Genomic DNA, 144,179 nt, shown 5'->3' with positions numbered 1-144,179 from the left:
ACCTTCCTCTAGCGGAGAGTCTGGACTGGCAGACTGACACTGAAATATAATCGAAGATTTCAAAGTACTCCAACACTGTACACTGGTGTACGTTTCAAATACATTTCCCTTTTTCTCATTTTTATATTCGGGTGTAATCCATACTGAGCCTGTGAGAGTTTGTGTCTTACTCTGGTAAAATATAAGGAGATTTAAAATGACACCAACACTGTATGCAGCTGACCGACTGTAAAACATTACCCTTTTGCAAGTTTTTATATTCTTGTGTAATCCATACTGAGCCTGTGAACATCTGTCTGTAACTCCAGAAATATGTCTGTAGATTTAAGATTAACCCAACACTGTATACAGCTGTATGCTTGTGATACCTTACCCATTTACTGCTTTTTATATAGTGGTCTAATCCATTCTGGGCCAGTGAGAGTCTGTTTCTGACTCTGGAAATATCTACTGAGATTTACAATTACCCCAACACTGTATGCAGCTGTATGCGTCTGATCCATTACCCTTTTACTGCTTTTATATTGTGTAATCCACACTGACCCTGAGAGCGTCTGTGTCTGCCTCCTGAAAAAAAAGGAGATTTATAATGTTTAAACAATACTATATGTACCTTGTATCTGGTGATACAGTAACCTTTTTATACTTTTTATATTATTGGCTAATGCATACTGGGACTGAGAGTGTCTGTGTCTGCCTCATGAAATGTCTATGGAGATTTAGAATGTTTAAACTATACTATATATACCTTGTATCTGGTCATAATGTACCCTTTTTCAACTTGTTACATTATTGTCAAATCCATACTGAGCGTGTGAGCATATGTGTCTGCCTCCTGAAATACACATTGTATTTCAAGTAGACTATATATACCTTGTATCTGTTGATCCAGTACCCTTTGTGCCCGAAACTCATCATTCACCCACCACTCAAAGTGCATCATTGACACCTGGAACATTGAAACACATGTGTGATTATTTCTTGCGGATCTTCTTTTTATATTATGGTGTGATCCATACTGAGCCCGTGAGAGGCTGTGTGCTACTCTTGAAATATATATGTAGATCGCCAAATGACCCCAACACTGTATACAGCAGTACGCTTGGGATCAATTCCCCTTTTACTTCTTTTTATATTGTTGTGTAATCCATACTGGGCCTCAGAGCGTCTGTGTCTGCCTCCTGAAATAAATACGGAGATTTTGAATGTTGAAACTATACTATATATACCTTGGATCTGGTGATATTGTACCCTTTTTCTACTTTTTAGTTTGTTGTCGAATCCATACTGGCCATGACAGCGTGTGTGTCTGCCTCCTCAAATATGTAAGTAGATTTATAATGTTGAAACTATACAATATATCCCTGTTATCTGGTGTTAAAATGAAATGCCACACAGGGCCGGGGGTTACTCAGTACCGGGCCTTTCAGGCTCTTTTAAGGGGGAAGTATGTCACGGTGGTGATTGGGACCCAGTCCGTGGCCCTGGGTGTCCAATAAAGAAGATGACAGTTCAGATGAGGGGGAAGATGGTATGATAATTAATTTGGAAAAGGGGGATCGTGACGCCACCCATGGTACTCGGTTAGGGTAGCCGACGCTGCAATGCAGATCCTCTGTGCTGGTGTTAAAGCAGACAAGATGATGAAGCTCTCCACGGGCAGAGCTGTATCCCAAGGCAGTTGAGATGGTGTTTGTGAGCCGTTGACGGTGATGGTGAGTGTAGCGTGTGCAGCAGGCGAGTTGTAAAAGCCACCAAGGATGCAGTTGGGTGCAGTTTCTGAGTTTTTCCTCAAAAGTTTGGTGCACAAGATGACCTGATTGGTCATCCGAGGGATGGGTCCGACAAACTCAAAGGTATATCAGGAACACCTGTTCAAGACTCCTCCTTGTGTATCCTTTCTAAGCCATGTCTCTGCGCTGATCTCTCCCTTCCTTCCTGCTGTGGGCCTTCACAAACAGTGTCGCAAGCTGGCAGCCACAGATAACACCGGGCGATGTGGGTCAGGCTCCAGGGTCCTTTATTCCAACTGCTGCCTTTTTGAGTATTGAATGCGGCTGCGACTGAGGCACTTAAGTTACCTCAGCCTCCGTCTTTCTAGCTGAGCCCTGTATTTCTCCACTATCTTCAGGAGCCACCTTCCCCAACGAGGCCTGGTCCTTCCTTCTCCAGAAACGGTCTTCACAGGTGGCTTATTGCACTTCCTGTGCCCCAAGGACCCCTTCCTTCCAGTCTAGGAGCTTGGACAAGATTTTTCTCTCTTCTCTGACCCTCAGCCCTCTCACAGCAATCCTGCTCTTACTCTGTCCTGTCACTGACTGACAATTCTCTAGAAAGATCCATTTACCTCAGACTAGCTCCTCCCATCAACTGTCAGCTTGCTCTCTTTGATTGGATACCCACAATCACTCCACTACCTAAGCTCCTCCCACTATACTTACCTTCAACACTAACCCCCAACACCCTTTCCTAGTCAGTCTGGGATGAGGCCATCCTCCCGCCGGGTACACCCAGAAAGCACTGACTAACATGTGTGTGTGTTGCATGCAGGGTTAGGAGTCCTTAGTGGTGATCCCTCCTTACCTGAGGGTGGGATACCACACCTTTGCATGAGGTGCAGTACCTCTGTGGCGACCGTACCCTCAGGGACACCATAGTACCCTTTCTCAACTTTCTATATTGTTGTTGGATCCATACTGGGCCTGAGAGCGTCTGTGTTTGCCTCCTGAAATGTATACGGAGATTCAGTATGTTTAAACTATACTATATATACCTTTTATCTAGTGATACTGTACCCTTTTGCAAATTTTAATATTATTGTCTAATCCACACTGAGCCTGTGACCATCTCTGTCTTACTCATGAAATGTATACGGAGATTTACAATTATCCCTAGACTGTATAGAGCTGTCCGCTTCTGAAACAGTACAATATATTTGCTGGTATTTTTAGTCCATTTTCACAAAAATTATTACGTATGGTGGAAGAAGCCGCGGACGTGGGTGGGTATGGGTGGGCCAGCTGGTACTGATGGTGGTGGTGGTGTTGGTGCATTGGCTGGTTCTGGCAAAAGAACAATAGCAGATAAGGCAGGAGGTGTTGACCCTGCTTCATCATCTGGCACAAGAAGGCCTTTAAGGCTCCCTTTTCTGGGAGTAGGTAAACTGCTTTTAAAGCTGGCGCATCAGGAACTGGTTTTGCCTTACATTGCCGAAAAAGCCTCCAGTTCTATCGCCTCCTCTTCTGAAGTTTAAAAAAATGCAAGCACTGAGTCATCAGTGCAGGCTTCTGGTCAGGAACCACCCCTTTCCTGGTCTCCTTCACCCCCACTAAAAGTGAAGGATGCGGCAGCCCACACTTCAGCTTACTCCATGGAACTCTTTTCACAGGCTATGCCTGTGTTATCAAGTGAAATTCAGAATTCCCCAGGCGAACACGAATTGGAGATGGAGTGCACTGATGCACAGCCACTGCTAGATGATTCTGCTGGTACATTGACCCACAGCACTACATTCCCCTCACACTCTACAGAGCCAGAATGTGACACTGATGAAACTCAGGTGCCCCATCCCGCATACTATACCACCTTACACGGTGACATAGAGGAAGGTGCAGATGAAAGTGCCGGTTTCCTGAGCAGATGGGGGGGTCCTACTCCTGGGTGATGGCAGTGGCACAGGGCCCCTCATAGTACGCAAAAGTGTCTCTGCCGGTGGGAGGGCCCACTCACCGTCAGACATACCATCATACTATGAGGGGCCCTGTGCCAGTGCCGTCACCCAAGAGTGGGCCCCCCCATACTTGCTCCGGGCCACAGCACTTGCTATGCTTACCTCTCCCTGATCCACCGCAGTGACGTCTTCCGCCTTTCCTGACAGTGACATTCAGGTTACAGAGCGCGATGACATCACGTCTGTATGTCCTCTACTGAAACAGTACAAGTGCAGAGAGCTTTAAAATGGCAATGCTGAGGAGTCCAGAGTAGAGCAGTGCCCAGCGAGGACAGGTATTTAATTTTTTTAAATGTTGGGAGCATTTTTTGGGGAGCAATATACACTGGAGAATGATATATGGGGCCCATCATACACTGAAGCATCATCCATTTGGCCCATCATATACTGGAGCATTCCAAATGGGGGACATCAGACACTGGAGCCGCATTTACGGGGCCCATTATACACTGGAGCATTAGAAATGGGGACCATTATATATGGAGCATTATTTGGGCCCATAACACACTGGAGCATCATCCATGGGGACCAACATATACTGGAGCATTCCAAATGGGGGACATCAGACACTGGAGCAGCATTTACGGGGCACATTATACACTGGAGCATTAGAAATGGGGCCCATTATATATGGAGCATTATTTGGGCCCATAACACACTGGAGCATTGTCCATGGGGACCAACATATACTGGAGCATTCCAAATGGGGGACATCAGACACTGGAGCAGCATTTATGGGGCACATTATACACTGGAGCATTAGAAATGGGGCCCATTATATATGGAGCATTATTTGGGCCCATAAGACAGTGGAGCATCATCCATTTGGACCAACATATACTGTAGCATTATGTGGAGCTCATCATATACTGTATGGAACATTATATGGGACCAATTATTCTGTATGGAGAAATATATGGGGCTCTTTATTCTGTATGGCGTACTAGGTGGTGGCCATAATACTGTATGGAGTAATACACCGTCTGGTTTTTGAACTATTGTAGAATTTAAAATAGATATCAGTCATGTCATGTAAGCAGTGAAGTATTTTTCATTGTACTATACCTTTATTTCTGTGCCATATCGGAGCATTATGATTTGTGGTATGTGTTAAAAGGGCGCACTGACATTCTTTGGCCCAGGGCACACGAAAACCTGGCGCCAGCCCTACCCAGGGGCGTATCCAGGGGGGGCAGCCGGGGCAGTTGCCCCGGGCGCAGCCAGCAGGGGGGCGCAGTCGGGCCGCCTAATGCAGCAGTCTGCAGTGTCTCCCCCCGGCGGCTGCGTTCTGTCTCCCCCCCGTCCTGTGTGTCGGCTGTTCTTTGTGTCAGCTGTCAATCTGACAGCCGACGCAGAGAAGGACGCCGCGCTGGCTCCCAGGCAGCAATTGTTGTACTTGGCGTCTATACAGATGCCAGTACAATTGAAGCTCTGACCAGAGCGCCGGGTCAGAGCGACGTCAGCAGCGTGATCAGGTCATGTGATCACGCAGCTGACGTCACTCCCCGGCGCCCAGAGCGAACGCTGGTGGTAAGTGTGCTCCTCTGTGGAGCTAAAGAACCACCGAAGATGGGAGATGGGGGCTTAATGAGTGGAGGGGATTAATGAGTAGAGGGTTAATGAGTGGAGATGGGGGTTAATGTGGGGATGGAGGTTAATGAGTGGGGATGGGGGTTAATGTGGGGATGGAGGTTTAATGAGTGGGGATGGGGACTTAATGTGGGGATGGGGGTTAATGAGTGGGGGGGATTAATGAGTAGAGGTTTAATGAGTGGAGATGGAGGTTAATGAGTGGGGATGGGGGTTAATGAGTCGTGATGGGGGTTAATGAGTGGAGATGGGGGTTAATGTGGAGATGGAGGTTAATGAGTGGGGATGGGGGTTAATGTGGGGATGGAGGTTTAATGAGTGGGGATGGGGACTTAATGTGGGGATGGGGGTTAATGAGTGGGGGGGATTAATGAGTAGAGGTTTAATGAGTGGAGATGGAGGTTAATGAGTGGGGATGGGGGTTAATGAGTCGGGATGGGGGTTAATGAGTGGAGATGGGGGTTAATGTGGGGATGGAGGTTAATGAGTGGGGATGGGGGTTAATGTGGGGATGGAGGTTTAATGAGTGGGGATGGGGACTTAATGTGGGGATGGGGGTTAATGAGTGGGGGGATTAATGAGTAGAGGTTTAATGAGTGGAGATGGAGGTTAATGAGTGGGGATGGGGGTTAATGAGTCGGGATGGGGGTTAATGAGTGGAGATGGGGGTTAATGTGGAGATGGGGTAAATGAGTGGGGGGTTAATGAGTGGAGATAGGGGTTAATTTGTGGGGGTTAACGTGGGGATGGGGGTTAATGAGTGGAGGGGTTAATGAGTGGAGATGGGGGTTAATATGTGGGGGTTAATGAGTGGAGATGGGGGTTAATGAGTGGAGATGGGGGTTAATGTGGGGATGGGGTTAATGTGTGGGGGTTAATGAGTGGAGATGGGGTTAATGTGTGGGGGGTACATAATGTGTGGGGGGATTTGGGAGTAGGGATGGGGGTTATTGAGTGGGGATGGGGGATACTTAATGTGTGGGGGGATTTGGAGTGGGGATGGGGGGTTATTTATTGTGTGTGAGGGATTTGGAGTGGGGATGAGGGATTTAATGTGTGGGGGGATTTGGAGTGGGGATGGGGGTACTTAATGTGTGTGGCGGATGGGGGATTTGGAGTGGGGGGATTTAATGTGTGGGGAGATTTGAGGACATAATGAAGAATATGTATGTATGAGGGCATGTATGAGGAAACGGTATGGGGGATGGGTGCAGACAGTAAGGGGTGTGAACGGGTAAATGTATGTGGACACAGTATGAGTAGCGATGGGAAAAATGTATGTGGACACAGTATGGGGAGTGAGGGTGATGGGATGTGAGCAGACACAGTATGGGGAGTTGGGGGTATGTGTGAGCAGACAGTATAATGAGTGTGGGGGTAAATATATGAGGAGACAGTATGGTGAACAGGTGGGATGTTAGAGGAGAAAGTATGAGGAGGGAGGGGAATAGTGTGAGGCCACAGTATATTGCAGATATTTTTATTTAGGAGTATTGTAATGACATTTCTATCTTTAAGGGCATCGTGTGGAGAATTGGTGCAGAAGACCGGAGAAGATGGAAGTCTGCAGAGACGAGATGTGGATGAGAAAACTCATCATGGGGTCTGGAAAAGAAGGAGGACGACTCCAGAGATGATGTCATCTATAAGGTACCTGGATGTAAATAATATTTGTGACACTGACTTATTCTCTTATTTTTATTTATGTTAGGAACATTAAAGGGGTTGTCCAGGTTTGTGCTGAGTCTGCAGTCATTCTATGTGACTGCAGACTTCTGAATTCTCACAGTGCGCTCTGAACGCTGTCAGGATTCTCTCATGCCGGTAATTTACATACATACGGTCACATGCTGACTAGACGTGTGTGGTCTCACTCAATGAAAATGAACGGAGCGAGGCCGGGCACGTCTAGTCAGAATGTGGCCAGAAGAATATAAATCACATACTTGTGCTGACATGACTGTACATCGGCAAGGGAGAATCCTAAAAGTGTGCAGTGCATTAATTGTGAGAATTCAGAAGCTGCAATGTCAGGATTCAGCACTGCAGGTTCAGTGTCATCACATGGACACTTCACTCATATGCGATTTTCATAGTTATGGTCCTGTGACAACGAGCTTCTCTTCCTGCTTTCAGTTTTTTACTGAACATTGAGAGCACTAGGGAGAGCAGCTCGTGGGTACTTAGCTAAGTGTGCAAGTCGCATATGTACTTGGGGGGGGCGCCGAAACAAATTCTTGCCCCGGGTGCCAGAAAGCCTAGATACGCCTCAGGCCCTACCCCCCCACAACTTTAGCCAAATAACCCCCAGTTTTCAATGCGTAACTATTATTATAAAGTAAATTAAGGTTGCCAAGCTTAAGTAATAAGAATTGATGTCGTTGGCATTGAAATGGGCACTGTAGGTGTGCTTACTGTCCTCCACTCCCTGCCGACTTTGCTTCCCCATTGACTTGCATTGGGTTTCGTGTTTCAGTCGGACCCTGACTTTTCCCTATAGTCGGCCGATTTCGTTCGACCCGACTTTTTAGAAAGTCGGGTTTCAGGAAACCCGACTCAACCCGAAGGAAGGAAAAGTCGCTCATCTCTAATTAATATGTTTTTTTTTCTTCAAATGGAAATTGAACATTCACATGAGAACTTAAGAATCCAAGCATTTAACAGATATCATACACAACTTTTCTATTTCATCGCCTTCCAGAACTCTTGTAATTACCTCTGATTTGTGTTACATTGAAGCATTTATTCTGATTTCCCAAACAATGCAGAACTTGTGGTGTATTGTCTACTCCAGAAACTAATGAAGGACACTGGAATCCATTCCTGGTGACTGCAGACAGACAGATACAAATAATTAAGTAAAGGGAAATAAACAAGAATTGCGGGCTAGTCACTATAATTACCATTCCTTTATCTTTCTACTGAGCTCCTGTTGGTGGGAACTCAGAAAAATAAACAGCAGCATGCATCTTATTTTTGTTACTCTTATCACTTAACACTAGGACTACTGGACTCGTGACCCCGCCTAGAACTACTGAAAGGAGTCATTTTGACTCCTTGCTTGTTTTCGTTTATTTTTAGAGTTTCATTTGTGGTTATTTATTAATAATTATATTTTTTGTAATGTATTATTATTGTGAGATCCAACAGTAATGCTTTTGATTGTTTTTTTTCTGCTTTTCTTATTTTTCTACAGAAAATAACAATAATTATAATAGACGTTTTTCAAACATTTTTTTTTATTCAAGTGCACACATATAAACAACAACTGAAGAACAAAAAGCAGAGAAAATGTAGGTGGAGGAGCATAAAAATGAAAATATGGCGCAGAATTCACCTTCTAAACATTTGGTGTTTCGCATTTTAGGCATTGCCTTTGATTTACGGCAGTACATTGCCCACACAAAGACTTACCACAAGTCTTACAATTGCCGACAGATCTATTTTTCTTGCACTTTTCTTTGATCTGGCAAAATTTTGTTTGAACCATCACTTCTGAGCATGTAGAAACTTGGGACGTGGAACCCTTTTCCCTATCTGTGACATAAGGACCACTCAACTCTCTCACAAGCGTTTGCAAAAATGCCTTGCGTGACATTTTTTGGTGGGTAATCTCCTTGAATATTATCCATGCATTTATACCCGCAAAGTCTAAGGCATTTTCAAATGCATGAACAGGCCATCTCTTTGTGCATGTTCGTGTGGTATATTTTCGTGCCATCTGATCCACTACATCTACTCCATATTTTGTTTCATTGTAAAACTTTACCATTTCTGGAGTTTTTTTAGCGGAATCAGACGCAACAACAACATCTGGATGGACGGAACTCAAAATGACAACATTTTTGTTGGGCTTTCCTTGATATACTGTAAGTGTAAAATTGTCTTCATTTCTAAACACTTTAGTGTTGTACAATTCCTCTTTCATGGATTTTATTTCTTTAGGCACTTCTCGCCTTATCTTGTTCAGTGTTCCCACGATGGTTGTTCCTTTGCTTTTTAGCTGTTTAGCTAATTTTACTGAAGTAAAATAATTATCGGTTGTAACATTGCGACCTTTTTTCAAAAACGGGTCCAATAACTTCATTACCACATGGTCAGCTAAACGGTCCTCAGCACGGCGTGTGTCATCTTTTGCCTAGATAAGGGAAGCCATTTGCCAGATATTTGCTCTCCTTATCAACAGCTAGCCAATATTTGTGGCCATATTTATCTGGTTTGGAAGGCATGTACTGCGTGAATGGACACCTAGTTTTGCTTGGGAAAAGTTGCTCATCCACCGTTATGTATGGGCCAGGTTTGTAACACGCAATACAATTTTCAATAAACCTGTCCCACACAGTAGAAAATAGAGCAAACTCGTCCGTTTGCAGTCTCTCCGATCGAGTAGATTTCTCATCAAATCTGATAAGATAAGAGCCTAGAGTAAACAAGCTATTTTGTTCAGTATTACACAGTAATACAAGCAGGTAAAACACAAGGAAAATGTGAAAAGTTGACATGTAAATTGAACTACATCTATATGAACATCAGGGTAAATAAGACAGAGTGAAAAAATTATGCACAAAACTTTATAGCAACATTTAGTGACAAAAGGACCTCAAAATATAGTAGGGAGTCAAAATGACTCCCTTCAGTAGTTCTTGGTAAATTTTGAAAAAAACGCGCAAATTTTTCACCAAAATTATTTATTCTCACAAAATCTTTTTTCACATCATATTTGAGGAAAAGTCAACGAGTTTCAAGCCGGAATTCTGAAAAATGTAGTCACAGAAGAGAAATAAAAAACGAAAGGAGTCAAAATGACTCCATCAGCAGTTCTAGTGTTAAAAATTAACATATCACAGATTGTCTCACAAATAGGATTCCCACTGATCAGCCATAAATTATGGCACGGCAAATGCACGGGAGAAATGACGTGTTACAGATACATAATAACAACACATATCAAAGCCATTTCTTTAGATAGATAGATTTTAATATATATTTATATATATATATATATCCTTCATGCTGGTATTATATACACTCACTGGCCACTTTATTAGGTACACCTGTCCAACTGTGTGTTAAGACTTAATTTCTAATCAGCCAATCACATGGCGGCAACTCAGTGCATTTAGGCATGTAGACATGGTCAAGACAATCTCCTGCAGTTCAAACCGAGCATCAGTATGGGGAAGAAAGGTGATTTGAGTGCCTTTGAACGTGGCATGATTGTTGGTGCCAGAAGGGCTGGTCTGAGTATTTCAGAAACTGCTGATCTACTGGGATTTTCACGCACAACCATCTCTAGGGTTTACAGAGAATGGTCCGAAAAAGAAAAAAAATCCAGTGAGCGGCAGTTCTGTGGCCGGAAATGCCTTGTTGATGCCAGAGGTCAGAGGAGAATGGGCATACTGGTTCGAGCTGATAGAAAGGCAACAGTGACTCAAATTGCCACCCGTTACAACCAAGGTAGGCAGAAGAGCATCTCTGAACGCACAGTGCGTCGAACTTTGAGGCAGATGGGCTACAGCAGCAGAAGACCACACTGGGTACCACTCCTCTCAGCTAAGAACAGGCATCTGATGGCTACTTTCAGCAGGATAATGCGCCATGTCATAAAGCTCGAATCATCTCAGATTGGTTTCTTGAACATGACAATGAGTTCACTGTACTCAAATGGCCTCCTCAGTCACCAGATCTCAATCCAATAGAGCATCTTTGGGATGTGGTGGAACGGGAGATTCGCATCAGGGATGTGCAGCCGACAAATCTGCGCCAACTGTGTGATGCCATCATGTCAATATGGTCCAAAATCTCTGAGGAATGCTTCCAGCACCTTGTTGAATCTCTGCCACGAAGAATTGAGGCAGTTCTGAAGGCAAAAGGGGGTCCAACCCGTTACTAGCATGGTGTACCTAATAAAGTGGCCAGTGAGTGTATGTCCCTCATATTGGCCCCATCCAGGTATATATATGTTCCTTATCCTGGACCCCATCCTAATATATGTATCCCAAATGCTAGTATGTATGTTCCCCATCCTGGTACATATAGATTTCCCCTATACTAGGTAACATCCTGGTATATATGTTCCACATCCTGTTATATATATCCCCCATCCTGGTATGTATGTCCCCCTTCCTGGTGTATATGTCTCTTATCCTGGGCCCCATCTTGGTATATATATATATATATCCCCACCCTGGTATATACTGTATATCCCCCATCATGGCATATACAGCATGTTACTCCATCCTGGTATGTATGTTCCCCATCTTGGTATACCTGGTATATATATTACCCATCCTGGTATTTATGTTCCCCATCCTGGTATATATGTCCCTTATCCTGGGCCCAATCCTGATATATATACTATATATATATATATATATATATATATATATATATCCCACATCCTGGTACAGATATCCCCATCCTGGTACATATGTTCCCCTTCCTGGTTTATATATGTCCTTATTCTGGGCCCCATCCTTGTATATATCCCACACCCTGGTACATATATCCACCCATCCTGGTACATATGTTCTCCTTCCTGGTATATATATATGTCCCTTGTTCTGGGCCCCATCCTTGTATATATCCCACACCCTGGTGCATATATCCCCCATCCTGGTATGTATGTTCCCAATCCTGGTATACCTTGTATATATATCCTCCATCCTTGTATATATGTCCCTTATACTGGGCCCCATCCTGACATACATATTTATCCCCCATTCTGGTATATCTATCCACCATTCTGGTATATGTCCCCTGTTCTGTTGATGTTCTTTAATGCATAGAAAAAAAATAACAATTATACTCACCTCCCATCTGCTCCCCCGCCACGCGTCCTATTTTGAAGCCGGCAGCTGACTTCAGCGTGAAAGCGTAGAGCTCGCATAACATCACTGCCATGAGCCCCCATTCACGTGCACACCGACGTCAGCTGCTGGCCTCTGATTTGCCGGCAGCATGCATTGCCAATCACATCCCTGATAGGTCTCCATGCTGCAATACACTTCACCTGAATGGGTGTCCATTAGAGATTCTAAATGAAAAACCTAAATATACAGTACGATATAAAGCAAACCTAGCTCGTCTACATGTTCACCAGTATATGATAAATGTGAAATGGTCCATTTTGGAATTGGACCTTCTTCACTGAAGCCTTATTCAGACATTCAATTATTTTTGCATATGCGGAAAAGTTTTTTATCCATCTGTCCATTTATCTATCTGATTTTCATCCATTTTTGGATCATAAGTCCAGTTTTAAAATCAAGGTAGCTTACATTTTAGCACAATGTCATTCGAAAGTCTGAACACACCTGTTCATGCAATGGTTTTACTTGCTCTTAATTAAATGTGCACATTGAAGATTCGGTCTAAAGGCAGCAAAACCATGAAAGTTCACATATGGACGCAAGGAATACAGATTCGTGTGTGAAACAAACCAGAATATATATTAAACCTTAGATTCTGAAAATCCAACATTTCTCTCTGATATCAGCTTTACCCCCTTGGCATTCTCTCAAGCAGTTTCATTAGGTCTACACCTGTAATTTCTCCCCATAGTCTTGAAGGAGTTCTCGGAGGTGCTGAAAACTTGTTGGCTGCTTTGTCTTTATCCAGCTTCCAAATTATCGTAATTGGCTTGAGGTCGGGTGACTGTGGAAGCCGTATCTTCTGACATAGCAATCCATCCAAGGCCTTCTTGGTCAAGAAACAGAGGCCGTGGGGTAGTCGTGGCTGACAGAGGAGGAGCAACAGGGACCATTCACACCATTATCAGGTCAGTCATCCACACATGGCTCGGAGGGCGGTGGATTCCTGTGTCAAACGGCAGCCAGGTACTCAACTATTCAAGGGACAGTTTTGTAGGATCAGGCTGAAGAGAAGGAACCATGTTCACAGCAGGGTGGCGCTCAACACAGCTCATGGGCATCACTGTAGCTTGGTTGGGGGGATACAGGGGACACAGATGATGCACCTCCCACCGATAACAGCTTGTCGCTGCCTCTGGGCAGCCTGATACACATGAACAAATGCATTCTCCGATATCTGGGCAATGACCGCTGACTTGCTCGGATTGTTACCAGTGCTGATTACTGGGTGTGCAGTAACAACACAAAAACAATGTTGGTTACCTCCTCCGTCTATACCACGTACACTGCCACATCCACCTCCACCTACACTTGGACCTCCACCTCCTCGTTCAAGATTATTACTTTTTATTTATTTTATTCTTTATTTTAAGTCATTTACCTATCCACATTTCTTTGCAGGGCAATTGTACTGCTCTTATCAACATTTTGCTTCCTTTTACAGCCACTTAACCCTTACTATTACCATTTTACAGCACCAAAGTTTGGGTCCCCATTGACTTTTAAGAGGATCTGTTTCAATTTCCAATAGAGTTCTGTTACCCGAACCAAACGAACCAAACTTTGATCTATAGTTTGGTCGATCTCGATGAAGCGGAACATCCATGGGTCTGCTCATCCATAGTGTGGATTATATGGGTATGGCTACATTTCCATGATGAGCTGCATGTTTTTGCCAGGTCAAAAATGCATTGTTTTACAGCTTCAACAAAGTGGATGGGATTTGCAGAAATCTCATGCCCACCGTGCTTCTATTTTACTCAGCGTAAACTGACCTGCGATGCGTGTTTCTAATCCACAGCAAGTCAATTTCTTTTGCAGGTACGGTGAATTTTCTGTGTGGACTTTCTCCATAGAATTGCATTACATGCAGAAAAAATACAAATAAAAAACAATGGTTTACTTGGTTTTAACATAACTTTATTCTTTCATGAGTTATTTACAAGTTTATGACCACTTATAAAATGTGTTCAAAGTGCTGCCCATTTTTTTGTATTGTCAATGCAACCCTCTTCTCCCACTCTTGATACACTGATATCAACACGGGAACAGAAGAAATGCTAGCACAGGCTTCCAGTATTTGTTGTTTCACATGCTGCACATCTCATATCTTCACAGCATAGACAATTGCCTTCAGATGACCCCAAAGATAAGTCTAAGGGGGTTAGATCGGGAGACATTGGCCATTCAACTGGCCCACGACGACCAATCCACTTTCCAGGAAACTGTTCATGTAGGAATGCTCGGACCTGACACCCATAATTGATGGTAAGGTGTGGTATATTGGGTACAAAAATAGTGGGGCCATTCTTCATCAATGGAAACCTCAATGCCACTGGATATCTGAAATTGCTACATGATGATGTGTTGCCATCTTTATGCACTGAAGAGAGCATGTTCCCTGAGTTTTTCCAGCAAATGGTGCGCCACCACATTATGGGTGTCAGGTCCGAGCATTCCCTCAAGGAATCTGACCCCCTTGGACTAGCATTTCTTCTGCGGTGTTGCTATCAGTGTGTCAAGAGTGGGAGAAGAGGGTTGCATTGACAATACAACACAATGGGCAGCACTTTGAAGAAATGTTATAAGTGGTCATAAACTTGTAAATAACTCATGAAAGAATAAAAATACGTTAAAACCAAGCACACCATTGTTTTTCTTGTGAAATTCTCAATAAGTTTGATGTGTCATATGACCCTCTTCCCATTGGAAAAAAAAAAAATTTGGATCCAAAGTGGCCGACTTCAAAACGGCCGCCATCATCACCACCCATCTTGATAAGTTTATACCCTCCCATATACTAATGTGCCACAAACAGGAAGTTGATATCACTAAACATTCCCATTCCCATTTTATTTAGGTGTATCCATATAAATGGCCCACCCTGTATAAAAAATAAAATAAATATACTTACAGGCAGAATCTGGTATGATACAATCACCGTCCCTGCACCAGGTAGACGATAATTCAAATTCATCAGATCCGTTCAAATAAGAGTAGGAGACATTACAAAACTGTAAACTTCTACACCCTCTTTCAATGCTGGCGGTATTGCTACCTAAGAAAAAAAATAAAGTCAAAACTAAATTGATAGTGATAATACAATAAAAAAATAAACAAACAGACAAAAAAAAGTAAAATAGTAAACAACCATCAATTAAATTTAATTAGTTAACAATTACCGTAAATGGAAAGTATAACAAAAATAATATTTGACTAGATGGGCATTCGGAAGCTCAAATGCAGAAACATAGATACCTTTACCATAAATATTCCTTCCTTTAAATTTATTTTTCAGTTTCCAGAGAACCCTTTTAATCAGTTTTAAGAAATGTATGAATTACTTGTGGTATTATGCTTATATCTGCAGAAAGGAAAAATGTCCGGGGCTCTCTCAGAATTTTCTTATGCTATTTAGATTCATTAGATCGTGAATTTTTATTTCCAGAAGTCCAGAGTTTACTGATAAGGACTTAAAGGGAAGGTGCCGCAATTTTATATAATTTGCAAAAAAAGAGTAAGTAACAAAACATGTTGTTAAAGCAAATGTTGTACTAACTAGGATTTATGGTTTGTTTGTAATAATGTTTTAATGTAGCCACTGGGCGCTGACATCTTGATTTGCAGATCTGTGGAGGACTCATACAGTCTGCAAATATGGCCGTCCCTGGACATAGGAGACTGCGGTCGGCTCCCGACCCCACCATGCAGCCTCATTAGCAGAGAACTGGGCACTCCCCTGTGGGCTGCACCATTCACTGCAGTAGGTGTGGCTGGGCGCCATTTTACTGTAGCCCAGTGCTATCTGCTGAGCTGGACTTTCTGCACCGTGCTTCCTGCTCCAGCTCCACTGTCCTCCTGCTCTGTCTCCGCCTCCTCACTCACACACAGTCCCAGTGATCTCTGGTAATCTGACACCTTTGCTTTTATAGTGACAGTGACATATACAGCCCATAGTCTAGTGTATGGGGGGGGCAGTTACACCAGTGTGAGCATATCTGTAATACTGTCTCCTGTGATACTGCCTGCTGAGCCGTGTATCTAATCCTATCCTGTGTGATACTGACTGCTGAGCCGTGTATCTAATCCTCCTGTGTGATACTGACTGCTGAACCGTGTATCTAATCCTATCCTGTGTGATACTGTCTGCTGAGCCGTGTATCTAATCCTCCCCTGTGTGATACTGACTGCTGAGCCGTGTATCTAATCCTCTCCTGTGTGATACTGACTGCAGAGCCATGTATCTAATCCTCTCCTGTGTGATACTGTGTGCTGAGCCGTGTATCTATTCCTATCCTGTGTGATACAGTCTGCTGAGCCGTGTATCTATTCCTATCCTGTGTGATACAGTCTGCTGAGCCGTGTATCTAATCCTCTCCTGTGTGATACTGACTGCTGAGCCGTGTATCTAATCCTCTCCTGTGTGATACTGACTGCTGAACCGTGTATCTAATCCTCTCCTGTGTGATTGTCATGATCTGAAGTGATCTGACAGTTTTAAATTGCACTGGGTGAACTTTTTTTACTTTGGGAAAGTTCCAAGGTGTCTTGACTGTCCCCGGTGGTGGTGAGTGGTATTGCACTTTAGGGTTTTTTGCACTTAATTATGGATCAGGTGTGACACCCTATAAAGGTGTGCTCAGGGTGTTCACTCACTGGCTGTGATATTGCTTTCACTTTGAAGTGGAGAGCCTGGAGGAAGGATGGAGCTGGTGAGGAGTCCTGCGCAGCTTAGCCAGGGGGGGACTTGTTGCAGCTATGGTGTCTGGACGAAGGGCTCGCATGGCGTGGTGGGGTCGCAGTGATGGAGTCAGCGGGAAGTGTCTGCATGGTCTGGTGGAGTGGCTACTATGGAGAGTGGCACTCACCATGTGGGACTTGGCCGCTGAGCTGGACTCAAGCATGCTTGACTTCGTGGCAGAAGCTGAACACTTCCTTGCTCCAAGGCTGCACTAAGGTGGAGGATCCTGTTATGGTGATGGATCAGGGTGGAGGAGAAGATGCACACAGGTGGTGGGCTCTGTTGCTAGGAGCGTACGCAACAGAGCAAAGCTAAGTGGTGTTTCCCCTGTATTGTCTCTTTCCTCATGTGTGTTATTAGTGCAGTGGTGGGATTAGTTTCCACACCGACCTATTCCCTAGTGAGGGTTTAGGTTCAGGGCGAGCTAGGGCGTTGAGGTACGCGTGCGGCGCCCGGTGCGAAACCGGCATAGGGAATGTTAGGAGTGCAGGGACACTGGCTCAGGGGAGCTTAGGAGGTCTCCATGTCCCCATTCCCTATCGCAGGGCCCACCATTGTTAAAGTTACCCAGGTTCCCCCTTTATTATTTGATTATTGTATAACGTGTAATACCTAAATTCACCAGGTGGAGGCGGCGTATCCACCTGCGCGTTTTATTATTTAAATGCGCCCCACTGGAGGCGGTGTTTCCAGGGTCACGTGTGTTATGGGTCCGCCTTGCGGTAACATCTGCGACCAGACACACAGTGACCATGACAGTGATACTGTCTGCTGAGCCGTGTATCTAATTCTCTGCCATGTGATACTGCTCTCCTGAAATACTCTGTGCTGCTGTCACCCTGCTGGTTTTATGTGTGATCTACATGGTGGTATTGTGTATGATCTATATGGCGGCATTGTGTGTGAAGTATATGGCGGTATTATTTGTGATCTGCTAAAAGGGGACCCATTCTAGGGTGGTTCTGGCTGAGCACCTGCACATGGGTCAGGGGTAATAGGTGCAGTCAGGGGAGGGCTGGTGAGGCAGCTGAAGAGAGGGGTCTCATTTTTATCGTTACTGTATGGCTCCATTCCCCCCCAGCCTGCTTCCCAGTGTCACCCCGGACTGCGCCTGTCGCCTCGCTTTCACACATCGCCAGGACAGGATCTGAGGAGGGGAATGGGGTCTTTGCATGCAAAGTCTGGATCAGAACAGGCCATCAATCAGCAGAAATGTTTCCTAGATTTCTGTGCTGATGTCTCCCTGCTCCTCCCCCATATATCTCTCTCTGTGCCCCCCATAGACCAGCGCACTGCTCTCCTGAAATACTCTGTGCTGCTGTCACCCTGCTCCCAGAATCCTTGCTGCCTGCCATGCTCTGTGACCAAAGACCCCATTCCTCTCCTCAGATCCTGTCCTGGCGATGTGTGAAAGCGAGGCGACAGGGCCTGATATATGGTGGAGGAGCAGGGTGACAGCAGCACAGAGTATTTCAGGAGAGCAGTGTGCTGGTCTGTGGGGGGCACCCTGTTCGGTGCCAGGGATTGTACATAGAGTGCTGTGTTTTATACACATGGATGGACCGTCTGCTTGTCTGCTCCACAGAAATCCAGGACACATTTCTGCTGATTGATGACCTGTTCTGATCCAGACTTTACATGAAAAGACAGTCAGTAACTTTGCAGGCCCCATCAAAATGGCTGCTCACTGTGTTCCTAAATGTCATTCTCTCTTTTCCCTTAGCAAGCACCCAGTAGGGGAGGAGAGGAGTGACATCATCTCCATGTCAGCAGATTCCACCCATACAGTGTCCATTTTAGGGCATGATCATATATCAAAATCAAACATCATGGACACTCTACGCCCATAATTACTGCAGGACAGTAATGTGAGCTAGTTGTACACTAGGTTTTTGTGCCAAACTTCAGTAGCTGCCCCCCCCTAGTGTTAACAAGTGGAAATTCCAAACTTTTTAAAATTATTTTTCATATTTTACAAAATTAAAAACAAATGATAATATTTTTTAAGAAAATGTAAACATTAATTCTTTACATTTTTTCAATTGCTGAAAAATTCTTTTGGGATGGCACCTTCCCTTTAAGTCTTGAAAAAAGACTGTTTTTGCATAAGGGACAAAACTAGACAGTCTAAGGCAGTGTTCCCCAACTACGGTCCTCAAGGCCCACCAACAGGTCATGTTTTCAGGATTTCCTTGGTATCGCACAGGTAATTGAATTCTTGCCTGTCCAGGTGATGCAATTATCACCTGTGCAATACTAAGGAAATCCTGAAAACATGACCTGTTGGTGGGCCTTGAGGACCATAGTTGGGGAACACTGATCTAAGGCTTTAGGAGAAGGGAAGAGCGAACCCAAACGATAAAGTTCAGGAAGTCTGTGTTACTGTTTGGGTTCGGCAGCTTGAACAAAGTTTGATGAAAGCTTGCCTCGCAGCCAATCAACAAGCTTTGCTAATGTGGACACTTCTGGCTCAATCACAGCCATGGCGAGCATTGGCATGACAGTGATTAGCTGGGGTGCACTGTCGAGTGTGCGGTGAGCCCACTTCATACACCAGCTTCCAACTTGCGTCTTAGATGTACATCACATGTCAGGAAAGGGTTAAAATATTTTTTGTTCTCACCTAAAAATCTATAGGGATTTAATATTTTTCGCAGATGAGAGTTTTCCTTCTTGTGTCCAGTCTAGAAAATCCCCCTGAATGTGGATGTCAGAGAGGGGGGAATCCTGCTCCAACCCGTTTCTGACTCTAACTGCCAGTTTACTTCTTTTTTATTTGAACATTATGGATTTCCATGAGAAATATATAGCTGTACCTCCCAGCTGATCTCCAGGACGGTTATCTTTAAAGTAGGAGTCTGTGTGTGTATTTCAATCAAAGAACTCTACTCTGTCTCTGTCTTTATTACATTTGACTAAGGGATTAATAATGCGGACTTCTGATAGACACCTCTCCATTACTAACCCATGGGCTTAATGTCAGCAGCCATGAAACAGCTGACGTCAACCCCAAACTTATTATACTACTTGCCACCACACCAGGACAAGTGCAAAGAGCCGGGCAAAGTGACAGAGTTGGTGCATCTAATAGATGTGCCTTTTCTGGGGAGGCTGCAGGCTGCTATTTTTAGGCTGGGGGGGCCAATATACATGGCCTCTTCTCAGTCTGAGAATACCAGCCCCCAGCTGTCCACTTTAGCTTTGCTGGTTGTCAAAATGGTGGGAAACTCATGGCATTTTTAAAATTATTTCTTTAAATAATTTAAAAATAAGGTACCCATTTATTTTTATAACAAGCCAGGATAAATCTGAAAGCTGGGGATGCAATCTGAACCTGTCGGTTTTACCTGCGCTGGTTATTAAAATAGAAGAAATCCCAAAGTCATTTTTTTATTTTTTTTATTTTATGTATTCACCAACAATAAGCAGGGAGTGTCTGTCAACTGCATATTATAGCTGACAACTTGCTGCATCATAAATGATAGGTGTCTGATTAGCCTGCTAGAGTCCACTGTTAAAAGCAATATCAGCATCAAGAGGAAGGAGGGAAGAGGTATTCTCTTTAAATTCATCAGCCCCCCTCGGTCGTTGAGTCTTGATAGTTGGCATGGCGACCAGAGGCCAGGTAATGACCTTGGAATTTCAAACTACAGTGACCTGTTTGACTTGCAGGGTCTAGGGGGGCTTTACACATAGCGATATCGCTAGCAATATCCCTAAAGCGTCACCGATTTTGTGACACAGCAGCGATATCGCTAGCGATATCGCTACATGTGCTACTTACCTCCGACCGGCTCCCCCGCTGGCTATCGCTGATCGCACGAGATCGTCCACGTCCATTTCTCGTCATCGGCTTCCTGCTGGTGCCGACTAGCGAGCTATGGATGCGGGCGGAAGACGGCGGTCATTGCTTCGTCTGAAAGGTAAGTACGACTGTGTGGCAGCTCACTAGCGACCATTTAACGATCAACCAGCGATCCTGACCGGGTCGTATCGTGGTCAGGATCGCTGGTGCATCGCTAAATGTAAAGGGGCGCTAACACTGACGGTTCTCATGCTAAACCTAAGTGCATTCCAAACTTGTACAAAGTAAAACAGTATAAAAATGTTTTTTTAAAAATCTGTAAAGGTGTACAAAAGAATTACCGTATTTTTCCGACCATAAGACGCACTTTTTTCCCCCAAAATTGTGGGGGGTACGTCTTATGGTCGCAATACACGGTCTAACCTGGTGGCAGCGGGCGGGGCTCTGCGGTGCGGTGGTGGCAGCGGGCCGTGCTCCGGTGCAGGGGCGGCGGCTCCGCCGGCATTTCTACGCAGCCCGGAGTCCCCCGCAGTTCCCTTGCTGGCCGCCGCCATGTTGCGGTGGCCTCCGAGAGCATGGACACCGGGAAGATGGCCGCCGGTCCGGGGACGGCGCATGCGCAGCTTCAGATCTCGTCCTGAGATCTCGGGGGACGAGATCCCGTTGCCAAGATTTGAATCTCGTCCCCCGAGATCTCGGGACGAGATCTGATCCCACGCATGCGCCGTCCCCGGACCGGCGGCCATCTTTCCGGCGGCCATGCTCCCGGAGGCCACCGCAACATGGCGACGGCCAGCAAGGGAACTGCGGGGGCCTCCGGGCTGCGGAGAAATGCCGGCGGAGCCACCGTCCCTGCACCGGAGCACAGCCCGCTGCCACCACCGCACCGCAGAGTGCCGCCCGCTGCCACCACCGCAAAGCCCACCTGCCCCAGCCCCAGCACTGTTGCCCCTGCCCCAGCGCAGCTGCCCCTGCCCCAGTACTGCTGCCCCTGCCCCAGCACAGCTGCCCCTGCCTCAGCACAGCTGCCACCACCGCAAACCCCACCTGCCCCAGCACTGCTGCCCCTGCCCCAGCACAGATGCCCCTGCCCCAGCACAGATGCCCCTGTCCCAGCACTGCTGCCCCTGCCCCAGCACAGCTGCCCCTACCCCAGCGCAGCTGCCCCAGCACAACCAACCTGCCCCAGCACAGAGCCGCCACCGCACGAGCCTGGACCACTGAATGACTCCTGTGACTACTTCTCCACCTGTGCCGGATCCCTTCCCAGGTAAGCTGAATTTGGACTGTAAGGCGGACCCCCATTTGACACATTATTTTTTTTTTCCCTATTTTCCTACTGAAAATTGGGGTGCGTCTTATGGTCCGGTGCGTCTTATAGTCCGAAAAATACGGTACACAAAAAAATAAGCAAAAAATACAAGACAGCATGAAAAAATGAAAGAAAATGTTTTGCCACAAAATGTCATAAGTAAAAAAATTACATAACTGATAAAATCAAGTCGACCCAATAAAAAAGAAGTTGTAATATGTCAGCAGAACAATAACAAGCTATCGCTATGAGAATATGGCAATGCAAAGAAAAATTATGTTTTGAAAATATGTTTTTAGCTTGCAAAAATCCTAGAAAAAAAATTGTTAAAAAACTGTATAAATGTGATAACACTGTAAGTGTACTGACTTGAAGAATAAAAGCTGTCTTTTTACTTTTACTATACTGTACGGTGAACAACATAAAAGAAATAAAGAAGAAAAATTCTAAAATTGCTGTTTTGTGTTTATTCTGCATCAGAAAACTCAAAATAAAAAGTGATCTAAAAATTTCAAGTATCTCAATATTGCACCAATAAAAACTTCAACTCATCCCGCAACAAAAATTCCTGATATAGCTCTTTCAGCCAAAAATAAAAAGTTATAGCTCTTACAATATGGCAATGAGCAAAACATTTATTTTTTTAGTTTTATAAAAAATATGCTTTTGGGTTAACAAAACAGATAAAAAAATATTTAAAAAGAATCTGTCAGATGGTTTTTGCTATTTAATCTGAGAGCAGCCTGATTTAGTGGGCTGAGAAACTGATTATGCTGATGTGCCAATTAATGGGATTTGTATTGCTGTTTTACAAAAAAACAATCAGGGTTTATCAGCAGGAGATTATCACTAAAGGACTAGTTATCTTATGCCTCCTAGTCCTCTTGCTCTTTGTAACCCCGCCCTCAATAGTAATTAGCAGCCTTCTGTTTATGCATAGAGTAGACAGAAAGCAGCCAATATTTGGTGTGGGTGGGTTTATACAGAGCTCAGAATTCAAAGCACTGCTACATAAACGGACCAAAAGTTAAAGACAATACAGATATCACATATAAATAACACAAAGACTAGTTAATAGTAGAAATGAGTGGATCTGACAAACTTCAAATTTGACAAATCACTGAAATTTTCTCGGGAAATTTGATTTTCAGCAAAGTTATTGTCAGAAAAATGTTTGTTCCATATTAAGCTCAATGGTCTCCCCAGATCCCAGAGTATAATAAGCATAACTGGTATAAAAAACACAAACACTGCTAATGATAAGATTCAACAGAATCAGATACAAAAAGGCATTCAAAAAGAGAAAACAAAGCTAAACCACCTGTACACCTCTTAGGGTCCCTTCACACCAAACGATGCACCAGCGATCCCGACAATGATACAACCTGGTCAGGATCGCTGGTGCATCGCTACATGATCGCTGGTGAGCTGCCAAACAGGCAGACACACCAGCGAGGACGCTGGTATCCAAGGTAAATATCGGGTAATTAAGCACGCGTGTCGCTTAGTTACCTGCTGTGTACCTTGGATACCAGCGTGCTCGCACTGAGAGCTGGTATCCAAGGTAAATATCGGGTAACTAAGCACGTGCGGCACTTAGTTACCCACTGTTTACCTTGGATACCAGCTCCCAGCACAAGCACACTGGTATCCAAGGTACACAGAGGGTAGCTAAGCGCCGCGTGCTTAGTTACTCGATATTTACCTTGGATACCAGCTCCCAGCATCTGCTTACAGCGCTGGGAGCTCGCTGATCATTGGTCTCCCGCTGCCACACGCAGCGATGCGCGCTGGCCAGCGGGAGACCAACAATCAAAAAATGGCCCAGGACATTCCTGCACTATCAGCGATACCCGGCGGGGGGTCCGGTCGCTGATGCGTGTCACACACAGCAAGATTGCTGGCGAGATCGCTGATGCGTCACAAAATCAGCGATCTCGCTAGCGATCTTGCTATGTGTGACGGACCCCTTTACACAATTCAATCACAGCCCTCAGAGCACAATAAATGTACAATTTTATAAAAATAAATAAATAATACTCACCTCACTGCTGACCTGTCCTGAAGCCTTTGCTGCCTCCAATAACCTCTGCCCTCATTTGATCCACAAGGTCAAGCACATGTGTCCTCACTCTGAAACAGGACTTCCGACCACAACCAGGCCTCATAAGTGGTGACGTTTCATTAGAAGACACGTTAAGAAGAACATTAAGAAGAAGCTACTAAGCAGAAGTATACAACAGCTGCAGGCTTATGCTGTAATGTGTTGAGCAGTCAACAAATGGCACTGTTAATTATAGGAGTTTTGTACTTGGTGTGTTTCAGTTAGTTTTTTATTGTAATATTTTGCATTGTTAAGATAAAGATAATGGATACTCACTGCCCCAAGTAAAACAGTTCTTTATTTCAAATGGCTGATTCTGCTGAAGCTGAACTTTGTCGTACAGTGGAACTGTCCCTTGTGCTGGATGGTCATCTACCATTTTGGATAGCTAAGCAACCTCCTTCATAATTTTTCCAAAATTTTTATTTCTGTTGCTCCTATTTTGCTATAAGCAGGGTTTCCACAAACTCCGCTACTAATGAGGCTGGTATGTGAGGTTGGATATAATGTCACATGGAGTGATTTTTACAGTCGGTCTGGGGTGAGAACTCCTGTCTGATTCCTCACATGGCAGCACCAGAACAGAAAGTCTTTTTTTTCATTATTTTTATACAATCACATTTACGAAACATTAACTTTGTTGAAATAACATGAGACAAAGTAGAAGGAAAAATCAAATTAATATTAGGTTAGCAGCTATTTTTTCCCAATTAACCTACCAGAAGTCTTAACAATTATCAGGGAGCAGAATTCTTCGCTTGCACAAGTAACTTGTGATCCGGTACAAGTAAGGCTGGTTGTATTAAAACAGCTGGTGCAATTGAGACAATGACCTGTGGGATGCATAAAAATATTTATTGTATTATAAAATAATAAAACAAAATCAATTAAAATGACTGTAATCATACAGAATGGACAATGTGTGCTACATAATGATGTGGTTACAACAGCAAACATCTTACCTTTTAGGCCGGGGTCACACTGGCGAGGAATACGGCCGAGTGAGAGGCGCTAAAAGCACGCATTAGACACGGACCAATGATTCTCTATGGGGTCACTCGCACCAGCCGTATATTTCTCATCCGTATTCTACGGTCCGTGCCAATCGCAGCATGCTGCGATTGTCAGCGTACTACGCCCGTAGTACGCCAATGCAAGTCTATGGGTGCGCAAAAAATACGGATTACACACGGACCACACATGTGACCTGCGAGAAATACGCACCAGGTGTCTTTTAGCAAAGCCGGCAATTCAGTGCGCTATACAGTAAACTCACACTGACAGGTTTAATAAAGAAACCAAAGAATAGATATATACACATATATATATACAGTATATATATATCTATATATATGCATTCTATGTGTCTATATCTATTCTTTGGTTTCTGTTTAGAAACCCTGTTATAGGGCTCCATTATATGCCCATTTTGCAAGCCTGCGAGAAAATCTCGCCATACAGATTACATACGGATGCTGACATGCACAAAATACGCGACCACACCTTGATTACGGCTGACATACGGAGCACTGTTTAGGGGCCATTCATCCGTATTACGCATGTAAAATACTGACCGTATTTTGCGTTGGTTAGTGTGACCCCGGCCTTAGGCTAAAAATTGCAGAATGTAGAATACACAGTGCTTACATTTATTAAACCAATAAAATCATTAGTAAATTTGTGCACCAAACAATGCAATACATTGGCAAAAGTAATAAAAATCTCAAAAGGGTCTTGCTTCAATGTCATATGCTAAGCAATATCTGCATAGACTTTGACAAAGAGCTTCAGGGGTATTCCACAGGTGGAGTTTACAAACATCCTTTTTAGAGCGCTGATCCTAACTATCACTTTTGGGATACCTCTCCTAATTGTCATTTTTAAGACATTTGACAATGAGTGAAAGCACTTCTGTGGGTGCCATCTCCAACCATCCTTTTTAGGATGCTACCTTATAACTACCATTGGGGAGGAATTCAGTTGACCTTTGGTCCTACCTGGGACATACGGTTAACACATTCGATTTGGTAGAGGTGACTGAACATTCTCTAGAGGACGCTATCACCGACATGTGTCCTAAAGATGCTACTCCATATAGCCCACCAATTTGATTTGAATTCAGTTGATGCTTGATTATGATCAGGATATAAGCTTAATATACTTGAATTGCACATGGAAACATAAAAAAGGTAAAAAAAATTGCTTTAATAAGTTAGAAAATATGAAATTAATCAAGTTTGAAATTGGCTTGCTTGTTCCATCTGCAGCTATTCTCCTGCAATGAGAGCTGTTTTCTTACATAGTTTACAGCTTGTTTTCAAGGAGCTTGACCACAGGTGAATTGTTTCTAAAGGAGAAGTGATCTCCGTGCCATAAACTAGAAATCAAAGAGACTATAAGGAGTTTGCATTGTTCTGGGCTGCTCAACGGGCAACTTGAGAATATCCCTTTAGCATTCTTTATTGGGAGGAAACCCCCACCACACTTTTCAGGATATTACTCCATGTATCTCACCAACTGAGGTGTAGATCAATTGATTTATGGTTCTACTTGGGACATAGGTTTAATATAAGCAAATTTGGAAAGGCTATTGAATGTCCCCTAGAAGACACTATCCCCAACAGCTACTCCATATAGCTGACCAATTTAAGTGGAAATCAATTAATCTATGGTACTATTCGAGACATGAAATTAGTGTACTTAAATAGGGCAAGACTATCAAACCTCCTTTTGAGGGTTCGTATTCCAACTGTCCTTCTAACCATCTATGCAAAATGTAGCACACCAATTGTGACATTAGCAAATAGATATATAGTTACAATTTAAACTTAGGGGGTACAGTATTCCTCATAGGGCAAGTTGATCAGACATGCTTTTGAGTCTAAATTGTTCTCTTTCTGACAAGAACCACCTTCCAGGGTTCCATATATCCCACCAATTGGGGTTGAGGATTGGATAATTCTAAGGTCCTCATTGGGAAATAGGGCACCCACCTCAACTGATCATTATTGGACAATAAGCGCTGTCCATGTTCCATTGATTGGGCTGGAAATAATGGCCCTTTGGTCCTAATTGGGATAAAGAGTTGATGGTTCCATTAGAGGATGAAGTAATCAAATGTCCTATATTCTCTAAATTGAATGCTACCTAAATAACCACATTGCATTAATAATTTAAAATGTAATATAAAAATATATTATTTACCAAAACATTTTATACTGATTTATACAGCACACACATACATTTAAGCCTATTGTCCCCAACAGCGGGTCGGCTGAAAGTTACATGCCAGTATGAGGGCACAACGAGTACGAGAAAGCGTGCAGAGTCGTGGGAGTATGACGAGTGGGTACAGTATAGAGACTGACCAGTATAAGGGGGACACAGTGTGAGGGGGCTATGTACATATAGGGGGAAGTATGGCTGGGATACTTAAGATAGAGATAGTTTTGTTTTTATAGCTAATGAGAGCAGATAGTGATAATTAAGACGATAAGTCAGCTACTATTGCTTTTCTAGCAATGTATTTCTGAACTGATGGTTGTTCTGATGATGTATTCATGTACTGATAATGGTTCTGGTGATGTATTCATGTTCTGATGATGATTCTGGTGATGCATTTATGTACTGTTCGTGGTTCTGGTGCTGTATTTATATACTAATATTGGCTCTGTTCTTGTTCACATGTATCAATGAATAACTCATCAGATAGCATGATATATGGCTATGCTAATAAAGTATGTTTCCATCTGATAAGTTAAGGATTATTACATCTGCATTTATGTTAGGAGCATTAATTCTAAAATTCTGCCTCCATGAAAGAGGGTAAGATGAATTGAATGTTTTGACACCTTTCCATTATAACTGCGTTACAATGACACTTTTCTATTATAGCTGCAATGCTTTACATGTTTAATCACCTTTCTATCATAGCCAGCTGTCACTTTTCTGTAATTTGTGCTACAGTCACTCTTCTGTGGGATGGGCTAATTTTTTACTGCTCATTTTCTGGTGTGACCCAATCGATCTTTTTAGAATGTAATAATAATAATAATAATAATATTAATAATAAATTTTATTTCTATAGCGCTGACATATTCCGCAGCACTTTACATTTCAGAGGGGACTTGTACAGACAATAGACATTAGAGCATAACAATAATCACATAGATCATAACAGATACCAAGAGGAATGAGGGCCCTGCTCGCAAGCTTACAATCTATGAGGAAAAAAGGGAGACACAAAAGGTGGGTGGTAACAGTTGCCCTGATTGTATGGACCAGCCATAATGTTAAGTGTGTAACAGTACAGATGCAGAGGGCTAATGGATGCATAAAGCATGTGGGAACATGATGCGGGGAACCTGGTTATGGTAAAAACTTTTGGCTGTGCCACATAGGGATAGATTAGGTTAATGTGTTGAGGCGGTAGGCCAGTCTGAATAAATGAGTTTTCAGGGCACACTTAAAATTGTGGGGATTGGGGACTAATGGTATTGACTTGGGAAGTGCATTCCAAAGAATTGGCGCAGCACGTGTATAGTCTTGGAGACGGGAGTGGGAGGTTGTGATTATTGAGGATGCTAACCTCAGGTCATCAGCAGAACGGAGGGCGTGGGTCAGATGGTATACTGAAACAAGGGAGGAGATGTAGGGTGGTGCTGAGCCATGAAGAGCTTTGTGGGTGAGGGTAATAAGTTTGTACTGGATTCTGGAGTGGATGGGTAGCCAGTGTAATGACTGGCACAAGGTAGAGGCATCGATGTAACGATTGGCGAGGAATATGATCCTGGCAGCAGCATTCAAGACAGATTGGAGGGGGAAGAGTTTGGTAAGAGGCAGACCGATTAGAAGAGAGTTACAATAGTCGAGACGAGAATGAATAAGAGAAACAGTAAGAGTTTTTGCGGAGTCAAAAGTAAGAAAAGGTCGAATTCTAGAAATGTTTTTGAGGTGCAGATAACAAGAGCGAGCCAGTGATCATATGTGGGGGACAAAGGAAAGCCCGGAGTCAAGTATGACCCCAAGACAGCGGTCATGTAGCTGGGGAGTAATAGTGGAACCACACACGGAAATGGCAATGTCGGGTATAGGTACATTAGTAGCGGGAGGAAACACAAGGAGTTCAGTCTTTGACAGGTTCAGTTTCAGACAGAGTGAGGACATGATGTGAGACACAGCGTTTAGACAATCACCGGTGTTTTCTAGAAAGGCTGGCGTGATGTCAGGAGAAGAAGCATATAATTGGGTGTCGTCAGCATAGAGATGGTACTGGAAACCAAACCAACTGATTGTTTGACCAATAGGGGCAGTATACAAAGAGAAGAGGAGGGGGCCTAGGACTGATCCTTGAGGAACCCCAACAGTAAGGGGAAGATGAGAGGAGGAGGAGCCAGCAAAAGATACAGTAAAGGAGCAGTCAGAGAGATAGGAGGAGAACCAGGAGAGAACGGTGTCTTTGAGGCCAATGGAATGGAGCATAGTGAGGAGGAGCTGATGATCCACAGTGTCGAATGCTGCAGAGAGATCCAAGAGAATTAGCATGGAGTAATGACCATTTGATTTAGTTGTTAGTAGATCATTAGAGACTTTAGTGAGGGCAGTTTCAGTAGAGTGTAAAGAGCGGAAACCGGATTGGAGAGGGTCGAGAAGAGAGTTATCAAAGAGATAGCGAATAAGACGGGAGTGGACCAGGTGTTCCAGGAGTTTAGAGATGAAGGGAAGATTAGAGACAGGTCTATAGTTAGCGGCACAGTTTTGGTCGAGGGATGGTTTTTTAAGTAGTGGATGTATGATGGCATGCTTAAATGAGGAGGGAAAGATACCAGAAGAGAGAGAGAGGTTAAATATTTTAGTTAGGTGAGGGGTGACAGCAGGGGAAAGGGGCTGGAGTAGATGTGATGGACATGGGTCACTGGTGCAAGTGGTTGGGCGAGAAGATGCAAGGAGCCTGCTTACTTCTTCTTCTGTGACTGATTCAAAATCAGAGAGTGAGCTAGATGCAGTGGGGGGGGGGGAGGACAGTGCATGGTATGAGGTGATTGGGAGATAATTTCCTGTCAGATCTGGTCAATTTTTTCTTTAAGTAAATGGCCAGATCGTCAGCTCGAAGCTCCATGGTTGGGGCCTGTACTCTTGGGTTGAGTAGAGAATGAAAAGTGTCAAAGAGACGTTTAGGGTTATTGGACAGTGAGGTAATGAGGGTGTTGAAATAGGTTTGTTTTGAGAGGTTAATGGCAGTGTTGTATGTTTGAAGCATAAACTTATAATGGATGAAATCTTCGGGTAGGTTGGATTTTCTCCACAGACGTTTGGCGTACCTGGAGCACCGCTACAGGAAACGTGTTTGCAGGGTGTGCCAGGGTTGTCGCCGTCTGTGTTGTGGTGTTCTATGTATAGGAGGTGCAAATTCATCCAGGGCACTTTGAAGTGTTTCGTTGTAATGCTTCAATACAGAATCAGGACATGAGAGGGAGGAGATAGGGGCCAATGAAGACTGCAAGTTCTTCAAAAGTTTCTGGGTGTTAATGGCCTGTATGTTTCTATAAATATGGACAGTGGGGGTGACCTGAGCAGCCTGGCAGTTCTTGATAGAGAATGAAAGAAGGTTGTGGTCAGAGAGCGGGAAAGGGGAGTTTGCAAAATCATCCACTGCACAAAGCCGAGAGAAGACCAAGTCGAGGAAGTTTCCGTCTTCATGCATTGGAGAATTAGTAAGCTGCAAAAGGCCAAATGAGGAGGTTAGCGATAAAAGGTAAGTAGCAGATGGGGAGAGAGGAATAGCAATGGGGATATTGAAATTGCCCATGATGAGGGTAGGGATGTCACAGGAGAGAAAATATGCAAGCCAAGTGGCAAAATGATCCAGGAACTGATGGGAGGGGCCGGGAGGACGATATACCACTGCCACTCACATGGAGAAGGGGGTGTAGAGTCTGACGCCATGGACCTCAAAAGAAAGGAAGACAAGTGAGGGTACCTGAGGGATAACCTGAAAGGTACATTTTGGTGATAGGAGCAGACCAACGCCTCCACCTGCTCTATTGTCTGATCTTGGGGTACGAGAGAAGTGTAGTCCACCACATGAAAGAGCAGCAGCAGTAGTGTCTGACTGCTGGATCCAGGTTTCAGTAAGAGCCAGAAGGTTAAGAGAATTAGAAAGGAAAAAGTCATGAATGAAAGAGAGTTTGTTACACATTGAGCGAGAATTCCAAAGGGCACATTTAAGAGAGCCAGATGGCAGGCAGGGAATATTAATAAGATTAGAGGGGTTTCTGAGTGTAGCAGTTGGGGGGTTTGACTTTTTATAACATGGGGGACCAGGGTTGGGAGCAATGTCTCCTGCGACTAGGAGAAGGAGGATAGAAAGAGTGAGCAGATGGTTAAGTGATTTGTGAGAGCGTCTCTGATGTTGAATGGTGGGACTGAATGGATCTGTGCTGTGTAGCAATGTGAAAAGAGCGTGAGTGCTATACATAGGAGAGGAAAGGAGTGAGGGGCCGATATGGACGGAGTGTAGAGAGTTAATACCAGGGCAGTGGATGTGTATAAATGCAGCGGCCAGGATAAAAATTATAGAAATGCATATGGTAAATATTTGCGGTAGCCCAAATGTACAGGGTATATAAATGTCTTACCTGTCTCCTGCCCTGTCTAAAGGCCATGTTATAACTGCCAGCGTACTTTGATACATGTACTTCAATTACATGTACATAAATGCCCCCCTGCATAAATGCCTTCCCCAGGCTAGCTCTGAATTTATAGAAGGCCAGTTCTAAGATCTTCCTTTTTTTTTTCTCTCCTTACTCGAGTCGTCAGCAATCAATCAAACTAAGTTAGGACAGCAGGACACAATAAATGTATTTAGCAGATAAGCAAGTGTCCAGGCCTACATGAATCATAAACCACTTTGAAAAGTTACTTGACCTCAATAGCATAAGGGGACAAGCAGGGTGAGTTGAAATAACTATATACCATTATATATGCTGCAAAGAAGAATGATAGAGGTTGGACACATGCAGGATTCAGTGAAGTTGCTGGAAATAGTTAAATACCATTATATATGCTGCAAAGATGAATGGTAGAGGTTGGACACATGCAGGATTCAGTGAAGTTGCTGGAAATAGTTAAGTCTAATATATAAAGCTCAAAGTGTGTATGTGTGTATGTATGTGTGTATGTTTGTATGTCCGGGATAGGCATCCGCACCGTCGCAGCTACAGCCACAAAATTTGGCACAGTCACACGTCTGGACCCCGACAGCGTCCTAAGCTATGTTGTGAGGCGAAATTTTAACCCTGCGCGTTCCAATTCACCAAACAATTTTGCCCCTATCTACATACTGGGGGAAAAAGTGTGTGCGCGTCAAGCCCCGCCCCTCATTGTGATGTCACAATGCCCCTATTTGCATACTGGGGAAACAGTTTGTGCGCGCCAAGCCCCACCCCTCATTATGATGTCACAATGGTTGCCATGGCAACGCTGATGTCATCATAGGTTGCAAGCTCCGCCGCCGCTCATTATGATGTCATAATGGTTGACTATGGATTGGAGGATGTGTGATGAGTATATGGGCACCGGACTATGGGATGGAGGATATGTATGACAGGTATATGGTCACGGGACTATGGGATGGAGGATATGTTTGACGGGTATATGGGCACAGGACTATGGGATGGCGGATATGTATATGGGCACGGGACTATGGGATGGAGGATGTGTGATGGGTATATGGGCACTGGACTATAGGATGGAGGATATGTATGATGGGTATATGGGCACGGGACTATGAGATGGCAGATATGTATGATGGGTATATGGGCATGGGACTATGGGATGGAGGATATGTATGATGGGTATATGGGCATGGGACTATGAGATGAAGGATGTGTGATGGGTATATGGGCATGGGACTATGGGATGGAGAATATGTATGATGGGTATATGGGCATGGGACTATGGGATGGAGGATGTGTGATGGGTATATGGGCACTCGACTATGGGATGGAGGATATGTATGATGGGTATATGGGCACGGGCCTATGGGATCGTGGATATGTATGATGGGTATATGGGCACGGGACTATGAGATGAAGGATGTGTGATGGTATATGGGCACTCGACTATGGGATGGCGAATATGTATGATGGGTATATAGGTATGGGCCTATGGGATCGTGGATATGTATGATGGGTATATGGGCACGGGACTATGAGATGACGGATGTGTGATGGGTATATGGGCACTCGACTATGGGATGGCGAATATGTATGATGGGTATATGGGCATGGGACTATGGGATGGAGAATATGTATGATGGGTATATGGGCATGGGATTATGGGATGGAGGATAATTATAATTTTCTATAACTAACCACAGTTAGTTACTATGCCCGGGCAGCGCTGGGCTCTTCAGCTAGTACCATTATATATGCTGCAAAGATGAATGATAGAGGTTGGACACATGCAGGATTCAGTGAAGTTGCTGGAAATAGTTAAATACCATTATATATGCTGCAAAGATGAATGATAGAGGTTGGACACATGCAGGATTCAGTGAAGTTGCTGGAAATAGTTAAATACTTGTACATAAATGCCCCCCTGCATAAATGTATAGTAGTCATATAAAATTATTTATTTTATGACTGATATAATAAATATGTAAATCAATAAATAAGCCTTAAACTTACCATAGTGAATCAGGGCCAATATTAGACAGGAAAGTAAAGGAAGGTTCTTCAGAATCTTCATCTTTGCAGCTAAAACAGCACAGTGTTGGGTCCTGCTGATGGGAAGCCTGGTATGTCTTTTATACTGTGGACTACATATTATTGGTGATTTTATTAGATAGTTTTTATAATATAAAATTATATTTGTAATTACATTATGCAAGAGTTTATTGTCAGATAGACCTTGAGGGTAATTCCATTTTCATGATTGCAGCCATAAATTCCAAAAGTGGAAAGGCTGGTTGCACCCATGAGGTCAAGTATAGAGGTGAGATATATATATCACTGATACCTTCTAGGAATTTTTAATACTTATTGTAACATGTTTTCTTTTCAATCCAGTTTTTCCCATCTAACATCATGTCTTTTCTGCTGCTGAAACTGAATCTTTTAAAAACTAAATTTCTTGTAATGCCATCGTCTATTAATCTACATGTACAGGAAACATAATACTTTCAATTCAGTGGAAGTACCATAAGAAGGAAAATGAAGTGTCTCACTTATTACTTGAAACAAGGATCAACAAGATACAACTTGCCTTTTTGGACACTATAGATACTGGAGAAGTATATCATGGTAGGAAGAATAGAAAAAACAAGGCGAAGAGGAAGACAGGCAACCCGATGGCTTGATACTATCAAAATAACAGCAGAGAAGACCCTTGTTGACCTATCTAGGCTTGTTCAAGATCAATCCTCCTACAGAGCATTCATCTATCAAGTCGCCATGGCTCCAGATCAAGCTAAAGGCAGTTAACATAAGAAATTGTGAAATACCTTGCACTGCCTTGGTTGCATTATGCCACACCATCTTATGTCTCCTCCCTAATTTCTGTTTACCATTCTACCCTTGGCCTTCACAGTGCTGCACTGCTCTACCTCTCTTCCATTATCTCCGTCTACCTTCGTACCAGTCTCTTCCAAAACTGCACCACCTTACATGACCTCATCATCTCTTTCCACCATGCAATTCATCTTTTCCACAGTGGTGAACCTCCCTAAATCTCCCCACTCATCTCATCTCGTCTACCACCATACAAGTCCTCTCCACAGTGCTGTATTGCACTACCCTTTTCTTCTAATTAGGAATGGGTGAACCCAAAGAGTAGAGTTCGGTGTCTGTACATTGTCTTGCCACTATCCTAGGAGAACACAAGTTTTCTTCTTCTACATTGACTATGCTGTCATCCCGGAAATCTTGCCAATATTGTGTGGTCTCAGGAGTTTTTGGCCTTGCTTAGTGAACATTATCTCTACTATCCAGTGCTCACTTGCCGGGCAGCAGATTCTCCAGATCTGAGAGTTATTCTTCTTCAGACATAGGGTGTTTCTTCTTCAGACCAGCTACAGTTTATGCATCTTAAGACTGTTTGCTTAAAGAGGTTGTCCACTACTTTAGCATGGTTGACCTATCCTTGGGATTTCTAGTTCCCAAAAACTCAAGAAGTCTAAGTATAAGATTTTTGATACCTTTCAGAAACTCGCAAATGCAAGTCTATGCTTCCCTGAGGAAATCAGACGGCGCTAAGATGCCATCCATACACAGTATTTTTACAATGGACTATTTAATAGGGGAAGCACCATAAGGTTTTTGCTTTTTTTAAATCTGAGAAAATTTGATGAAAGTCTGACCAAACTCTGAAGGTAAAAACTGACCAAGAGAAAAAAAAATCATCAGTTCACCAAAATGCTGCAAAGTACATATAAATTCTGAGATGAGCGATGTTCTGATCTTCAAGGGCAGTATCCATGAATAAGCAATAGTGAAGTGACAAGGTTGAAATCCGACACTGAAAAAAAAATTTAAAATATCAACTTTTATTCAGGCATCAATAAAAATACATGAAATAAAGCAAAAAAATTCCAAGACATGAGAAAAACTTATGCATTTTAAAGAGTGACATCCTTAGTCTTACTCAAGATTGTAATCCGTCACTGAAAAATTAAAAAAAAACAACTTTTATTCAAGCTTCATTAAAAGACGTAATAAAATGAAAAATTTCAGGAAATGAGCAAAATCTTTCAGACAGTGATGACCTTACCTCACTGTCCGAAATGTGTAAGGATTTTCTCCTGTCATGGAGTTTTTCATTTAATTCCATGTAATTTTAATGAAGCCTGAATAAAAGTTAGCATTTTTAATATTTTTCACTGCCGGATTACAAACTTCTTACTTCAGTTTGGTAAAAGCTGATGCTAACTGAACTCTGATGACATCCATCGAAAACCCTGATGAAACTTGGACCAGTTTTTGACTTGGTAGAAAATCGCTGAATGAATCCTTAGTAAATTCCTATTGCGGCCATATTATGCTGTGTTAATTGGTGCTGATTAACTTAATTGGCATGCAAAGTATGTGTTTTATGAGTTCTTAGTAATATTTCTTCTATCAAGAGTATTTGTCCAACGTCAACCAATATGTGCTGCCTGCAGTCTCCAGGAAATAAAAATATCAAGTAATAATTTGTATTCTTTCAATGGAGACAATTCTCCTACCTGTAAAACTGACAGCCAAATGACCTCCATGGATCATCTGTGGGGAGGTTGGCCTGACCAATGAATCTGCCTGTATTGAGAGGCAGAGGGAATAGCTCAGTGTAGGAATAGAAACACTGAGATTAGGAGAAAATGGTGCCGTAATGAGAGTGACCATTAGAGGGCAGTTGGGAGCACAGGAGAAAGTAGTTATGTAACTGCCATAGGCCAAGGTCACTCTCATTGGTCAAAGGTGACTGTCAGGTGACAGTGGGTGGGGCTACCTAGGTTGGCAGTATAAAGTCTGAGGTAAGTTTCCAGAAAGTTCAGTCAGCCAGTGGAGCTCACTAGAAACGAGGGTCTGCTGTGCAGTAGAGACCCCTCAGAGAGCACCAGACTGTAGAGACGGTCACAGGGGGTGACCCAGGAACACAGGAGCATCAGACAGAGACAGTCTGAGCGGAATAGGTACCGGTGTACTTTCAACAGGGAAGCGCTGTGGTGAAAGTGCCTAGGGCAGCCACAGTAAAGAGAACCATAGAGGACATTTAAGGTACCCGGGTCTGTGTGAGGAGGAAAAGTGAACAGTCCTGTATTAAAGTGTGGACGTCGGCAAGGTTGGTGAATAAAACCAGACCTGTTGAACTACAGTACTGTCTCAGTCTCCAGTCTGTTTGCGCTAAGAAGTGGGTCACCCCCCAGTTCTGTTGGATCAGCACACCTTCTCCGCCTATCAGCATCATCACCAGCATCACCACCTAATTACCTTCCCTGGGCCCGAACCCTACATTTGGCATAGTCGGCAGGATCAATTGCCGCCAATACAACATCTTCAGCGGCAGGCCTGTCACCAAGTAGCAAAGGCCCCAAGTTATGTGGGGTGAAGAATTGTTTGGTTGCAGTTCCCTGTGGATTACAAAATAAAAAAAAACTGGACTGTGGATCGCTGGCTGCCAATAAAATGGCTGTGGTGATTTGGCGCCCAAAGGAAGAGGTACATACATTGCTGATTGTACTGAGTGATCCGGGGCTTTGTCAAATCCGCCCCAGGGGGGAGTGGTGCTCGCCAGAAGAGAACTGTTCCCTCACGTTGGACCCTGGAAGATGGGTGGAGAAGCCCACCGCCGCACCCCCCAAGAACGGGAGTGGCCCGGGTGGAGAGACCTGCTGTGGCTGTTTGGCGCCATTCAGCTACTGGACCTCAGACGGCATGAGACACTGTAGCTGTCGGGGTGTCGGACGCCAGGAATAGCGGTGGCGCCAAGAATTGGGGACCTGTTGGGAGACCTGCTCAGGGAGCCTCCCCGCGGAGTTGTGGGGCCTGGAGGCCGGCCCTGTCAGACAGCGGGGTGAAAATCAACGGCCGATGAAGGAGCGGTGGGAGAGTCTGCTGGAAGCCGTGGTGGCTGGGCAGGTGAGCATGGCCCCGGCCCCGCCGGGGACACCCCAGGCATACCCCGACCCCATGCACCATGCAGCAGACTACCACGGGGCCTTGACACCGATCCTCGGCCTCCCCGCCCACCTCTTTATGCTGTTGTGCCTCCCGCTTTGAGCGACGGCATGGCACCCATCAAGCTGACTTCCACCGCATCGGTCTCACTCCCGGGCACTACTGAAATCGGGCCATCATCTGGAGTGTCTGACTTACCGGAAAGTGCGGCCACTGCTTCATCTGTGGCCCTACCTGAGGTTGCTTTGCCGGAGCCCGTGGAAGCCTTGGTACCAGCTGCGGCCTCCCCTGCGGCCGTGCCAATGTCGCTGTCAAAGCCGGCTGCGGCCTATTCACCATCGGAGCCTGCGGCTGCTTCTGTTCCGCCCTCAACCTCAGCCACGACCCGCCCACCAGACTCTGCGGCCCATACTAGACCCTCCACCTGGGTTGCGGAGGTTATCGAAGGGAAGAAGGCCAGGGAGTGGGAGATCTGGGGGCTGCTCCATAAAAAAGGAGAGGCTGGCATGGCGGCTCCACGTTCTATCGGGAGGCTGGTGCACGCAAATCAAGAGAGGGGGTATGGCTTTATCCGGGATCGCACCACTGGAGAAAAAGTGTACTTAAATGTGGCATCCATCCGGCACAGCCGGGCTTTACAAGAAGGAGACTGGGTCTCTTACTATAAGGAGTACTGCCCCCGAGGCTACTACGCTGTGGCAGTAATTGCGTGTCCTGAAGATTTTGTGCCCCCGTAAAAGAGACTCCCAGAGTCACCCCAAGAGTCCCAGGACTTTAAGTCTCTTGCTGAGTTGGCAAAACATCGGCCTCAGGAGATGGCCTGGACTACCGGGAGTTTAATGCACAGTTGTGCAATTCATCGGACAGTTTCACGTCCGCGTTAATAGAAAAAAAAAAAACGTTTTGTTGTTGTTCATGTTTATCTCCTGACACAGTAGGAATGCATATGGGGTATGCTCAGGTCAAAGGAAGGGGGAGTATGTCAGTATGACAGTTCTTGATGTTTGAAAAAGAAAAGGGTAAAAGAAAAATATATATGTATCTGTTTTGATAAAACGAAAAAAGTGGTTTGGTACCGTGTTAGCCAGTAGAAAAAAATATATATAAAGTGCTCTCAGTGAGAGAAACAAAATAAGAATCTTGTGGGTATGATACCTTTTAATGGCTAACAAATAATAGTGAATGTTGTTACAAAGCCCGAAAGCTTGCTTTGTAACAACATTCACTATTATTTGTTAGCCATTAAAAGGTATCATACCCACAAGATTCCTATTTTGTTTCTCTCACTAAGAGCACTTTATATATATTGTTTTGATAAAGACGTATTGCAACAAATATGAAAAAGTGTGGAGAGAAGTTGAAATGTTAAAGTGTTATTTTAAAAAATTGTGTATTCAGCAGGTCCCGGGTACGTGGAGCATGCCGACCCTGACTCAGTTAAGTTGACAGGACGATGGGACAAGAAGAAGACAGACGGACCGGGTACCTGAGTAAGGGTCTGTGTGACCGAGAATCTGTGTGACAAAGGGTCTGTGTGACCGAGAGTCTGTATGACAAAGGGGTCTGTGTGACCCAGAAGCCAACCTTGACTTGTTGTTATAGTGCCAGGCCCCTGACACCACTTATACCAAAGGACAAGGTTGTCGAGGTTGACAATGGTTAAAGGAAGGGAAATTTGTGGGGTGGTTCGCCTGACTGATGAATCTGCCTGTATTGAGAGGCAGAGGGAATTGCTCATTGTAGGAATAGAAACACTGAGATTAGGAGAAAAGGGTGCCGGAATGAGAGTGACCATTAGAGGGCAGTGGGGAGCACAGGAGAAAGTAGTTATGTAACTGCCATAGGTCAAGGTCACTCTCATTGGTCAAAGGTGACTGTCAGGTGACAGTGGGTGGGGCTACCTAGGTTGGCAGTATAAAGTCTGAGGGAAGTTTCCAGAAGGTTCAGTCAGCCAGGGGAGCTCACTAGAAAGGAGGGTCTGCTGCGCAGTAGAGAGCCCTCAGAGAGCACCAGACAGTAGAGACGGTCACGGGGCAGTGACCCAGGGACACAGGAGCATCAAACAGAGACAGTCTGAGCGGAATAGGTACCGGTGTACTTTGAATGGGGAAGCGCTGTGGTGAAAGTGCCTAGGGCAGCCACAGTGAAGAGAACCGCAGAGGACACCACTACAGTGGCACAGAGGCATCTAAGGTACCCGGGTCTGTGTGAGGAGGAAAAGTGAACAGTCCTGTGGACGTCGGCAAAGTTGGTGAATAAAACCAGACCTGTTGAACTACAGTACTGTCTCAGTCTCCTGTCTGTTTGCGCTAAGAAGTGGGTCACCCCCCAGTTCTGTTGGATCAGCACACCTTCCCCGCCTATCAGCATCATCACCAGCATCACCACCTAATTACCTTCCCTGGGCCCGAACCCTACACATCCATAGTAAGAAAGAATTATTAATGCCATTATGGGGGGGTCATATACAGGGGTTGGACAAAATAATGGAAACACCTAATGTTTTGGCATCATAATCTTCGAACATGTTATAAACATGCAAACCGTGACATATGGTAATGTTTTGTAGTTGATTATTTGTGTTATGTGATATGTGTATGTAAATTAACTGTTTGTTTTGCAGAATTGTAAGAACATTGATGAGAACCTGATACCAATGGCAGACCTCTCGGATTTTCAAAGAGGCCAAATTGTTGGTGCTCGTATGGCAGGCGCTAGTGTAACAGAAAGTGCCCGAATGCTTGGCGTGTCAAGAGGTACTGTCTCCAAAGTAATGACTGCGTTTGAAAGAGGAGGAAAAACGTCCGCAGCAAAGCACAGGTCCGGCCGAAAGTCGAAGTTGACTGAGAGAGACCGTCGGACTCTAAAGCGAATTGTGAGAGAGGATCGCAAGACCACGGCTCCGAAAATCAATGCTGAGCTCAATCAACACCTACAGAACCCAGTTTCCACGAAAACTGTTCGTCGGGAGCTGCGCAAATCTGGATTCCACGGAAGAGCTGCAATTAGAAAATCGCTGCTCTCAATGACAAATGTTTCCAAGCGTTTAGAGTGGTGTAGAAACTTCCAGAATTTGTCCCTCGAGCAGTGGAAACGTGATATTCTCAGATGAATCATCGTTTACCCTATTTCCGACCTCCGGCCGAGTGTACGTTTGGAGACAGCTGAAAGAAGCATTCCATCCAGACTGCCTTCTCCCAACCGTAAAACATGGTGGAGGTTCTGTGATGATCTGGGGTGCTATTTCATGGAGAGTGGCCAATGATATCCCTTCATGGAAGAATTAACAGCCGAGATTATTTAGGCATTTTGGGCGACCAAGTGCATCCTATAGTTCAAGCACTGTTCCCGGAGGGGAGCGCCATCTTTCAGGATGATAATGCACCAATTCATACAGCTAGAATCGTTAACACATGGCACGAGGAACATTGTAATGAAGTTGAGCATCTCATCTGGCCCCCACAATCCCCAGACCTCAACATTATTGAGCATTTATAGTCGATTTTAGAGATTCAAGTTAGACGTCGATTTCCGCCGCCATCGTCGCTCAAAGAACTGGAGGGTGTTTTAACTGAAGAATGGGCTAAAATTCCTTTGGAAACAATTCACACCTTGTATGAATCCATACCACGAAGAATTGAGGCTGTAATCGCCGCAAAAGGTGGATCTACACCATATTAAACTAACTTTTGTTGATGTTTCCAGGTGTTTCCATTATTTTGTCCAACCCCTGTAATGGGTAATACTAACTTAAAAAAAGATAATTTATCTATATTTTTAATTATAATTCAGTACTGTAATACTGTATATGTGTAACACCCCTTTAACCCCTTCACCAGCGTGCCATTTTCCTTTTTTGCTCCCCTTTTTCCCAGAGCTATACATTTTTTATTTTTCTGTCAATGTAGCCATGTGAGGGCTTGTTTTTTGCGTGATGAGTTGTACTTTTGAACGACACCATTAATTTTACCATATAATGTACTGGAAAAGTCCAAGTGGGGTGAAATTGCAAAAAAGTGCAATTCCACAATTGGTTTTTGTCTTTGTTTTTTTTTTTTTTTTTACCACGTTCACTAAATGGTAAAACTGACCTGCCATTATGATTCTCCATTTTGGGATAGATAAGATGTTTTGATCTTCAGTTATTGCATTTTACTGCAATGTTGTGGTAACCAAAAAAGTGTAATTCTGGCGTTTTGACTTTTTTCTCATTATGCCATTTACCAGTCTGCTTAATCCTTTTGACATCTTGATAGATCTGGAATTTCTGAACGTGGCGATACCAAATACCGTATTTTTTGGACCATAAAACGCACTTTTTCCCAAAAAATATTGGGGGAAAATGGGGGTGCGTCTTATGGTCGCAATATACTTACAAATCCTGTGGCTGTGGCAGTGTGGCATGGCTCTGTGGTGTGGCGGTGGCGGGCTGTAGTCCAGTGCAGTGGCAGTGGGTCTCTGTGTGCCCTGGGGGCTCCTCCGGCATTTTGTCAAAGCCCATACGTTGATGTCTTGTTGTGGTGGCCTCCGGGAACATGACCTCTGGGAAAATGGCCGCCGGGCCGGGGGTGGCGCATGCTCAGATTCAGATCTTGTCCTGAGATCTCGTCGAGATTTGAATCTGAGCATGCACCCCCCCCCCGGCTGGGAGGCCATCTTCCCGGCAGCCATGTTCCCAAAGGCCACCGCAACATGGCAGCAATGGATGTGGAGCGCCCACACCAGGGCTTAGCGGGGTACTCGGTACCGGGCCCATTGATCTCAATGGGAGTTGTCACGGAAGCTGTGACCCGGTCCGTGGCCCTGGGGCTCCATGGCAAAAAGGGGATGAATAGTTATGAATAGTTCGTGACGCCATCTGTGGTGTTCGGCAAGTGAGGTGTTAGGCCGACGCTGCATGCAGATTCTCTGGGACTGGTGGTGGGTTGCAGCCAAGATGGTGAAGCTCCCCACAGGTGGAGCTGTAGTCCCAGGGCAGTGTAGATGTCGCAATGGAGGAGAGGCATAGGCGATGTAGAGGCTGGTGCCCAGATGTAGTAGTGCAGGGTGTAGTGGTGCAGGAATAAGTGGAGAACACCAGGGCATGTAGTTCCAAAGCTTTACTCACAGTCTGCAGTTCACACAGATGCCTGCCTCCGTGCTGTGTCCTCCGGGTCCTGGGCCCAGTCAACCTCCAGGCAAGATAGGATGCTCCCTTCCAACACACCGCCAACATGTACCTTGCTGAACGTCTCCTCTATAGCTCCTTTAAGTGAAGTACTCCTAGTACTGAGTTACACTAGAGTGCCTCCTGACAGATGTTCCCATGAACTCTACTTGTACGGCAGACAGCTGTAGCCTGCTTCGGGACTCCTTACTCCTGAGTCCCGACTCACTATCCAGGTTGCTGTTGTGCCCCAAGTCTTAGATGGGAGTAGTGCATTTACAGCCCACTACTCCATCAGTGTCTGCTGCAGAACCATTAGTGTCCATACAACCTCGAGGACCGGGCCCCGGCCTTGCGCTTAGAACTTCTAGGCAGGGTTCTTCCTCTAACCCACATCCTCTGTGTTTCCTTTTACTCCTACGTTCCGTACTTGTCTTTCTTTCTTATGGAAGCGCAGGCTTCAGTTCAATGTCTTTCTCCTTCTTTCCTTTCCCGTGCCAGCTGGCTCAGATCACTGAGGCAGCTGCAGCACTCCTTCCTCCATCCCTTTTCCAGGGATCTCCTCTCCTCACTCCTCTCTTGAGTGACTCCCTCCGACTCACTGACTACTGACCTCAAATCCTAAACCTTCCCACTCTTTTATGTATTCTAAACTCCACCCACCTCCCAGCACGTTTCGTGTTTCCAAGCAGGGAAACACCAAAGGTGCCCTGCTACTCTCTAAACAAAGAGCCGCAATGTGGCTTTGCTACACTACTTTGTGGTGAGGGGTGCAGGTGTTGGAGCGTGGTTAGGAGTTCCCACCTGGATGGTGGGGCACCACACCTCAGGAGGAGGTGCAGTACCTCTGTGGCGACTGAAGCCTCAGGGGCGCCACAGATGTGCGGGGGCCTCCGGTCTTTGAAGAAATGCTGGAAGAGACCCCTACGAAGCACAGAGAGCCGCTGCCAGTACCCCGGAGCACAGCCCCTGCCTCAGAGCACAGCCCCCTGCCTCGGAGCACAGCTCCCCTGCCCTGGAGCACAGCCCCCCTGCCTCGGAGCACAGCCCCCCTGCCCCAGCACAGAACCCCTGCACCAGCACAGAGTCCCTGCCCCAGCACAGAGCCCCAGCACTGAGTCCCTGCTTCAGCACAGAGCCCCTGCCCCAGAACAGAACCCCTGCCCCAGCACAGAGCCGCCGCCACCACCGCATCAGCTTGGAATGTGATTTCCCGGAGGCCACGGCACCAGCCTTGACCACCGAATGACCCCTGTGACCACTCCTCCACCTGTGCCGATCCCTTCCCTGGTAAGCTGAATTCAGACTGTAAGACGGACCCCCATTTGACACATTTTTTTCCCCTGTTTTCCTTCAGAAAATTTGGGGTGCGTCTATGTGTACTTTTATATTTTTTAAATTGTTTTATTTTGAATCAGGGGTGATTTGAACTTTTTTAATTTTAACATTTTTAAAATATTTTTTTTCTCCCTACATTTTATATGCTTCAATAATCTCCATAGAAGACTTGAAGCTACGACCGCTTCAGCCCTGCTCTGTGTAGCAGAAATGCTCACTTGCTATGAGCGTCGGCCACTGTGCAGCACTCATAGCAAATCGGCTATGACAACCACAGGGTTCTCCTGCAGACACTGGGTTGTCATGTCAATCCATTGTTGTCCTGCGATCACGTGACAGGGGCACTGATGGGTATAGTTTATGACATGCTTCAGGCGTGTGCTTGTTAAATGCTGCTGTCAGAGATTGACAGCGGCATATAACATGTTAACAGATGGGAATGCATCGCGATTCCACCCGCGGCTCTTAGGGTCACATGTCAGCTGATTCAATCAGATGTCATATGCCGTAAAAGTGTCAAAGTCCATACCAAAGGGGAGACACGACATGTGTGGATGGATACCATGTTTTGGCATAGGTGGTTTCCTTCATTGGAGACTGCCCTTCCCGTGGTTGTTCCTTCCCGGGGAAAGACCTGGCTAGTCATTGCTTGCGTTGAGAAACATGTGATGGTGTCTCCGCGGCTGTTGATTTACATGCTTTTGCATATTTCCCATAAGGGATGGGGGCATTGCTCTAGATCACTGCGTTGAGAAACATGTGATGGTGTCTCCGCAGTGTTGGATGTTGATCTCCATGAGGTCACTCATCCTTATGTTCATAGCCTTTCACTAGGCATTGCTCCTACTAGCCAGTTTCCTACTCCACACTGATGAGGGGCAATACCCCGAAACAGCTGTCTGTGGATGGATACCATGTTTTGGCATAGGTGGTTTCCTTCATTGGAGACTGCCCTTCCCGTGGTTGTTCCTTCCCGGGGATAGACCTGGCTAGTCATTGCTTGCGTTGAGAAACATGTGATGGTGTCCCCGCGGCTGTTGATTTACATGCTTTTGCATATTTCCCATAAGGGATGGGGGCATTGCTCTAGATCACTGCGTTGAGAAACATGTGATGGTGTCTCCGCAGTGTTGGATGTTGATCTCCATGAGGTCACTCATTCTTATGTTCATAGCCTTTCACTAGGCATTGCTCCTACTAGCCAGTTTCCTACTCCACACTGATGAGGGGCAATACCCCGAAACAGCTGTCTGTGGATGGATACCATGTTTTGGCATAGGTGGTTTCCTTCATTGGAGACTGCCCTTCCCGTGGTTGTTCCTTCCCGGGGAAAGACCTGGCTAGTCATTGCTTGCGTTGAGAAACATGTGATGGTGTCTCCGCGGCTGTTGATTTACATGCTTTTGCATATTTCCCATAAGGGATGGGGGCATTGCTCTAGATCACTGCGTTGAGAAACATGTGATGGTGTCTCCGCAGTGTTGGATGTTGATCTCCATGAGGTCACTCATCCTTATGTTCATAGCCTTTCACTAGGCATTGCTCCTACTAGCCAGTTTCCTACTCCACACTGATGAGGGGCAATACCCCGAAACAGCTGTCTGTGGATGGATACCATGTTTTGGCATAGGTGGTTTCCTTCATTGGAGACTGCCCTTCCCGTGGTTGTTCCTTCCCGGGGAAAGACCTGGCTAGTCATTGCTTGCGTTGAGAAACATGTGATGGTGTCTCCGCGGCTGTTGATTTACATGCTTTTGCATATTTCCCATAAGGGATGGGGGCATTGCTCTAGATCACTGCGTTGAGAAACATGTGATGGTGTCTCCGCAGTGTTGGATGTTGATCTCCATGAGGTCACTCATCCTTATGTTCATAGCCTTTCACTAGGCATTGCTCCTACTAGCCAGTTTCCTACTCCACACTGATGAGGGGCAATACCCCGAAACAGCTGTCTGTGGATGGATACCATGTTTTGGCATAGGTGGTTTCCTTCATTGGAGACTGCCCTTCCCGTGGTTGTTCCTTCCCGGGGAAAGACCTGGCTAGTCATTGCTTGCATTGAGAAACATGTGATGGTGTCTCCGCGGCTGTTGATTTACATGCTTTTGCATATTTCCCATAAGGGATGGGGGCATTGCTCTAGATCACTGCGTTGAGAAACATGTGATGGTGTCTCCGCAGTGTTGGATGTTGATCTCCATGAGGTCACTCATCCTTATGTTCATAGCCTTTCACTAGGCATTGCTAATACTAGCCAGTTTCCTACTCCACACTGATGAGGGGCAATACCCCGAAACAGCTGTCTGTGGATGGATACCATGTTTTGGCATAGGTGGTTTCCTTCATTGGAGACTGCCCTTCCCGTGGTTGTTCCTTCCCGGGGAAAGACCTGGCTAGTCATTGCTTGCGTTGAGAAACATGTGATGGTGTCTCCGCGGCTGTTGATTTACATGCTTTTGCATATTTCCCATAAGGGATGGGGGCATTGCTCTAGATCACTGCGTTGAGAAACATGTGATGGTGTCTCCGCAGTGTTGGATGTTGATCTCCATGAGGTCACTCATCCTTATGTTCATAGCCTTTCACTAGGCATTGCTCCTACTAGCCAGTTTCCTACTCCACACTGATGAGGGGCAATACCCCGAAACAGCTGTCTGTGGATGGATACCATGTTTTGGCATAGGTGGTTTCCTTCATTGGAGACTGCCCTTCCCGTGGTTGTTCCTTCCCGGGGAAAGACCTGGCTAGTCATTGCTTGCGTTGAGAAACATGTGATGGTGTCTCCGCGGCTGTTGATTTACATGCTTTTGCATATTTCCCATAAGGGATGGGGGCATTGCTCTAGATCACTGCGTTGAGAAACATGTGATGGTGTCTCCGCAGTGTTGGATGTTGATCTCCATGAGGTCACTCATCCTTATGTTCATAGCCTTTCACTAGGCATTGCTCCTACTAGCCAGTTTCCTACTCCACACTGATGAGGGGCAATACCCCGAAACAGCTGTCTGTGGATGGATACCATGTTTTGGCATAGGTGGTTTCCTTCATTGGAGACTGCCCTTCCCGTGGTTGTTCCTTCCCGGGGAAAGACCTGGCTAGTCATTGCTTGCGTTGAGAAACATGTGATGGTGTCTCCGCGGCTGTTGATTTACATGCTTTTGCATATTTCCCATAAGGGATGGGGGCATTGCTCTAGATCACTGCGTTGAGAAACATGTGATGGTGTCTCCGCAGTGTTGGATGTTGATCTCCATGAGGTCACTCATCCTTATGTTCATAGCCTTTCACTAGGCATTGCTCCTACTAGCCAGTTTCCTACTCCACACTGATGAGGGGCAATACCCCGAAACAGCTGTCTGTGGATGGATACCATGTTTTGGCATAGGTGGTTTCCTTCATTGGAGACTGCCCTTCCCGTGGTTGTTCCTTCCCGGGGAAAGACCTGGCTAGTCATTGCTTGCGTTGAGAAACATGTGATGGTGTCTCCGCGGCTGTTGATTTACATGCTTTTGCATATTTCCCATAAGGGATGGGGGCATTGCTCTAGATCACTGCGTTGAGAAACATGTGATGGTGTCTCCGCAGTGTTGGATGTTGATCTCCATGAGGTCACTCATCCTTATGTTCATACCAAAGGGGAGACACGACATGTGCCTTGTATAAATTGCACATATCATGAAGGGGTTAAGAGAACTTTGAACCCACAAGGGCTTCACAGAAGTTTATAACGTACAGCGGTACAATTAAAAAATCATATTTTTTCCACAAAAATGATCTTTTCACCCCCAATTTTTATTTTACCAAGGGTAACAGGTCCCTAAAAGTTATTGTGCAATTTGTCCTGAGTACGCTGATATGTAAATGACTATTTGGGCGCATAGCAGAGCTCGGAAGGGAAGCAGCGCCATTTGACGTTTTTGGCTAGAATTGAGATCGGACACCATGTCGCGATTGGAAAACCCCTGATGTACCAAAACAGTGGAAACCCCACACAAATGACACAATTTTGGAATCTAGACCCCCCAAGGAACTTATCTAGATGTGTGGTGAGAACTTTGAACCCCCAAGGGCTTCACAGAAGTTTATAACATACAGCCGTACAATTAAAAAATCATATTTTTTCCACAAAAATGATCTTTTCACCCTCAATTCTTATTTTTCCAAGAGTAACAGGACCCTAAAAGATATTGTGCAATTTATCCTGAGTGCGCTGATACCCCACAAGTGGGGGTAAACCACTATTTGGGCGCATGGCAGAGCTCGGAAGGGAAGCAGCACCATTTGACGTTTTTGGCTGGATTTGAGATCGGACACCATGTCGCGTTTGGAAAGCCCCTGATGTACCAAAACAGTAGAAATCCCCCACAAATGACACCATTTTGGAAACTAGACCCCCCAAGGAACTTATCTAGATGTGTGGTGAGCAATTTGAATCCCCCAGTGCTTCACAGAAGTTTATAACGCCCGGGCGTGAAAATAAAAAAATCGTATTTTTTCCACAAACATCATCTTTTAGTCCCCATTTTTTTTATTTTCCCAAGGGTAACAGGAGAAATTGGACCCCAAAAGTTGTTGTCCAATTTGTCCTGAGTACGCTGATACCTGATATGTGGGAGAAAACTACTGTATGGGGACACGTCGGGGCTCGGAAGGGAAGTAGTGACATTTTGGAATGCAGACTTTGATGGAATGGTCTGCCGGTGTCATGTTGCCTTTGGAGAGACCCTAATGTACCTAAACAGTGGAAACCCCCCACAAATGACCCCATTTTGGAAACTAGACCCCCTGAGGAACTTATCTAGATGTGTATTGAGCACTTTGAACCCCCAAGGGCTTCACGGAAGTTTATAATGCCCAGGCATGAAAATAAAAAAATCATATTTTTTCCACAAACATCACCTTTTAGTCCCCATTTTTTTATTTTCCCAAGGGTAACAGGAGAAATTGGACCCCAAAAGTTGTTGTCCAATTTGTCCTGAGTACGCTGATACCTCATATGTGGGAGAAAACTACTGTATGGGCACACGTCGGGGTTCGGAAGGGAAGTAGTGACGTTTTGGAATGCAGACTTTGATGGATTGGTCTGCGGGTGTCATGTGCGTTTGGAGAGCCCCTGATGTACCTAAACTATTGAAACTCCCCACAAGTGACCCCATTTTGGAAACTAGACCCCCCACGGAACTTATCTAAATGTGTGGTGAGCACTTTGAACCCCAAAGTGCTTCACAGAAGTTTATAACGCCTGGGCGTGAAAATAAAAAAATCATTTTTTTCCGCAAAAATGAAATTTTTGCCCCCAATTTTTTATTTTCCTAAGGGTAACAGGAGAAATTGGACCCCAAAATTTGTTTTCTAATTTGTCCTGAGTAGGCTGATACCCCATATGTGGGGGTAAAACACTGTTTGGGCGCATGGCAGAGCTTGGAAGGGAAGGAGCACCATTTGACTTTTTCAACGCAGAATTGGCTGGAATTGAGATCAGACGCCATGTTGCCTTTGGAGAGCACCTGATGTGCCCAAACAGTGGAAACCCCCCAATTATAACTCCAACCCTAACCCCAACACACCCCTAACCCTAATCTGAGCCCTAGCCCTAACCCTAGCCCTAACCCTAGCCCTAACCCTAGCCCTAACCCTAACCCTAGCCCAAACCCTAATGGGAAAATGGAAATAAATACATTTTCTTTTAGTTTTATTATTTTTCCCTAACTAAGGGGGTGATAACGGGGGGTTTGATTTACTATTTATGGCGGTTTTTATGTTTGGCGGCTGTCAGACGCTAAAAGACGCTTTTTATTGTAAAAATAGTTTTTGCATCACCACATATTGTGAGCTATAATTTTTCCGTATTTTGACCCACCGAGTCATGTGAGGTCTTATTTTTTGCGGGACGAGTTGACGTTTTCATTGGTAACATTTTCGGGCACATGACATTTTTTGATCGCTTTTTATTCCGATTTTTGCGATGCAGAATGAACAAAAACCAGCGTTTCATGAATTTCTTTTGGGGGGTGCGTTTACACCGTTCCGCATGCGGTAAAATTGATAAAGCATTTTTATTCTTCGGGTCAGTACGGTTACAGCAATACCTCATTTAGGTCGTTTTTTATGTTTTGTCGGTTTTTTGCAATGAAAACAATTTTATATAAAAAATAATTATTTTTGTATCGCTTTATTCTGAGAGCTATAACTTTTTTATTTTTTTGCGGATGATGCTGTATAGTGGCTCGTTTTTTGCAGGACAAGATGATGTTTTCAGCGGTACCATGGATATTTATATGCGTCTTTTTGATCGCGCGTTATTGCACTTTTTGTTCGGTGGTATGATAATAAATCATTATTTTTTGCTTCGTTTTTTATTTTTATTTTTTAAGGGGTTCGCTAAAGGGGTTAACTAATGGGACAGTTTTATAGGGCGAGTCGTTATGGACGCGGCGATACCTAATATGTGTACTTTTATTGGTTTTTTTTTTATTTTGAAAAAATGGATTTATTGGGGAATATTTTTTTTTTTTTTACTAATTTATTTGGGATTTTTTTAAAATTATTTGTAACACTTTTTTTTTTTTTTTTACTTTATTACCTTGTCCCATGTGGGACATCACTGTCCTGTGACAGATCGCTGATCTGTCACATAACAGATCACGGTGACAGATTAGCAATCTGTCACAGGCAGTTCTGCAGACTTCCTCATGCCTGCGCTTTGCAGGCAGTAAGGAAGTCAGCTCCCTACAGGCCCCCGAAGGCCCCTGTCACCATCTTGGATCCGGGGGCCTGTAGGGAAAGAGACCCCCGCAGCAGCGCTGCACATTGCGCTGCTGTGGGGGGCTCAGGGAAGCAAGGAGGGAGCCCCCTCCCTGCCGATGCTTCCCTTTAACCCCCAATACACCGCGATCGCGTTTGATCGCGGTGTACAAGGGGTTAACGTGTCGGGGGCAGTCCGTGACCGCCCCTGAAACATTGTGCCGGGTGTCAGCTGTGATAATCAGCTGACACCCGGCCGCAATCAGCGGCGCTCACCACGTGGGCGCCGCTGATCGCTGGGACGTAATATTCCGTCCATGGTAATTAGGTCCAGGGTCACATGGACGGAATATTACGTCCATTGTAGGTAAGGGGTTAAATCAATTGAAGCAAGTATTGACTGTCTCTGGTCCAAGCATTCTGTTCCCTCATGTAAAACTGTGAAACTATCAAGCTCATTGCCTACTTGTAAGAAGAGCTCATCAATTGTAAGCTTTCATCCATGCACTATTCCTGTGTGAAACAAGTCTATAACCAGATCCTGTACTATTTAGGGTTGATGCCCTAAAACACATTATAAGAACCAACACTTTTACATTCTAGTCCAGGTCCCGGAACAGGAGTATGACAATAACCAAGACAAGTATGAACAAGTATTAACAATAGAAGCTTCACGCATTTCAAGAGTGGGAAAAGGGCATATTCCGCAGATGTTTTTCAGGTGCAGGTGACATAAGTGAGGGAGTTATTAACTATAGGGAAGAAAGGGGAAGATCTCATTCAAATATAACTTTAAGAGAATAGACAGGCTGCCAAGGAGCCATGATAACCAAATAAAAGCATAAAGGGGATATAAAGCTAAAAAAAATATTCATGCTAAAATAACCACAAGACTAACACATCACAAATCATACGACATACCCTAAAGTAAGGGAAGATGACGTATACACACCAACTACATGTGGAACACATACTGACAAACTCAATGGAACAGTGGCCACAAAGATCATCATGTAGTCAAATATTTAACCATAAGTGTATGCGAACATTTTTGGGGTATTTTATTCGCATCATGAAACTAATACATTTTTCTATTTATTTTATGATTCTTGTGCTTTTTTATATGAATTTATGAAGTTTTTAATTGTGTTTTTTCCTAAACTAATTGAGAGGCATTTGATTTACATTATATATGCCTATCTTGTGATCTCAACATTTACTGAGAGAGTTATGGAGTTTGCACATGCTGAAGTGGAAACACCAGATTTAGTTAAATGGAAACAGAAAGGTTTCAAAGGTTTTCATGATCAGTAAGGTTATTAATGGTCGTCTGAGGAAGGTTTTGCTGTTGAATGCTCTAGGTCAGATCATCCTGATCAGTTGCTGGCAACTCCTGTGTAATGCCAGATCAAGAACTTACCGATGTGATCGAGGGGAGACAAGTCTGGAGATGCTGCAGGCTATGGTGGCATGTGTAGGTCACTCAGGCTGCTCACAGTAGCAACAGCAACATGTGGCCTAGCGTTTCTACGTTGAAAAAAACCTCATGGAACACTTTCAGATTCCCTCATGAAGGTTTCTTTATGGCATTGACCACTTGGTCTCCAGATCAATCTATGGCTCTCATTACATCTAGCAGAATAACAGAAGAGTGTTACTCACCGCTATAGAGGACAAACCTCCATTCCACCCTTCATTGCTACCTTGCTCTGCACCACGACAGTCTTTGAGGTCAATGGAACATCTGTAGCTGGACTTCTCTCTCATCGCCCGAATTTGCCTTCTGATGGCTTAACTAGACACTGTGTGAGGCTTTAGGTTGTGTATGTGTTTAATATCACTATCAGGACTGAATGGATCTCTCTCCAACATTCTTATAATCCAGTGAGACCATGTAGCAATACTTTGAAGAGGACTTCACGAAGGGACAACACACAGGTCCTACTCCTGGGAATAGGGCGTGAGTTTCCATGAGGTAAAGTAGCTGGAACCTTCTAGTCTTTTTTCCAGGTTTTCTAACAGCTCAACGTTACATTTACTTGGTGGTGGAACCAGTGGTGCTACCATCTCCTTAAAGTGTCCCAGGAGTCATTTTTCAAAACAACAACACCAGGACACATGCTGCTTTTGTTCCTGGCAGCCAATTAATGAAATCAGTGGCTCACTTCAAATCTCTACCCCAGAAGAGGAAAAAGCGTTTTTGCTCTGGGCATTTATCAACCAACCTTTCCAGTCGAGAAACATGAAAATGGAATTAGCCTAAGGTTTTTTTGCTTGAAGGCATTACTTCCTGCTTAATTTTATGACAAATGTTTCATATTGCTATGGAAAAGATATAATAAAAATATCAAGGGTCTAAAGTTTACAGAATAACAATATACTAGATTTCCATTTGTCGAGAAGGACCCAATATTGTTCTGTATGAGATGCTAAGATGAACAACGACCCTATACTTGCTGAAAACAAAGAAAACAAAGAGAACGGCTCCAATGAGAAAAATGGTCAATGTCGCCTTAATAAATGCTTAGAATGTTTAGAACATTTACTTTAATATATTTGGTTTGATATGAAAAGTATCCGAGACGCAATTTCAAACAGCTTAGAAAGTTAATTTAGAAATGAGGCTACAACAAAAAGAAATAAAGAGAAATAAAGGATTAAATGAATAGAAAATTTTCTATAGAAAAAAAATCTAAAGTCCAGCCACAAGACTTGGGATTTTACTGTTTTTTCTGGCTATCTGCCATAAGGAATTTCCTTACTCAATATTGACCAATTAAGCAAAGCAGATACATAAATTAATTTTAAGTTATTAATGGATCATTTTATCTGAAATAAATCAACATTGTCTGATCTCGTACAGATAGCTACTATATTTAATAATACAAACTTGTTTCCTCCAAATTTGAGAGTAAAATGGGAAATGGAGGTGCGTCTTGCAGTCCGAATGTAGCTTACCCAGGGAGTCGGAGTAGTGGAGCGAGGTCACAGGAGACAGGGTCCCTGCTGCAGGAAGTCGGTGGTGGCAGTGGAAGTGGGACGATGCTTCGGGCCCTGGGCTGAAAGGAGGGGTGTCGGTGGTGACTCAGGAGCAGAGTTTTCGCTCTGTGCATTAATTTACTGGCAGTTGGCTTCAGTAAATGGCCGCCGGAAGTGGCGCATGTGCAGATTGGGAACTCGGCTGAGCCGAAATCTCAATCTGCGCATGTGTCGGCTTCAGTGACACCCCAGTATTGACCTCCATTTTTTCAGGAAAAAAAGTGTCTTATGGTCAGGTATGTCTTATAGTCCGCAAAATACAGTAAGTCAGTTTTGTCCATGTGTGGTCTAGTCCTAAATAGGAAAAAACAGAAGACCAATAACCAAGGTTTAAATACTTTCTTGTCATTTCTAATAAGCAAATTGTCATTATCGACTCTTTATCGAGCCTTTCCATATGACTTAGGGCAAAAGCCAAATCAGAATCTTAATTTGCAGACGTGGTTTTTTTAAGATCGCTGCTTTCAATAGGTGGCACTAGAGTTCTAGTCCTCTTCTTCTGTGAAGAGACAATTTTTATATTTATTTTTCCCAGAGGAGCATGCATGGCTTATGTCTCCTCACTCTGACATGCCATTCTTGGCTTGTCACTCTCCACAAGGAGAAACGTTACCCCTTATATCCTAGGTTAAAGACATCTTTTCTATAAGGCCTCTTTCACACTTCAGTTTTTTACAATCAGTCACAATCCGCCAAGTTTTGAAAAAAACGGATCCGCAATTTTTTTTTGAGGATCCGTTTTTTTCCCCATTGACTTCCATTATTGGCGGATTGTGACGGATTGCCGTCCGTTGCATCCGTTTTTTTTGCGGATCCGCCAAAAGTTGCTGTCCGTCACCATCCTCAAAGATTTCAAAATGGAGCTTGCAACGTTTTTTTCTCTGGCGGATCCTCCAGACACTGTTTTAACCCAAAATTCTTTCTGGGTGCCTGACAACAAAAAATTCTCTCTCTCTCTCTCTCTCTCTCTCTCTCCTTTTCCAGGCTGCGATTCCTTTAAAATTCTTTATTTGTCGGATCCGTCAAAAAAACGGACGGGTGGCATCCGTTGTCATCAGTTCTACAACGGATCCGCCATCCGTCCTTTTGGCGGATTATGACTGATGCAAAAAACTGAAGTGTGAAAGAGGCCTAAGACAGAAAAATGAAGACATTTCAATGAACATGTTAATGAACATATATGTTAATAAGTATATAACAAAGTAATTCATCAATTAAATAAAATATTATGATAAACTATGACAAGTCTCTCAATTTTTAAACTTTATTATGTAAATTAAAAACAATAGTTTGCTTTATATTTCATTACAGTATTAAATGAATGGAAGAATTACAAATAATAAATCAGGAAAAGTAAAAAATTAATCTAATCAAACAAAAAATTATTTTCTTCAAAATAATATTGCATTTAAAATTTGAAACATATATGTGAAGATTTTCATTATCTTTCCCTCAGGTCTTCAATTGTTGCCCTCGTAGTTCTGTAAAAAGACAAAAATAATACAGTAATTTCCAGAAAGCAACGTATTCTCATTAACTAATTGGAAACAGATGGAAAAAATGTGGCTGTAGCAGAGCTGGGTTTGTCATTTGACAATATTTTTAGATATTGTGATATACAGTGGGGCAAAAAAGTATTTAGTCAGTCAGCAATAGTGCAAGTTCCACCACTTAAAAAGATGAGAGGTGTCTGTAATTTACATCATATGTAGACCTCAACTATGGGAGACAAACTGAGAAAAAAAAATCCAGAAAATCACATTGTCTGTTTTTTTTTCATTTTATTTGCATATTATGGTGGAAAATAAGTATTTGGTCAGAAACAAGCAATCAAGATTTCTGGCTCTCACAGACCTGTAACTTCTTCTTTAAGAGTCTCCTCTTTCCTCCACTCATTACCTGTAGTAATGGCACCTGTTTAAACTTGTTATCAGTATAAAAAGACACCTGTGCACACCCTCAAACAGTCTGACTCCAAACTCCACTATGGTGAAGACCAAAGAGCTGTCAAAGGACACCAGAAACAAAATTGTAGCCCTGCACCAGGCTGGGAAGACTGAATCTGCAATAGCCAACCAGCTTGGAGTGAAGAAATCAACTGTGGGAGCAATAATTAGAAAATGGAAGACATACAAGACCACTGATAATCTCCCTCGATCTGGTGCTCCACGCAAAATCCCACCCCGTGGGGTCAGAATGATCACAAGAACGGTGAGCAAAAATCCCAGAACCACGCGGGGGGACCTAGTGAATGAACTGCAGAGAGCTGGGACCAATGTAACAAGGCCTACCATAAGTAGCACACTACGCCACCATGGACTCAGATCCTGCAGTGCCAGACGTGTCCCACTGCTTAAGCCTGTACATGTCCGGGCCCGTCTGAAGTTTGCTAGAGAGCATTTGGATGATCCAGAGGAGTTTTGGGAGAATGTCCTATGGTCTGATGAAACCAAACTGGAACTGTTTGGTAGAAACACAACTTGTCGTGTTTGGAGGAAAAAGAATACTGAGTTGCATCCATCAAACACCATACCTACTGTAAAGCTTTGGGGCTGTTTCTCTGCAAAGGGGCCAGGACGACTGATCCGGGTACATGAAAGAATGAATGGGGCCATGTATCGTGAGATTTTGAGTGCAAACCTCCTTCCATCAGCAAGGGCATTAAAGATGAAACGTGGCTGGGTCTTTCAACATGACAATGATCCAAAGCACACCGCCAGGGCAACGAAGGAGTGGCTTCGTAAGAAGCATTTCAAGGTCCTGGAGTGGCCTAGCCAGTCTCCAGATCTCAACCCTATAGAAAACCTTTGGAGGGAGTTGAAAGTCCGTGTTGCCAAGCGAAAAGCCAAAAACATCACTGCTCTAGAGGAGATCTGCATGGAGGAATGGGCCAACATACCAACAACAGTGTGTGGCAACCTTGTGAAGACTTTCAGAAAACGTTTGACCTCTGTCATTGCCAACAAAGGATATATCACAAAGTATTGAGATGAAATTTTTTTTCTGACCAAATACTTATTTTCCACCATAATATGCAAATAAAATGAAAAAAAAACAGACAATGTGATTTTCTGGATTTTTTTTTCTCAGTTTGTCTCCCATAGTTGAGGTCTACCTATGATGTAAATTACAGACGCCTCTCATCTTTTTAAGTGGTGGAACTTGCACTATTGCTGACTGACTAAATACTTTTTTGCCCCACTGTATATCGATGATTTTCAATAAGGTTATGTACAAACCGAGTTCTTTGAGGCTATGTGCCCACGTAGCGTTTTAAAACGCTCACTAAAAACCGGACTCCTTCCCAGAAATCGCGCTTTTTTTTCCGTGCGATTTTACTGCGATTATGATCGCGATTTTGCCGTGATTTTCGCGTGCGATATTCAAGCACTTTCCAAGCGATTTGAAGCATCGCTTGGAAAGTGATTGACAGGTTGGTCACACTCGTCAAACATAGTGTTTGACAAGTGTGAGCAGGTTTTTACTATTGAGGCTGCCTATGCGGCATCAATAGTAAAAGATAGAATGTTAAAATGCTAAAAAAAATTAAAAAATCGGGGTATATTTACCTTCCGGCGTCCCGCGCTGCATTCCCGGGCCACAGCGTTCCCAGTAATGCCTTGCGAGACCTGTGATGACGTAGTCTCGCGTTGCTATAGCGATCTCGCGAGACCGCTAGAGTCACGCGAGACTACGTCATTACAGGGCCTTGCCGCAAGGCATTACTGGGAACGCTAGGCCGGGAATGCAGCGCGGGACATCGGAAGGTAAATATACCCCGATTTTTTATTTTTTATTCTTTTTTTTACAGGGGTATGGTACCCAGGGCCTGGAGGACAGTCTCCTCTCCTCCACACCGTGGGTACCAACCGCACATGAGACGCTTAACTTCCCGCATGGTGGGCATAGCCACATGCGGGAAGTAAGCGAATCTCATGCTTTCCTATGGGTGCGGAATCGCGGCAATTCTTTGCGATTCCGCACAAAAGAATGATCATGCTGCGATTTTTTCCGTGATGCGATTCCGCCGCGGAAAAAAGCGCAGCATTAGCACAGCATGTACGGAATGCCATAGGAATGCATGGGGGGCGTTCTGTGCACGATTTTTAAATGTTTTCGCAGCGTTTTCGCGCCAAAAATCGCGGCAAAAACGCTTAAAAATCGCTACGTGGGCACACAGCCTTAAAGAGTATTTTCACCTTTATAACCAGTTTTATTGTTCCAGTACATCTAAAATAAGACTAGGAAACTTTCATGCATACGATCATTATGCACTCAGCTCCTATGCAGAACTATGGATTTCCATTTAAACTGACTATATGATAGCTTGATCACATAGTTTTGTATTAGATTATTAATAATATTATCTCTATTTTAGATTATATTTGTTTCATAGTATTATTTACATCATATTATGATTATATTTATTTCTATCTTGTTGTTAAATTATATTAATACTATTTAATGTTTTACATTATTATTTACATTTACATTATTTTATATTATTATCAATTATATACAAATATTTCAATTACATCGTTATGCTATGTTTAGATTAAAATTCATATCATTATTTTATATCAGAGTAATTTTCTTTTTAGTATACATTATATTATATTTATAGTTCTGTTACATTATTATTATATATTATTTTTTCACAATTATTTATATTATAATTATCTATATTTCTATTATATTACAACTACTAATAATAATAACAATAATAATTATATTTTATTATTATTTTAATAATATATATATATATATATATATATATATATAATAGTTAAGTTATACTTCAATTTTCATGCATTAATAAATATGCCATTTTATGATTACCGTATAAACTCGAGTATAAGTCGACCCGAGTATAAGCCGAGGCGCCTAATTTTACCTAAAAAACTGGGAAAACTCAAGTATAAGCCTGGTATGCAATGCCTCTTCATCCCCATCCTGGTATGCATGAGCTCCTCATCTCTATCCCGATATGATTGGCCCCCATCCCTATCCTTGTATGCATGGCTCAATCCCCATACATGTATGCATGGCCCCATCTCCATCCTTGTATGCATGGCCCCATCCTTATCCTTGAATGCATGGCTCCATCCCTATCCATATATGCATGGCCCCAACCCTATCCTTGAATGCATGGCTCCATCTCTATCCTTGTATGCATGGCTCCATCACTATCCTTGAATGTATGGCTTCATCCCTATCCTTGTATGCATGTCTCCATCACTATCCTTGAATGTATGGCTTCATCCCTATCCTTGTATGCATGTCTCCATCACTATCCTTGAATGTATGGCTTCATCCCTATCCTTGTATGCATGTCTCCATCACTATCCTTGAATGTATGGCTTCATCCCTATCCTTGTATGCATAGCTCCATCCCTATCCTTGGATGCATGGCTCCATCCCTATCCTTGTATGCATGACCCCATCCTTATCCTGTTATGATTGGCCCCCATCAAAAAGCATAAAAAATTAACCTTTACACTTACCTTGTAAACAGCGAATGGCAGGGACATCATGTGCTGCTCACAAGCAGAGCACAGCTGCCAGAATACTCACCACTCTCCACGCCAGAACTATGTGCATGGAGGGCAGTGAGTATTAAGTAGTGCACACAGTGTCAGCCGCCAGGCGGTCACGTGTGCCACTACTTAAGAGAATGAATATTCACCTCTTTCCATGCCCATGGCTTATACTCGAGTATATACAGTATTTCATTACTATCTATTTATCATATTTATAAATACATGTTATATTATTATTATTACTGTCTACATTATATTAGTTTTGGTTTTCATTTGCCCCTCCCCCAGATTTTGGATTGTACAACATTGATTCTTTTTTTATTTTCCAATAATTTTTATTAAATTTTAAAATTTTAACAGGAAAGGAAGGTAGGAAGGGAAGGGTTAGGAATAGGAAAGAAATCCCCCTGTGAAGACAGGGAGACCCCCAGATGGGGGATAGACAGGCAGACATGCAAAAAGTAGCAAAATTATGTCATTATTAAAGGTAATGTACTTATTAGTAGCATGTATCAACTTCCCTAAAATTATTTTCATGTCTATTTCTAAACTAGAATTTTCACTGTTTATCACCTTCCATTATAAATAGACTATCACATAATATTACGGTATTTATAAACCTTTCTAGTATTAAGCTTAATACATATACCGAAACAAAACACAAAAAAAAAATTAGTAGCTATACATGTATGGTTACCCGTCCCGTCCGTACCACTAGAAGTGGTACTAAAACCAGTTTGGAGGCAAGAAAAAATGGTTCAATCCAAAACTACAAAGTGGGATACTGTTATTTTTTACCCCTACTAAACATTAATCTATCAAAATATAATATACTCAGATAATTTACCCTGGAGCAAAGAAAGAAAATAATAACGTAAGCATAAAGACCAAATCCTAGTAATATTCAGATATATGAAAAAGGGAGGACAAGACCGCCACTATCATCTAAAACCTTACAGTCTTTAGATACTTTCACGTAGGATTAGGGTCAGCTTTAGAACGTCTGGAGCATTCAGGTACATCTTCCGGTGATAATATTCCAATGTTTCTCAAAAAATCAATGCCTTCCTCCGGTGAAGGGATGACAGTCATTTTTGCGGCAAATTTAACCTATCGAGAAGAATGTTGAATCCAGTTGTAGGAGATATCAGCACGGCGTAGTTCCTTTGTTATAGTATAAAATGATTTTCTTTTCCGCCAAGTGTCCTTAGAGAGATCTTTGTAGAAAGATAAATGTCTATATGAGGATGAAGCAAATGATGGTTCCTTTGTAATATTTAGGAGCGCGTTTCTAATCCAATTGGGATAAAGTGTCACAATGATGTCTCTGGCAACGTCAGGTGGTAGGGAGGGAGGTCTGCGGATTCTGAAAGCTTTTTCATCCAGATTTTTATCTTCAGCATGAGGAAGGATTTGTTGGATCATTGACGAGATGTAACTTTTTAATTGAAATGACGGAACTTTCTCGGGGATCCCTCTTATTTTAATATTATTTCTTCTTTTAAAGTCCTCATATGAGGCCAAATTGTCTCTAAAAGAATCTATATCCTTTTGCATTTTTTTCAGGGAATTTGTAACTGTAGATAAACACTTAGATTCTTCAATACATGAATGTCCAGATTCTGAATAAGAAGGTTTATCCATTACAGCATTGTGAGGAGAGATGGCTGAGGATTTAGTAGGATTAAGATGGAAGTCTTCCAGGAGAAAAGACAGCGTCTTTTGGAAAAGTCTTTTAATAGAAGCCTCTGATGTTATCATTAGCTTAGAGTCTAACATTTCAGTATTCGAATTAGACATTACTTCTAAATTTTTATCTGTGATGTGATTTCCCCATATTATTTCTACAGACTTAATCAAAGCTTTAAACATTTTAAGTATAAAGTCATCTGCAGGATGTCTATCAGTAGCAGGTATTATGTCAATTAATGAAGTAGTGGGGGTATTATAATTTTCCTTGTTGCAAGTATTACTAACTTTTTTTTCAATATCAAAGTCAGAGCATCCATCTCCCCCGTCCTCTGAATAGGAGTCCGAGGAATTGTATCTCTCAGACTCCATGTCAGCAGACGAATCATCACTCCCAGATTCAGATGTCCCCCCATCCAAAAAATCCCCAGAATCTATACTACGCAAGTCTTCCAATGAATTAATTGAATTGTATGTATGGTCTGACAAGCCGTTTATATTATTACTGAAATTATAGAAATCAGAATCATATCCTTTTGTCTTCTCTCCTTCCCCTGGCCTGTAATAGTCCTCCCCTATTTTCCCTGGAACAAACGTTGGTGCGTCATGTCTGAGTCTGCTATCCATAGCTAAGTTGGGTGATAAGGGCCTGCAGGGGTTATGCCGTATTGAGGTTGCATTATGATTATGTTGATTTTCTTCCCCCAACCCTGCATTTTCATATAGATGGAAATTATCCCCTATACCCAGCCTTGTATTATTAAAAAAATTTAGTTCTTCCCCACTCTGTTTAACATTATCTCCCCCACGTAGTCTCTGTTTTATTACAATGTTGCTTCCCATCTCCATTGACCCTGCTAGTTTCAAGCTTTCCCCTATAGCTGTCGCCTCACTTATACGCACCACAGTTTCCCCAGGCTTCCAACTAATTCCAGTTGTCACTGAAGGATCTGTATCTTCATCTCCCAGACCCCTGTCTACTCCTTCCTCATCCGTTATGTACCCTGCCATGTCTCCCCGACTCCCATCTGTTCCCGACAATCCCAAAGTATCTGTCGATATATGAAACTGTCTCCCATCTGCTCCTAATCCTGCTGGCCCTGTGATTGCTCTTATCTTCGCTGCCAGTTCTACTCCTGCGTCAGTTAAAATTTTAGTGAAACCTGTACCTGCTGCTGAGCTACTCAATTCTATGTCCCTCCAGCTTATGTTTTCCCCTGTAGTTGTAGGGAAGGTGACCTGACGGACGGACGGACTAGTCAGAGTGAAGAAAGATAGGGTTGCACAGTGTAGGTAGGAGTCAGTGATTACAGTGGGGAAACAAGTAGGAAAGTGTAGTGGACGTGCAGTACCTTGGGATGACCATTAGATGGCAGGGTGGAGTGTGAGCAAAGGACTTTACAGCAGCTTAGGGCTTTAGAAACCGTTGGTCATGGGGGGCGTGGTGACAGTTAGAGTGACAGTTTCAAGGAACCGGGGGAGTTATAAATACTGAGGGAGGGTTCCAGAAAGTTCCAGTCCCCAGGGGGAGCTCAAGTGACAGGAGGACTACGACAGTCTGTGCACTCTGAGGAGAATCCAGACCAGGGGGACTGAGGAGAGAGGACGTCAGAGGGGTGGTCCTGACAGGAAAGGACCGCAGTTGAGACGAGGTACTGGGTGTAAGACATCGTATGTGACACGACGACTGAGCAGTAGAAGCGCTGTTGGTTAATGGGCCTAAGGCGGCCACAGTGACGGAACTGTCAGGAGCGTCGACAGTAAAGGAGGGGACGGTGTGTGCAGATACGTCTCCAGTGTACGGTGTGAGAAGCGGCTCTGGAAACGGAGGGCCGCGAGGTGTGCCGTCAGTCGGACGGCAAGTGAAGAAATAAACTTGGACCTGTTGCACCCAGAATCTGCCTCCATCGTGTCTCTGTTGTCATCTCTGCGCGGTATAAAAGTAGGACCACCCCCCCAGCTCGGCACCCCACCACCGACACTACATAGTAACCAATGAGTCCCTCGCCGTGTCCACCAAGTTGCCGGCTACTCCTGCAGCCGCTGAAGAAATAATTATCTCTTTCTGTATATTCCCATCTGCTCTTACAGCCACTTTTGAATTAAGCACCACTCCTCCTGATCCTCTGACTGCTCCTGCAGCCACTAAAGAGACGACCGTTGCTTCCCTTATGTTCCCAGCTGCTCCTGCAGCCACTTTTAAATTTGCCGCTACTTTTACCGGCTTCCCAGCCATTGAAGAAAGCGCCGCTTCCTCACCCATGCACCAAGCCGTTCCCACATCCATTTTTGAATTTACCGCTCCTTTCTCCTGCCTTCTGGCTGCTCCCGCAGCCGCTGAAGGAGATACCGCTGCCTCCTCTGGACTCCCCGCAGCTCCCCCAGCCACCGATAGACTCACCGCAGCCTCCCCTGTATATCCGACTTCCTCTGCAGCCGCTGATACATTAACCGCCGCCTCCTCTCCCGGACCCCTGGCTGCTCCCGCAGCCGCCGATGTCACCGCCGCTTCCTTCGGATTCCTGACCGCACCAGCGGCCGCTGATAGATTCTCCACCGCCTCTCCTGGATCTCTGGTCGCTCCCGCAGCCTCCGACAGACTCACCGCTGCTCCTGTTGAACATTTGACCTCCTCCACAGCCGCTGACATCTTCACCGCCGCGTCTCCCGAACCTCCAGCCGCTCCCGCAGCTGCCCGACATGTCACCACTGCTTTCTCCAAGTCCCGTCTGGAAGAGCGCTGATCCATGCTGGCGTCTTCCTCCTCCTACCGGCACCGCCATGTTCCCTGGACTAGTCGCAGGTCCCGCTGGTCTCCCCGGTCTCCTTGCTACTTCCCGCCCAGCATTGGGCTTACCCAGGCTCTGAACCGGCGCCGACCACGGGGAAGATTTTTCTATATCCCGCTGACTCCTTGCTGTGCAGCGCCCTGCATTCTCCCGACGCTGCTGCTGACTTGTTTCTTCAGGTGCAGGGGCCGCTATCTGCATAATCTTCTTTGCGCCTTCAGCACTGGAAGTCTCCTGAACTTCATGAGTCATCTTCCCCGTCTCCTGGTAGAGCACGGTAACTCCAAGCCGCGGCTTCAATTGTCTAGCCTTAGGGGAAGGGAGGCCTACCTAAGATCTCCTGAGAGAGTTTTTAAGTCCATAAATAAAATTTCTCTTCACTGGATCTGGGATTTCTTTGTCCTTCTTCATTCCAGGCATCTTCTAGCAAGTATTTAAGTCAATAGTTCCGCTTTCAAGTATGCTTTTCCAAGCTTAAATAGGGGAACAGCAGGAGCTCCTTGTAAACAGGTCTGCTCCCGTTCCCCTGCAAACCACACCCCCATTGATTCTTTTTTTATGCACTGGAACATTAACCATTAACTGAAGGAATTGCAAGCTACATAATAACAGTTTAATGGCCAAATTATTATTATTATCTGCATAATAGTAGTTTGATCATACATTTATTTTTGACTATTATTTATATTATAATAATTTTAAAATATATACTACTACTATTAACAACAATAATAATAATTTTTATTACTATTATTACATTTAAATAACTATTATTATCTATATAATAATAGTTCAATCATACATTTATTTTACATTTTATTTAATATATTAATAAATATGCTATTTTATAATTATTTAATTATCATCCATCTACATATATAATCGCCAGTTGGGACTTCCGGCCGCTGTCCCTGAATCCCAAAAGGCACCGCGGCAGTGTCACTTGCGCAGGCGCAGTTCATGGCCGCAAGGGCATGAAAGGCGCCTGCACAAGTGACATACACGTCTCTGCTATTCCCATGCTGGCACAGTAACAGCCACGTTGTTACTATGCATGTGACGGGTATGTCACTTGCTCAGGCGCAGTTTGTGGCAGTAACTGCGCAAGTGACATTCATGTCACCGCTATTCCGGCGCATGCGCAATAACAGCCACAACTGCTCGCTCTACCAGTGCATGTGCGTTAACGACGTGGCTGTTACTGCGCCTGCGTGGGGAATAGCGGTGACGTCTATGACACCAGATACAAGATACAGCACATAATAAGGAAGACAGTGCGCAAGGGGTGAAATAGGTCATATGACCCAACACATACAATACAAAAATGCGGAGGGATGATATAAAACAGATATGTTGGAAAGCGCAAACAGTGTGAGATATGTCCGCTGCTCCTGTCAGCACCATTAAACATACAGTACACATATGTTAATTTCACCGTACTTCCGACGCGATAGCATCGGGCCTATTTCTAGCATAACATATTTATAAGTTATTTATAAGGTACAAAAGATAAAGTTTAATGCCCAATTTGCCACAACTAAATCCCTAACATTAAAAGTTATGAAATTTCTGTTAAAAGTTACATCTCGGTATAGCAATTGATTTACTTTCAATTTATCTTAGTTAATTATGTTCAAAGAAATTGTTAGATGACAAACACAGCTCTCCCACATTTATATGTTCTTTGAGCTCTTGAAAAACTTGTTGGTTCACTGCTGAGTTCATCATTTTTTGGGGTTACGCATTAGTAATTCCAGAGGGAATCAATGTTTCCTTAGGCATGAAGAATTACAATGAGACTATTGTACGTGATATATGTGATTTTGAGCCACTGCCTCCAGTAATAAAAATAAGGAAATTATAGGGAAAAAACTTTTCTGACATTGGATCCAAAAATTCCTTTAAGTGGAAAAATAGCAAAAACATCTAAATTATTTCAATTATTTATATTTGAAATAGCAACTTTAATATATGGAAGCCTTGTAAATTTTTATTTCATAGTTTATTAGTCATATAAACATATTCTAAGTAAGTCCAATGGAGAAATGGGAGAGGTTAAAGAGACTGTACAACCATAATGCATGAACTAATCTGCCCTCCTGATTCTAAGTGCTGATAAACAGGATCTACATCCAGAATAAAAACACTTGGTGCATTTTTAGCATTTAGCATTGCCTAATTTTAATTTACTTGCAGTACCATATCTGACCACAGGGTGTACCATAACTTAGCATGCTCTACAGCATACCATGTGGTCACGATTGGTGTTGTAATCATAAAATTTGTTGCAGTGTAAAATAATATATCTGAAGACTAAGAAGACTTAAATAAATTGTGTTTAGTGACAAATAGTAATAGAGCAGAATTGAATTTACTGAATAAAGGAGGATCTGTTATAATGAATAATAACTATAGAATGCCAATTACAAAAAATCCCCCTAAAACTAATGGGTTTATATTTATATAGAAAAGGAACACAAAAAGTGGAGAATCATAGAATTATAGAATGTTAGAGTTGGAAGGGACCCCAAGGGTCATTGTGTTCATCTCTCTGCTCAATGCAGCACAGAATTCACTAACCATCTCATCAGACAGATGCCTGCCCAGCCTCTGTTTGAAGACTTCCATTGAAGGAGAACTCATGACCTCTCGTGGCCTGTTCCAAAAGCAGTATACGTCAATAAATGAATTACCATATATACTTGAGTATAAGTTGAGTTTTTCAGCACAGTTGAATAGAGTAAGGGTCCCAGAAGATGGAGGGGAAGCGGCAGAGCAGTGGATCACGAGAGGCAGAAGCTGACTGCTGCGCTGTTAGTGAATATTCATTTCTCTGTAATAGCAGGCACTATAGTCACAGTCACCGGCTTCCTGCAGAGGCCGGGCGATCACATGTGCCGGCTACTTAAGGCTGTGTGCAAATGCTGCGGATTTTGCTGCGGACCCGCAGCAGTTTTTGCTGCGGTGTACAGTACCATGATTCCCTATGGGAATCAAAAAACGCAATGCAGATGGTGCGGAATTTTCCACGTGGATTATCTGCGGTTTTCAATCCGCAGAAAGAATTGACATGTCAATTCTTTCTGCGGATTCTCCTGCGGTTTGCCATCTCCTCCATTGAGGAGATGAAAAACCGCAGGGCAAAACCGCAGAGCAATCCGCAGGTAAAACCGCAGGTATTTTGACCTGCGGATTTTACAAAATCCGCGCGGATGAATCCACACCTAATCCACAGCGTGTGCACACAGCCTAAGAGAAATGAATATTCACTTCTCTCCACTCACATGATTGCCCGGCCTCTGCAGGAAGCCGGTGGCTGCGGCTGACACTGTGCGTGCTACTAAATAGCAATGAATACTCACTGCCCTTCATGCACATAGTTCCAGCATGGGAAGCAGTGAGTATTCAGGCCGCTGTCCTCTGCTTGTAAGCAGCGCATGACATCCCTGCCACGTGCTGTTTACAAGCATAAATCAGCTGCTAGCACCAGAACAAGATGCTGTGAAGGAGCTGAGAGATGGTACGTAGGATGGTTTTATTTTTGCTGTTTTTTGATGGGGGCCATGCATAAAACGAGAGGTATGAGGAGCCATGCATACAAGGATAGGGATGAAAAGCTATGCATGTAAGGATAGAAGGATAGGGATGAAGAGCCATGCAAACATGGATAGGGAAAAGAAGCCATGCAGACCAGGATAGGGATGAGAACCAATGCAAACTAGGATGGGGATAAGAAGCAATGCAGACCAGGATAGGGATGAGGAGCCATGCAGACCAGGATAGGGATGAAAAGCTATGCATGTAAGGATAGAAGGATAGGGATGAAGAGCCATGCAAACATGGATAGGGATAAGAAGCCATGCAGACCAGGATAGGGATGAGAACCAATGCAAACTAGGATGGGGATAAGAAGCAATGCAGACCAGGATAGGGATGAGGAGCCATGCAGACCAGGATAGGGATGAGGAGCCATGCAGACCAGGATGGGTATGAGGAGACCATGCATACAAGGATAGGGATGAGGAGGCCATGCACACCAGGATGGGGATGAGGAGCCATGCCTACCAGGATAGGGATGAGGAATCATGTATACAGTTAGGTCAATATATATTTGGACAGAGACAACATTTTTCTAATTTTGGTTCTAGACATTACTACAATGAATTTTAAACAAAGCAATTCAGATGCAGTTGAAGTTCAGACTTTCAGCTTTCATTTGAGGGTATCCACATTAAAATTGCATGAAGGGTTTAGGAGTTTCAGCTCCTTAACATGTGCCACCCTGTTTTTAAAGGGACCAAAAGTAATTGGACAGATTAAATAATTGTAAATAAAATGTTCATTTCTAGTACTTGGTTGAAAACCCTTTGTTGGCAATGACTGCCTGAAGTCTTGAACTCATGGACATCACCAGATGCTGTGTTTCCTCCTTTTTGATGCTCTGCCAGGCCTTCACTGCGGTGGTTTTCTGTCTGAAGTTTAGTCTTTAACAAGTGAAATGCATGCTCAATTGGGTTGAGATCAGGAGACTGACTTGGCCATTCAACAATATTCCACTTCTTTGCTTTAATAAACTCCTGAGTTGCTTTGGCTTTATGTTCTGGGTCATGGTCCATCTGTAGTAAGAAACGACGACCAATCAGTTTGCCTGCATTTGGCTGGATCTGAGCACACAGTATGGCTCTGAATACCTCAGAATTCATTTGGCTGCTTCTGTCCTGTGTCACATCATCAATAAACACTAGTGACCCAGTGCCACTGGCAGCCATGCATGCCCAAGCCATCACACTGCTTCCGCCGTGTTTTACAGATGATGTGGTATGCTTTGGATCATGAGCTGTACCACGCCTTCGCCATACTTTTCTCTTTCCATCATTCCGGTAGAGGTTGATCTTGGTTTCATGTCCAAAGAATGTTCTTCCAGAATTATGGTGGCTTTTCTAGATGTTTTTCAGCAAAGTCCAGTCTAGCCTTCTGATTCTTGATGCTTATGAGTGGCTTGCACCATGCAGTGAACCCTCTGTATTTACTTTCATGCAGTCTTCTCTTTATGGTAGATTTGGATATTGTTACAGCTACCTTCTGGAGAGTGTTGTTCACTTGGTTGGCTATTGTGAAAGGGTTTCTCTTCAACATGGAGACTATTCTGCGATCATCCACCACTGTTGTCTTCCGTGGGCGCCCAGGTCTTTTTGCATTGATGAGTTCACCAGTGCTTTCTTTCTTTCTCAGGATGTACCAAACTGTAGATTTTGCCACTCCTAATGTTGTAGCAATTTCTCGGATGGGTTTTTTCTGTTTTTGCAGCTTAAGGATGGCTTGTTTCACCTGCATGGAGAGCTCCTTTGACCGCATGTTTCTTAACAGCAAAGCCTTCCAAATGCAAGCACCACACCTCAAATCAACTCCAGGCCTTTTATCTGCTTAATTGAGAATAACATAATGAAGGGATTGCCCACACCTGTCCATGAAATAGCCTTGGAGTCAATTGTCCAATTACTTTTGGTCCCTTTAAAAACAGGGTGGCACATGTTAAGGAGCTGAAACTCCTAAACCCTTCATCCAATTTTAATGTGGATACCCTCAAATGAAAGCTGAAAGTCTGAACTTCAACTGCATCTGAATTGTTTTGTTTAAAATTCATTGTGGTAATGTCTAGAACCAAAATTAGAAAAATGTTGTCTCTTTCCAAATATATATGGACCTAACTGTACCAGGATTGGGATGAGGGGACAATGCATACCAGGATAGGAATGAGGAGCTATGCATACAAGGATGGGGATGAGGGTGCCGTGCATAACAGGATAGGGATGAAGAGCCATGCATAAAATGATAGGGATGAAGAGCCACACATACCAGAATAGGGATGAGGAGGCCATGCATACCAGGATAGGGATAAGAGGAGCCATGTAGACCAGGATGGGGATGAGGGGGCCATGCATACCAGGATAGGGATGAGGAGACATGCATAACAGGATGGGGATGAGGGGGCCATGCATACCAGGATAGGGATGATAGGACAATGCATATCTGGTTTATACTTGAGTCAATACATTTTCCCAGTTTTTTTGTGATACAATTAGCTTATACTCAGGTTGGCTTATACTAGAGAATATATGGTATATCTGAATGCCGATCTCCATCCAGTGTAAGGCACTCACATATTTATACCTTTTTATGACCATAAATCTTGGCCTGACTATTGTTAAATCTGAGTGGAATTGAATGCTACTCAAATTTTACAAAAATCAGCATTTGCCAAATTAGAGAATCTTTGTAATTTGCCTTTGTGTGGAGCCGGCAAAATGATGGTCGTTGTCTGCCATTTTTCTGAACCATAAAGGGCTATCAAAAAGCAAAATAAAAAAAAAATACTTGTACTCATCTTACCACTCACTTCTCTTGCCCCTCTGCTCCTCACCATCACCCTTCCAGTTGCATTTTCTTATCCTCACCGCTCAGGCTGAACTCCTCTGGCCTCTCACACAGAGCTATGACTTGCAGCTCTAATGAAGCCCCGGATGATTCTGCGCATGCACACACAAGGACACAGTGCACATCATGATATCATGATGTTTTGATCTTTTGCGCACTTGCAAAAACCCTCCTAGGCTTCTTCTTAGCTGAAATAGATGCCATGCCCTCTGTCTAATGACTAAGCACATGACATCAGGCACGGGACACATTCTGGAAATGATTTTTCTTGGTAGTTTATAAGAAGGGGAGTTAGGTGGTGCCTGGGAGATTTGCCAATGATTTAGTAAGTCCTGGTGATCTACAATTTTTCTGTGAATCTACCAGATGTTTGAGGAGAGTTGGCAAGTTCGCTCTAAGGGCAGCAGCTGTAGGTACTGAGTGACTATTGCTGAATGGTACAATGTTACTAGAAGGACCAACCATACTTAGGACTCACCATGGCATTCCTGCATTCAATGCTTATCTTCATTTGCCCAGTGGTGCCTGTGGTAGCATGGCCATCATAGTTTGAGCACATGTTTTCGGTGGCACATCCTGTCATGGCGAAGATTGGTTCTTGAGGGTCTAAAAAGAAAGAACAAAGAAATTTAGTATTTACATTTCATGCTTATGAATTTCTTTAAGGAGAACCTGTCAGCAGGATTTTAGTAAGTAAAGTACAAACATGGTTCTATAATACTGATTCAAATTAAATCTGTGCTGCCGAAATCTGTTTTGTGGATTTTGTGTCATCATTGTGTGAAGTTTACTTATTATGATATATTCATGTATCTGAGTGGGACTGTGGGTAGAATGTTATCTTGGTGCTCTGATACTTCATCTGACTCCTGTTTTTGAATGGCAGGTCACTGACTCGATAAACTCCTAATTTAACCCCTTAAGCCCCAAGGGTGGTTTGCACGTTAATGACCAGGCCAATTTTTACAATTCTGACCATTGTCCCTTTATGAGGTAATAACTCTGAAACGCTTCCATGATTCCCGGTGATTCTGACATTGTTTTCTCGTGACATATTGTACTTCATGTTAGTGGTAAAATTTCATTCAAATAACTTGCGTTTATTTGTGAAAAAAATGGAAATTTGGAGAAAATTTTGAAAATTTCGCAATTTTCCAACTTTGAATTTTTATGCCCTTAAATCACAGAGATACAGCACACAAAAAACTTGATAAGTAACATTTTCCACATGTTTACTTTACATCAGCACAATTTTGAAACCAAAATTTTTTTTTGTTAGGAAGTTATAAGGGTTAAAAATTGACCAGCGATTTCTCATTTTTGCAACACCATTTTATTTTTACGGACCACATCACATTTGAAGCCACTTTGAGGGGTCTATATGATAGAAAATACCCAAAAGTGACACCATTCTAAAAACTGCACCCCTTAAGGTGCTCAAAACCACATTCAAGAAGTTTATTAACCCTTTAGGTGCGTCACAGGAATTCTTTGAATATTTAAAAAAAAAATGAACATTTTACTTTTTTTCACTAAAAAAAATACTTCAGGTTCAATTTTTTTATTTTACCAAGGGTAACAGGAGAAATTGGACTGCAAAAGTTATTGTGCAATTTGTCCTGAGTACGCTGATACCTGAAATGTGGGGGGAACCACTGTTTCGGCGCATGGCAGACCTCAGCAGGGAAGGAGCGCCGTTTGACTTTTTCAATGCAAAATTGGCTGGAATTCAGATCAGACGCCATGTCGCGTTTGGAGAGCCCCTGATGTACCTAAACAGTGGAAACTCCCCCAAGTGACCCCATTTTGGAAACTAGACCCCCCAAGGAACTTATCTAGATATGTGGTGAGAACTTTGAACCCACAAGGGCTTCACAGAAGTTTATAACGTACAGCGGTACAATTAAAAAATCATATTTTTTCCACAAAAATGATCTTTTCACCCCCAATTTTTATTTTTTCAAGGGTAACAGGTCCCTAAAAGTTATTGTGCAATTTGTCCTGAGTACGCTGATACCCCATATGTGGGTGTAAATGACTATTTGGGTGCATGGCAGAGCTCGGAAGGGAAGCAGCGCCATTTGACGTTTTTGGCTGGAATTGAGATCGGACACCATGTTGCGATTGGAAAACCCCTGATGTACCAAAACAGTGGAAACCCCCCACAAATGACACCATTTTGGAAACTAGACCCCCCAAGGAACTTATCTAGATGTGTGGTGAGAACTTTGAACCCCCAAGGGCTTCACAGAAGTTTATAACATACAGCCGTACAATTAAAAAATCATATTTTTTCCACAAAAATGATCTTTTCACCCTCAATTCTTATTTTTCCAAGGGTAACAGGACCTAAAAGATATTGTGCAATTTGTCTTGAGTGCGCTGATACCCCACATGTGGGGGTAAACCACTATTTGGGCGCATGGCAGAGCCCGGAAGGGAAGCAGCGCCATTTGACGTTTTTTGGCTGGAATTGAGATCGGACACCATGTCGCGTTTGGAAAGCCCCTGATGTACCAAAACAGTAGAAACCCCCCACAAATGACACCATTTTGGAAACCAGACCCCCCAAGGAACTTATCTAGATGTGTAGTGAGCACTTTGAACCCTCCAGTGCTTCACAGAAGTTCATAACGCCCGGGCGTGAAAATAAAAAAATCGTATTTTTTCCACAAACATGATCTTTTAGTCACCAATTTTTTCATTTTCCCAAGGGTACAAGGAGAAATTGGACCCCAAAAGCTGTTGTCCAATTTGTCCTGAGTACGCTGATACCTCATATGTGGGAGAAAACTACTGTATGGGCACACGTCAGGTCTCAGAAGGGAAGTAGTGACGTTTTGGAATGCAGACTTTGATGGAATGGTCTGCGGGTGTCATGTTGCTTTTGGAGAGCCCCTGATGTACCTAAACAGTGGAAACCCCGCACAAGTGACCCCATTTTGGAAACTAGACCCCCTAAGGAACTTATCTAGATGTGTGGTGAGCACTTTGAACCCCCCAGTGCTTCACAGAAGTTTATAATGACCGGGCGTGAAAATAAAAATATCGTATTTTTTCAACAAAGATCATCTTTTAGTCCCCATTTTTTTATTTCCCCAAGGGTAACAGGAGAAACTGGACCCCAAAAGTTGTTGTCCAATTTGTCCTGAGTACGCTGATACCTCATATGTGGGAGAAAACTACTGTATGGGCACACGTCGGGGCTCGGAAGGGAAGTAGTGACATTTTGGAATGCAGACTTTGATGGAATGGTCTGCGGGTGTCATGTTGCCTTTGGAGAGCCCCTAATGTACCTAAACAGTGGAAACCCCCAACAAATGAAAATGACCCCATTTTGGAAACTAGACCCCCTAAGGAACTTATCTAGATGTGTGGTGAGCACTTTGAACCCCCAAGGGCTTCACAGAAGTTTATAATGCACAGGCATGAAAATAAAAAAATTGGATTTTTTCCACAAACATGATCAATTAGTCTCCAATTTTTTTATTTTCCCAAGGGTAACAGGAGAAATTGGACCCCAAAAGTTGTTGTCCAATTTGTCCCGAGTATGCTGATACCTCATATGTGGGAGAAAACTACTGTATGGGTACACGTCGGGGCTCGGAAGGGAAGTAGTGACGTTTTGGAATGCAGACTTTGATGCACACAATCAGCTATTTATCATGCAACGTCTCCACTCTACAGAGTAAGATGAGAGGAATTCCACCTGTCCCAGAGCTTCTCAAATTTACCCGGGCATCCTCTGTTTCGATACAGCGTGCGCTCATATGGGATGATCGAGTTCACCAAACCAATCCAGATCCTAAGGGAGGGACATGAGCCTCTCATCCACCTCAGTGCCAGTACCTTTCGTGCCATAAATAGCGTCTCCCGTAAAAAAAATCCCAGCATAGTGATCCCATACCCCAAACAAACCAGTGGCTCAAGGGGAACAGGAACTTGTACCAGGGAAGTTAATAATGATGTCACCTCCTTCCAATATTGTGCAATAATAGGGCACTGCCAGATCATGTGAATAAAGTCTGCATCTAATGAATGACATCTTAAACATTCCGATGATTGGAATCGGCCCATCTTAAAGAGTCGAGTCGGAGTCAGATATGATTGGTTTATAATATATAGTTGTATCATTCTGTTATTAATAGACAGAGACACCCTAATTGGTGACTCGAGAATTTCATCCCACTCCTCTCCCTGTATATCAGGGATGAGTCTTTCCCATTTCCCTCTAACCGAATTTATGGCAGATTCTGCCCCTACTGACAGCATGTATGTATACAGAGAGGAGATGAGACCCTGGGGACCCTGCGATTTAAGGATTCCTATCAAGTGTAGAGATGAAATAGTATTGTCTACACCCACACATCTCATGTGTGACAGAAAGGCTGACCTTAATTGCAAATATCGGAAATATTGGGATCTCGGGACATCACATTTAACCTGTAATTGTTCAAAAGACAATCGGGTTCCATGGTTATGCAAATCACCTATCGTGGATACATTGTGTTGAGTCCAGAATTCGGCGGATGGGTGTTCAAGCAATTCCGGAAAATAACCATTATTCCTTAAGGGCATTTCAGCTATAATGTCCCCAAATCCAATCACCCTCTTAATCTGTTTCCACATCGATCGCTCCAGACGAAGCAGGGGCAACAAACGAGGAACATTTATTTTTTCCAACTCCAGAAAGCCCAGTGGGCAATTAGCACGTGTGGCATGAAGCAGGTGACACTCAGAGTTAGGGACATAATTACCAGGCATCTAGTTACTTATAGCTCTGGCCTGTCCAGCCAGATAATGCAGAAAAAAGTCCAGTAATGCTGCCCCCCCTTATTAGGTCTTTGCAGGGTGGACAGCTTGAGTTTGGGCCTGGTTTTCCCCCATATAAAAGACGTAATTTGGGAGTTCAAATTTGCAAAGAAGGACCTAGGCACCACCACAGCACTGTGTTGAAGAGAATAGCTGAGGTTAGCGAGTAATATAATTTTAATTAAGTTAATGCGTCCAGCTACAGACAGCGGGAGTTTACTCCAAATTGTGAATTTACCTTTAAACATCTCTAGCAACGGGTGTATGTTAAGCGGCAAATCAAACGTGCTGCTCTGAGAAATATGAACACCCAGATATTTATAACTGGATACAATGGGCAATGAGGACAGAGTCTCAAGTCATGGCATGGGAGAGAGGTATCAGGGCAGATTTCTCCCAATTTATATATATATATACAAGCCGGAATATTTACTGAATTTATTTATAGTGGAAATCACTCTTGTCAGTGTTTCCTCCGCTCTATCCATAAATATCACCATATCATCAGCATATAAGCCTATGGTGTCTATCCGATCCGCTATTTCTATGCCCACAATATTAGGGGAGGATCTTATGTGAATTGCCAATGCCTCGATCGCAAGAGCAAAAAGGGCTGGGGAAAGGGGACACCCTTGATGGGTTCCCCTATGTAGTGAAAAGGACTCAGATATAGAATTATTTACAATGACACGGACTTTGTGCTTCATATGTAATATATTAACCCATTTTAGAAACCTGTCACCAACTCCAGATTTCTGTAAACATTCATGGGGGAAGGGCCACTCAAGGGAGAAAAAGCCTTGGCCGCATCCAACGATGCCAATGCCCATTTATTGTCTGGCACCAGAGAGCTATATTGGACCACCGACTGGACTCATCTAATATTGATGGAAGTGCTCTTACCAGGCATAAAGCCGGTTTGGTCAGGGTGTATAAGTTCCAGTATGATTGAGTTCAACCTGGTGGCCAAAGTTTTCGTAAAAATCTTATAGTCCACATTCACTAATGATATGGGGAGATAAGAGCCACAGTCTAAAGGATCCTTCCCTTCCTTTTTAAGCACTATTATATTAGCCTCGAAGAAGGACTCCAGCATAGGTCCCCCCTACCAAATCCCCGAAACACCATCAGTAAAAGTTGCACTAATATCTCCCGGTATTTCCTGTACAATTTGATGGGAAACCCATCCGGTCCAGGGGCCCTCCCAGAGGCCATGTCCTTTATGACGTTCTCTATCTCCTCCAAAGTGAATTCAGCATCCATAAAGGCCCGCTGGGAAGGACTTAATGTGGGAAATGTTATATCTGACAGGTAGTCTAGACACCCCTGGCTATCAACGTCTTTTTTAGAGTTGTACAATGATCTATAATAATCATGAAAACAGCTCAGTATTTCTTCAGTCGAGGATACCAAAGTACCATCTGATTTGAGAATCTGTAATATTGTATTAGTTGTATTATGTTAACGCACCAAATAGGCCAAAAATTTACTTGCCTGATTCCCCAGCTCAAAATAGGATTGACGGGCAAAAAATAGTGTATGCTTGGATTTAGTGTCTATGCGTTGAGTATATAATCTTTGAGCAGTCAACCACTCCACCCTATTGCCACTAGTCTGGTCAGATATGTAAGTGACCTCTGAATCTTTCAAACATTGCTTCATCAAATCATCCTCCCTTGATGTCACCCGCTTGATGTAAGAAATCGTAGAGGATAAGCAACCCCTCAGATATGCCTTAAGGGCATCTCAAAATAAGTTAATGTTCTGGGATTCAGGGTGGGATGAGATGAAGCAGTGCAACTGATCAATCGTTCAGTCTGGCGATTCCACCAACTTAGACAGAAAGGGTTCAATTTCCATACCATCCTGTTATTTAGCGGTCTGTATTTAAGTTTAAGAATGACCAGACTATGATCTGAAATCCCCTTACTGCCTTGTTCAATATTATCCACCCACATTGCCCGACCGCTGGATCCGAAGATATTAATCTATGCATGACAAGGAGCGCTTAGTTGATGAATTGCAAGTATTCTCCCTTGTCTCGGGGTGGCGCGTTCTCCATAGATCCAGCCATCCGCTACCTTCCATGAACTGTGACAGTTGGGATGTAGCCGGCGGGGGGGCCAAACTCAATTTATCAAGACAATTATTCATGACCAGATTAAAATTCCCCATGCAGATGACGTCTGCATCTGGATAGTTCAGGGCAAAACTCAACGCCTTCTGGAGAATTGGCATATTAGCTGGGGGGGTTATAAACACACAAAATAACATACTTCCTAGAGTTAATTAGTGCATGCACAAATACGAAACACCCCTCAGGATCCCTCCGGGCCTCCATGGCCTCCCACCTAACGTCCTTATGTATTAAACACAAGAAAACACAAAATGACAAATTTGCAAAAAATACTCTGCAGTAAAAAACATGACAGTAAGTCGTGACGTGGTGAAGTGGCTTGGTATACATTTTTTGCAAAAAACGTATCGACTAAATACCCTGTATTCATTATACAGCACTTGCTGATTACTGTCATGTTTTTTACTGCAGAGTATTTTTTGCAAATTTGTCATTTTGTGTTTTCTTGTGTTTCAGCCATTGGGTGGTGTGAGCATTGTCTGACCGACTTGTTCACACTTGTGCATGTCACATATGTTTTTAGTCCTTATGTATTAGTAGTGAAACTCCCCTTGAATAGCTGGTATGAAATACATGAATAAACCATTGCACCCATGGTTTTTGCACACACCGAGCTGTGTCTCTGGTCAGGTGTGTCTCAACCAAGGCCACAATGTGAGGGTGATATTGCCTAATCTGTGAGAACACCTTAATTTTCTTTTGGGGAGTTTTAATACCCCTCACATTCCAGGTCATGCATATTAATTCAGAACCCATTTTAGCTTATCTGGATAAGATGCATATTAGTGCCCGAGGAAAATTTAGAGACATCACATAGATAACAGGACGGCCGTTGGCTGCGACTTTTAACTAAATAACACTTAAAACTAAAAAGAAAGCAGAATAAGAACCTAACAACATAGGAGCAAAGTCCCACGCCCCTATCAAAAAGCAAACAAGGGGATACCATCACTGAACTCAGTGTCCGGTATTGTTGGTAACTGGAAACCAGCTGAGAAAGCCCCAATTAGGCCTTTAGTTGAGGGATTCAGGTTAACAGTAGGCACATTAGGATTCCTTTGCAGGGGATCCCTTATGGGACCGCAGCCACTCAGTCGCCTCCGCTGGATCCGTGAAAAACACGGAGGTACCCCTATGGACAACCCGGAGCCGGGCCGGATAAATCTTTGAATACATAATGTTCCTCTCCCTGAGCGGCTTCTTGATTTCGATGAATTGTGCTTGCTGCATCTGAAGTTCCATGGAAAAATCCAGAAAGATCGAGATCACAGATTGTCGAACTTGATGGGAGTTTTTTGCCGTGTGAGACGCAGAATGGTATTTCTGTCTTTACAGTTGAGGAGGCATGCCAGAAAAGGTCTAAGTGGGGCTCCCGGAGGAAGGGGTTTTGTAGGAACCATATGAGCCCTTTCAACAGTGAATACTGAGGAGAATTCATCCCCCAGAGAGGCCTTGAGCCAGCCCTCCAGAAACTGCTCAGGATGCTGACCTTCTGAGCATTCCGGCAGACCGATGACACGGATATTATTTCGACGCATTCTGTTCTCCAGATCGTCCGCCTTCTTCTTCCAAGCGTTCATAGAGCCCGCCATCTTTGTTAACTTGGTCTCCATAGGTGTGATGGTGTCCTCTATCTGGGACACTCTTGTCTCCACTTCTGGAATGTGTCCCCTCATGGCCTGCATATTTTGACGAAGTCTTCCCACCTCAGTGTAGACGTCCTCTATTTTCCCAGTCAGGGATGTCCTAGCTAGGGAGATGAACTGCATCAACTGTTCAGATGCTTGTTTAAGGGTCAGTTCTTCCTGCTCATTCTCTTCCTCACCCCCAAAGGGACGATTTTTACGCTGAGCTTGTGAAGGGTTATTTCTGAGAGACCGTGCATTTTCAGAGGGGTCGGATCAGGCAAACTCTTTTAATTTTTCTGCTGCTGCCAATCCTTTAGATCAATTCATGATCAATAGCGGTGCGACACACCAGGATAACTAGAGGTGTATACTCCGGGGTTTCTTCCCTTCCAATTATAAGCACAGCAGGGGCAAAGTTTAATGATTATGGCCCGGGAGCAGCTTCCATGCAGAGGGGGTCACATAAATCAGTGAGGGCGATGCCTGGTATTATATCAGTAAGGCTTCTTGTGACCGAGGGGGGGAGAGATCTGCAGAACCCACAGAGACAGCAGCGGTGGGAGAAGCAGAAGTCCCCACAGTAATGGCGCCAACAGGCAAGTGAGTCTATCAATAGGAGGGGGGGCAACACAGGGCCCAATTTTTCCAGGGCACTCACCGCGTATCCCCTCAATTCCTCAGGATGCAGATCACCGCCCGGTAATGCTACAGCGATGGAAGATGGACGTCGCCGCTCTCACTGATAGAGCACGCGTCTAAGATGGCCGCCGCCACCTTATGCATGCCCCGCCGCCTGTCCCGGCCTCTCCGGCCTCTCCAGCTGCCAGCTCACCAGAGCTCTCCTGTGTCTTCCCACGGGGGTCCAGGGGGAGTCCCGGTATCCAGAGGCACCGAACGCCGCCGGGTATGTCACGGTAGCAAGGCGTCAGATACAGGATACAAGCAGGATGATCGGGATCTCCTACAGCGTGCGTCCTCCTTCCTCGGCTACATAGTCACGCGCCCCTTGATAACTATTTTTAATGAAATTATTTTAATAAATATTTTGTTTTAACTTTATTGGTGGTTTGTGGTTACTCCAATTTTTCCTTTTGCCATGTGTATGTTATTTGGCTTACTCTTTCACTTGATGTTGCAGTATTATTACCTTATGGATTGACACCAGACTCTAGTTCCTTACCCAATGATGAATATGTGCTTTTGGGATGTCTTCTTTTCATCACATAAAGCAGAGTAATGGACTCTGTTGAATTTTAGTTTTAATGCCACATATGACCACTGGATTTGCTGTTTATAGAAAGTGCAGGTATTACTTTTCTTCGTACTTACCAGTGGCAGTGCTGATTGAGTAAGAAGTGCAGCGGTTTTCATTTCCAGAGCATTGAATTTGGCTGTCTGGTTTACATGTTGAAGATGTTATTGTAAAACAAGAAGGGCAGGCGAGACCATTTTTATCATTTTTTTCAGAAAATGCTGAAAAGAGAGTGAAAATATTGAGATGAGCCATCTGTTTTATTTAAACATTGACTATAAAAATACAAAATATCTGTTAAATTGTATCGTATAAAGTTAATACTAGTATTGGAATAATAATTTTGGGTAAAATACCTATTGGTATAGTCGGGGTACATTCATCAGTTTGGCAGCAGAGAGTATTTAGATCTATGGAAATAAACTGATTACTCAGACTCTTCGGAATATTGCAGTCGGATGACTGTCCACATCCTCTCACATGGGAGTAAGTTGTTAGTCCCAACATGGTCACTAAAGATAAAAAAAAAAAAAAAAAAAGTTTTTTTATATTAATAAAAAAATCTTTAATTTTCTAATTATAACTTCCAACTTGCTGTAAAAAGTTCAATAAATAAGAGAAAAAGAACAGAAGAAAGAATTAAGAGTGATAGAAGAGACTGAGAGAAGACGGGAAAATTAAAAAGAAAGGGAAGGAAAGGGGGAGGGGAAGGGCAGGAAGAGAATGATAAGGAAGGGATGGAAAGGAAAATAAAAGGGAAAAGAAGGGAATGAAAAAGAAATATGGAATGAAAGGAATAGGACAAAATTAAGGAAAAAGGAAAGGACAGGTAAGAAAACGGTAGGATACAGATGAAAAATTAAGAACGTGGTCTGGTAGGAAGGAAAATGAAAGACGGGAAGGAAAAAGAAGGGGAAGACACTGATAAGGATGGAATGCAAAGTTAAGAAAGGGAAGCAAATGAAACAAAAAAGGAAAGGAAAGGGAGAAGGCTAAGAGATAATAGGGAAGGGATATAAAGAAAATAAGGAAATTAAATGGGGAAGTTGGGAAGGAAATTGATTCATTAAAGTTAGGAGAAAAAGAAAGGAAGCCTAGGAGTATTGCAAAAGGAATTGAAAAGGAAGAATGGATAAGATAAAGTTAGCAGAAAAAGAAATGGCAAAAAATTAGAAATGGACAAGGGATGGAAAGAGATAAATTAAAAAAAATGAAAGGAGAAGAGGAGCAGCAAGAAAAAGATTTACATTAAATTGAGTTTAATGCAAAAAGATGGATTAGAGAGACCAGAGAGAGAAATAGGGAACAAAATGAGAAAGTATCTCATGAATATTCCCACTAGAAGTACTAGCCTGCTGTGTGATCAATCACGTAGCAGTTTAATACCAGATGCATAACTCGTACTTTTGGTTTCGGTGTAGATGGAGGTGCAGATGTCTTCATTGGCTGCACATGTGACTGCAGTGCCAACACATGGAGCTTGATCTGCGCCCGTACAACTTATACATGAAAGAGAATAACCTGAAAAACATTCAGAAGAACAGTAACAAGACATCACTTGGCTACTTGAAAAACTTACCTAGAAAGCAAAAATATCCAACTCTCAATATTCAGAAACTGATAACACTGAGCTTATAATGCACTGCTCATACATCCAGTGTCGGACTGTGGTGCCTAGGGGTCACCAGTAACCAACTCCAGGGCCCCACTTTTCAGCTACATGCAAATGTGACCTAATTCTCAATCACAAATTTATATGACAATGGACTGGGTAGATCATCAAATGAATACGATGCTGTCTTTGCCAGTGCATTGTGATTCAAGTTTATTGTGCCAAGTACTGCTCATACTGTATATGAGTGTGGTGGCCCACCGGAGGATTCTCCTGTTGTCCAGTTGACCAGTCCAAGCCCACACACAGCTCATCAGAAATCACTCCTCTGTAGCAATAATCTAATGAGCCAACGCTGACAAATCTTGCTTTAAAACCAATCCTTATAATTAAGCGCCGAGCTCCCCTACCTCATACTGCATGGTCATTTGTACAACATTATAAAAATTTAAACCGCAAAGCCCTCTTGTGTCCTGCTTCCTTGTATTAAAGCACTGCGGAGCTATTCTTCTCTAGAAGGCCAATGAATTCCGAGGAATTGTGATGTCCGGTATGACCCATAAATGTTTATGGCTGCCATATTACAGTTGGAAGGTCCATGCTATGTAATTATTGGCATGCCAAGCTCTTTCTTTTCTATATGTCAAGCACATAGCCACCTTTTCTAGAAATGTAGAAGAGTCGCTTACTATGGTGATAAATATTATTACTGCCTTTGCTTATTAGATACATGGCAAGATTCCCTAGATCTTCCAGAGTGATGAAAACCCTTTGGTGTCACCATGAGAGGGGCTTATAAAGTCACATATGACCATGTCACCTTTATTTCGAGTTCTTATGTTTGCTTAGTTAATAATACTGCAATACTTGTTCATTATAATGAAGGCGTTATACAATGAGAGATATTCTTGAAGATGCACCACCCGGAATTCTTTTCAGTAGAGTACTAACCCATGTTCCCATCTCGGATCAAAATCTACTTGCTAATTGATATTAACATGTCCTTGATGTGCCACCAAAGAAAGGAAATTGTGCAAAGTCCTGGGTCCTGGTTGGTGATGGTGATATGCTACGATGGTAATAAGTTACGAGATGATCCTGGTGGTAAGGGAAGACTCAGATGGCTTACAGCAAGTGATATATCACTGGAATCATGGCATCAGTCCCTAAAACATGCTGGTCCCAGATTACATAGCAGAAATATGATGATAGATTCCTTTTTTTTATAAAAAAAATAAACTTTTATATTTACGTCTTCATGTCCCACCCATTGCCTGTCCTGTAATTGACTCAACTGTCTTCTTCTTCCCCTTTTATTTTTGGATCTCAGACAAAGAAGTGAGAGAAAGTTGAGTTTACTCTTTTTTAATCCTTTCCTAGCCCTTAGAAGACAACAAAATGGCACCTGGGTTGCCATCATCCTTCTTTATTTCCACATAGTGAATAAAACGAATGACCCAAAATTGAATTCACCTGAATCCAAGAATTTCGAGAAATTCTAAATGAGTTTGATTTGTTTAGATTTGATCATATCTTGTCTAACGCATTAAATATTATAAAGCTGTTGCCTAAAATCTAAGTCTCTCCAGTCGTTATCAGCAGTAGCCAGGGCATGCTGTGATATGTAGTTTTAAAACAGTTGGAGTGCCACCAGTTGGATACTGTTATTATAATTCAGCCTTGCACGCTTGCTCTCGATTTTCTTCATTTGGCAGTGTTTCTAGATTTCCAGTGCAGTAGAGTTACTTATTCTTTCTATAGCTGTGTCATTTTCAAATACACATAAAATGCAATGGAAGGATGAGAATATTTAATTTCAGCCTTTCCATGCTGTATAGACATACTGCGCTAAACACACGGTAAATATAATTATATTCATTATGTGCAACTCCTCAGCTTACAACGTTAATAAATCCTAATTACTGGATACCTGCCTTTCCTGCAAACAAAGAAGGGACAACGCTATTACATTGCTGTCTACATATGTCATGCAACCTCAGGTAACTCTGCTGCTAATTACACACCTGGGCACAAACTTGTTATTTTTGACGCCTCCAAAAAATATGTCATTTTAATGATATTTCTTGGCGTTTCTCTTTGAAATATACCAATACTCTACTCTCCACTTATTGAAAAGCAAGTTTACAAAACACTAAATATGCCTCACTGTTTATTACTACAATACAGATCTAGTAAATCTAACACCAGACTCATAATCAAAGGCACCGGATGTAGAAAACACACGTGATTGCAACAAATTACTCAACTGCCTATATAATAGTACACCAGAGAAACGCAGGAGTTTTTCAATAAAAAATGTCAAATCTTTATTGCCATATGCAAAAGGTTAAAAATCATTAGCATATTAGACAATGTATTACAATAGACACCAGAAAACCCGAGAAATATGCCACCAAGCGTTAGGTCATAAATCAAGCAAGTAGAAAAAATGTTGAATCAATAATAAGTATTCCCTAGATATTAACCCTCCATTGAGTCACATTAACCCACAACTATTCCTGTGATAGCCCATAACAATTAAATAGGACCTGCATGAAAACTCATGCTCCATAATGTCCACGTCCCATGCAATGCAGTATAGTAGGCCAAATCCTAGAAGTTAGACGGAGGGGAAGGGAGATACTCACACCCAAGCACCTTGGCAGCCACGTCCTGGGGCACCCTGACGCGCATTTCGCTACTCTCTGTTTTTATTTATTGAGGAGAAGTGTGTGGTGACGGCATAGGACCTTATGTATCCATAGTGATTGGTCATGTGACCATCAGCTAACTTTCTCAAGACGCGCTGTATGCAAGCGGCGCATGTGCCGTTCCCCCACACTCGCAAACCCCGACTGCCCGGCGGTGCCCTGCCAGTGAGCGAGCGGGGATCAAAAGGACCCCGGTCACACACCGACACAAGCTGTGCCAGATGACGTCAGGCAAACCGCGCAGGTGCACCACAGCAGCACCAGGTCTTAGACTCACAAAATACAGGATGAATGACAGTCATATACAGTGGGGCAAAAAAGTATTTAGTCAGTCAGCAATAGTGCAAGTTCCACCACTTAAAAAGATGAGATTGTAGCCCTGCACCAGGCTGGGAAGACTGAATATGCAATAGCCAACCAGCTTGGAGTGAAGAAATCAACTGTGGGAGCAATAATTAGAAAATGGAAGACATACAAGACCACTGATAATCTCCCTCGATATGGTGCTCCACGCAAAATTCCACCCCGTGGGGTCAGAATGATCACAAGAACGGTGAGCAAAAATCCCAGAACCACACGGGGGGACCTAGTGAATGAACTGCAGAGAGCTGGGACCAATGTAACAAGGCCTACCATAAGTAACACACTACGCCACCATGGACTCAGATCCTGCAGTGCCAGACGTGTCCCACTGCTTAAGCCTGTACATGTCCGGGCCCGTCTGAAGTTTGCTAGAGATCATTTGGATGATCCAGAGGAGTTTTGGGAGAATGTCCTATGGTCTGATGAAACCAAACTGGAACTGTTTGGTAGAAACACAACTTGTCATGTTTGGAGGAAAAAGAATACTGAGTTGCATCCATCAAACACCATACCTACTGTAAAGCATGGTGGTGGAAACATCATGCTTTGCGGCTGTTTCTCTGCAAAGGGGCCAGGACGACTGATCCGGGTACATGAAAGAATGAATGGGGCCATGTATCGTGAGATTTTGAGTGCAAACCTCCTTCCATCAGCAAGGGCATTGATGATGAAACGTGGCTGGGTCTTTCAACATGACAATGGTCCAAAGCACACCACCAGGGCAACGAAGGAGTGGCTTCGTAAGAAGCATTTTAAGGTCCTGGAGTGGCCTAGCCAGTCTCCAGATCTCAACCCTATAGAAAACCTTTGGAGGGAGTTGAAAGTCCGTGTTGCAAAGCGAAAAGCCAAAAACATCACTGCTCTAGAGGAGATCTGCATGGAGGAATGGGCCAACATACCAAAAACAGTGTGTGGCAACCTTGTGAAGACTTACAGAAAACGTTTGACCTCTGTCATTGCCAACAAAGGATATATCACAAAGTATTGAGATGAAATTTTTTTTCTGACCAAATACTTATTTTCCACCATAATATGCAAATAAAATGAAAAAAAAACAGACAATGTGATTTTCTGGATTTTTTTTTCTCAGTTTGTCTCCCATAGTTGAGGTCTACCTATGATGTAAATTACAGACGCCTCTCATCTTTTTAAGTGGTGGAACTTGCACTATTGCTGACTGACTAAATACTTTTTTGCCCCACTGTACATGTAAACGCCGATTGGATCCATCCGAAACAGAGTCATCTGGATATATTACGATCAATTCCCATATTTCTCCGGTCATCATGTATATTTCCATATGGATTCACATTTTCATGTTCATTATTAGAATGCTTTCACTCTTAGGTGAAATATAATATTGAAAAACAGCTAAGTAAAGAAAACATATAATTAAAAACAAATAAAAATACACCACACTAAAAAATTATATACAAAATGGGAAGATATATTAATCTAATGGGTGATACTTATAGGAAAGGGCCAAAATTAAGGGAATCATTCAAGCCAGCAGGCTTCATAGTGCCCAGTGTCACAATCCATTTTAATTCTCGCTGAGCGAGCAATTTTTTAACATTGCCCCCCCTTATCCCTGTATGTACAATTTCGATGCCTCTCACCATAAACTCAGAAGGATCACAATTATGCACTGCCCTAAAATGTCGTGGGATCGTTTTTAGATCCAAATCATTGTCCACCTTCCTAGCCGCAACAATATCCCGAACGTGCTCTCTCACACGTACTCTCAATTCCCTTGAGGTTAGTCCTATATAAATTAGGGAACAGCTGCAAGTAGCGTAATAGATTACATTAACGCTATTACAGGATATATATTCATTAATAGTGTAATTTCTAGTATTGTCAGCTGAAGAGAAAGAGCAGGTTTGAAGGATATTGTTGCAGGCCACACAGTGACCGCATTTAAAGCATCCCTTTATCTGTTTAGTATATCCAAATGGATTTTCTTTTGGAGGCACATAATGACTTTTTATTAATAAATCCTTCAAATTTTTAGAACTAAGTGGAGTCATCTGTGGTCGATCAGTTAAAAAAGATCTCAGGGAGGGTTCCGTGCAAAGAATGGGCCAATACTTATGGAGAATATCCCTCATACTATCCCATTCATGATTGTATTCCGAAATAAAGCATATTACTTCATCATTAGAGTTAAGCGATACCGTCCGATACTTCAAAATATCGGATCGGAATGGATCGGCCGATCTTTAAAAAAAGTATCGGTATCGCCGATGCCGATACCGGAAGTCCCATTCAAGTCTATGAGACTTCCGGTATCGGAATTGGAAAAACCCTTTCCTGCCCTTGTACAGCCTCTCGGGGGTCTGTACGGGCCTTCCGGGGGTCTCTGCCGGCCTGCCGGTGGGCTGTGCGGACTGCCCGGGGTCTGTACCGGCCTGCCGGGGGGCTGTGCCGGCCTGCCGGGGGCTGTGCCGGCCTGCCGGGGGGTTTGTGCAGGCTCCGGTGGTCTGTGCCGGCCTGCCGGTGGTCTGTGCAGGCTCCGGGGGGCTGTGCCGGCCTGCCGGGGGGTTTGTGCAGGCTCCGGTAGTCTGTGCAGGCATCGTCCGATGGGACTACAAGTCCCATCGGGCGATGCCTGCTACCATGACAGTGATTGACACATTAGCCAATGATGGGACAGTAGTAGTCCCATCATCCGGCTAATGTGTTAAATGTAAAAAAAAAAAAAAAAAAAAAAAATACTACATACATACATACTACATGCATGCTACATACATACTGCATACATACTACATGCATGCTACATACATACTACATGCATGCTACATACATACTACATGCTACATATATACTACATGCATGCTACATACATACTACATATATACTACATGCTACATACATACTACATGCTACATACATACTACATACATACTACATGCATGCTACATACATACTACATATATACTACATACATGCTACATACATACTACATACATACTACATGCATGCTACATACATACTACATACATACTACATGCATGCTACATACATACTACATGCTACATACATATATACAACATGCATGCTACATACATACTACATGCATGCTACATACATACTACATATATACTACATACATACTACATATATACTACATATATACTACATGCATGCTACATACATACTACATACATACTACATGCATGCTACATACATACTACATGCTACATATATACTACATACATACTACATACATACTACATGCATGCTACATACTACATACATACTACATATATACTACATGCATGCTACATACATACTACATACATACTACATACATACTACATGCTACATACATACTACATATATACTACATGCATGCTACATACATACTACATGCATGCTACATACATACTACATGCTACATATATACTACATACTACATGCATGCTACATACTACATGCTACATACATACTACATACATACTACATACATGCTACATACATACTACATACATACTACATGCATGCTACATACATACTACATGCTACATACATACTACATGCTACATACATACTACATACATGCTACATACATACTACATACATACTACATGCATGCTACATACAATACATTCATACAAGACATACATAGACATACAGTACATATAACATAGAGTAACATACTTACCAATACTTGTCACATTGGTCCCCGAAGCCATTGTCTTTTACGGAATAAATATTAACATAACAAACCACAAAAATACTCACCCATGATCCGAAGCAGTCCACGAGTGTGTCCCACGACGATCTTGGGTAGAGAACTGCAGCATCAGCTGATGCTGCCGCTCTCTACGGGCTGCAGGAATCCAATGACGGAAGGTAGGTATCCTTCCGCACTGTATTCCTTCGCCACTTAAAAAAAAAAAGTCCCTAGTCTCACTTTATGGTAAAAGCTGTGTGGGAATTTCCCACACAGCTTTTACCATAAAGTGAGACTAGGGACTTTTTTTTTTAAGTGGCGGAGGAATACAGTGCGGAAGGATACCTACCTTCCGTCATTGGATTCCTGCAGCCCGTAGAGAGCGGCAGCATCAGCTGATGCTGCAGTTCTCTACCCAAGATCGTCGTGGGACACACTCGTGGACTACTTCGGATCATGGGTGAGTATTTTTGTGGTTTGTTATGTTAATATTTATTCCGTAAAAGACAATGGCTTCGGGGAACAATGTGACAAGTATTGGTAAGTATGTTACTCTATGTTATATGTACTGTATGTCTATGTATGTCTTGTATGAATGTATTGTATGTAGTATGTATGTAGTATGTATGTAGCATGTATGTAGTATGTATGTAGCATGTAGTATGTATGTAGCATGTAGTATGTATGTAGCATGTATGTAGCATGTATGTAGTATGTATGTAGTATGTATGTAGCATGTAGTATGTAGCATGCATGTAGTATGTATGTAGTATATATGTAGCATGTAGTATGTATGTAGCATGCATGTAGTATGTATGTATGTAGCATGCATGTAGTATATATGTAGTATGTATGTAGTATGTAGCATGCATGTAGTATATATGTAGTATGTATGTAGTATGTATGTAGTATATATGTAGCAAGTAGTATGTATGTAGCATGCATGTAGTACAGTCATGGCCAAAAGTATTGACACCCCTGCAATTCTGTCAGATAATATTCAGTTTCTTCCTGAAAATGATTGCAAACACAAATTCTTTGGTGTTATTATCTTCATTTAATTTGTCTTAAATGAAAAAACACAAAAGAGAATGAAGCAAAAAGCAAAACATTGATCATTTCACACAAAATTCCAAAAATGGGCCGGACAAAAGTATTGGCACCCTCAGCCTAATACTTGGTTGCACAACCTTTAGCCAAAATAACTGCGACCAACTGCTTCCGGTAACCATCAATGAGTTTCTTACAATGCTCTGCTGGAATTTTAGACCATTCTTCTTTGGCAAACTACTCCAGGTCCCTGATATTTGAAGGGTGCTTTCTCCATACTGCCATTTTTAGATCTCTCCACAGGTGCTCTATGGGATTCAGGTCTGGACTCATTGCTGGCCACCTTAGAAGTCTCCAGTGCTTTCTCTTAAACCATTTTCTAGTGCTTTTTGAAGTGTGTTTTGGGTTATTGTCCTGCTGGAAGACCCATGACCTCTGAGGTAGACCCAGCTTTCTCACACTGGGCCCTATATTATGCTGCAAAATTTGTTGGTAGTCTTCTGACTTCATAATGCCAAGCACATGGTCAAGCAGTCCAGTGCCAGAGGCAGCAAATCAACCCCAAAACATCAGGGAACCTCCGCCATGTTTGACTGTAGGGACCGTGTACTTTTCTTTGAATGCCTCTTTTTTCTCCTGTAAACTCTATGTTGATGCTTTTGCCCTAAAAGCTCTACTTTTGTCTCATCTGACCAGAGAACATTCTTCCAAAATGTTTTAGGCTTTTTCAGGTAAGTTTTGGCAAACTCCAGCTTGGCTTTTTTATGTCTCGGGGTAAGAAGTGGAGTCTTCCTGGGTCTCCTACCATACAGTCCCTTTTCATTCAGATGCCGACGGATAGTACGGGTTGACACCGTTGTACCCTCGGACTGCAGGGCAGCTTGAACTTGTTTGGATGTTAGTGGAGGTTCTTTATCCAACATCCGCACAATCTTGCATTGAAATCTCTTGTCAATTTTTCTTTTCCGGCCACATCTAGAGAGGTTAGCCACAGTGCCATGGGCTTTAAACTTCTTGATGACACTGCGCACGGTAGACACAGGAACATTCTGGTCTTTGGAGATGGACTTGTAGCCTTGATATTGCTCATGCTTCCTCACAATTTGGTTTCTCAAGTCCTCAGACAGTTCTTTGGTCTTCTTTCTTTTCTCCATGCTCAATGTGGTACACACAAGGACACAGGACAGAGGTTGAGTCAACTTTAATCCATGTCAACTGGCTGCAAGTGTGATTTAGTTATTGCCAAAACCTGTTAGGTGCCACAGGTAAGTTATAGGTGCTGTTAATTACACAAATTAGAGAAGCATCACATGATTTTTCGAACAGTGCCAATACTTTTGTCCACCCTCTTTGTTATGTTTGGTGTGGAATTATATCCAATTTGGCTTTAGGACAATTCTTTTTGTGTTTTTTCATTTAAGACAAATTAAATGAAGATAATAATACCAAAGAATTTGTGTTTGCAATCATTTTCAGGAAGAAACTGAGTATTATCTGACAGAATTGCAGGGGTGTCAATACTTTTGGCCATGACTGTATGTATGTAGTATGTATGTAGCATGCATGTAGTATATATGTAGTATATATGTAGTATGTATGTAGTATGTATGTAGCATGTAGTATGTATGTAGCATGCATGTAGTATATATGTGGTATGTAGCATGCATGTAGTATATATGTGGTATGTATGTAGCATGTAGTATGTATGTGGCATGCATGTAGCATGTATGTATGTAGCATGTATGTATGTAGCATGTATGTAGTATGTATGTAGCATGTAGTATGTATGTAGCATGCATGTAGTATATATGTAGTATGTATGTAGCATGTAGTATGTATGTAACATGCATGTAGTATGTATGTAGCATGCATGTAGTATATATGTAGTATGTATGTAGCATGTATGTAGTATGTACTGTATGTAGTATGTATGTAGCATGCATGTAGTATATATGTAGTATGTATGTAGTATGTTGCATGCATGTAGTATGTATGTAGTATGTATGTAGTATATATGTAGCATGTATGTATGTAGCATGCATGTAGTATGTATGTAGTATGTATGTAGCATGCATGTAGTATATATGTAGTATGTATGTAGTATATATGTAGTATGTATGATGCATATATGTAGTATGTATGTAGTATGTATGTAGCATGTAGTATGTATGTAGCATGCATGTAGTATATATGTGGTATGTATGTAGCATGCATGTAGTATATATGTGGTATGTATGTAGCATGTAGTATGTATGTGGCATGCATGTAGCATGTATGTATGTAGCATGTATGTATGTAGCATGTATGTAGTATGTATGTAGCATGTAGTATGTATGTAGCATGCATGTAGTATGTATGTAGCATGTTGTATGTATGTAGCATGCATGTAGCATGTAGTATGTATGTAGCATGCATGTAGTATATATGTGGTATGTATGTAGCATGCATGTAGTATGTATGTAGTATGTATGTAGTATTTTTTTTTTTTTTTTAACATTTAACACATTAGCCGGATGATGGGACTACTACTGTCCCATCATTGGCTAATGTGTCAATCACTGTCATGGTAGCAGGCATCGCCCGATGGAACTTGTAGTCCCATCGGACGATGCCTGCACAGACCCCCGGACATCAGCACAGCCCCCCGGCAGGCCGGTACAGACCCCCACAGGGTGCACAGCCCCCCGGCAGGCTGGCACAGCCCCCCGGCAGGCCGGTACAGACCCCCACAGGGTGCACAGACCACCGGCAGGCCGGCACAGCCCCCCGGCAGGCCGGTACAGACCCCCACAGGGTGCACAGACCACCGGCAGGCCAGCACAGCCCTCCGGCAGGCCGGTACAGACCCCGGGCAGTCCACACAGCCTCCCGGCAGGCCGGCAGAGACCCCCGGAAGGCCCGAAATGACGGCGCATCATGATGCGCACACACCGCGCATCATGATGACGTCATTTCGGCTGTCAATCAACTTTGAACTTCCGATTCCGATGCCCGATATTGAAAAAATTTCGGATGTCGGTATCGGAATTCCGATACAGCAAGTATCGGCCGATACCCGATACTTGCGGTATCGGAATGCTCAACTCTATTCATCATCCTTTTTTCTCTTCTTTTTGGAATACAACAGATGATCACGTGTTGTTGATTTTGCCCTATTATACCCTTTCTTTATACATCTCCTACTATAGCCACGCTGCCTAAATCTTTCCCTTAAATCCAAGGCCTGGCTTTCGAATTTCTGGTCAGTTGAGCATATCCGTCGCATCCTCAAGAACTGTCGACCGGGACGGCCCTCACGGTGGCTTGGCTATGTGCAGACTCTGCAAGTAGCAAAGCGTTAACTGAAGTTGTCTTTCTGAACACATCAGTCTGGACCAAGCACAAAGAGTCCACCTCCAGGCTGATGTCCAAAAAATCCATTTTAGCAGAATCATATTTGTATGTTAACCGTATCTTAAAGCAGTTGGTATTTAACATAGCCATGAAATCCTCCAACTGCTGCACCGTTCCCTGCCAGAATAACAGAATATCATCAATGTAACGCATCCACTGCAGCACATGGTCCGCGGCCTCCTCACCCACGTCCCCAAACACCAACCTTTCCCAATAACCCAAAAAGAGGTTGGCGTACGCGGGTGCACAGGCGGCGCCCATGGCCGCACCGTGTTTCTGCTGGTAAAACTGATCTTTAAATGTAAAGAAATTATGCGTCAGGACGAAGTGCAGCAGTTCGAGGATTAGCTCACATAGAGGGCCGTCCAGGTCGGAGGCCTCGAGGAAGAAACTGACAGCTCATAGACCATCTTCATGGTTGATGCAAGTATACAACGTCTCCACATCCGCGGTTACCAGTAGTGTCCCTGCATCAACACAGACTCCGTCAACCCTTGTCAAGACGTCCGTTGTGTCATTAACGAAGGATGGTAATGTCTCCACCAACCCCTTGAGATAATAATCTATAAATTTACAGATTGGATCACATAATCCATCTATTCCTGACACAATCGGATGCCCTGGAGGGTTGACGGAGTCTTTATGTACCTTTGGAAGTAAATAAAATGTAGGCACTTTTGAAAAGGCAACGGTTAGACCATCCAACACTTTTTTATTAATAATCCCTGAATCAAAAGCCTTATGAAGGATTTTTTGAAGAATCACTGAGAAGGAGGCCACCGGGTTATGGCTCAATTTGTTATATACCTCGTTATCATGAAGCTGACGGTAAGCTTCCCGTTCATACTTGGCCAACGGTCAAATGATGATGTTTCCCCCCTTGTCAACTGCCTTAAAGACAACGTCATTCAGAGATTGTAACTCACATAACCCTTGTCTTTGATTGCATGTTAAATTATTAAACTGGCAGTTTGCTGGTAACCTTTTTAGGTCTTCTGTTACCATTCTAGTGAATAATAATCTTTATTTTTATATAGCGCTAACATATTCCGCAGTGCTTTACAGTTTGCACATATTTTTCATCACTGTCCCTGATGGGGCTCACAATCTAAATTCCCTATCAGTATGTCTTTGGAGTGTGGGAGGAAACCGGAGTGCCCGGAGGAAACCCACGCAAACACGGGGAGAACATACAAACTCCTTGCAGATGTTGTCCTTGGTGGGATTCGAACCCAGGACTCCAGCGCTGCAAGGCTGCAGCGCTAACCACTGAGCCACTGTGCTGCCCTACCGCAGGGCACAATGACAAGGGGGGAAACCTTGTGGACTTTGGAAGCATCGTTTTGGGCCACCCACCTTCTTTCATGGGATTCTGTTCCTCCAGTAGCTCGTCCAAAATCCCAATGGCATCCCTCTCAGCCGCAGTCCAATCCTCCATACATATAGTATATATGTATGCTGCATGCATGTAGTATATATGTGGTATATATGTATGTTGCATGCATGTAGTATATATGCATGATGCATGCATGTAGTATATATGTGGTATATATGTAGTATGCATGTTGCATGCATGTAGTATATATGTGGTATACATGTAGTATGCATGTTGCATGCATGTAGTATATATGTGGTATATATGTATGTTGCATGCATGTAGTATATATGTAGTATATATGTATGTTGCATGCATGTGGTATATATAGTATGCATGTTGCATGCATGTGGTATATATGTAGTATGTATGTTGCATGTAATATATATGTAGTATATATGTATGTTGCATGCATGTAGTATATATGTGGCATATATGTAGTATGCATGTGGTATATACACTCACTGGCCACTTTATTAGGTACACCTGTCCAACTGTGTGTTAAGACTTAATTTCTAATCAGCCAATCACATGGCGGCAACTCAGTGCATTTAGGCATGTAGACATGGTCAAGACAATCTCCTGCAGTTCAAACCGAGCATCAGTATGGGGAAGAAAGGTGATTTGAGTGCCTTTGAACGTGGCATGATTGTTGATGCCAGAAGGGCTGGTCTGAGTATTTCAGAAACTGCTGATCTACTGGGATTTTCACGCACAACCATCTCTAGGGTTTACAGAGAATGGTCCGAAAAAGAAAAAAAATCCAGTGAGCGGCAGTTCTGTGGCCGGAAATGCCTTGTTGATGCCAGAGGTCAGAGGAGAATGGGCAGACTGGTTCGAGCTGATAGAAAGGCAACAGTGACTCAAATTGCCACCCGTTACAACCAAGGTAGGCAGAAGAGCATCTCTGAACGCACAGTGCGTCGAACTTTGAGGCAGATGGGCTACAGCAGCAGAAGACCACACTGGGTACCACTCCTCTCAGCTAAGAACAGGAAACTGAGGCTACAATTTGCACAAGCTCATCGAAATTGGACAGTAGAAGATTGGAAAAACGTTGCCTGGTCTGATGAGTCTCGATTTCTGCTGCGACATTCGGATGGTAGGGTCAGAATTTGGCGTAAACAACATGAAAGCATGGATCCATCCTGCCTTGTATCAACGGTTCAGGCTGGTGGTGGTGGTGTCATGGTGTGGGGAATTTTTTCTGGGCACTCTTTGGGCCCCTTGGTACCAATTGAGCATCGTTGCAACGCCACAGCCTACCTGAGTATTGTTGCTGACCATGTCCATCCCTTTATGACCACAATGTACCCAACATCTGATGGCTACTTTCAGCAGGATAATGCGCCATGTCATAAAGCTCGAATCATCTCAGATTGGTTTCTTGAACATGACAATGAGTTCACTGTACTCAAATGGCCTCCTCAGTCACCAGATCTCAATCCAATAGAGCATCTTTGGGATGTGGTGGAACGGGAGATTCGCATCAGGGATGTGCAGCCGACAAATCTGCGCCAACTGTGTGATGCCATCATGTCAATATGGTCCAAAATCTCTGAGGAATGCTTCCAGCACCTTGTTGAATCTCTGCCACGAAGAATTGAGGCAGTTCTGAAGGCAAAAGGGGGTCCAACCCGTTACTAGCATGGTGTACCTAATAAAGTGGCCAGTGAGTGTATGTAGTATGTATGTATGTTGCATGCATGTGGTATATATGTAGTATGCATGTTGCATGTAGTATATATGTATGTTGCATGCATGTAGTATATATGTGGTATATATGTAGTATGCATGTTGCATGCATGTAGTATATATGTTGTATGTTGTATGCATGTAGTATATATGTAGTATGCATGTTGCATGTAGTATATATGTAGTATATATGTATGTTGCATGCATGTAGTATATACACTCACTGGCCACTTTATTAGGCACACCTGTCCAACTGTGTGTTAAGACTTAATTTCTAATCAGCCAATCACATGGCGGCAACTCAGTGCATTTAGGCATGTAGACATGGTCAAGACAATCTCCTGCAGTTCAAACCGAGCATCAGTATGGGGAAGAAAGGTGATTTGAGTGCCTTTGAACGTGGCATGATTGTTGGTGCCAGAAGGGCTGGTCTGAGAATTTCAGAAACTGCTGATCTACTGGGATTTTCACGCACAACCATCTCTAGGGTTTACAGAGAATGGTCCGAAAAAGAAAAAAAATCCAGTGAGCGGCAGTTCTGTGGCCGGAAATGCCATGTTGATGCCAGAGGTCAGAGGAGAATGGGCAGACTGGTTCGAGCTGATAGAAAGGCAACAGTGACTCAAATTGCCACCCGTTACAACCAAGGTAGGCAGAAGAGCATCTCTGAACGCACAGTGCGTCGAACTTTGAGGCAGATGGGCTACAGCAGCAGAAGACCACACCGGGTACCACTCCTCTCAGCTAAGAACAGGAAACTGAGGCTAAAATTTGCACAAGCTCATCGAAATTGGACAGTAGAAGATTGGAAAAACGTTGCCTGGTCTGATGAGTCTCGATTTCTGCTGCGACATTCGGATGGTAGGGTCAGAATTTGGCGTAAACAACATGAAAGCATGGATCCATCCTGCCTTGTATCAACGGTTCAGGCTGGTGGTGGTGGTGTCATGGTGTGGGGAATTTTTTCTGGGCACTCTTTGGGCCCCTTGGTACCAATTGAGCATCGTTGCAACGCCACAGCCTACCTGAGTATTGTTGCTGACCATGTCCATCCCTTTATGACCACAATGTACCCAACATCTGATGGCTACTTTCAGCAGGATAATGCGCCATGTCATAAAGCTCAAATCATCTCAGATTGGTTTCTTGAACATGACAATGAGTTTACTGTACTCAAATGGCCTCCTCAGTCACCAGATCTCAATCCAATAGAGCATCTTTGGGATGTGGTGGAACGGGAGATTCGCATCAGGGATGTGCAGCCGACAAATCTGCGCCAACTGTGTGATGCCATCATGTCAATATGGTCCAAAATCTCTGAGGAATGCTTCCAGCACCTTGTTGAATCTCTGCCACGAAGAATTGAGGCAGTTCTGAAGGCAAAAGGGGGTCCAACCCCTTACTAGCATGGTGTACCTAATAAAGTGGCCAGTGAGTGTATGTGGTATATATGTAGTATGCATGTTGCATGCATGTGGTATATATGTAGTATGTATGTACTGTATGTTGCATGCATGTAGTATATATGTAGCGTGTATGTAGCATGTAGCATGTATGTAGTATGTATGTAGTATGTATATATATATATTTTTTTTTTACATTCAACACATTAGCCGGATGATGGGACTACTACTGTCCCATCATTGGCTAATGTGTCAATCACCGTCATGGTAGCAGGCATCGCCCGATGGGACTTGTAGTCCCATCGGACGATGCCTGCACAGACCCCCGCAGCCTGCACAGACCCCCGGCAGCCGGCACAGGCCCCCGGCAGGCCGGCACAGGCGCAAGGCAGGCCGGTACAGACACCCGGCAGCCGGCACAGGCCCCCGGCAGTCCGCACAGACCCCCGGACAGTCGGCACAGACCACTGGCAGGCCGGCACAGCCCCCCGGCAGGCCGGTACAGACCCCCGGCAGCTGGCACAGGCCCCCGGCAGGCCGGCATAGGCCCCCGGCAGGCCGGTACAGACCCCCAGCAGCCGGCACAGGCCCCCAGCAGGCCGGCACAGACCCCCGCAGCTGGTACAGACCCCCGGCAGTCCACACAGACCCCTGGGCAGTCGGCACAGACCCCCAGCAGGCCGGCACAGACCCCCGGAAGGCCCGTACACCCGCCCGAGAGGCTGTACAAGGACAGAAAAGGGTTTTTCTTATTCCGATACCGGAAGTCCCATAGACTTGAATGGGACTTCAGGTATCAGAATCGGCGATACCCGATACTTTTTTCGTATCGGGCCGATACCATCCGATCCGATATTTTAGGGTATCGGATGGTATCGCTCAACACTACTCAGAACACTGCACTGTAGTTTCAAATAACAATTACATAGATCCTTCTGGCCAAAAGCATACTGTTATTCTGTGTTACGCCTGGTGTGGGCACTGAGGACACTTCTTTGCCTCAAGAAGTTTTTTAATATGTTAAACTTGTATCACAAACTAAGCTGGTGGGATGCCAAGTCATAAACTGAATCTCCTGGACCTAATGGACTAGTTGTATCTAGATACCAACTATGTTGCAACATGCCCGCTGTCTTGGGGTTATACTTGATTCAGAGCTTTCATTCACGCCCCCATCCGATCACTGGCTCGCTGGCTCGCTCTTGTTATGTGCACCTCATAAACATTTCTAGAATTCGAGCCTTTCTTACTTTTGATTCTGCAAAAACTCTTACTGTTGCCCTTATTCATTTTTGTCTGGACTATTGTAACTCTCACTAATCAGTCTCCCTCTTACCAAACTCTCCCCTCTCCAATCTGTCCTGAATGCTGCAGCCAGGATCATATTCCTCACCAACGGTTACACCGATGCCTCTACCTTGTGCCAGTCATTGCACTGGTTACCCATTCATTCCAGAATTCAATATAAATTTATATGGACCATTCAAAAATTGTACCTTATCCAGGTTCCTTGCATCATGTTCTCACATGCTTTATGCATTTAATTGCCCTCTGTGTCTGTACTTTTACATATTCTGGCTGATAACCGATTCATGCAACATTACATGAACACCCGATTTCTTACATTACAGCTGGTCAGAACAATGAAAGCAATTGTTACCATCCATCTTTTGTGTCTCCCCTATTTCCTCATAGATTGTAAGCTTACCATTCCTCTTGGTATCTGTTGATTTATGTGAATATTGTTATTCTGTAATGTCTATTGTCTGTACAATCAATCTTCAGAACTTAGGTGTAACACTGACTTTTGGACCCTCTATAGATTCCCCTTGTGATCCGAACCAGCATATTTATTCAGATGTGTCCTTCCTTATGTTTTCTTTTAGCTTCACATCTATCTATCTATCTATCTATCTATCTATCTATGTATCTATTATCTATCTATCTATTATCTATTAGCTATCTGTTATCTATCTATCCACCTATTATCTATATATTATCTACCTATCTATCTATCTACCTATCTATCTATCTATCTATCTATCTATCTATCTATCGATTATCTATCTATGTATCTGTCATCTATATATTATCTATCTATTTATCTATCTATCTATTATCTATCTATGTATCTTTTATCTGTATATTATCTATCTATCTATTATCTATCTATTATTTATATATTATCTATCTATTATCTATCTATCTATATCTATCTAGAAATCAAAAAGCAGCACCAAAAGAAAACAAAGGGTGCAAAAAATCTTTCCAGGTATGTACCAAACCTCATGCTATAATCCAAAAGTGCTGCCTTCATCTTTTGGACTCTAACTATCTTTCTATCTATCTATCTATCTATCTATCTATCTATCTATCTATCTATTTATCTATCATCAAGAGTTAAACATTAAATTAGGATTCTTACCTTTTGATATTGTGGATAGAAAAAAGGTGAAGGCTAAGAAGAACTTCATGGTTGAAGACCAAGCTGACAGGTGTGCGCCTTATGAGTGATCTGGGATGGACTGTATAGAAATACGTTTTAATCTCAAAGAAAGGTGCAGCAGAGTCTAAAGGTTGAAGTCTATTCTTTAAATAAAAGGGTGTGAGCAATACGTGTAAGTCTTATGTATCTGAAAATAAATATTGAAGTCATGGTATGGCGCCACAATAGCTTGAAGTCACTTTTTAGGAAACTATGGAAGCCACTACATAGCATCATGACTAGTGATGGGCGGGATCGTGGATGTTCAGCTCTGTCCAGTTCAGCCGAACTTTTAACTTTTAAAAAAAAAAATTACCCGAACTCCCAGACTCAATTTAAATAAATGGGGAGCCCGAACATCCAGTGGTTCCCATTCTGTCATTCTGCGTGACAAAACGGGAAATGACGTGTCTGACTGGTGGTAACCTTCCACGTACAGCTGGTCAGAATGCTGTGGTTCCCATGCTGTCACACAGATGACAGCGTGGGAGCAAGCATCTTTGATTGGCCATAAAATGGTTACCATCAATACTACTGTCTTAAGCCCACACCTGCTCTCACTGATAGACGTGTGAGGCAGCACCACTGATGAGATTATTCACCATCCCGTGTCAGTGAATTCTAATAAAGATGGCAGTGAGATATGCAAAATCAGTGCATGTGTATTTTGCTGTACAATTATTTAATAAATAAAACATTTAAAAAAAATGGTGTGGGGTCCCCCTTATTTTTATTAACCAGCTGAGGAAAAGTAGACAGCTGGGCACTGGTTTTATTATTCTGGGAAGGTGTCACTATTCTATACTATACCATAAATTTTTCTAGGCTATTTATATCAGCCTATAGCTGTCTGTGTAGCCTTTACTGGTAATTGTCAGGGAGACCCACCAAAAAATTATGTTGGGTCCCCTCTATATTTACTAACCAACAAAAGATAAACAGACGGCTGCAGGCTGATATTAATATCCAAGGAAGGATATATTGGCCCCTTCCCAGACTAATAACATCAACCATCAGCCACCCCAGAAATGGTGCATCCATTAGATGCACCAAATCTGGGGCTTAGCCTCCGTTCTTCCCACTTGCCCAGGTTTGGTGGCAAGTGGGGTAATAGTTAAGGGGTTGATATCAGCATTGTAATGTCAGCTGATATCAAACTCAGGGGTTAGTAATAGAGAGTTGTATATAAGATGCCTCAATTACTAACCCCATAGTGAAAATTAAATTAAGACACAGAAAAGAAAGCTTTTTTCCGTTTTTGTCTTTATTTAATTTACACTATGGGGATAGTAACAAGGGCATTTTATAGATGCCTCTCCATTACTAACCCCTGGGCTTGATGTCAGCTGACATTACAAAGCTGACATCAACCCCACAAATATTACCCAACTTTCCACAGCACCAGGGCAAGTGTGAAGAGCAGAGCAAAGTGCCAGAATTGGTGTATCTAATAAAAACACCTTTTGTGGGCAGACTGCGGGCCACTATTTTTAGGCTGTGGAGGTCCAATACCCATGGACTCTTCCCAGTGTGAGAATTCAAGTCCCCAGCTGTCTGCTATAGCTTGGTTGGCTGTCAAAAATAGGGGAGATGCCTATTTATTTAAATCATTTTAAAAAATGGCAGGAACTCTTTTTCTGATAAGCAGTCCATGTAAAGCTGGCAGCTAAGGACTGCACTGGTTATCAAAAATAGAGGTGAACGCACATAATTTGCCAATACTTGTCATGGCTGTGATTGAGCCAGAAGTGCCTAAATGAACAAAGCTGATGTCATGTTGTTTGACTGCTGGCTCAGCCTAACACAACAGCTGTCAAGCAACATGACATTAGCAGTGATGTCCCATCGACAGAGCAAAGCAGAAGAGAAGAAACTGCTCTGTCAAAGACATCACAGGAAGTAGGATAATTGCCAGTGGATGCAGTCTCTGGCTGCTCCGATCTAGGAGAGGTAGTCACAGGGCAGAAAGGCAGGTAGTTATAAGTGCTTAGACCTCTATGGTGGAAAAACTGTCCCACTGTAAGTCTTTTAGGGGAAAACACCTTCCATATATTAGACCATTTCTAAATGCAACAAACAAACAAAACTAATCAGCATAAAATATAGTAATTGGCTATAAAATATATAGTATATGAAATATAGTCTGACATTTGACCATACTTGTTAGTCATGCAGGGCATGTTACTATATCAACATTCTTTACTGTTATTTTTCTAAAGATAGCCTAATACTATAGAGGTGAGAAACTGGTGAGTCACTTCTGGACATCAAATCACAGTAAGTAGGTGTTATTATGATGCCATTTCTAAATATATAAGTTTATGGTGAAAAAGGAGCTACATCAGATGTCAGAGGTGTAGCTAAAGGAGGTGTGGTGGTAGCAAAATCATTGGGCCCTGGTCACCAAGTAGAGCTAAATCCAACCTAACTTACAAAAAGATTCCATTATTATTTATGCTACATGGTAGGTGAAGGGCTCTGATCCTGACTTTATGTTAGGGTCCAGTCTCTGTTATACTTCCATACACTTTTCATAGCTGTTGGACAAACCATTGTTCAGCTGGTACCTATCTTGTCAGACTCTCCCACACTGAGGAGCACTCAGTCTATGGTAGTCCAACTGTCAGGACCTCTACGATCCAGAAAAGGTAAGCCTCCAAGTCAGCAACTGATACAGGAACTCCAGCACAACCTCATTAACTTGACCAGATTCATGGCCTTTTCATTCTGCGGAAAGGTTGGTGACCTGGTAAAGAAATTTACAGTTGGGGATTGTTAGGAATATTACCGACATGTTGTGCTTCTGACGATACATGAAACCTTGAAATTTGAGTTGGAAGAAATCATGAAAATTGTAGGTTTGTGAATGATTCAAAGAAAAAAGTATTTTTAAGGAAAATTTTGGCCACGTATGATACAGGTAAGTCAGAAGTTCTCATGATCACAAGTTTGTTTGAACGACAAGATCACAAGGGAGTTCCTCTACTGCTGGCAGTCATTTTTCATTAAGTTTAATGAAAATTAAATATGGCATTAACATCATAGTGGAGTCATTTCAGCTTTTTTTAATACTGTGAAAATGTCAAGGGCTAAATATAGAATTTTCTGTACAGAAAATTTAATCCTAGCAACGAGCCCAGAAGACCGGCTTAACATTCATGCCATTTTTGTGCCATCACCTGTGGTAACCAACCCTAATGAAAATAACTCCTAATGTACGCATGGTGAAAGCAGCTCATCAATTCCAAGTCAAGATCTTCACAAAACTTAGACTATCTTTGTTCGATTAGGTCAAATATCATATCTGGGTCTACCACTTGTTGCACCAATCACAATCAAATTAGTTCATTGCGGCATGCATCCTCATTATGGATAAAATCATACAAGACAAGTCAGGGACACTAGGATGGACCAATTTGGTTGCACACAGATTTAGATGAAGAGCGCAGTCAGCTGGATATTTCAGCTCAGATTCTTCAGTGAAGCGATATTACAGATGAGCGGATAGTTTTAAATTTAAATTTGCCTTCTTTGTCAATTTCGCCAAAACGGCACCCGACTGTCCCTCACTAGGACCTGCTGACCTATGATAACCCAGGAACTGACCAACACATTACAAGGTATAATGTCATAGCTGTAGGACATTTTGGGTAAAACGTCGCTAGCCTGTTCTGTGATGTTTCAGCAGTGTGGGAAACAGTGCCTAGCAAGTTTTTCCTTTTAAGACTCTCACAAATCGAATCTCAAAGCGTTTGAATACATGTGGAACCACAGATTCAAGGAAATTCAACTCAAAATCGATCCTCCTCGATTGATCTGCTCATTTCTAGATATAATAAGTCATTTAAAGCTTAAATTAGTTTGAAGTGCTTGGTTCTGCCTTTTCCTTTGTACAGATCAACATGAGTTTAATAAAAATAAGACAGAGAATTCTATAGTAAGACCAGGCTCTAACAGAATATTGGGCCCCAAAGATTTATCCGTAGACAACCCCATTTGGAGGTGACTTTGGAGGCAACCACCGGCCACTATGATCTGTTTCTTATGGGACAATCTCATATAACCTATTAGATCTTTACCAGATCACCTCTCAGAATTGTTTTCTTTGGTAGGACCAGAGTAGACACCAGTAATGATATGTTAGTCTATGTGAGAGGAATTCCACCACTGAAACATCAGTTAGTCATGTGGTTACCCAAGAAAATATGGAAAATTAAGTGTTACTAGTTGTTACAGAGAACATCTCATAATCAGTGGGAGAAGTTGAATTAACGCTCCAGTTTTTAAAAAAAATAACTCAAAATGAAGAATGGGCAGCTGACGTACCTGCTACCCTCACCTTTAGTCCATTTGCAACAGATCTTACTGTCAGGTTTCTAGCTTGTCTTTTATTCACTGTACTTTGATAGTCTAAAACACCCCCCGATTCCCGGATTGATCCACACTCACTGATAAACCAACTCACTTTTCCTCTTTGGAATTCTAAGGAAAGTCTAAATTTTAGGTGGTATATAATTGTTTTGGGGGATGATATAAAGGCCAGAATAAAAAAGGATTTGCCCCCATTTAAACGTAACCTACGATGATACATTGAACGGATATAACAAGCTTTGAGATTTGTACGGAATTATTCTTCGAAAGGAACACATCATTGCAATTTTTATCTAAGGAACCAGTGATAAACCTTGACATTGAAGGAGCAAAAGTCTAAAAATGAAAGACAACTCCAAGTGACTTCTGGCAATATCTTATACAAAACGGTGAATAATATCTACAAGTATTTTATTTTTTTACTTAAACATTGGCAGCAGCTACAAAACCTCATGCCAGGTGACTCATGTAAAGATTAATATTCAGCCTTATTTAAAACATTTTGTGTAGTTGCTGTCCCAAAACCCTCCCCCGAATAAAAAGCGACAACCTGGAGAAATTATAATTGCAAGACAGGAGAAGCTTACAGTTTATCAACATGACACAGTTCATACCTGTCCTCACCATTCTCTTTGTGTTCATTGTTACAGGTGAGTTGTTTTTTTTAAATATATTTTTGGGAGTAAACATTTTTGAATATTTTAGAGAATTTAAGCATTTATTGGGCTCATAAAAATATTTTAAAGACCATAAAATTTTAAATTTGTAAATTAATAAACTGTTGAAAACATTGATTCCGCTTATTTCGGGGCTATCACTACCAGAGTCCAGGTTCTGCATTGGATCTCTCTTTGCAACATATACAATTATGTATTGGTCTACTGAACATACCATAAAGCTACTACTACTTTGGTTTTATTCATAGTTAAGAAAGGAAAAACTTACAACACCTGCGTTTAATTCATCCTACAGCAAAATGATGAAGATTCAAAGTGGAAAAAAATAACAATCCTCCATTTTTTAAATTATTTAACCCATGTGTTTAAAAAGCACAAGAAAGACATAAGAAATTCAGACACTGACGCATTTTTTAATGAAACTTTGAATAAGGATATATAATTCCGAAATGGGACAGTTGTCTGAATAAATGCTTTTTTTGTGTGTGTTTTTAAGCACATAGATTAGTTAAAGAATATACTTTTCTGTCCTATCAGAATGCATCTCTGATGCATTTATACCTGACGTGCCCCCTGCCCTGACACGCCTCCCGAAGGATTGCGAAACGCGCGTCGGGGCAGCAGGGACACCAGGATTTCCACGTGCAATTTATAGGTAATGTTTTTGGCCTTTTTATAACAATGTCACATGAATTAAAACACCACTATGCACTTTTATATGGGCCTTTTTTTCCCCTCATATAAGCACACTATTTGTGTTAGGCTTAGTTGCCATGCTTATTTTTAGGTTTACATAATGAGCACTTGAGCACTTTATTCAAAAGTATGGGCATTTGTTTACATAACCCTACATTTTTAGTTCCATTGTTCCTTTGTGTACTATACCTCCTTTGTGCTATTGTCTTTTTGCGGTATTTTACCATTTTCAGCTTGTGGGCCTGCTTTTTGCACTATTGGTACTCTATGGTATTATGTCTCTGATTTTTTGTATATTCAGTACCATTTTCTTTTACTTGTTTTTTAATGATTATCCATAAAATACTCTTTTATTAAGTATCCCTGGTGTGTTGCCACTTTAAATAGGGGCTACCTTTTGTGATTAATATTTTTAAGGAGGATGTAGTGCTACTTTTTCCAGTTAGTTTTACTCTTGAATAACAGACTTGGAAGGGTCTCATACTTGCTCTGGAAACAAATAATGATTTTATACTACTTCCTGTAACTGTCCAATATAGAGACATTGATATACTGTGGAGAAAAGGGAAGTAATTACTTATATTGAAGTTCTTATTGTCAAAAGGATCTCACTGACTAATATTGAATGTTATCCTAGCTGTATTTCTGTAATACTTTTTTTTTTAAACAGGGAATTCTTTAATGTGTCGAGAATGTGTCACCACCTCCAAAGGCTTTTGTAGGGGTAAACTCCACGAATGTCCACCCAGATCAAAAAGCTGCATAAAAGCTCATGGACTAATAATCATTGGTGAGTTTACTGTTTTTGGTTGTATTCCTGGGGAATATTTGATCCCGCCTTAATCTATGTATCATAAAAAATATTTGTTAGTAAGTATGCATTGATTGGAAAAAACTACAACAGAATTTTTTTGCGAAATGCAAATTACATGTCTAATAAAAGTTGTTTCCATATTCAGTGGATGAAAGAACATAAAATAGTAGACCAAATAAATTATTTCATTATATTGACCAAATAATCAGGTTCAATCATGGACAGCCTTGTCTCTATAAATCAAGAACCACCAGAGAGTCGTAACAAAGGACATTCTAGAAGAAAAATTGAAATATATTCAAATGGAAAAGCTACAAAGGCATTTCTAAGATTATAGGCCACATGGAACCCCAACAAAAACCATCATCTCAATATTGGAGAATATTTGTAATATTTGCCAAACTTTGAAAGTTTGGTTAACCTCCAATAATGATTAAAAGTGGTGAAAAAAAAGAATGTTGCAACATGTCCTAATAGAACCAAAGAAGAGCTAAAAACTATCCTATAATTAGAGAATCTTTAGAAAAATAATGGCTGGACAATATGATTATATTGACCAAACAATCAAGATTTTGATCATGGTTATAAATCCAGAACCACCACAGAGTCATAGACACAATGTAGCAAAGGACATTCTTGAAGAAATATTGACTCATATTCAAAAGGAATGGACATTTCAAGGACTTTGGATCACATGGAACCAAAACAAGAACCATCATCTCTACATTGGAGAATTCTTGTAACATTAGCCAAACCTCAAAAGTTTGGCTAACTTCCCAAACTGGTTAAAATTGTGAAAATTCATCAAAAATGTTGCAAAATATCCCAACAGAACCACAGAAGAACTAAAGGCATCCAATCATTAGAGAATCTTTTGAAAAATAATGGCTAAAAATAATGGCGCAAAAGAGAAAAAAGGTGGCCACCATAGTTATGCAAGAGTAACATCTGTTCATCTCTTAAACCCACCCTTAAAAAATATCTACATTTTCTGCAGGATAGAATATAGACAGCTTAGTCAAAAGTGGAACTTCATGGTCCTTTATGTTTAGGGTACTCATGTAGATCCATAGGCTTTTATGTACCAATCATACATCAAATTGTGTCTTCTGGAAGAAAACTGGATGAAATCTGTAAGCTTACCTTTTTATGTGAATGTGTTTGAAAGTTCAAGACGCAAGGGGTTTTTTATTTCACGTCAGTACACTAACTGCAGAAAGGTTTGGCTTCGAAAAACCAAAGCAGCTCAAAAGTAATATTTTTATTTAACCTTTCTTCATGTAGGTAATGATGTTTACAAATCGTTTTTACGGGCCTGCAACGACGATGACCATTTATGTGACCGAGATTTTGTTATGAATAGTGGCCATGGGAATAAACAGGCGCGCATTGTAACCGAGTGCTGTGTGTCGGATGACTGTAATAAATGCAAGGCGAAGAGTAAGTGCTCAATCTCATGGGAAAATTGCTTAAACAAAATTATGAAGGAGGAATTCTGTAGCATCTATGGTCGTCCCACCATATTTTCTTTCACCTGAGAATCGGGACGATTATAAGAATCACACTCTAATCAGATTTTGATCAGAGTGTGATCAGCGTGTAATACAATTTTCTCGGATGAGGAAAAGATGGAAAAAATTTTCTCCATCTTCTCCATTCTGTCAATCCATGAAAATGGGATGTCACCCAATTGCAGTCGGATGCTTTCTGTGCACTCATGGACTTGCATGGCCGAGTGCAATCCTATAATCACACCAAACTCAGGCATACTGCTTTTTTTTCCTTGGCCCGTCTCAGTGCAAAGAAAATATTGGGCTTGTGAGCGGCCTCATAGAATAACATTGATTCAAGTGTGATCCGATATTATGTTGGATCGCACTATGACCAAAAATACGCTCATGTGCACGAGCCTTATTTTTCTTTTTATGCAGATTTAGGAGCTCTAAAATATTTTTCTCTATCAGTTATTAAATTCAAGTTTGTTTTTTTATTCAGTTTTTTTCCAGGCCCAAATTTTTATGTAATTTTATATATTTTAATTTTTCATTTATTGGCAATATCCTTTAAAAATGTAGAGAAAAAAATAATTTTTTAATTTTTTTTCTATTTCTTCAGCAGCACAAAGTGCTTCTAAAATATATATTTTTTAAAAACTTCACATTCTGTTACTATTATTTGTATTGATGGGTTGTTTATATACTGTATACATATCCTATAATTTCATATTTTTAAGGTTGGAGGTAGCATTAAGTTCATTGAGCTCAACCTATATATGAACATCAAGAACGACACATATGTTGTGTATGTACTTGTGTATATATATTTGCAATTTGGATTGGTAGTTGATTTTTTTTATTATTTTACATTTCTTATTTGCTAGAGATGAGAGAATCTGACAAATTTCAAATTTATCAATTTGTTCTAATTTTCCTGGCTAGTGAGCCAAACATTTGTTCAAATATACAAATTAAATGTGTCCCAAGGGCTAGTAAAAGAAAGTTATTAATCTAAATGGTCTCTCTAGACGCTAGAGCAAATAGAAAATATATATAGAGTCATGGCCAAATGTTTTGGCACCCTTGAAATTGTTCCATAAAATTAAGTATTTGTCCTAAAAAAATATTGCACTTACACGTTTTGTTATACACATGTTTATTTCCTTTATGTGTACAGGAACACAACACAAAAAAAGCAGAGAAAAAAAGGCAAATTGGACACAATTGCACACAAAACCCCCAAAATGGGCCGGACAAAATTATTTGCATCTTTCCAAAATTGTGGGTAAACAACTTTGTTTCAGCATGTGATGCTCATTCAAATTCACCTGTGGCAAGTAACAGGTGCTGGCAATATGAAAATCACACCTGGAACCATATAAAAAGTGGAGAAGTTGACTCAATCTTTGAATTGTATATCTATGTGTGCCACACTAAGCATGGAGAGAGATAGAGGAGAAGAAAACTGAGGACTTGAGAATAACAATTATTGAAAAATATCAATAATCTCAAGGTTACAAGTCCATCTCCAGAGATCTTAATGTTGCTTTGTACATGGTGCTCAACATAATCAAGAAGTTTACATCCTATAGCCCCATAGCTAATCTCCCTTGACGTGGACAGGAGAGAAAAATTGATGAAGGGTTGCCATGCAGGATAGTCCAGATGGTGGATAAGCAACCCTAATCAAGTTTCAAAGAAATTCAAGCAGTCCTGTAGGTTCAGGGTACATCAGTGTCAGAGCAAACTATCCGTCGACATTTGAATGAAATGAAGTGCTATGACAGGAGACCCAGGAGGACTCCACAGCTGACACAGACATGAAAAGTTTGGAAAAATGTACGTGAATTAGCCAAAATCATTATGGGGAAGCGACTTGAATGATGGGACCAAGATAGAGCTTTTTGGTAAAATACGTGATTCTACTGTTTATCAAGAATGGAATGTGGCCTACAAAGAAAAGAACTCAGTACCTACAGTGAAATATGATGGAGGTTCAACGATGTTTTGGGGTTGTTTTGCTGCCTCTTGCACTGGGTGCCTTGGCTGTGTACAAGGCATCATAAATTCTAAACATTAAAAAAGGATTTTGGATCACAGTGTAGTGGCCAGTGTCAAAAAGCTGGGTTTGCACTGTAGGTCATGGATCTTCCAGAAAGACAATAACCCCAGTCATACTTCCAGAAGCCCTCAGAAATGGATGGAAACAAAGTGCTGGAGAGTTCTGAAGTGGCAACAATGAGTCTGGATCTAAATCCCATTGAATTCCTGTGGAGATATCTTAAAATTGCTGCTGAGAGAGGGTGCCTTAAAATATGAGGGACCTGGAACAGTTTGCAAAAGAACAAAAGAGTGGTGCAAAATTCCAGTTGTGAAGGGTAAAAAGATTATTGACGGTTATAGAAAACGATTGATTGCAGTCATTTATTCCAAAGGGTGTGCAACCAAATAATAAGTTGATGGTGCCAACAATTTTGTCTGACCCATTTTTGGAGTTTTGTGTGAAATTATGCCCAATTTGCTTTTTTCTCTGTTTTTTACGTTGTTCCAATTCACACAAAAGAAGCTAACATATGTATAACAAAACATGGACTTGCAGTAATTTAAAAAATACTTCATTCTCTGGAACAATTTCAAGGGTGTTAACACTTTTTGCCATGACTGTAGATTATACTCACCTCTCCTCTCACTTCTCTCACTGAAGCAGCATGTAAAACAGGTCAGTCTTCAATGAATGACAAAGGTGCATGAACCCAAAATGTAGCAGCATTTGTGGATCATGCATGGATGTTCCGTGCAATAATACTTTAAATGATGCAAGTTTAGGGACTTTATATCAAACTTATAGTGTTTATAAATAAAATTGTTTATTGCTACATGGAATTTAATGCACATTTATTTATTGCTAATTGTGACATCCACAGTGCAGTTCATCAGTAGATTTGTCATCTTTACACATCTAGAAGATTAAAGAAGTCTTCCTATCAAAGTATACTGCTCAAAAAAATAAAGGGAACACTTAAACAACAAAATGTAACTCCAAGTCAGTCACACTTCTATGAAATCAACACTGATTGTGATTCAATTTCTCATGCTGTTGTGCCAATGAAATAAACAACAGGTAGAAATGATAGGAAGGTCACTAAAATCCATGTGTCAGCTCAGTAAGAGTGTCTAGTGTTCCCATTATTTTTTGAGCAATATATAACAATCATCATATTATATTGCACTGTGTACTTACAATTGCTCATTTTGCCTTTCTACCCAGCTAATTCTTATCTTTTCTCTGTTTTATGTAGAAGCAGGAAGTCTCTTGTCCCTGCATTTATCATCCCCCTCTACAACTCCTGACCCAGCCGTTCCCTCCTCCCCCTGCCAGGGACTTTTGCAGTGACTTGTGACATGTACAGTGAAAATTGACCTCCTGTTTCTTCATAGAGCTTAGAAGGATTACAGCTAATCAATTTTTAATCACATGATGTCATAGACCTAATGAAAAAGAGAAGAATTATCTGGGTAGAAGCACAAAATGAGCAATTGTAAGTACACAGTGCTATATACAGTTGTGCTCAAAAGTTTACATACCCCGGCAAAATTTTTGCTTTCTTGCCCTTTTTTTAGAGAATATGAATGATAACACCAAAAATGTTTCTCCACTCATGCTTAGTGGTTGTGTGAACCATTTATTGTCAAACTACTGTGTTTTCTCTGTTTAAATCATAATGACAACCCAAAACATCCAAATGAGCCTGATCAAAAGTTCACATACCCTGGTGATTTTGTCCTGATAACATGCACAGAAGTTGACACAAATGGGTTTGAATGGCTACTAAAGGTAACATCCTCACCTGTGACCTATTTGCTTGTAGTCAGTGTGTGCATAAATGCTGAGTGAGTTACTGGGATCCAGACAGACTCTTGCATAATTCATCCAGCCACTGACATTTCTGGATTGTGAGTCATGGGGAAAGCAAAAGAACTGTCAATGGATCCATGGGAAAAGGTAGTTGAACAGTATAAAACAGGAAAAGGATACAAAAAGATATCTAAAGATGCAGAAAACCAGTCTGGTGCCGGCACTCACGAAAATTATATCTTGTGCTATATTGGTTTATTAAAAAAGTTTTCTATTCTAAATATACAAGGTAAAAACAACGCGTTTTGGCTTGAAGAGAGAAAAAGCGTACATCAGGTAAATTATACAATTATATTGGTAGTATAATTTACCTGATGAAGGCTTTTGCTCTCTTCAAGAAGCACGTTGTTTTTACCTTGTATATTTAGAATAAAAAACTTTTTCAATAAACCAATATAGCATAGGATATAATTTTCAGGAGTGCCGGCACCAGACTGGTTTTCTGCATCTTTTCACTTTTACCTGCGGACGATTGAGGATTGCCTTGTGGACCAGGAGCTATGCAGCAGACCGAGTAACTAGGTCCTTGGTTGGGATTCTCCCCCAGGGCCAATATGCTGTTTCTTCAACCTAAGTCTGGTGAGTGCATCAGCTCTGCACTTTTATTTGTGATATTTTTAATATTGCGCTTAGATCCTGCGCGGTGCTATCCCTTTTATATTCCCTATCCTCAGGGTATTTTATGAATAAGATATCCAAGGAATTGATAATGCCAGTCAGCAGTGTTCAAACTTTGATTAACAAATGGAAAACCAGGGGCTCTGTAAAAAACAAAAATGTCATCCACAACTACCAGGAAAATTGTTCAGAATGCGAAGAAAAACCAACAAATAACATCAGCTGAAGTACTGGACTCTTTGAAAACTAGCAGTGTGGCTGTTTCAAGATGCACAATAAGGAGACACTTGATGTAAAATGGGCTGCATGATCGAATCACCAGAAGAAAGCCATTTCTGTGCAAATACCACAAAGTATCTCGCCTACAATATGCAGAACAGCACAGAGACAAGCCTCAAAACTTTTGGAACAAGGTAATTTGAAGTGATGAAATCAAATTTGAACTATTTGGCCACAACCATAAACATTACACTAGGAGAGAGGTCAACAAGGCCTATGATGAAAGGAACATCATTCCTACTATTAATCATGGAGGTGGATTGCTGATGTTTTGGGGATGTGTGAGATACAAAGGCAAAAGAAACCTGGTCAAAGTTGAAGGAAAGATGAATGCAGCATGCTATCAGCAAATACTGGAGGCAAATTTACATTCATCAGCCTGGAAGCTGTCCATGGGACATACTTGGATGTTCCGACATGACAACAATCCAAAACACAAGGCCAAGTCGACCTGTCATTGGTTACAGCAGAACAAAGTGAAGGTTCTGCAGTGGCTATCTCAGTCTCCTGACCTCAATATCAGTGAGCCATTATGGGGAGATCTCAAGAGTGCAGTTCATGCTAGACAGCCCAGGAATTTACAGGAAGCTTTTTGCCAAGAAGAATGGGTAGCTTTACCATCTGAGAAAATAAAGAACCTCATCCACAACTACCACAAACGACTTCAAGAGGATATTGATGTTAGAGGGGCCATACATGGTATTAAGAAATAGGGTATGTAAATTTTTGATCAGGGTAATTTGGATAATTTAGGTGGTCATTGGTAGGGATGGGTGAATCCTAAATTACTCGGAATCGCTAGACTCTAACGAGTCCGAGTGCAGGACTCGCTACTCGTTGCGAGTCTAGCGAGTCCAATGTTAATTAATGGGGAAGCGAGTTTGCAGCGATTCCTCTGCTGCTGGACCCGGATTGACTGTCAAAAATGATCCTACAGTGATAGCGAGTTAGCAAAACTCTGAATGCTCTCGGATTTAAACTCTGAAAGCAAAACTTGGATTTAAACTCTGAAAGCAAAACTCGGATTTAAACTCTGAAAGCAAAACTCTGATTTAAACTCTGAAAGCAAAACTCGGATTTAAACTCTGAAAGCAGAAAGCATTGATCTGAGAATCTGAGTAGAATACAAAACGGACCAAAACTAGGATTGCCATTGATTTACTTTGGACTCGTTACTGTGCGAGTAATCGCTTGGAAACTCGCAGAGTACCGAGTCCTGCGAGTCCCCTACTACTCGCAGAGTAACGAGTCCTAACGAGTAGATTCGCCCATCCCTAGTCATTGTGATTTAAAAATAGAAAACATTGTAGTTTGACAAGAAATGGCTTCACCCAACAACTAACCATGAGACGAGAAAAAGTTTTGGTGTTATCATTCATATTCTCTGAAAAAAGTCCAAGAAAGCAAAAATTCTGCTGGGGTATGTAAACTTTTGAGCACAACTGTAATATGGTGAGTGGAATATTTTAAAGGGGTTGTCCACTATTAGGACAACCCCTATTTGATCTAAATGTTTGGTTCTGATAAAATAAGAAAGCTTATACTTACCTCCGGTGCCGGAGCTGTTCCAGAGGTGTTGGCACTTTTGGTTTAGGGATCTTGAGTGGTTGTTGTGACACGTGAGCCCGGCTTCCAGTCAGTGCTGACGTCATTGTCTTCAACTTTGAAAATCAAGAGGAAATGAGAGCGTGGTCACAGCCCTGACTTCCTCTTGATGCTCTGATTGGACACTGGGCTCACGTGTCATAGGAACAAGATGAGAGCCCCGGGAACGTGAGTGCTGAAACACTGCTGGAATGGTGCCGGCATGGGAGGTGAGTATAAGCTTTTTTATTTTATCATGGCCAAGCATTGGGTATGAGAAGGGGGTGTCCAAGTAATGGACAAATTCTTTAAGAGGATAAAAACTTTGATGGGAGGAGTAGTTCTTTAGTAGAAATATTACTTCTTGTACTTGTGCTCACATGGTACTGTCTTTACTCTTAGTTCCTCCATATAATTCAACGCTGAATGGTTTAATCTGCCCTGTCTGCTACTCATGCAATTCCTACGACTGTGTGTACGATGGCTACATTGAATGTAGAGGAAACGAACTGGAGTGCATTGACTTTGCGGCAACACTGCATAAAGAAGGTAACAACTTCAAATACATAGATAATATAGCGCAACCAATGCATTACAGACAAGATGATCCCTCAATTGAGTCGTGGTTAGCTAAAATATGGGCCATGCTCAAGACGTAGTCACATCTACTTAGTGGTCTATTTCATCCAAACCCCAAAAAACTTGATTTCTTAGGCTACTTTGACATTTCAGCTTTTGAAATCCGGCAGGCTGTGGCGAAAAGTTGTCAAACCTGATCCGGTAGAAGCCGCAGCCCGCCAGATCATCTGTTTAGACCGGAGACAGTGCAGGAGAGGGAGAGAGAGTCTTCGGGCATGCGCTGTGGAAAAAAGCGTTCCGGTACTGTCAAAAAACGTTGCAGGGAATGTTTTTTGCAGTCGCCGGACAGGCATTTTTTGCCGTATCCAGCAGAGGCCGGATACGCCGCATGGCCATCAGGCGCAATGTGGCGATAATGCTAGTCTATGGGAAAAAAGCCGGATCCGGTGGCAACCGGCGCCGAATCCGGTTTTTACATATTTCGCCGCATCACGCCTGATGCAGAAAAACTGAAGTGTGAAAGTAGCCTAAGTTGACCCTTTTTGGGATTTGCAACTTAGGTGCCATAACATAGGACTGCACGCTTTTTCTGAATCACATGTTCTTAAAGGGAATCTGATTGGTCCCCCATGCCCTGCAACCAACCAGCATTAGACTATTTGTTGATAAATATCTTGCCTAACCAGTATATTGTTTAACACCCATGTTTTAAAAAAGGCTTTATAAACTTTGCATCTCATATGCTAATTAGGCCGTTGACTAGCTGATGGGGCCTTTGTTTTCCCTAGACAAGTCATCCCTCTCTGCATGTTATCACAACTTTCTTCTCCCACATCATTGCTCCTCTGAAGCCGGGTGTAAGCTTCACGCTGTAGAGGTGCACGTCTGGATGTGTTTCTGATAACCAGCTGGCGATTATCCTGCTTCCTGTGATGTCACGTTGACAGAGCAGTTTCTTCTCTTCTGCTCTGCTCTTCTGCATTGTCAACGTAATGTTGATTGACAGCAAGCTTGGCCTAAGAAAATATTTCTTTGATGCTCCTTTAGGTCACCCCTCTTAGAGGACATATGGACTCCATAGAGTTGGGTTTCACAGTTTGGGATTCCCCTATATGTGCTGATAACATCAGCTTGTACAGTATTGTCCATGTACAACAACGTTGACCTTTCATCTGAATGACCAGCATGTACTGCTACATTTACGGTCCAATGATATAACAAATAGCGTTTTCTAACTTTAAAATTCTCACTAATGGTGTTTTTTTTTATTATTATTTGACAGGCTCTCCAAATTTCAAGTTTTCTATCATGGGATGCATCACTCAAGGAGGTTGTTCTTTGGGACCAAAAATTATACCTGGAACCAAAATAGTAGATGCAAAACGTTTGTCGTGTAGAAGTGCAGTACCAATTACCCACTAGTAGGAGTTTCTGCTTTGTCTCCAACCCAAGCTTGTTCCAATTAAAGTCTAGGCCACTTCTTACTGTAGACAGAGGAGTTGTCTGATCATTTCTCATTATACTCTGAGTAGCACCAAAACCAACAGGATGGATTTGTAAATGGGTGATGTGTAATAACAATGTCTATTCTGTAATATATTGCTAGTACAAAATCAAGGAACCCATGATCACATAGGGACCGAAGAGCTTAAAGAAACAGTACCACTGCAAAGTTATACCTACCCACCTAAATGTGACATACACTTGATTGTTATAAGCACAAATATCTATTATATAAAGCTCAATGTATGTGTGTATGTCCGGGATTGGCATCCGCAAAGTTGCAGCTATAGCAACAAAATTTGGCACAGTCACACGTCTGGACCCCGAGAGCGTCATAGGCTATGTTGTGAGGCGAAATTTTAACCTCGCGTGTTCCAATTCACCAAACAATTTTGCCCCTATCTACATACTGGGGAAAAAGTGTGTGCGTATCAAGCCGCGCCCCTCATTATGATGTCATAATGCCCCTATCTACATACTGGGGAAAAAGTGTGTGCGTATCAAGCCGTGCCCCTCATTATGATGTCATAATGGTTGCCATGGCGACGCTGATTCATCATAGGTTGCAAGCCCCGCCGCTCATTATGATGTCATAATGGTTGACTATGGGATGGAGGATGTGTGATGGGTATATGGGCACTGGACTATGGGATGGAGGATATGTATGATGGGTATATGGGCATGGGACTATGGGATGGAGAATATGTATGATGGGTATATGGGCACTGGACTATGGGATGGAGGATGTGTGACGGGTATATTGGCACTCAACTATGGGATGGAGGATATGTATGATGGGTATATGGGCACTCGACTATGGGATGGAGGATATGTATGATGGATATATGGGCATGGGACTATGGGATGGAGGATGTGTGATGGGTATATGGGCATGGGACTATGGGATGGAGGATGTATGATGGGTACATGGGCATGGGAATATGGGATGGAGAATATGTATGATGGGTATATGGGCACGGGCCTATGGGATGGTGGATATGCATGATGGGTATATGGGCACGTGACTATGGGATGGAGGATAATGATAATTTGCTATAACTAACCACAGTTAGTTACTATGCCCGGGCAGCGCCGGGCTCTTCAGCTAATATATCTATAAATCTATCTATACAGAAAAAAACCTGACCAGCACCTCTTAAGAGTGAACAGGTGCAAGCTGTGATGGTGCATTATATAGAACAAGAAAACACAGCAGCACTCTGTAAACACCAAGCCATGTGGAAACACTGAAAACATTGAATCTAAACTGTGTTACTACTCAAAAAGATGTACTTACAAAAATGAAGGTTCTTAGCACATACATTGGCCAATTCATGTGTGCCCATCAACCACGGCAAGGTGACCTCCCTCTGATGGGTCCTATTTCTACTGTACATGCCACTCTTGGGCTATTAGCCTACAGTTAAATGGACAAGCATGGGAGGAGTGCAGAGTCAGGCTGTAGGCAGCTGAACCTCCCATTGACCTGCAGGTGATGTATATCAGTTCTATTTACCCATTTGAACTGTAAGCTCCTAGCCGGGGAGAGACATGTTTGTCCATTTAACAGTAAGGTTGACTGTAGGCCCATCAACCACAGCAAGGTGACATCCCTCTGATGGGTCCTATTTCTACTGTACATGCCACTCTTGGGCTATTAGCCTACAGTTAAATGGACAAGCATGGGAGGAGTGCAGAGTCAGGCTGTAGGCAGCTGAACCTCCCATTGACCTGCAGGTGATGTATATCAGTTCTATTTACCCATTTGAACTGTAAGCTCCTAGCCGGGGAGAGACATGTTTGTCCATTTAACTGTAGGTTGACTGTAGGTTGACAGCTCAAGAGTGCAGTAGAAATAGGGAGGTCACCTTGCCATGGTTGTTGGGCACACATGAATAGGTCAATTTATTCGCTAAGAATCTTCATTTTTGTAAGTACATATTTTGAGTAGTAACACAGTCTAGATTTAATGTTTTTAATGTTTTCACATAGCTTGGCTTATGCAGGGTGCTGCTACGTTTTCTTTTCCTATATAATGCAAGGCTTGAGGAAGGTTCATTTAGACCAAAACATCACCACACCATATGGGCTAATAAAGACCACTTATTTTTGGTAACTATTGAAGTGCTGTATAGTACCTTTTTACATCTATTTATCTATCGAGAAAAATGGAACAGCACAACACTATATTAGGCCTCTTTCACACATCCGGCTTTTGTAATCCGGCACGATGCGGCAAAATATTTAATAACCGGATCCAGCACCGGATCCGGTTTTGTCCCATAAGCTTTCATGGTCGCCGCATCGTGCCGGATGGTTATGTGTCGTGTCCGGTTGTTGCCGGACACGGCAAAAATTAGCCGTCCGGCATCTGCAAAAAGCGTTCTCTGCAACGTTTTTTGTCAGCGCCGGACCGGCTTTTTCCACAGCGCATGCCCGGACTCTGTGAATGTTAACCCCACAAGTGCCCAGCGAGAGAGAGAGAGATCTCTCTCTGTCACCCGGACACTTGTGAGAGATCCCTCTCGCCGGGCACTTGTGGGGTTAACACTCACAGTGTCTGGGTGAGAGAGATCTCTCTGTGGGGTTAACCCCACAAGTGCCTGGCAAGAGAGAGAGATTCTGTCGCCTGGACACTGAGTGTTAACCCCACATGTCTCTCTCTCTCTCTCCACCCCCCTCTCCCCCCTCCCCTCCCTTTCAGCAGCTGTCTCTCTCAGCGGCTGCCTCTGTCCACCGGTGTATATGTTCCTCCTGCGGCTCCTTTAAATCATGTCCGAGCCGTATCAGACGCCGCATACACATCCGGTGTCACGGCTGCAGGCCGGATCCGGCGGCCCGGCTTTTCGCCGCACGCCGCCGGACCCCACACACCGGATGTGTGAAAGTAGCCTTAGCGCATGCTCAGGCCTACCCAGCAATTCATTCAATACTTCCCGAGGTCCAAAGAAAAAAGAAAGGAAGGCAGAACTCATACGCATTTATTCTGACCCACATGGTGTGGCCACGTTTAGGCTCAAACAGAGCCTTTCTCAAGCTTGAGAAAGGGTCAGTGTAAGCTGAAACGTCGCCACACCATGTGGGTCTGACTAAAATCCACTTTTTCACTTGAAATGCATATGGAGTGCTGCTTTCATTTTTTTCTTCTATTTATCTGTCTATCTATCTATCATCTATCTATTTTCTATTATCTAGCTATCATCTATCAATCTATTATCTATCTATCATCTATCAATCATCTATTTTCTACCTATTATCTATCAATTATCTCTCTATTATCTATTCATCTATTATCTATCTATTATCTATCATCTATCTATCTATTATCTATCTATTATCTATTTAACATCTATTAATCATCTATTATCTATTTATCTTTCAAATAACTATCTATTATTATTGTTGTGGAGGCCCCAGATCCCGCCCCACAGTGTGTTATGACATATTCACACTGTGGGGCTGGGGCCTCTGCAACACGCAGGCGCAATAGCCTGATGTCGGTTCTCGGGCAGCGCGCACTGCGCATGCCCGAGAACTCTTGTCACAGCGCAAGCGCCGGCATTCAAAACAGGAGGATGCAGCGACGCACAGGCACATCATGGCGGACAGATGGTGGGCGGCGCCGAGACATCAGACAGGCATGATGGACGGATGGTAGGCGGCTGATACAGGGGAACACGCTATACCTATGGGACACATTACAGGTATGAGGAGCTATTTATAAAAGTCGATATTTCAGCATTACTAGGGATCAGAAAAAGAAGAGCCACCTTCACAGAATGCAGCCTTAGTGCTGCTGAAGGTGGCTCTTTAACTGAAAAACACCCTGGGGGGGTGACAGGTTCCCTTTAAGGCAATCGTTCATTTTAAACTAAGAAGAGAAAAACTTTGGATTTTTTGGAGATTGCTTTCCTGTTATTCTTATTTTGCATAACCCAATTTAGTGTGTGTGCTTATAACAATCAATGATCATAGATGTTGCATTTAACATTTTCGGCCATGTTATCAAAAAATCCATCCGTATGTAATGTGACATAAGCTGACATAATCAAAAATGAAATAATATTGGCTGCATTTGTAGTTCTCTTATTCAGAAGCAGAAAATAAAAAATGAAGCATTCAGCGGTCCTAGGCCACTTTTCTATGCAGTGTTACCACCTCCAGCGTTGTATTTTTTGCTTAGATACTAGACGTAAAAGCTGAATATTTGTATTCTGATAACTGATTAACAAGAAGGCAGAGTTCCTTTGCAGGATATATTAGTGTTTTCTGCATTTGAGACTTGGTGTGATGATTTACATTGATGTGGAAAGCTTTAGTAGAAACTCGAAAGGTTTCACACACTTGCCAGTCGATCGGAGACAAGGGCACACAACCAGTGTCTGTTAGTATACGAGCTTGTCTGAATCTCAAATGCCCAGTCAAAAGTTTTTATTACAAGATATGAAAAGTAGAGATGAGTGACTTTGCCTATTTTCGGGTCAAGTCGGGTTTCATGAAACCCGACTTTCTCAAAAGTCGGGTCGAACGAAATTGGCCGATTATCGTGAAAAGTCGAAGGCCGACTGAAACACGAAACCCAATGCAAGTCAATGGGGAACCAAGGTCGGAAGGGAGTGGAGGACAGGAAACACACCTACAGTGCCCATTTTAATGCCAAAAACATCAATTCTTATTACTTAAGCTTGTCAACCTTAATTTACTTTATAATAATAGTTAGGCATTGAAAACTGGGGGTTATTTGGCTAAAGTTGTGGGAGGGGGGTAGGGCTGGCTCCAGATTTCCATGGGCCCTGGGCCAAAGAGTGTCACTGGGCTCTTTTAACACATGCCACAATTCATGATCCTGTGATACGGTAGAGAAATAGCAGTATAGTACAATGAAAAATACTTCACTTCTTACATCTCATGACTGATATCCATTTTAAATTCTCCGATAGCTCCAAAAACGGACAGTATATTACTCCATACAGTATTATGGCTACCGCATAGTGCGCTATACAGAGTAATGAGGCCCATATATTTCTCCATACAGAATCATTGGTCCCATATAATGTTTGAAACAGTATATGATGAGCTCCACATAATGCTACAGTATATGTTGGTCCCCATGGATGAAGCTCCACTGTGTTATGGGCCCAAATAATGCTCCATATATAATGGGCCCCATTTCTAATGCTCCAGTGCATAATGGGCCCTGTAAATGCTGCTCCAGTGTTTGATGTCCACCTTTGGAATGCTCCAGTGTATGGTGGGCCTCATATATCATTCACCAGAGTATAGTGCTCCCCAAAAATAGCTGTCCCAACATTGAAAACAATTAAATAAGTCTCCTCGCTAGGGAATCCCTGCACTAGTCTGGACTCCTCGTCGTTCCCATCTTCCATCTCACTGCACTTAGACTGTTTAGGCAGAGGGCGTACAGACGTAATGTTATCACGCTCTCTGACCAGAATGTCACTGTCAGGAAACGCGGAAGATGTCACTGCGGTGGAGCAGGGAGAGGTAAGTATTTCAACTTTGCAAGTGCTGTGATCCTGAGCAAGCAGGGGGGGCCCACTCGTTGGCAATGGCACTGGCACAGGGCCCCTCATAGTACGGCGGTGTATCTGATGGCGGGTGGGCCCGTGGGCCCTCCCACCGGCAGAGACCCTTTTGCGTACTATGAGGGGCCCTGTGCCAGTGCCGTCGCCCATGCGTATGCCCCCCCCACCTGCTCAAGGAACCTGCACTTTCATCTGCACCTTCCTCTTTGTCACTGTGTAAGGTGGTATAGTATGCGGGAAGGGGAACCTGAGTTTTATCAGGGTCAGATTCTGGCTGTGTAGAGTGCGAGGGAAATGTAGTGGTCTGGGTCATTGTACCAGCAGAATCATCTAGCAGTGGCTGGGCATCAGTGCACTTGTGGCACCCCCAGGAGTACGGTCACCACAGTGGCATTACCTTCCTCCTAGGGAGTGTCATGTCATGCTTGGGAGCAACAAAGGATCTCTCTAGCAGTTAAACTAACACACAACACATTTCCCACTCCAGGCCAGCAGGGAGACCTCTGAACCTGACTGCTGAGGAGCTGCTCTCTGTGGTCGGGAGGAGGTAAGTTAGGGCAGTCTGTGAAGGGAATGGGATGTGTGTGGACATGAGAAGGGGAGCTGGACGATGAGCAGAGTTAAGGCTCACTCCTAGCTGGAGCGCATGGTCGGGATTCCGGTCTCCGAGATTGTAGGGACACTGACGGTCCTGCATCAGAAACCGGAGGAAGTAGCAGCTGTAAATGCTCTGTTCCCAACTAAGGCTCGGAGGCCCCAGCAGTGATGTGTGTGAGCCAGAAGGAAAAGGCTATGGCTGCCAGCCATACGAGAAAGTTCCAAAAGAGAGTCAACAGGGGGAACTTCAGTGAACTCAGTACTGCGAGTACCTCAGATAAGCGCTAGAACGGAGGCCACACTACCTATCTGCAGAGAGAGAATTCAAAATTTGCTTCCAGGCTGACCAACTCCTTCTCCATCTGTACTCTGGGTCCTGGACGGCATTTACCAAGTACAGGTAAAGGAACTGTACAACTGTGTCTGTCATCTTTCTCCTGCGCCTGGCGCACGGCTCTGCTACATCCTGCACTGCACACCATCTACCAACTCTTTCATCTGCCCTGCGACTACGGCCCTACCTGTGCAGGGCTTCTACATCTTAGCTGCACCACAACATCTGTCCCAGAGAAGGGACACTGCAGCGCGGGTCAATCTGATCAGAAACCACAGGTGGCACCACGTATCATTCACCTATAAACGTTATCCACCCCTTTGCATGGATGCCCAGGGCCACGGAAAGGTCATCATCACCACCAACGTGACACATCCCTCTGAGACACTGGCCCGGGACCGATTAACCCCACTGCCCTGGTTGGCCACCCACACTCCATGTCAGATTCATCTGGGACTGGGGAATTCACGATTTGACTTGATAACCCAGGCATGGTATGATAGAATGAGCTACATGGACTAATGTGAAGTGTGGCCTGCTGCATCATTCACTTTTGGTGGGGGTGAAGGATACAAGGAAAGGGGTTCTTCCTGACCAGGAGCCAGCACTTGACGACTCAGTGCTTGCATTTTTTTGAAACTTCAGAAGAGGAGGGCATATTGGCTGGAGTCTGTTTCGGCAATGTAAGCCAAAACCAGTTCCTGATGCTCCGGCTTTAAAAGCGGTTAACCTACTCCCAGAAAAGGTAGCCTTCCAGGCGTTCCGGAGCCAGACCATGACGCAGGCTCAACACCTCCTGCCTTAGCTGCTATTGTGCTTTTGCCACTACCAGCAGATGCACCACCACCATCAGCACCAGCTGGCCCCTCCATGCCCACATCTGCGGCCTCTTCCACCAAACTTCAAAATGTTGCAGAAAATGAACCCAAAATAACATCAGATATATGGTACTATATCAAAAGCGTACAGCTCTATACAGTCAAAGATGATTGTCAATCTCCCTATATATAGCATCAGTCACACAGAGATGCTCACAGGCTCAGTATGGATTAGACAAGAATATAAAAAGTAGAAAAAGTGTACAGTATCATCAGATAGCAGGTATATATAGTATAGTTTAAACATTCTAAATCTCAGTAGATATTTCAGGATGCAGACACAGACGCTCTCAGGCTCGGTATGGATTACAACACAATATAAAAAGCCGTAAAATGGTAATGGATCTAAAGAGTACAGCTGTACACAGTGTAGGGGTCATTGTTGTCAATCTCAGTATTTATTTCCACAGTCAGAAAATAACTCACTTGGTCAGTTTGGATTAGACCAGAATATAAAAAGCAGTAAATGGGTAATGTATCACAAGCATAGAGCTGTATACACTAGTGTTGGGGTAATTTTTAAATGTACATCTAAATTGCAGGAGTAACCCACAGACTGTCACACGCTCAGGATGGATCACACCACAATATAACAAGAAGATCTGCAAGAAATAATCACACATGTGGGACAATGTTCCAGGTGTCAATGATACACTTAGAGTGGTGGGTGGAGGAGGACTTTCAGGCAGAAAGGATACAGTATCACCAGATGCCAGGTATATATAGCATAGTTTAAACATTAAAAATGTACGTCTATATATTCAGGAGTAGTGCTGAGCCACCCGGCTAGTGTTCCAGTTCGTTTTGGTTCGTCGAACACGAGCCAAGTTCATCGAATGTTTGTCGAACGTTCGACGAACAACGTCGAACACCATTGAAAACAATGGCAGGCAAACACAAACACATAGAAAACAATTACAAAACACCTTAAAAGGTGTCCCAAAGCAGACAAAATGCTCAGAATACAAAAATAACACATGGAAAACGGCAACTACATATAGAAAAGAGGTGGAGTAAAAGGAGGAGGAGGAGACACAGATATAGGCATGTCATGCCCTTATGAAGTCAAGAAAGGCTGGAATAAAAATGGAAAATACCAAAAAACAGTGAAAATCTGAAATCGAAGACGATCATATACCGTTGGACTTCCCACCATAAATTAGGCCAACTGCCGATCGGGCGGCGTTATTCCCACGAACCTCCGAACAGCGTCCATGAAGGCAAAGTGTTTGGTTTCCAGGGGCAGTATGGTTGCAAAGCTGAACCTTAAAGGAATGTCCAGAAGGGCACCACCAGGAGGGGAGCCTGCGGCTTAATTCGACTCCACCCGGGAAGCCTCAACCATGCCAGCTACAGAAAAGATTGACAGATTGCAAGCTTTGTCGATTCTGTGGGTGGTGGTGGATGTCCGTTTTTAGTTGTGCTAGCGATTTGTCAGCTTAATTCCGTTAACGAATGAGACTCCGGCATGCCCCCGTGGTACGCGTCAAGCCTACTAGAGGGACACGCGAGGCTCTGGCACGCGAGATCGATCAATAACAGGTCTGTCATGCCCTTACATGTCTGGGGCTGCATGATAACCCACTGAAACCCGTTAGTGATGGGGATCTGGGATTCCAATTCTTCCCCGTGAACAAGGATTTCCCAGTAAGTGCAGGTCAACCGGAAATCCGGAATTAGGCCTATCCGGCATTCCAGAAAAAATGAAAAAATTAAGTGTCCAAACCACAGGTGCTGTAGCTTGCTTAACAGCTGGGCTCCAATGCTGAGTAGCATGCAGTTCTTACATAAACAGGCAACATAGCTTGGTTCACGGGTGGGCAACTCTGCTGAGTAGCAGACAGTGCTTACATAAACAGACGGCATAGCTAGGTTCACAGGTGGGCTCCTCTGCTGAGTAGTAGACACCGGTACTAGTCCCAAAGTATTCACTGGGCTAAATGGAGTTTAAAAATGGTTGTTACATAAACAGGCACCACAGCTTGGTTCACTGGTGGGCTCCTCTGATGAGTAGCAGACGCAGTTACTAGGCCCAAAGTATTAACTGTGCTAAATGCAGTAAAAAACTGGTTCTTTCATAAACAGGCGGCATAGCTAGGTTCACTGGTGGGCTCTTCTGCTGAGTAGCAGACAGTGATACAAGGCCCAAAAGGATTTTCTGGACAAGATGCGGTAAAAAATAATTAAAAACACACACGGTATAGCTCCTTGACAGGTGTACTACACCGCTGGCTACCAGACACCGCTACTATGCGTTGAAACTGTCTATTAACATTGAAAACCATTATTAATGTAAAAAGTTACGCTTTTGGTGAGTGAACCGTTCTCGAACAGAACCTCGAACAGCCGAATTTTAAGCAAAGTGTTCAAGTTGGACGAACGGCTCGAACACCGCCCAAAACAGCTGGAATTTTAACTTGGCAAACAGGTTGACTCGAATCGCTCATCTCTAATCAGGAGGCAGACTCAGAGGGTCTCAGACCTAGTATGGATTTGACGCGATTGTACAAAGTTGAGAAAGGGTACAGTATCACCGGATAACAGGTATATATAGCATAGTTTAAACATTAAAAACCTATGTCTATATATCAGGAGGCAGACTCAGAGGTCTCAGACCCAGTATGGATTTGACGTGAATGTACAAAGTTGAGAAAGGGTACAGTATCACCGGATAACAGGTATATATAGCATAGTTTAAACATTAAAAACCTATGTCTATATCAGGAGGCAGACTCAGACGGTCTCAGGCCCAGTATGGATTCAACGTGGTTGTAGAAAGTTGAGAAAGGGTACAGTATCACTGGATAGCAGGTATATATAGCATAGTTTAAACATTAAAAATCTGCGTGTATATTTCCAGAGTCCAACAAAGACACTCACAGCCTCAGTATGGATAAGACAATAATCTACAAAGTAGAAAAAGGGTTATGTATTCGAAGCGTACACCAGTATACACTGTTGGGGTATTTTTCAATCTTCATATATATCTTTCAGTCTCAGTAAGACAGTCCAGACTCTCCGCAAGAGGAAACGAGATGGATATAAGTACAGACGGGAAGTCGACTGATTGCAGAAATTTTGGAATTACTAATCACGGAAAAAACTCCCGGGAGAATTCTCAGAGGCGATGCTGACCCTCAATTACTTTGTCTGTGGAGACAGCGAAACAGTTCTTGTGAAGAAAGCTTTGCTGTATCGCAGTACCGTGGAACCCATCACCGCTACTCATCTCCATCAAATTGTGATCACAGGGACAGATGTAGACATTGTCCTCACTGCCTATCATGATCTGTCAGGTAACTTTGGAGTGCAAAAGACACAAGCCACAGGCCGTAGGCGATTCTATTGGATTGGCATGAGAGGACACATTTAAAAATGTGGGCAGGAATGTCACACGTCTGTGAGTCGGAAAACCGTGAAAGCTGATGATAAACCACCACTGCATCTCATTGTGAGTCGACGTCCATAACAAATGGAAGCCATTGATCATCTGAAGATAGAGCCCAGCACGACAGGGCATAGCTACATATTAACCATCATCTATCATTTCACCAATTTTGTATTGGCAGTCCCAGTGAAGTATTTAACAGGCCAGACTACTCAGTGGTGGAGTAGGGAGAGGTAAGTATTGCATGTGCTGGTGCCCTGAGCAAGCAGGGGGGGCCCACTCGTGGGCGGCGGTACTGGCACAGGGCCCCTCATAGTACGCCAGTGTGTCTGATGGCAGGTGTGCACCCCCACCATCAGAGACACTTGATTCTACTATGAGGGACCTTGTGCCAGTGCCCTTGCCAAAGAGTGTGCCCACCCACCTGTCCAGGGCAATGGCACTCGCACGGGTGCATGCGCCAGGTGGTGACCCCGGCCCTGTGGGTAGAGGCAACCCAGTTAGGGAGGTGGAAAAAATGGCATATGTTGATGTTGGACATTCAGCAGCTGCAAATGGAGGAATTGGAGAAGTCTGCGGAAGAGGAGGACAAAAGCAAGCCATTTTTCTGGCAACCTACGTGTCAGCAGTGGAGGGTGGGACAAAATCCTTTGAAACCCATGCATGGTTCATTTTAATGAAGGTTAGATCATCAACATTTTGGGTTGACAGACGGGTCATTTTTTCTGTCAGGATTGATCCAGCAGCACTGAAGACTCGTTAGGATAACACACTAGCAGCAGGGCAAGCGACCTCCTGTAAGGCGTATTGTGCCAATTCAGGCCAGGTGTCAAGTTTACTGGCCCAATAGTCAAAGGGGAATGACCGGTGACGGAGAACATTGATATGGGAGGAGAAGTAGTTTGTTACCATAGTTGACAACTGCTGTCTCCTGTCACTTTCGATCGATGCAGTATTACCAGTCGTGTGAGCGGTACTTGAAAAATAAGTTCACAACATGGTCAGGAAACCCCTGTGTCCAACGCCACTTCAGCTGTGTGCACCACGAACACCTCTTCCATGTTGCCCCCTACGGCTCGTTGGAAAAACATCACCGCCGCTGTGTGCTGGGAATGCCTCAAACAAACTGTTTACCAGAGTTGCTTGTTTGTTAGCCAATATTAGCTCTAGGTTCTCCTGTGGCATGATGTTTTGGAATTTGCCTTTATAGCGTGGATCCAGGATGCTGGCCAACCAGTAGTCGTCATCGTTCATCATTTTGGCAATGCGGGGGTCCCTTTTTAGGATCTGCAAGGCATAATCAGACATGTGGGCCAATGTCCCAGGTGTCAATGATGCACTGCGAGTGCTGGGTGGAGGAGCACTTTCTGGCAAATCAACATCCCTCCAGTCATGCACAATCCCTGTACCTGACCTTGACATGCCAACATTTTTTCTTGCCCCCTGAGAAGTATCCTCCTCCCCAAAATAATCATCCCCATCATCCTCCTCCTCTTCCTCTTCTTCCTCCACCTTGTCCACGAGACTTACCTGAGCAGACAATGGCTGACTGTCATCAAGGCTTCCCTCCTCCTCTTCCTCCTCGGCTGCAGATGCCTGCTCCTTAATGTGCATCAAAGTTTGCATGAGCAGACGCATAAATGGGATGCTCATGCTTATGATGGCATCGTCTGCGCTTACCAGCCGTGTGCATTCCTCAAAACACTGAAGGACTTTATAGAGGTCTTTCAGCCTTGACCACTGCACACCAGACAACTCCATGTCTGCCGGCAAACTGCCTGCCCGTGTATCCTCCCACAAATGAATTACAGCCTGCCTCTGTTCGCACAGCCTCTGAACCATGTGCAGGGTGGAGTTCCACCTTGTTGCAACGTCGATAATTAGGCGGTGATTGGGAAGGTGGAGCAATCGCTGCAGCTTCTGCATACGACTGGAGTGTACGGGCGACCGGTGAATGTGCGAGCACAGTCTTCGCACCTTATAGAGCGGGGCTGTTAACTCCGGATAATTATTGAGGAAGCACTGCACCACCAGTTTCAAGGTGTGAGCCAGGCAAGGTATGTGTCTGAGTTTTGAAAGGGCTATGGCTGCAACAAAATTCCGGCTGTTATCACTAACTACCTTGCCTGCCTCAAGATATAGACTGCCCAGCCATGACTCAGTTTGTCGCTGCAAGTAGTCGGCCAGTACCTCCGCGGTGTGTCTATTGTAGCCCAAACACATCATCTTCAACACAGCCTGCTGACGCTTACCACTAGCTGTTCGATAGTAGGACAACTCATGTGCAACACTGGCAGCTGCGGATGTTGTGCTCGTGCGACTGCTCTCTGTGGATGAGCTTTCGCTTCTGGAGGAGGAGGAGGAGGGTCGAACGCATACAGCCAACTGTTTCTATACCGTGAGCTAGGCAGCACTGTCCCACCACCGCTGTCCCCTGTGGACCCTGCATCCACCACATTAACCCAGTGCACAGTGATGGACACGTAACGGCCCTGGCCATGCCTACTGGACCATGCATCTGTGGTGAGGTGCACCTTTCCAATCACTGATTGCTTGAGTGCATGGACAATGCGGTCTTTCACATGAACATGGAGGGCTGGGATGGCTTTTTGTGAAAAGAGGTGCCGACTGAATAGGTCATAGCATGGTACTGCGTAGGCCATGAGCTCGCGGAAAGCTTTGCTTTCAACCAACCGGTAGGGTATCATCTCTGACGAGATTAGTTTGGCAATGTGGGCGTTCAAAACCAGTGTACATGGATGAGAGGATGAGTACTTTCTTGTCCTACTCAGAGTCTCTGGTAGGGTGAGCTGGACTTGAGAGCTATGGCGGAACTAGTGATGGACATGGCGGACTGAGAGAGGGTTGGTGATGGTGTTGGTGGTGTTGCTGATGGCCTAGATTCAGTCTTTCATAGCAATAACATTGTGATTCCATGACTGCTTTGCCCTTGTGACGACACCTCGACATTTGCTGCTGGTGGTGTGCTAACCAGTGGGCTTACAGTGGGGGAAGCGATGTAGCGTTGCTGACTACCTTCATTCGGAGCAGGTGCACATGTGGTACGTGAGGTTTGGTAGTCCGTCCATGCTTGCAAGTGCATGGTGGTTAAATGTCTAAGCATGCAACTGGTATTCAAATTTCTCAGATTTTTCCCTTGGCTAAAGGTCTTTGAGCACTTCTTACAGATAACTTTTGCCTGATCTTTAGGATTTTGTTCAAAAACGTGCCACACTGCACTCTTCCTACTATGGAAGACATTTTGAGAACTTGCACGCTGTGCTAATTTGACCGTCTGGCCAAGCTGTCCTGCAACTCTTTTGGTTTTTGTAACACGTTTTTGGACTGCTACGGTCCTGCCAGATAACAACTGTTGCGATGTTGTTGCCTGCTGCGGATCCTCCTCCTCCTCTTCTGAGCTATTGGCAGCGGCACCCTCTTCCCCCAATTGATGCCAATCTGGGTCAACAACTGGGTCATCCATCACCTCCTCTTCAATTTCATGTGCACCTTCCTCTGTGTCACCGTGTAAGGTGGTATAGTATGCGGGAAAGGGCACCTGAGTTTCATCGGGGTCTGATTCTGCCTCAGTACACTGCGAGGACAATGTAGTGCTCTGAGTGAATGTACCAGCAGAAAAATCTAGCAGTGGCTGTGCATCAGTGCACTCCATGTCAGATTCATCTTGGACTGGGGAATTCACGATTTGACTTGCTAACCCAGGCATGGTATGTGAAAAGAGCTCCATGGAGTAATTGGTAGTGTGGCCTGCCACATCCTTCACTTTTGGTAGGGGTGAAGGACACAAGGAAAGGTTTTGTTCCTGACCAGGAGCCTCCACTGACGACTCAGTTTTTTTTTTATTTTTTGAAACTTCAGAAAAGGAGGCGAGAGAGCTGGAGGCTGTGTCAGCAATGTAAGCCAAAACTTGTTCCTGAAGCTCCGGCTTTAAAAGTGGTTTACCTACTCCCAGAAAAGAGAGCCTTTGAGGCCTTGTGGGGCCAGACAATGATGCAGGCTCAACACCTCCTGCCTTAGGTGCTATTGTGCTTTTGCCACTACCAACAGATGCAACACCACCACCATCGGTACCAGCTGGCAACCCCCGCCCACTTCCATGGCGTCTTCCACCATACTTCCTCATTTTTGTGAAAATGTACCCAAAATACCACCAGCTATATGGTACTGTAAAACAAGGTAGAAGGTGTATCTACTATTGGTGAGAATTTGAATCTCACTATAGATTTGAGGACGCTGAACTATTGTCTCAGGCACAGGAGAGATTACACCTCAATGTAACAGGCTGAAATTGGATGGTGTATGACAAGATGGAGGGTGTCTATAGGATTGGTGAGAATTTGGATCTCACTAGAGATTTGAGGACGCTGAAATATTGTCTCAGGCACAGGAGAGATTACACCTCAATGTAACAGGCTGAAATTGGATGGTGTATGACAAGGTGGAGGGTGTCTATAGGATTGGTGAGAATTTGAATCTCACTATAGATTTGAGGATGCTGAACTATTGTCTCAGGCCCAGGAGAGATTACACCTCAATGTAACAAGCTGAAATTGGATGGTGTATGACAAGGTGGAGGGTGTCTATAGGATTGGTGAGAATTTGGATCTCACTAGAGAATTGAGGACGCTGAACTATTGTCTCAGGCCCAGGAGAGATTACACCTCAATGTAACAGGCTGAAATTGGATGGTGTATGACAAGTTGGAGGGTGTCTATAGGATTGGTGAGAATTTGGATCTCACTAGAGATTTGAGGACGCTGACAATGATGCTCTCAGTCCAAGTATGGACGCAGGCAGCCTAATAAGCAGGACTGCTGCACACACAAAAGGGTGGTAAAATGAACGCTTGGTAACTGTGCAGAAAAGAGGAAGAAAAGTATTTTTGCTTTTAAAAAAGCAGTTTGCACAGCAGTGTGCAAACAGCAATGCAGCTGTCAGGGAGCCTTATAAGGCAGGCTAATAACCAACAAAGCTGTTGCACAAAAATAGAGCCTCCCCTGTCACTGCACACAAAGTGTTGTGTGGTAAGTGGAAATCGCTAACAGCAGAAGCATTTTTTTGGTTCTTCTTCCCTGCCTAACGCTCTCCCTTATTTAGAATCAGCAGCTGCAAACTCTCCCTAATGCTAATATCGGTAGAAGTAAGATGGCGGTCGGCGTGCACGCCCTTTTATAGCCCCTGTGACGCCACACAAAGCAAGCCAATCACTTGCATGCCCTTCTCAAAGATGGTGACCGATGCCCATGTCATCGCGTTGCCCATAGTGTGCGTCCTCCATCATTGGCTGAAAAAGGGCGCTGGAAGCATCTTTTCAAACTCGACTTTGGCGCTCTGGTCGCCGACTTCGTGGCCGACCTCACGCTATGGTCTGGTTTCGTTTCATGAAACCTGACTTCAGCGAAAGTCGCCGACTTTTGAATATGACCGACCCGTTTCGCTCAACTCTAATGAAAAGGGCTATGGCTCTACTTTACCTAAGGAACAAGGTATTTTAATTGGTTATAACAGTCGTAAATTATAGATTCTGCAGAAATCCTTGAAACCTCTGTCCTGCTTCCTATGCCTTCTGTAACAAACAAAACTTAATCTCTAAGACACCTCTATATCGGAGACAATGCCCTGTGCTATTGCTTTTATGAAAAACACTTATAAAGCTAATTTAAAAAATATTAAATTATTGAAAAATATATAAATTGTCTGAATCATAATCAAAGCAAAGTATAAATGTTTACCATAGCAGCATCAATCAGCTTCCTGAAGAATAAGCCAATTCTCCAACATCCGAAGGTGCAAATTAATTACTTTTTATTAAAAAGTCAATATACTTCAATAAAACCATTGACTAGCAAAGTTTTGTGTTGCCAAAATCTTCTTTCTTCTCTTACCTTCCAAGAGATCATGTTGAAAGGATTGCTCATAATTTGGCAAATCTTCGGCACCTGGTAACCATTCAATGACAAAAACGTCTGTCCAACACATTCTCAAATATTCCAAACAGAGAATTAACAAAAATAAAACATAATTTAGCCTTCACTTTGAATGTTGCAAATTTAGATGGGAAAGTACTTATAAGGTCAAAGACTCCCCAAGTACAGGTAGGGGTACTATCCATTTAAATTTTTCTTCTACATAACGTATCGGAGAATAAGAAAAAGTTTTAAAAGGAAATAAGTTGCAAAGGAAGACCCAAAGAAAATTGATGTAAGAAGGCTACTTTAATTTTTTAGCATAATTGGTGCTATTCAAATGTTCAAAATGTCTTCTATTTTGCACCCGTACCTAAAAATAGTTTTCTCTATTTAGTCTTCAAAGCTCCTATATTGCTACCCTGAAATGCCTGATATTATTATTGCATTTCGAAGCTTTCTTAAATTCTTTTTACATAATTTCTTCTGCAATGTTTCTCATTATTTATTCAAACTTCTCTTGCGCTGCACTTGGGTACTGGAATTCTTCTTGCTGTACATGTCTTTAATTTTTTCCTGTGCTGCTTCTATAAAATTCATTTGCATTCATAATTTCGAGAGTGTAACCAGCAACAGTGTGACCCATTAGCAAAACATTAAAATGCTTGTCCGCTACTTAGACAACCCCTTCGTTAATACTATAATCCCCAGTGTAAAATAAAGAAACTTGAGATGCTGACTTCCAGCACCAGCACTTACAGCCATATCTCCAGGGGCTTGCTTGACATTATTATGTTACGTGAGCACTGCAGCCAATCAGTGGTTGCTAATGAGCTGCTTTGCTCACTCTTCTTTTAAGCAAACCTCAGATGTCTTAAGGATGTTTGAGAACTTCAGCCAACCAGAGATCGCTGATTCGCTGCAGTGTTCATGTTGCATAATCATGTCGCACAAGACCCAAGGAGACCTGACGGCAACACCACTCGGTGAGGGAGGTGTGTATATGTTACTTTTTGTTACATTGGGAATATAGTATTTAAGAAGGGGTTGTCAAAGTGGTAAAACTCCTCTAGAACCCCAATTTATATTTTTTTCTGAAAAGTTTGGATTTAAGGCATTTTTATTTTTTCTCAAAATTTTTCTCTATATTGTTCATCTTTTTAAAAAGAGCAAAAAATATTCACTTATTTGCACCAAATTATTTTGTTATGGCTTGGTGTATTTACTAAGAAAGACATAGGTCTAGATCAGGGTTCCCCAACTCCGGTCCTCAAGGCCCACCAACAGGTCATGTTTTCAGGATTTCCTTAGTATTGCCCAGGTGATAATTGCATCACCTGTACAATACAAGGGAAATCCTGAAAACAGGATCTGTTGGTGGGCCTTGAGGACCGGAGTTGGGGGAACCCTGGTCTAGATGAGCAGCTCAGACTGGGGGCGTTGGTTCAGTGGAATACAGTGGAGCAAAATAGCAGGATGGCATGTGGGAAATCTGAACTGGATTAGCGAGTTAACACCTAGGGTGGCTTGGAACAGTATAACTGGATTTGGCTAGGACATGGACCAGCATGGAGAAGTGACGCTAGATTTGCTGGATGGCAAGTGGAACAGCTGGATATTCAAATACCTTAGCAAATTGAGATGACATGTAACTTGGAGGAAAGTATATAGTCAAGCCCCTTAACACAGTAGAGTCATGGAGGCCATCTGTGTAGTGAAGTAACTTGGTACAGCAGACTGAGTGCATGGAAAGCGCCTTGTGACAGTAGAGCCATGTAAGCAGACAAGCACTTTAGTATAGAAGAACTGGGTGTGCATACAGCACTTTGGAGCAGTAGAACTGTATATGAGAAAAACAGAGGAGAATTTGTCAGCAAGAACATTTAACATAAACACATAGTAGCCAGGAAAGGCTGAACTGACTGAATACTCAGGCTTAGTAGAGTGACATAAGAGATGTGCATCAGGTTACCATTGCAACCCAATAAGTGCAAGAGCAGAGAGAGCCAGCTCTTCAGGAAATAAGATGTGAGGACTGGCACTGGTGCCCAGGATAGGTGAGTAACATTATCAAATATTGTCTGCCATTTTATTCAATTTGGTGTAAAGTCTAGAAGCAAAATCAGAAAGACAAGGTAAAAAAATACTTAAAAGAAGGCAACAGATAAGGGCTTATATGTATTTTCTAGAATAAAAGTTTCTCATCATTCAAACCAGTTCTGTTTTTCTTCCAAACCAGTTTGATTTCTGCTTTCTTTTTACCCTCCTCTCAGGTCTTTCACTGTCTAGGCTAGAAATGGCTCTGTGGCCTCGTATTCCATTAGTTTTGCCCCGGCGCCACTCACATGCTGTGTATGAGAAAGTCTTGACACTCCTCGATAGAGATAAGTTAGTTGGAGTGGTAAAAATAAGTGACTGCCAGAGATGTCTATCAGAAGCTTATTCTCCTTCTAGCTTCACAAAAAATAAATATGGCTGGACTTTGGGGATGACTCACGCTTAGTCCTATTACTGGATATAATAAGAGCGACTGCACATTGGATTAATAGCAGTGTTGGGAGATGTTCCTTCTCACACACCTATTCTGTTTGCAGGTAATATTGACTTTTTGGATTAAGCAAATTAAAACTAAATCTTTTCATTAACATTAATTACGTCTTAGGTTGTTCCTGCCAAATGGTAAATACATCGTGCTGCATGTTCTTGTAATACAGGAACTGAGATATCTCTTCATCATCTTGTGTTGATTTTCTCATAGTAAAAATACAAAATGGAGAAAAAAATGGTATATCCATCATTATGTCCATGATAGATAATTAAAATCAAAACTCTTCATTAGGCTATGTTAAAAATCCAATAGATAAAATTCCATGGAAAAAAAAGGGTAAGGAATGAACAGAGAAAGACATTACACGTTCTGGACACACATGTTCTTAGTCATATTCCAATTCCCTCTCTTGAATGACTCAGTTTTACAAGAAAGTAAGAGGAAATGACATTCGTGAGGTCAAATCTGGAAAATGAGTGGCAGAAATAAAAATAAGAATTTAATAAATATACATGAGGTCAGATCTAATATTCATCTAATATTCAATACATGCTGCCGGCCAATCAGAGGCTGGCAGCCGATGACAGCGTTCCTGTGACTGGTGGTGCATGACAGTGACGTCATGTGCTTCACATCGCTTGCACTCTCAAGTCAGCTGCCATCTATAGAAGAGGACACCATGTGGTGTTGGAGCGGGGGCAAGAGGATTAGAATCTTTTATTTTTTTGTGCGGTAAACATCAGCAGAAGCTTGGGGGGGGCATATTTACCAGGAAGGGCCCAGGATGTGGAACATATATACCAGGATGGGGGACATATATACCAAGATGGGTGCATATATGCTAGGAAGGTGGATATATATATTGGGATGGGGTGCCATAAACATCAGGATGGCCCCAGAATGGGGAACATTTATATCAGGATGGGCCCAGGATAAGGAATATAAATAAAAGGATAGGGGACATATATACCAGAATGGGCCTAGGGTGGAAGACATATATACCAGGATGGGGACATATATACCAGGATGGGGGACATATATACCAGGATGGGCCTATGGTGGAAGACATATATACCAGGATGGGGACATATATACCACAATGGGGGACATATACACCAGGATGGTCCCAGGATGTGGAACATATATATTAGGATGGGCGCATGATAGGGGATATAAACATCAGGGTGGTCCCATGATGGGGACCATATATACCAAGAATCAGGACATATATACCATGACAGGCCCAGGATGGGGAACAAATATAAAAGGATGGAGGACATATATACCAAGAGGGGGGCATATAAACCAGGATGAGTGACATATATACCAGGAAGGGGCCCAGGATGGGGGACATGTATACCAGGATGGGAACATATACCAGAAAGGGGAGACAAGTATACTAGGAGGAGAGACATATATACCAGGAAGTGGATCAGGATGGGATACATATATAGGAAAGGAACCATGGGAACATATATACCAAAAGGAGGACACATATACCATCACGGGGGACATATACACCAGGAAGGGGCCCAAGATGGAGAACATACAGTATAAACCATATTTTGCATTGGGGCTCACCGGACTCTAGTGATGTCATTGGTTACAGGTTCTCCTCTTACCCTTGTTAATGTAGCCTCTCTCATTAACTGCTCGTTTCTCCAGTCCTGACAATGGCTGCTCATGGATGAGTATTTGATCAGATCTGTCCATCAGACAGAAAAACAGTTGGAAAAGGCCATGCACAAATTTGGTCACATGTTCCTCCAGCATTTTGCTATTTTTTGACGCGATTAAGAAGCTGAAAGTCAAAATTTGAAATATTACGTATGCTTTAAGCGACCTTGTAGGGTCAATCTCGGAAGTTTACCACTTCTCATGGTCATCACACCTCCCTTAATTGATTTTTAAAAAGTTATTAGAACATCATATGTACCCCAAATTGGTATCATTAAATTCTTCAGCTTGTCCTGAAAAAAAAAAAGCCCCCACATAGCTCCATTGATGGAAAACTAAACGTGTTACAGATCTCGGTAAAAGGCAACATAAACCCCAGTTTTTTTTTTTGCTTGGTTTTTTTTTGGAAATTCAGACTTTTTTCCACCATTTAAAGGAAAAAATCTGTACAAGTTTGGTATTCTTGTAATCATACTGACCTGGAGAATCATGCTGCCAGGTAATCTTTACTATACAATAAAGGCTATAAAAAAAAATCTGTTGCAACAATGCATATTTTTCATTATTCTGTCCCACTTGGAATTTGTTTCAAATTTTTTTGTACACCATATTTTAAAATGGATGTTGTCATTTGAAACTACAACTTGTTCGACAGAAAAACCACCTCATGTTGCTTTATAAGATAGGAAAATAGAAAAAATACTAAACTAAGGGGGAGGGCACCACTCCAGAGAGAGGATCACCTGTAGTATGCCATAACTATACCAGAAATTTACACACACACACTACTAACATTATTAATGAGGGACATATAAAAATATAACGGATATGCAATGGTTTACTGTATGTAAACCATGTCTCATATCCTGTCGGGTTCTGTAATGATTTTACAGATGCCGACAATTGATTTTTCACCTATTCTGCTATCTATATCTCTATGAAATATATATAAACCGTATATATATATATATATATATATATATTATTATATATATTACTATATATATATATATATATATATATATGTGTGTGTGTCGATGACATATATATATACAGTTTATATATATATATATATATATATATACCTATGCTATGTGTATACATGTATTCTATCTATCCTATTTTAACCTGTCAGTGTGATTTTATAGTATAGCGCACCGAATTGCCGGCTTTTCTAAAGTAATGAAACTAGGAAACAAAAGAGCGCAATAGGGTCTTATCTGGTGATAAATGGAATAAATATGAAAAAAGTCTACTCACCCTTTCCAGGAGAGGTATAAGCATATAAACTCGCCGTCAGCTTGCTGCACGCCCGAAGGTCCACTGCGTGACCTCCAATGCAAATCCTTAAGGATATAAAGTTATTCTCGGGCTTACTGTGCGCTGCTTGACCGGAATGAAATCACCACAATATGAGAAATTTGACCATTTATTTCCCTACGCGTTTCAAAGTGTGAACCACTTCTTCTTCAGGGGTTGACATAAGGGGAACTGATACAGCGGCTTCTGGTTAAATACATGCAATATTTGAACTTTGGCGCCAAGAGCACATGTGACAGGGAACAAGAGTCAGAGTTCAGAGGTTAAAATTGCGCAGGAGCAAAGTTAAAATCATTATAATCATTTTAATCATTTTTCTTCTAATGTTTGCAGGGAATATCTTAAAAGAGATTTATGGAAGAAAAGGGAAAGGAGATGAGGAAGAATGAAATTCTCCCAAAAGGACATGAGAATGATGTAAAACGAACCCGTCAAGAAAGGGGAAAAAAAGGGGAGATGAAGGTCTAGAGCCAGAAACACTGGACTAGAGAAGAAACACGCTTGGGAGAGGGGGATTTATACCATGTTTCTAAAATTATCTAAACATATTGGTAAAATGGATAAAAATGAATAAAAATGTGTATATATTGAATTGTCTTTTGTATAAAATCGTATATAAAAAATCGTATATAAAAAATGGTATATGAAAAATATATATATAAAACTTCAATGGGCGCGAGGTGAAGGAAAAAATGCGGCGAAGCCGCTTGTGCATATCAGAAAAGAAAGAACCCATCCATCAGGAGGGAAAAAAGGGGCTCAAGTCCAGGGTGGAAACCGCTGAGCTAGAATGAAACACGTCTGGGGGAGGTGAAAAAATCTTACATAATAATTATTCGATTAAAATACACTTTATTGAATAATTGAGAATTAAAAAATGATATAAAAAGGATGTATTAAAATATATAAGAAGAGGAATTGTCTTTGCTGGGGAGTGTAACTCCTAAGAATATCGCTTGGAAATGGTAAAAGGGTTAAATGATGGGAGGCTCTGGGAATAGACGCGCAGTCAGGAAAAACTCATTTATAAGAAATGTTGTTAACGATGTGAGGGAAGGTTTGCCTGTGAGGGATGTGGTTCTTGAAAATGATTGTGGAAGAAAGCACGGGAAGGTTTGGCACGGGGAACAGGGAAAAGGTCCGTAGTTCAGTATTCTGAAATCTCTCCGTGGGAGCAGGATCGCTGCCCAGGAGAGAAAAAAAGTTTTTTTGAGGGGAAATAGAGATAAGTGTAGTGAATGGCGACCGTAGTGGGTTAATCTGGAATTAGAGAGTATGGCTCGCTAGGGGATAGAAGGTCAGTCGGTAGGGCACCAGGAGCAGACAGAAAAAATCTGATTTATCTCCGTAACACTTGGAGAAGAATAAACCGGAGTTGATATGAAAACAGAAATTACATAGTGTATTACAACTCAACACATATTAATCCCCCTTGATAAAATAGAGGCACTCTATTGTCTTATAAAGAATATGTAAAGAGAAAGGAAATTATATGAAAAATTATATAAAAGAATGACTTTGAAGGGATTATTGCAGAAAAAATACATTATTGAAAAACAATTACAAAGTAATGGAATTATAAAAAGACTTCCGTGATTTCATTGAGACCGTTAGGTTTCAGTGTATTTAGTCTATAGATCCAGAAGATCTCTTTGCGATTTAGTTGTCCTATTCTATCAGAATGATCGATAGGTATATGTTCAATCGGAGTTAGTTTGAATCCATTCTGATTATTATTGTGTTTCAGAGCAAAGTGTCTGGATAACCCATGTTGTAGGAAACCTATTTTAATGTTATGCCTGTGAGAATTAACCCTTCGATGTAGGGGTTGCGTGGTTCTCCCCACATATTGTTTCTTACAATCACATTCTATCACATATATCACGAATTCTGTGGAACAATTGAGAAAACTTTTTACAGAGAAACATTCATTAGTAGAAGTTGATGTGAAAGTATTTATGTTGTGAGAGATGGATTTACAGCACAGGCAATTTATTTTGCCACATTTATAAATTCCCATTGTGGGATTTTGTGGAGAAAACGGAGTTTCTGTTTTCAGGCGACTGGGGGCCACTATATTTTTAATTGTGGGTGCTCTTCGGAAAGTAATCCCAGGATTTTTTGGAATGATTTTAGATAAAACCGGGTCATTTAATAAAATATGCCAATTCCGTGTCAAGATCTCTCTGATTTTCAAATTCTCAGCACAGTACTGTGTGATAAAATTACTTGTAAAATTCTTGTTATCCGTTTTGACAATCTTGGATCCATTGATTAGGGAGTTTTGAGAGAGATTTTTACATTTCTTATAAGCTTCTTGGACCAAATCCGCAGGATATTTCTTATCTAAAAAACGATTTCTTAAAATTTCTGCCTGATTTTCAAAGTCCCTCACATCGGTACAGTTTTTTCTGATTCTTTTATACTGATTATCTGGTATGTTTCTCAACCACTTACCAAAGTGCCCACTGTTAAAAGGTATGTAACTATTTTTATCCACATCTTTAAAATAAGTTTTGGTTAAAATATTGTTGTTTTGAATAAAAATGGTTAAATCTAAAAAATTGATAGTAGAAGGATCATATGTTGAGGAGAAGGACAGGCCCCAGTGATTCTTATTTATGTCCTTAATGAATTGATCAATGTCATTATTTGAGTTGTCCCATATGAGGAATAAATCATCAATGAATCTTTTGTAGATAATGATATTATGCTGTAATGGGGAATTAAAAATGTAAAAGTCCTCAAATACACCCATAAAGATGTTTGCATATGTAGGTGCGACCTGGGACCCCATTGCAGTCCCAAGTCGCTGGTGATACAAATTCCCATCAAAAGTGAAATAGTTGTTTTTTAGAATAAATTCCATACCCTTCAATAGGAACCTCTTTTGGGTCGTGGACAGTCTTTTGTCATTCACTAAAACCTTGTAAAAACAGGCTAGTCCCAAATCATGTGAAATATTTGAATATAGGGAGGATACATCCAAAGTTACAAGAACATATTGAGATTTCCATTTGAGAGACTGCAAGATTTGAATGAGATGTGTAGAGTCTCTGATGAAGCTTTTGAGTGTAGGCACATATGTTACCATAATTCGGTCGATATAATGAGATAAATTACTAGTGATTGAACCAATGCTGGAAATAATGGGTCTGCCTGGAGGGTTATCTGGATTTTTGTGGATTTTCGGTAAATGATAAAAGAACGGAATGCGGGGGTTAGATACACTAAGGAATTTTAGTTCATCTTTGTCGAAAATGTTGTTATTTTTTCCTTCAGAGATCAATTTATCATAGTTTTCTTTGACAGTTGGTATTATATTAAATGTGGTTTTAACATAATATTTTTTATCTGATAAAATTTTAAAGGCTTCACCACAATAGTCTTTATGATCTTGGATGACTATAGCTCCTCCCTTATCCGCTGGGCGGATTACAATATCTGTTTTCGATTTTAACCTTTTGAGTGCTGTTTTTTCATTTTTCGTTAAATTGCACTTGTAATTATTTTTCTTTTGGACCAGGTATTTAAATTCTTCCTGTACCATATCGTTGAATACATTCAAATGGTGTCCCTTACTGTACAAAGGATAGAAATTGGATTTTTTTGGAACCTCTAGATGAAAACCAGAGGGCGATGTGTCAAATGGAATTTTGGGTTCTGCATCATTGCTTTTTAGCTGATCATTTTCCTTTATCGCAAAGTGTCTTTTGAGAGTGAGTTTCCTTATGAAGATCTGTAGATCCAAAAAGAGACTGAAGTCATTGGTTCTATGTGTGGGGCAGAAGGAAATTCCTTTAGAGAGAACATTAGTTTCCTCAGATGTAAGACCGTGAGAGGATAAATTGAAGATACTGGAGTTATCCTTGTTTTTTATTGGTTTAGTTTCCCTTTCTTTTTTTCTCCCCCCTCTGCTTCCTCTATAGACCCTTTTCTTTTTCCATTTTTTGGTGAGAAGAATTTTTGGATATGTGCTGATTTTAGTGCCCGTGGCAAAAAAGGAACCGTGGCAGTGTTATCTGTGCTAGAATTATCAATAAAAATCATATTACCTTTAGATAAGTCAGAAACGGAAAGGTCTAAAAGTGAATCCTGTGTGCCTTCTGGAAATTCTATCAGTGCTGGTGATGAGATTTCAACAGGGATGGGTGTGATTATTTTATTTGTGTCAAGAATAGGGTTAATTGTGTCTATAAGGTTTTTTCCATTGAGTGAGTTTTTATTTTTATCATTATCAAGACATGCCATTTGTTCCTTAATGCTCTCAAGTTGCTTCATAGCTTCAATTAATGGTGCAGTTGTTTTGGATATTTTAATTGGGGGGGGTTTGAAAAAATATTCTCTTTTTCGTTATGAAAAGGTGGCATATCAGTCTTTCCTAAGGGTGGTGCCTCAGGTTTTCTAGAGATGGGTTTATTAACTGAAGTACAAGTATCTACTACTTTGTTGGTATTAATTTTCTGAACAATTTTAGTATTCATGTTTAGAGTTTTCCTGTAGTCTTCCCTATCCCTTTGTAGTTTAGATTTTTTGAGAACTGTCTCATGTTCAACTTGCATGACATGTGTGATTATATTGGAGTTGATTTTCTTGTATTCTGGGTGATTGTGAAAAGAAATCAATTCTTTGGAAAGCTCCATTACTCTGCAGGCTGCTGCCTCTGCTAATTTAGATCTTTTTTTGTATAATAATAGTATCATTTTATGCATGCAATTGTTCAGGTTATTGTCCCATTCTTTGGTAAAGTCTAAGTCTTTATCAAAAGGTGAGTCAAAGACTAACCTTAGTCCTCGAGGACAGATATTTTCCTCTAGGTAAATGGCCAAGAAACGAGCGTCCAAGCTGAAGTGTAGTTCCTCCTTTAGAGCTTCTTTGAAGTTAGTAAAAATCCTCCGGAAAATCTTGGTTTCTTCCTCGGTAAAACTTTCTGAAGTGTCATCATTGGATACTGCAGATCCTGTGTTTCCAATGGTCTGTAGGATCAGACGTTCTCTGGATGATTTTCGATTTTGGAAATATTCCATACTGATGCACAGTACCGGACCCTCTGCTGCTCACGATTTCCTTGAACACCGGTCGTACTATCCAGGGACAACCGGAGAGAAACTAATATAATGAAACTAGGAAACAAAAGAGCGCAATAGGGTCTTATCTGGTGATAAATGGAATAAATATGAAAAAAGTCTACTCACTCTTTCCAGGAGAGGTATAAGCATATAAACTCGCCGTCAGCTTGCTGCACGCCCGAAGGTCCACTGCGTGACCTCCAATGCAAATCCTTAAGGATATAAAGTTATTCTCGGG

The 144,179-nt window shown here is 42.6% G+C and overlaps 2 protein-coding genes and 1 long non-coding RNA gene across 3 annotated transcripts; 2 read left to right on the top strand and 1 right to left on the bottom strand.

The window, feature by feature from the left end:
* Positions 1 to 55,515: 55,515 nt before the first annotated feature.
* LOC141084917 (phospholipase A2 inhibitor and Ly6/PLAUR domain-containing protein-like) lies at positions 55,516 to 81,913 on the bottom strand. Its single transcript, XM_073569864.1, has 5 exons — positions 81,763 to 81,913; positions 80,715 to 80,870; positions 80,436 to 80,579; positions 71,008 to 71,135; positions 55,516 to 55,557 (listed from the first exon to the last, which is right to left on the bottom strand). The coding sequence occupies exons 1-5, from the start codon at positions 81,911 to 81,913 to the stop codon at positions 55,537 to 55,539; spliced, it is 600 nt and encodes a 199-aa protein (XP_073425965.1). The 3' UTR covers positions 55,516 to 55,536.
* LOC141084918 (uncharacterized) lies at positions 67,565 to 100,243 on the top strand. Its single transcript, XR_012231169.1, has 3 exons — positions 67,565 to 67,614; positions 99,860 to 99,911; positions 100,084 to 100,243. It is a non-coding gene; the product is annotated as an uncharacterized lncRNA (long non-coding RNA).
* Positions 100,244 to 105,011: 4,768 nt separating this feature from the next.
* On the top strand, positions 105,012 to 116,643 carry LOC141085355 (phospholipase A2 inhibitor and Ly6/PLAUR domain-containing protein-like). The gene is made up of 5 exons (XM_073570642.1): positions 105,012 to 105,145; positions 106,539 to 106,658; positions 107,967 to 108,122; positions 114,978 to 115,124; positions 116,437 to 116,643. Exons 1-5 carry the CDS (start codon positions 105,094 to 105,096, stop codon positions 116,574 to 116,576), a joined length of 615 nt encoding a protein of 204 aa, XP_073426743.1. The 5' UTR covers positions 105,012 to 105,093; the 3' UTR covers positions 116,577 to 116,643.
* The last annotated feature ends 27,536 nt before the right edge of the window (positions 116,644 to 144,179 follow it).

The sequence above is a fragment of the Dendrobates tinctorius genome, unplaced genomic scaffold (assembly GCF_039654945.1).
Source record: "Dendrobates tinctorius isolate UK_male_01 unplaced genomic scaffold, ASM3965494v1 ptg000028l, whole genome shotgun sequence".
Classification (NCBI taxonomy): Eukaryota; Metazoa; Chordata; class Amphibia; order Anura; family Dendrobatidae; genus Dendrobates; species Dendrobates tinctorius.
Note: the sequence above shows the minus strand (reverse complement) of the source record. Positions and strands in the feature narration are given on the sequence as shown.

What these genes read in the sequence shown, in the direction of transcription:
- LOC141084917 (XM_073569864.1), bottom strand. Translation starts at nt 81,913, where the DNA reads ATGTCTTGTTACTGTTCTTCTGAATGTTTTTCAGGTTATTCTCTTTCA. An exon ending in CTCAATCAGCACTGCCACTG is followed by an intron (nt 71,136 to 80,435) that starts GTAAGTACGAAG and finishes CTTTCTTTTTAG; the next exon opens with ACCCTCAAGAACCAATCTTC. An exon ending in TTGAATGCAGGAATGCCATG is followed by an intron (nt 55,558 to 71,007) that starts GTGAGTCCTAAG and finishes GTCTTTTTACAG; the next exon opens with AACTACGAGGGCAACAATTG.
- LOC141085355 (XM_073570642.1), top strand. Translation starts at nt 105,094, where the DNA reads ATGACACAGTTCATACCTGTCCTCACCATTCTCTTTGTGTTCATTGTT. An exon ending in TCATGGACTAATAATCATTG is followed by an intron (nt 106,659 to 107,966) that starts GTGAGTTTACTG and finishes TTCTTCATGTAG; the next exon opens with GTAATGATGTTTACAAATCG. An exon ending in GGCAACACTGCATAAAGAAG is followed by an intron (nt 115,125 to 116,436) that starts GTAACAACTTCA and finishes ATTATTTGACAG; the next exon opens with GCTCTCCAAATTTCAAGTTT.